The sequence below is a fragment of the Zosterops lateralis genome (assembly GCF_965231275.1).
Source record: "Zosterops lateralis genome assembly, chromosome: 5".
Taxonomy (NCBI): domain Eukaryota; kingdom Metazoa; phylum Chordata; class Aves; order Passeriformes; family Zosteropidae; genus Zosterops; species Zosterops lateralis.
Window position 1 is genome coordinate 29,702,547 of NC_139766.1, and position 112,065 is coordinate 29,814,611.

The 112,065-nt window shown below is 38.1% G+C and overlaps 4 protein-coding genes across 9 annotated transcripts in view; 2 read left to right on the forward strand and 2 right to left on the reverse strand.

Annotated features, from left to right (window-relative positions):
- Positions 1-9,222, forward strand: part of ZDHHC2 (zDHHC palmitoyltransferase 2) — a gene marked incomplete at its 5' end in the record, with an annotated part of 32,894 nt that extends 23,672 nt beyond the window's left edge. The window contains 7 exons of the mRNA XM_083862371.1: positions 1,136-1,256; positions 2,024-2,156; positions 4,068-4,194; positions 4,358-4,450; positions 5,512-5,621; positions 6,068-6,145; positions 9,096-9,222. Of these exons, the coding sequence (XP_083718497.1) occupies positions 1,136-1,256; positions 2,024-2,156; positions 4,068-4,194; positions 4,358-4,450; positions 5,512-5,621; positions 6,068-6,108 (625 nt within the window). The 3' untranslated portion in view covers positions 6,109-6,145; positions 9,096-9,222. The remainder of the gene's footprint in view (positions 1-1,135; positions 1,257-2,023; positions 2,157-4,067; positions 4,195-4,357; positions 4,451-5,511; positions 5,622-6,067; positions 6,146-9,095) is intronic.
- A 6,811-nt stretch (positions 9,223-16,033) lies between these two features.
- CNOT7 (CCR4-NOT transcription complex subunit 7) lies at positions 16,034-38,059 on the reverse strand. Its single transcript, XM_083860949.1, has 7 exons — positions 37,975-38,059; positions 37,174-37,382; positions 36,727-36,920; positions 33,692-33,853; positions 28,137-28,281; positions 22,348-22,458; positions 16,034-18,961 (listed from the first exon to the last, which is right to left on the reverse strand). The coding sequence occupies exons 2-7, from the start codon at positions 37,288-37,290 to the stop codon at positions 18,833-18,835; spliced, it is 858 nt and encodes a 285-aa protein (XP_083717075.1). The 5' UTR covers positions 37,291-37,382; positions 37,975-38,059; the 3' UTR covers positions 16,034-18,832.
- A 272-nt stretch (positions 38,060-38,331) lies between these two features.
- VPS37A (VPS37A subunit of ESCRT-I) lies at positions 38,332-52,417 on the forward strand. 2 transcript variants are annotated; one of them, XM_083861336.1, is made up of 12 exons: positions 38,332-38,471; positions 41,908-41,982; positions 42,961-43,075; positions 43,948-44,048; positions 44,955-45,171; positions 46,180-46,250; positions 48,378-48,505; positions 48,597-48,655; positions 48,748-48,816; positions 50,755-50,898; positions 51,644-51,724; positions 51,915-52,417. In XM_083861336.1, the coding sequence occupies exons 1-11, from the start codon at positions 38,347-38,349 to the stop codon at positions 51,722-51,724; spliced, it is 1,185 nt and encodes a 394-aa protein (XP_083717462.1). In that variant the 5' UTR covers positions 38,332-38,346; the 3' UTR covers positions 51,915-52,417. The 2 variants fall into 2 exon arrangements, with proteins under 2 accessions (XP_083717462.1, XP_083717463.1); XM_083861337.1 differs by lacking the exon at positions 38,332-38,471 and adding an exon at positions 39,751-39,863.
- A 1,105-nt stretch (positions 52,418-53,522) lies between these two features.
- On the reverse strand, positions 53,523-100,860 carry MTMR7 (myotubularin related protein 7). Of its 5 annotated transcripts, none has more exons than XR_014590080.1 (15): positions 99,266-99,369; positions 88,957-89,079; positions 87,184-87,346; positions 83,445-83,602; positions 81,752-81,880; positions 78,763-78,897; positions 73,823-73,955; positions 68,810-68,919; positions 66,721-66,846; positions 65,889-65,938; positions 64,046-64,246; positions 62,750-62,890; positions 61,003-61,129; positions 60,053-60,545; positions 53,523-53,600 (listed from the first exon to the last, which is right to left on the reverse strand). XR_014590080.1 is itself a non-coding variant. In XM_083861334.1 (14 exons), the coding sequence occupies exons 1-14, from the start codon at positions 100,698-100,700 to the stop codon at positions 60,189-60,191; spliced, it is 1,977 nt and encodes a 658-aa protein (XP_083717460.1). In that variant the 5' UTR covers positions 100,701-100,860; the 3' UTR covers positions 57,834-60,188. The 5 variants fall into 5 exon arrangements, 3 of the variants coding, with proteins under 3 accessions (XP_083717460.1, XP_083717459.1, XP_083717461.1); XR_014590081.1 differs by lacking the exon at positions 53,523-53,600 and adding an exon at positions 55,446-55,726; XM_083861334.1 differs by lacking the exons at positions 53,523-53,600; positions 99,266-99,369 and adding an exon at positions 100,677-100,860 and having other exon boundaries at positions 57,834-60,545.
- Between the last annotated feature and the right edge of the window lie 11,205 nt (positions 100,861-112,065).

Sequence of the window (112,065 nt, forward strand, 5' to 3'; positions counted from 1 at the left end):
ATTTATCAATACAAAGTATTTTTATGGGTGTAGTCTTCTCTTAATTGGCTGATCTTTCTGACAGCAGTATCAGTTATGGTTTTTTAAACTGATATGAAGAGCTCTGTCAAGGTTAGTGCAAAGATAACTTTGATTAGCTTCTCAGTGCAACCAAAGAAAAGAGGAAGCAGTTTACCAATAAACTGCCCATGGGAAGCACTCCAATATTTCTTCATTTGGTGGGTGCAATATCATTATATGTTTAATGGAGCTCTAAAATTCATAATACTTAATATGTTGTCTCAAATGGGAAGCTGCTATGATACTAAATGCACTCTCATCATCATGGTGTATACTAGTTGCTCATTATCATGTATAAAAATCTTTACAAATGGGAAAACAGGTGATCTTAAAGCCAATAAGTGAAAATTATATAATGAGGTATATTTTAACATAAATATGTGTTTCTAATGTCTTATTCCCTGTCATGTTGTCACTGATACGGAATGTTTTCTATTCCAGAGTAGCATTTCTCTCATTATTTTATGTAAATATAAATATTTTTTTGGAATCTCCTTTGAGTGCTCTTATGTTTAAGAATCTTACTAAGAAGTTTTATAGTATGAGAAGTTTTAAGTGTATAGTATGATTGATGAAGGAGGATCTGGATTAAATAAGACTGTTTTTATCTCACAAAATTCAGTGAAGTTTCAGTTTCTGGCTTGTTACTTGTCCCAACTGACATGCAGTCAATGGCCTATGCTTAATGGTATAACATGGATACTTACCTGCAAACTAAAAAAAAAATAGCTAACTGCAATCACATTTCCATCAGATGTGCTGAGAACAAATTTCATACCATAAGTGAAAATTTAATTTCAGTAAGCTGTTGAAAGTGGTGTTACCTGGTAAAGTTCTTTGGGCTTTTTTGTGGTGGTGATGGTGGTGGTGTTTTGATTTGGGTTACTACACTAATTCAAGACTTGAAGCTAAATCCATTCCAGTAGCCTGAGGCAGCAGAGATGAGAAGCAAAACTTGGTTTACATGCTGGTATAAATGTTTTTAGAGTAAGTAAGCTTAATTTTAATTGGATGAAAGCAAAGAATACTTTCATGACATTTAATTTTTATGTCTTTTTTTGTTGGTTTTTATCAGGGTGAACAACTGTGTAGGATTCTCCAATTACAAATTTTTTCTTCTCTTCTTGGCTTACTCGCTACTGTATTGTCTTTTCATTGCTGCAACAGATTTGCAGTACTTTATCAAGTTTTGGACAGTAAGTACTCTAATCTACTGTCTTTAATTGTGTTAAGCTACTGCTGTGCAAGAAATCTAAGATTCTAACGGGACCTACAAAAAAGCCAAAGGTAGACATTTTTACAAGGACATGTAGTGATGGGACAAAGAGAAGTGGCTTTAAGCTGAAAGAGGGCAGATATTGACTAGGTATTAGGAAGAAATTCTTTACTGTGAGGGTGGTGAGGCACTGGAACAGGTTGCCCAGAGAAGTTACTGATTCCCCATTTCTGGAAGTGTTCCAGGCCACTTTGGATGGGGTTTTGAGCAACCTAGTGTAGTTGAAGGTGACCCTGTCCATGGCAGGGCATTGGGAACTAGATAATCATTAAGGTCTCTTCCAAGCCAAGGCATTCTGTGATTCCAAGGCATTACATTGTAAACTAGGATCTCCTAATGTCATGGGCAAAAGTATAGCCTATGTATACAATCATAGCCTTCACTTTTCCAAATGACAGTTCTCTAAAAGACATTTCAAAGTTCAGATCTAAATTTCAGATTCTTGCTCTCAGTAGTTAAAATTTCCCAAAAAAGGGCCTGTTTCTTTAACTTAGATGCTGTCACCAACCTATTTGCATGGCTGTCTGTACATAGAAGGTGTATCATCCCTGTATTGATATTTTTGTTGTGTGGCGTATTTGTCTGTGTGCTGAATTTGATTTGGCTGAATAGAGGATTATAAATAATCAAATGAAACAGCTATTTCCCCAATTCTAATGGCTTTTTTTTTTTTTTTTTAATTCTTAGAATGGCCTTCCTGATACTCAAGCCAAGTTCCACATCATGTTTTTATTCTTTGCTGCGGCAATGTTTTCTGTCAGTTTGTCTTCTCTCTTTGGGTATCACTGTTGGCTTGTCAGCAAGAACAAATCTACCTTAGGTAAGTAGATTTAATGCTTCTGTGTTTGACAGCGAAAAAATAAATAATAAATGTATATTATATGCATGGGGGTAATGGAGGAAGTGGTCAATTCTACAGAAGCTCCTTGGATCTTGGTTAGAAGTCTCCCAAGTTCTTCTGCTGCCTGGAAATTTTGACTCTTTCTTGCCCCAAAGGGCAAAGTTGTTAATAGACTTAATATTCTTGCTCTCACTGCTTTCCACCTAGTTTGTTAACAGAAACTGAATAAACTAAAAAAATTAAAATAAAATCAAGATAAATTTCTAATAAATGTTAGAAGGACTACTGCATGCTTGCACACGTAATGCTTGAATGCACATGTGTCTGATCACAAAACTTAATAAATAAAGTGTGGAAGACTTGAGTGCCTGTTCTGCATGCTGCACTGTAATAATGCATGCTGAACTGTAATAATGCAAATTTGCAATATGGTCACTACAGTTTCTAAATCTCTAAATGCTTTCCTGTTGACGTAACCTGATTTACGTCAGGCCAATGAATTGACCTGTTTTTTCCAGTCCTCTTTGGATTTGTTCATGATGATTAATGATGATTTTAGTGTGAAAATAGGTATCTGTATCAATGGAAGAGAGCCTGTTTACTTCAAGATTTCCTCTGGGATTTTTGAGTTTCTTCAATATTCTAACAATTCATTGACTTTGAATAATTTTTTACTGGCATTAATTTCTATCTAGTTATAAGTAGAGAAAGGTTTTATTAAAGCTACTTATTTGAACAGAAATAAATTAGTGTTCTGTTTATAAACTGATCTTATAATTTTAGTGCAAAAATTTTCTTCAGAGATAATCATAATTACACTTCTAATTCAACATTCTGTGGTTTCAAAACAAATGGAAATCCATACTGGTAATATAACATGTTTCCTGCATACTTAAATTACTCCAAAAGATCTTAGTGTCTCTCTCCATTTTACTTTGGGAAATTTCTTGATATGTGAAGCCTTAAAAATGTGGTAATTTAGTAATGAAGCCATGATAGCTTTAAGTGTGACTGTGCTTAAATTATCCTGGGAGTTCTTTTCCTAGCTTAATATGGGCATCTAAAAGGGTGCCCCATTTTCCCTTCCCCCTTCTTTAAAACCCATTGTAATTAATGCACACTGCATGTGGAAGGTCATTTCCAGCAGTTGATAGCTAAGGTTTGACTGCAGAAGGGCAGTCTGAGCATGGCAATGACATGGTTTGTGGGAGATGTACTGTCAGGACATCAGAGCTTGCCTGCTATGTATAGCAAATTAAGGGAATTAAATGGCTATCAGTCACTTGGTGGAAACTGAATGAATTTTCTGCTTCAAGCACTTTGCAACACTTGAAGCTATATTTAGCTCTTCTCCAGAAATTTAGGTTGGATGGCTAGGGGGAATAATCTGGGTCTATGAGCAAAGACGTTTCTTTATGCAGTGGCAAAAACACACTGTATTTTCATACCCCAGTGTGTGAAAAGCTAGTCTTACTACTAAAGTAAGTTAACTTTTTCTTGTTTTCCATTACGTTTTCTGTAATAAACCCTTTGTTTAGGTTTTTCTTTTTTGAACACTGTCTGTGGTATAGTTGCATGCTGAAATCTTCATGTAAACATACATGCCTTCTTAAAAACTGAGTTCCTCACTCTTCTTTGTCTTGATGGGAGAGGAGGGTGAAGGAGGCTTCCACCCTTCCCCAGCCATTGCACTTGCTCCACACACACAGTGCCTGTGTAGCACTGACTTTGGCTTCCAAGAGTGCACTTGGTCTCTTTCTCAGTCATTTGGGCAGTACAGCCTTTCCTGTTGGGTGATGGCACCTGCAGTGCAATTGCCTAAGTACTGGTAGGAGACTTAAACGTGCTAACCTGCTAAGAGGTCTATCTAATTAATTTTTTTCTTTTAAGAGGTATTCAGAGCTCCCATATTTCGTCACAGAACAGATAAGAATGGCTTTAGCCTGGGCTTCAGCAAAAACCTAAGGCAGGTGTTTGGTGATGAGAAGAAATACTGGTTGCTGCCTGTGTTTTCAAGGTATGCTGTTCCTAATGCTTCATTTGTTTAAACTGTTGAATAATCACAGTGAGTTTGGGGGATAGTTAGTTTTTGAAAATAAGATATAGTAATACTTTAACTAAAAAAGTTTTTCTAAGTTGAGAGTTCTTTGTACGTATGACACTAATTCTGAATTTTTCAGTTTAGGGGATGGTTGCTCCTTTCCAACTTGCCTTGTTAATCAGGATCCTGAGCAAGCTTCCACACCTGGTGGACTTAATTCAACATCCAAAAGGTAATCTGCTTTTTGTTGCCCATTTCAAATAGATTTTTTTTTCACTATGTACACATAAACAGAATGATGTATGATATACTTAAAAGTGGTAAGCAAATGAAGACCATCCTTTTAGTAAATCCGGGTCATATTTTAGCAGTTAAGCTGTAAATCAGAAAATCCTCAGATTTATATTTAAATTTATGGAAGTGAGGTGGGGTGGGTTTTTCCCCTGACATGCTTTGTCTCAGTTCAGTGGCATCCCAGGACTTGAATTTTTCACACCTGCCTAACCATCATTATCAGCAGTATTCTTTATGCATAGGTATGAGGTGGTTAGTCAGTCTGCCTCTGATACAAATCCATTGCCTTGTATGGCTTTTGGGGGATGCCTGCTTTTTCTGAAAGCTGTTTCATGTAAGGGAATTGTCCCTAATGGCACTTGGGCCAAAACACAGCAAGCTGAATATTAAGTGTTGTTTCTGCTGATAATAGAACATGTTTTATTAATTCTTATCCTTGATGGACATGACATATTTAAAGTGTGAAAAGTATGCATATTCTCCTTTAAATAAATTCATATTGCATGTTTTTTGAAACATTTATGTAAGTATGATAAGTATAGTGAATATGTGGCTAAGAAATGATAATGGAATCATACTGATAATCTTTTATTCATAAAAGAAATATATGACATTTCAGCTAGCTGTTTACTGACATTTTATCTTACCCCAGCATTCTGTAGCTTATGTTAGGAAAGAGATTTTGGAGTGGTTCTCTCCACTATTTATCATGTCAAGTTTGTTGTAGTGAAGAATATATAGGTATATAGAGTGTATTTGGGGCTGAAGTACATGCATTAATATAAAATAGCAAATTAAAAATCCCTGTACTTATTAGATTGTGTTTGCACTTGTGGCAACTACATGTAATGTATGTAATGATAAAAAAAGTAGTGTTTCATCAGACAAGAAGCACAGTGGGGTAAGGAAAATACTGCGTGTGACAAACTGTTTGTATTGTGTGGTAAGATGATGAAAAATTACTGCAGTTCACTAATGTTCTTTTTATCGGCACTACAGTGAGAACCATCTGTTTCCTGCAAAGCCGTTGCGTGATTCCCAGAGCCACCTACTTACAGATACACCGTCTTGGTCAGAAACTACTGCAAAGGCTGAAAAGGGCAGAGTTGGTAAGGAGTTGACTTAATGCTGCAATATTTGTGTTATGTAAACTAGTTTTGGAGGATATAGTCCAACAATGACCACGGTGATGTGGTTTGTATCCATGAACCAAAATTCATGAAGCTTTTCTTAAATACATGCTTGTAGGAAGTTCTGTGTGTCAGGCTGCAGTGCCTTTCCTAGTTAAACCTCACCAAGGGATATCAGAACACTGATACCAGTAGGTGTTAATTACTTTTTAAGTTAGACCTGAGAGAACCTTTGCCAACAAATTGGCTATAAATGAGTTGACAGCTATTTGCCGCTAGTGAAAAGCTGTGTGATAGATACAGGACAGGACTAGACCTGGTAATAGAGTAATGACATTAAAATCATTGTTAATTCAAGGTTGTATTATTTGCTGAAATAGACATGAGACTTTTTCCTAGGAGAATACTATTTTTTGTCTTTTAAGGTATGAGCAATCCTGCATTAACCATGGAAAATGAAACCTAATTTCCCTTAAAAGAAACATCTGAATATATAAGGAAAGGTATGTTAATATTCTATGTATTTAGTATTTTATTTGATTATTCCTTACTATTTGAAGAATGCACTAAAGAAAATTACTAAAACACATCCTATCTGTTTTCTTCAATTAATTTTTTTACCATGTGTAGTAGCACATGAATTCATAACTTTACACTAAACCTTCTATTTCTTGATGTGTCATGTTTGCAAATTAGTTTGGTCCTTATACTCATTGGGTTTTAGGTAATAGTCCAATATAATATTATTATTATTATTCCCTTTCTTAAGAAAAATACTGAAATTGTGAGTATTCAAGCTGTTCAGCCAATATTTGTAACACTGAATTTGAAAATTAGGCTGGTTCTTAATACTGAATGCAAAGATCATAGCTTTGTCTGCTAAAACAGGTAAAAGTCTATCAAATGATGAAGCAAAAAAGATACAGTCTAATATATAAGCTATTATTATATTAATATAAATAAGTTTCTTGCTCTGAGTCAGGAACTGAGCTCCATCCTATTTAATAGTAAAAACATACTGCCTACTGAAGACAAAAGGTGTCCGTATGACTTCCTGAGCATTTAATCATCTGTTGTCAAAAACAGCTGAGATTTTCTTGAGTTCTTGCATTAATATCTTGCAACACAGACTTCCCAGAAAGCAAAATTGAGAAGCAGCTAGTAAATTCTGTTAGGTACATAACAGAAGATGTCCTTTACCCTGGGTTGTGGAGAATGAACACAATCATCACATTCATTCTATTACTTGAATATAGCTAACTCCACCAAAACTTATGGAATTAGATTATTAATTAAAAATTAAATTATTTAATTAATAATTAATTATAGTTAATAATTATTAATTATTAATAATAATTAATTATAATAAATATAATTTAAAAACTGAAAAAATACTTGACTTCAACCCTAAGAATTTCTGCATACCAAATGATTGGTACAGAGGAGTTGTTCCAGCAAGGTAATTTCTTCTCAGCTGTTGGAAGCACCTTTCAGTCATCCTGATAATGTGTCTAAAGTGAATGTCCTTCATTTATGTGGGATATGACTCTTGGACGTGTTGTCATGACTGTGAGGTTGCTCGTGGTCCTTCATGGAAGAAATGAAAGGCATGGAAAGTCATCAGGGAACTGCAGTGATTCTTACTAGACCCATTAAGGAATGGTATTGCACTGTCAAGGCAGATTACTAAACTAGTAGGTGTGCACATACCAACAGATGGGCCCATAGCTTGTACCAAAAAGTTCTCGAAAGTTCAGTTTGGTTCATAAGAGAAATTTAAAAACCTCTTGGCCCTTGCATTCTGGTTTTGTGTTCAGTCATGAAGACACAGTTCCAGATATAGGTACATCTGATGATGATGTGAAGTGTTAGAGGTGTTGAAAATGTGGGTGTCAGAAGAGCAGAGTTAAAGAGATGAGTGAAGGAAACTCAGATGGTGACTGCAATTTTCACTGCTCTGTGTATGATATTTTAATGGAATATAAACCTCTCATTTCTAACCATTTGTTCAAAATGTAAAACGTTGCATTTCTGCTCTCTTTAATCTGTAAGTTCTTTCAACAAAACAACAACTTCTGGAAAAGACTAAATTACTTACCTTCAGTTAATTTAATGTCTTACATGTCATCACTAATCAAGAGTAAAATATTGGAGACAGACTTTAAAGGAATAGATTCTTGGATTGTTACAAAAATACCATTAATTGCAACTAGTTTTCTCAGCTTGCAGTTCTACTTTCCAAAGTCCTAACACTTCATTTACTTAAGTAATAGCTTTTAAACTTTAATCTTTATTTGAAGAGTGTGTACATTTTATTGGAACTTTGTCATTCAGATTACTCTGAATATCGAACACAGTCTATGACTCTTCTAAAGATATTAGAAGTGGGCAGGTTTTCCATCAGTTTAGCTTGATAAATGTCTTGTACTCTTTCTTAATTATTTTCTTCTTTTAGTCCCATCTGAGAAAGAGTTGTGTTTGCAGTCTGATTATTTCACTCTGTGGGGTTTGAGGGCTTTGTTTTGGTGGTGTTATTTCTTTTTGGAAGCATCCATTTTAAAATGTGGCTTCTTAAAGAGAGACTACTTTTAGAGGAGGTTATGTTCCAAAGAGTAAGTCTGAAGTCACGTAAAGGGGCTCCTGGAAGTTGGTTTTGCCTTGCTTGGATTCATGCACTTTCAGAAGGGTAGTAAGGACTGGTAATTCTTTGGCATGAGCATAAGCACCAGATTGGTTGTACCCTTAGCTCTGAGATATTTATGTGTGGCAGTTAAAACTTTCTGGAGAAGTAACAAAAAAGATAGTTACTGTCTACATTTATGTGACAGACACTTACTGGAATAAGAGCCCTTATATAAAAACTTCTTTTAGCTACTTTGCATTTAAGTTTGTTACATTATTGTCAATATCTAAGCTATATTTTTTCCTAGAGATTGAATAGAATACTTTTAGTAAAACTGCTGAAGTCACCACAACAAAAAAACAAACCAAGTAATTCCATCTTAGATATGAAAAATACAGCCCGCAGCCCCTGCCAATGTGTTAGAATTATAATTTCTGTCCCACTGAAGGATCTGTTCAATATCCTGTATCCCATAATCCTTCATATTTCAGCAGAGGACTAATTACCAAAAGTGCCGGATGTAGTTTACACTAATGTAACAGAGAATTGTTTTTTCATTATGTTGGTATCTGGAAGTACTGTAAAAATAGCTTGTGTCATCTGATAAACTGGTGGCCTGCTTGCTGTGTAGTTAGTACTTATCACTGTCATCCTGAAGTAGATTAATAACATATCTGTGAACAGTCTTATTGGGTTCCTCTTCAGGGTGGGATTTTTCTTCTGCTGTTAGTCACTTTCCCCTTCAAGTTGATGAGACTTGTTACAATAACATAATTTTTACATATTCTTTGATTCCAATAATGTGTTTTGTGATTAATATTCTGTTCCAGTTTAAGATCAAGCTGTTGTTGGAAGCAAGATGCATTCTTCCAAATATCAGCCCTGTTGGCCAGCTGCTCCTGTCTGCTCCTCTATGGATGTGCTCAGAAAACAAACTGACAGATGATTAGCTGTCTCCATGTCACTGCTTGAAACACGAAACTAAACATACTACTTCTGAACCATATAAAGGATGCTTCAACTTTAAAATTACTGGGTTTGAATGGTGAAGGATGATTGAGTACTAGAAAGTGGAAAAAAGAACTGTCTGCGTTTACAATTGTAAAAATTCAATGGCTGGTTTTACTTTGATATTCAGCATAAGAAAAATGTGACCTCCTTACTATCAGTTCACATTCTTGGCTTGGTTTTGAAAGTTTATCTTTTAATTCAAATTGTTTTAAGTAGTTGACTTTAAAATCAAATTTTTGCACTACTGGCTTTATGAACTGGGAGAACAGCCAGTGTTGATTAGGAATAGTTTAGTGGCTTGGTGGACTGTATTTTCTCTTGAGCCCCTGATAAGCAATTTTTGAAGATAAGAAGACCTAAGTGAAGTTTCTGACTATTTTTGGAACTTTTTTTGGAAAACATTATTGTAAAAGCTCTGTTTCCCTCAGGTCTGCCCTACCAATAGTTTGAAAAGTTGTTGGGGGGGGGGGGGGGTGGAAATCCTTTGGCTAATTGAATGCTACAGTAGGCCACTGCTCAGTGATGTGATAAAAAGCCTGTGTTCAGATGGGGAACGTGTGAATGAAACTGGCCAGCTGGGGATTTTGATGGAAGAAGCCTCACCAAATAGTTCTATGAAATGGGATTTTATTGTCCCATTTGGAGCTCTTACCCCTTTGGGAAGCAAATGTTGGCCCTGAACTTTGATCCAAAAGGTTGTTTACCAACCTGTGTTAGTTACTGAGGGCCACTGTCGTTCAAGCTCCCAATTTCCTGTTAATCAATATTTGTCTCAGATTTCTTTTTTCACTTTTTCTTCAAGACACTGCCTTTCTTACTGCATAACTTAATGAATACCATGTACAGTCAAAGAGACTTACTGTTATAACTTGTGATATTTGCATTTACAGGACAATGGACTTTGGATTGCAATACCAAAAAGCCAAGCTGCTGCACTTAGGAAATCCCATTCAGTTAAGTTAGGAGCTAGCAGCTTTCTTAAGATCAGAGTTTACTGATCCTAAGAAGGCATTTTTGACTTTCAAAGTCAAGGAAGTTTCAGCAACACAAATCTAATTGTCTTGTGCCTTTTGTATACACTACATTTATGGTATTAGTGTTTACATTTAAATGCAAATGAAAACAACTTTAGGAGGAACTTAGTTATGCTTTCTAGGGGGCTAGATAAAAAGACAAGTAAAAAAGAAAGGTGAAAACCTCTCAGACTGCGCTGAGTTCAGTTGAAACAGGAAAGTGCTGCTATTATCAAACCTGAGTTACTTGGTTGGTTCACAGTATAGAGATGCCAGTCATTTGTTTAGGAAACTGGCAGCAGGACTAAGTGATATTATTCTGAAAGCAAAAGATACTATCAACTCTTCTACCAGCAGGTAACTTCAAAATTTGTCTTTCTTGGGTTTGCAACTTAAATGATAGCTGGTGTAGCAAAATGTGGGGCTTTTTTTTTTTTTCTCTAGTGAGGGGAAAATGTATTTATTTTACTTCTTTTTTTAATCTAAAAATTTTACCAGCCTGAAAACATCTGTTTATTGCCAGAAGTGCCAGTGTGGATCCCTTGATGTAGAACATCTTTTTTAAACTAGCATGAAGGTAGCATACAGTTTACATGATGCCTGCAGAGATCTAGTTACCAAAAGATTTTTTGCAGTTCTTTATTCAGTGTTGTTCTGTCAGCTTACCTCATATTCATGTTTGTTTAAAGGCAAACTTGTCAAGGGATAAGGGGGAAAGGGAAAATATATATTTTTAACACTTCAGGTTCTCTATCTGTAGAGTCTGTTTTTTATGCAGTTAGTCACAGGGTGGTTTGTCATGGAGCATGCATTTAAAAATACTGAGTAGAAAGTTGAAATTCAGCTTCAGTGTATTTTGCACCGTAATTTTCTGTGAAGACAAAAGATTTCTTCCCCAGCAAAACACATCATGGAAATGGATCTCTCTAATGCAGATGTCAGTCTCTCTGTGTCCAGGGCTCTGAGATCTCTCAGTAAGGCTGGAGATCAGTGTAGACAAAGGACAGGGATAAGGGATCAAGAAATGCCTGGTTTCTCCATGTCTCAGAACTCACACTTGGAAAGCACAATACCCCTAAATAATCTGCAGTTTTGTTGCAGCCAGAGGCTGTCTCCCTCACAGAAAACTGATAGAGGCATGGGAAACAGACACTGATGAAGGGAGGAGAAAGGGAAAGAAAGGATGGTAGCTCAGAGGTAAACATTGAGCAGAGCTGAGCCAGAGGGCTGTAGCTACATGTGCTCTCTGGATGGGCAAGAGCTGTGTCTCCATGAAGAGCACTGTCAGCAGGCTTTGGGGGTTCCTGGCAGTTCTCCCTGTGTAGAGTATGGACAAAATCCAGCTAATCATGCTCCAAAGTATAATTTCTGATGATATGACTGTACTCTTGGCTTTAAACTCTCTAATACTTTCTATAACAAAGTGAAAATTCTCTTTTTGACATACTGACCATTGTCAGTGTTACAATGCATACAGGAGAATCTGTGAACAAGTCAGGGTAGCAAGGATGCACTGTTGTTTGTCTGCCTACACTGATTCTCCTGTCCTTTATATTCTTGCTAGGCACTTTACTACAGCCTTTTGTGTAATTCCTGTATTTTTTTAAGGAGTGCTTTTTACCTGCTGTATGTACAGTTACTAATCTACTTTTTTGCTAAAAAGAAAATAATATCCCTGATATTTGTCTAGAGGTATGACTGCATTTCAAGCTTTAGTGGAAACTGGATGAGTTCTGCAGACTCCTCAGATGGGCCTGAGTCCCAAATGACAACAGAATTAAAATTATTTTGTATATATGTAAACAGTCATATGAACCATAGCTCCCTTACATGTGTAAAAAATTTCTTTTATTTGTAGGTTAGAACGAATCCAAAACATCTGTACCAGAAGTAGTCCACACATACTCTATATCAGTAGACGTACTGGTGATAGAGTACTCAAAGTCTTCACAGAGAACTATTTTTGTTAAGAAAACAGAAAACAATCTTTGTGAGCAGTTAAGATACAGCTGCTGTTATGCACTTTAATTCTTTAACTGGAGAGAAAAAACATGGTCCTGTTTAGATTACAGACTGAAAGTTCTTTAGTAGACTGTGGCTGGGTAGGTAAGGAATGGAACACAAAATCACGGAGTGGCAAAGGTTGGAACGGACCACCACTGGGGTTATCTGGTCCCTGTTCAAGCAGGATCATCCCAGAGCACATTGCAGAGTATGAAATACAGATGGTTCTCGAGTATCTCTTGTGAGGGACACTCCAGAAAGGAAACAAGTTTGTTTCAGTGTCTGGAATGCTGTAGCTGGTGTTCATCATTATTGGGACTGAGAATTCTTCCTCTGGTTCAGTTGACTGGTATGTGGACGGGTGGGGGGAAATATATTCCTACATAAATTCAGTGTATAACGTTACCACTTGTTAATGCATTGCTCACATAAATAAATGCTTCATGTTCAGCATGCCATGTACGTAGTAGTCATTGACACATTACCATCAGTTTTACTGATGGTGTAGCTGAGCAGCAGAACACCATCTCTGCTGGGGCCTCACTAACAACACAGTTGCTGTAAATGTTCCCCTTCACCAGGAGTCTTGGATTTTATAGGTGTATTTCCCTTCTCCAAACTTCATCTCACAATGCACTGACACTGAAAGAGGTTGAGAGGGAACCAGTTCTTTTAGCATCTTTCATGGGTGAAACACTCCATGCCTTTATATGGGCAGAGCAGACAGAGCTTTGAGTATTCCTTTGAGTACTGTTGATGGTCAAAAAGGTGGAATTTTGTCCCCCAGAAAAGGGTGGGCAGGAGGGAAGGGAGTGTCTTAAACCCCCTATACTTTATAGAAGTGAGAAGGTACAAGAAAGATCGCTGCTACCCAGGATTGTCACCCACAGCAGCTTTGCTTCATGAGGGTTTTCTCCTCCCTGCCAGGCCAGATTCTTCAGAGCTGCCTGACTTTCCCCTTTCCTAACAGTCTTCCTTAGGAAAGTGCTGGATCCACCTCCTGTGCAGAAAGGAGTGAGGCTCAGGGACCTCTAAAACTGCAGGAACAGTTATATAAAGATGAAAGCAGCTTTTACCTCTTCCGCTTCAGACATAACCTGCAGTATATGATCCAAGCTCATCCTGTTTTTAAAACCCTTCCAAAAATATTGGTATTGAACCATACACAAACATTCTCATCCAAAACAAGATTAAAAAAAGAATGTGCTGCTGAGCAGTGGGAATTCTCTGTTGCTACTTTACTTGCATCTATCACCTGCTTATCTGTGACCTTGTAGTAGGATGGGAAAAGCAGCAGCCCTCTGGGATCAAACTTTGAGCAAGTGCTATCTGACATAACTGAAGGAAAGCCTCAGCAGTTTTTCAATTGTTCCTTCTTTAAATTTTTTTATCACCTTTCTTTCTCTCCTTCCCTAGAAGTCTAGATTAAAAGTGTTTAATATGAAATGTACAATCACTACTTACATCCTCTTATTCTCCCTAGAGAATAATATCTCCCTAGATAGGTAATTCCTTTATTTCTCCAAGTTGTCACTCATCACTGAAATACAGTAACTCAGTCATCTGGAAATCCAGTATTTGAGGCATTGATCACATCCTCCATCCTAGACCACGGTAATCTCAAGCAGATGGTCCCAATAGTTTTGAGTGCAGCAGTTGGAAGAATGTGCTGTGAGCCATCTCCCCTTTCTCGCCCTCTGCATGCTCGCAGTTTAACTGATTGGCATAACTGGAACAGACCCAACACTTCCTGACAGTCATCACTTTCTGAAGTCACTTTCCTTTTTTTAATCTGAAAATAGGGTAATTCTTAGTTCACTTAAGAAAGAATTCCTGTTATAAAGGCAAAATAGACAACACACACGGATTACAGCCCGAACAACAGGAATTTGTTTCCAGTTATTTTCTCCATCCCCTTAAGAGATGTAACTGGCCTGTATTTCAAATAGATACAATAGTAAAAATCAGCACCTTCATATAAAACACTATCATAAATACTACAGCTGCTCCCCAGAGCATGCAGAGGGACAAGAATGAAGTAAACAGGGAGCCTGCCAAGCTCAGCTATTATTTGATGAGAAGAAAGGGTATTGCCAGTGCAGCCCCAGCTCTGCTTCGCTGTCCTACAAAAGATAAAGCATTTTCTGTAACGCAGCTTAAAAAGTTCACCTGCTGCCAAACTTCTACCTGATACACGGAGAAGGGAAAAGGCTTCTCTTCTACTTTCTCCAGTTCTCCCTCACATTATCCAACACAGTTAGCTGAGGCAAGTCTCTTAGGAGCATGGGAAAGAGAACTGTTGGGCAAAATGATTCTCCTACTTAACAGAGGCAGGAAATAATATCTCATCTGTGCTGGCAGAAGGACAACACCAGCCTCTGCAGTAATCAGATCTTCACAGCTGGCATGAATGGGCAGATTTAGTCCAAACCCAAGACAGCTAAAATAATGCAGGAGAATCATCTTCATTTCACTACCTGTGTGAGGGTAGTGCAAGAGGGAAATAAACGCCAAAGAAGCACCCTCATGGAAGAGGGAAATAAAACAATCTCCCATGAACCAATCAAGGTGCACTAAACATCAGATAGACCAGGAAAATAACTTCATGGTATGTAATAGAAAAGCACACAGAGATAACTGATTTTACTCTATGTAAAAATAGGGATTTATTCAAACTCAACAATTTAAAGTAGTTAGACAAATATCCACAATTCTACTGGAGTCTTTTGGCTTTTTTTGCCATCACTGACATGGTGGTGTAAAATAAAAATCGTGAGAAGTCTGTTTTATTTAAAATTTCACTTAATTATTTTACAGGTTAATAAACTGCAATGAACCCACACCACCATCCACTGACATGTGACTATTAAACTTCCAGGGAAGTTCTAAAAATTGCTTCAGTATAGAAGGGTTTTCTTTCAGTGCATGTTGGTTTAAGTAAGTTATTAGTTAATTCAAGGTTGAAAAACCAATTAGGTGTTTAAACAGAACTTCTTTATGTCCAGTTTGTTTTTACATTTCTAATCTGATCTTCCTCCACCAAGGATAAGAGACTTTGCTAGGCATCTCAGGGACCTGGGATGCCTAAAGAGAGGTCCTAAGAGTAAAAACCAAAGCAAAGAAGGCATTAGAGTAGCTTGGCCTTTTCCATGTCCTTTACAAGTTAGTCTCCTGCCCCCCCTTTAGCAGTAGTGTCACATTGCTCCTGCTGTCCCTGTACAAGCTTTTCTTGTCCCACACCAGAACTAACTTCAGATAGGCTTTGCTTTTCTTAAGCCAACCCCTTCATTCACACTTCAATGTCACATATCCTGCTTCCACCTTTCTGTGTTTTGAGTTGAATCAGAAGCACCTTGTTCAGGTTTCCTGCTGCTTTTCTTGGATTTTCAGAGTAAGGGAATGAACCATTCTTGAGCATGGACTAACCAGTCAGATAAGGTAAGAGAAGTTTCTTGGATGTCAGAGTTTATAGGTCATCAGTAAATTCATGTGGGAGAAAGCCTTAAATACTCTGAATGTGTTCCAGATCTACTTTCCTCCACCTCAAGGATGTTTCTTGCCTAGTTTTAATGAGGAAAGGAACTAAATGCTTAAAATAAATATATATATATATATATAAAAAAATAGTGACAGAGAACATAAGGTTCCTGGAACACTCATCTGACTCCAGAAGCCAAAAATACAAGTGAATTAAAAATAGATCAAATATAACAGGTTTTGATATTGCATTTCTCCTGACAAACCTACTCAACAACAGTGTATTTTAAATGGATTGAGAAAAGCAGAGGCCTAGAAAGAGAATTCTTGTCTCTGAACAAAAAGGTGAACGTCTAGACAGCTGGAACAGTGCCTGCACATTATTTTTTGCAAAAGCAATTAAAGCTGGCCACTTTGGAAACAGAATTCAGGCTCTGAAATTTACACGTAATGATCCTACAAATAAGAAATCACTTTTTTCATAATCTCTACAATTCACAATTTAAATCACTCCTTAATGGAAACTAAATCTAATTTTGCCAAGGAAATGAATGATGCACAGATGTCTCCCCAGCTGCAATCAACTCTCCAACAGACAGATCACAGTAATCAGACCAAGAGTTCTCTCACAGAATAAAGCATAATCTGTTTCATGCTGACCAGTGGCTTTTGAGAAACTCTTTTGTTACTAGAAGAAAACTCAAGAGTAGAATTCTTTGAAGTGAAATACTGGTTTAGTGGAAGGTGTCCCTCTGCACAGCAGAGGGGCTGGAACTAGATTATCTTTTTCAGGTTCCTTTCAACCCAAACCATTCTATGATTCTATGACAGGAAGCAAAGAAAAGCACAGCACAGCATATGGGATGCTCACCAGTCACTTCAAAAGCACATCCCCATCGGCACTAGAACTTTTACTGTAGGCACACATTCAGAAGGCTCTAAAAACTTCTTTTGATCATCGATTAAAAACCTACTTCAAAACAAAAACCCATTAAAGTTCTTCAAAAAGCCATTCTGCTCAAGTTAACCAGATAGCTGTATCCATATGCTTTAGGCAAAGCTACTACTTTAAAGCAAATGCATCAAACTTCAGGAGTTCTTCATTCCCTGTCTGTGCAAACTTCCCCTGGAGGTCACAGTAAGAATTTATCCTGCTTTCACTATCACTATCTTAAAGCCAAAGACAACTGAAGTTAAAACAAGTCACCATCATCTAAAGCATAATGGTATAAAAGTACTAATGGGATTAGGATGTCTCAGAAGTAAATTGCAATCACCCCTCTTCCAACTCAGGACACTAAGAAATAAATTACTGGAAACCCCTGAACATAATTCTGCTCTGAATGTGAAATCAGTCAGGGAGCAGCAAGTTAGATCACTCTATATCAGCATGTAGAAAAGAACTATCATGCCTAACAAAACAGCTGAACTGACTAAATAAACACATTCCATGAAAAATTTCGCAACAAAACCACCAGTCTGTTGTTATGTAAGAAAACATTTCTTAGGCCTTTATTTACAAAAGCTTTAAAAACAAATACCCTCTGTTATGCAAATTACTTGTTTAAAAAGGACCGCCCAGTTACATCATCATAATTCAATGAGAAAAAATTGTTTGATTTTTTGCTTTTAAGTACAAGATAAAACAGAGTAATTGGTGAACATTTGGAGATTTTTCTGCCGTTGATTTCCGTGTCAAGCACACATACGCGCGCGCACACGCACAGACACACAATGTCACGCATTCCATCATTCCAGGCTAGTATTTAGCTATTCAATACCAAAAAATCCTTCCTGCACAACTGCTCTGTATACATGCTATGCAGTTAAGAACATACTTTAGGGTCCTTGAAAACAGTATATCTAAAATATATTGTAAGATATACTCAAAAATAAACTAGCATTACACTCCTCAGGTAACTTTATTAGCTGGAAGTTATTTATATTTTGTTGTATTACAACAAGTATCTGTAACATCTGTCTTTGTAACAACTACAAAAAAGCATGATTTAATTGTCCTTCTAATTCAATAATTCAATTAAATAGTATTTTTTCAGATCTTTGGGGTTTATCTTCAACTAAACTGACTTACAAAAATCAGGAAATCAAGTACATAATAAATATGACTTCATAAAAAATATCTGAGGTGTACATTGCTAAGATAAAAGCCACAAGGTTAATCAAGGGAAATGTGCCATTACAAGACTCCTACTTTTCCATTATCCTTGAACTCTCAGCTTAATGGCAAAAAGGCTAAAGTCATAGCTGTTCTTTTCCTGAAGCGTGTAAAGCTGTTTTTTCAAGCCTCTTTTCCCCATCACAGAGCGGTTTTAAAGCAGCAGGCCAACCAGCAGTTGACATGTGCAGGATATGTTGGAAGATGACCAAACACTAGTAAAGTAAGAGCAATTACTATGATTTCAGTAGTTTGTTTTGCTTGAACAAACAGAGATTATGCAGCAAATAAGTCCGTTGTGTGGGTTGAGATACCAAGGAAATACAGCCTGAAGCTGCTGAACTTGGCAGATGATTGTTTTCTAGCTGAGGGCAAAAGAAAAAACCAAAACAAACTTCAAATAAAACAGAGGATCTGAGTCAGAGTCGCTCTCTAAAGTGCAAATTTGATGGTCCACAATCTTGAATAGCTAAAACGCCTGCATACTGGAAAGAACAGACACAAGGGGGAAGTTAGTTATAATCAGAGCCAATTAATTTAGAGAAGGGAAGGGAAAGACAAAAAACTGGAAGAACGATGTAGGCAAGTTTACCAGAATATTCATTATCATTCAGCTTTCCCCTTCTCTCTGCCACACTGATCCTATACATGCTTCTTTACAAATGGGCTTGTTATAAGAGGCCAAAATGTAACCCAGAAAATTTTACGTATCAATATTAAGATCAAAATCTGTGATAGGAACAGTCAAGTTTAGTACATAGAAAGGCAGAAAAGAAAGTGTGCTGAGAAAGGAGGGAAAAAAGCCTTAATTGTCCAAGGGGTTCAACCAGAGATAAAACCTATATACAAGCATGTGGAGGTCAAAAAGACGGCCTTTCATTTCATGTCATGACTGTTTGTTGGCTTCTTCTTCATAAGCGTTTCCTGTGCCATTTTGTACATAAGATGACCCCGAACCAAGACCGTATAAGTGGCCACAATACTTGGCATCATCAATGTGATCTTCAAAGAACATCTAAAAAGTTAAAAGGGAGACATGAATTATTGCTAAAGAAAAGGTTCACTTTCAACAGAACTGTAGAAAGGCTTAAAAATTACTTTATTTTTAAATAAGATATCAAATCTCAAGGTGCAAAAGATGATATAATTAGTATAATAAGACACTTAATGTCAACACATTATCACAATGTGCTATATGACACAATTATTTAAATCTGCCAGAAATACAATCAGTCTTCCTGTGCACTTCTCCCAATTAAATGGCCAAATGCAATGTTTTCACAATTTTGTATTATTAGTCATTACTCAACATATCTGCAAGAGCAACAAAGATATTTCTCCATCTGATTTCTGTGGCGCTTCTTACAACAGGCATATACTTAGCATCATCAGTGCCTGTTCCCTTACCTCTCCTCAGTGTGTTTTCACCATACTCTGTCTTGGAATAGAGATATCCTGATTTATATTATATAGGTTTGGGGGTGGGGAGGATGAGCACAAAACCCACTTGTCCTGGGGTGATTTATGATGCTTGTATCCCCAACTGTCCATTCTGTTTATGCTGGATATTGAGTTCTGCACCTTTAAGTCTGGCTCCAAGAGTGAATGGGGAGAGAAGGAGGGCACAGTTTGTTTGCAGAACCTGCACTTGCTCCCCTGCACTCCTTCTCACAGACAGCTGCTGTCTGCAACACAGACATGCTGGAGAGAGCTCTCCTTTGCTTTTAGTTAGGTTTTTGTTAGCTAGCTCTGGACTGAAAACCCAGAGGAGAACCAGGAGCTCACACCTGTGGCCCACTGGGGCCCAGGATGTGGCATTTTCCAGCCCAAGAAGGACTGATAAGAGACTGAGCGAGCCGAGCTACCCCCTACAAAAGGAGTTTCTGAATTTGCCATGTCTTCAGAACAATTAGAGGTTTTATCGTGGGTTTTTTTTTTTTTTTTTTTTTTTTTTTTCCCATGCTTGTGAATACTTTGCTTGTTAAATAAACATTTTTTTCCACTTTTCTCCAAGGAAATTTTTTCCTGAACCAATTGGGGGAAGGGCTGCTTGAATTTGCTTTTCGAGATTCGGAGATTACCTCCCAAAATTTGCCCTAAACCAGGACACCATTATAGAGTTGAGAGAAATGCAGAAAGATGCATTTTCAGCTCCTCACAGAGGGGAACTTCATTTAATGAGGAACAGCGAAATTTTATACCAAGACTGCATTTACACTTTACAAGTCTAAATTGCAAATGGAACCTTTCAGTGGAAGACAAAATAAAGCCCATGATATTCTGATACTCTGCCTTTCAGACTTGGGTTTTCAAGCACAAAATCACAAATTATCTTGCAAAAACATGAAGACACACATATATACAAACATTTTCCACCCTAAAACCTTCACAGCAATCCTGGACACCCCAGTAAATCACATTCTGAATCATCATCAATATCAGAAATCTAAGACAGGCAGAAGTAAGCAGGAACAGAATGAATGCAATACACAATCTAAACATGGAGGCCTGTATATACCACACAGTTCAAAACTTCTCCCTTCAAGCTTTGTTTTTAGCAGCACAGTCAGGATGGAACTGTAGGAATCAGAGACTTTAATTAAAAGTTTTACAACCCCCAACAGTTCTTAATGAAATAAAACAGGTAGGAAAAGCCCAAAATAACAATTCTACTCTTGTAGTTTAATTATTTAAGTATTCCTGATGGAAAGAAAAGGACCAGTAACTTTTCTGGCTGGCACACCCAGCAAGCAAGTTGCATCTCCTTTACAGCAATTAGTAACAAAACTCTGTGCTTCAAAAAGCATTGTAAAGTGAAATCTTTTTAATCAAAAATACATTTTTAAACACTGAACTCTGCTGACAAACTTTTAAAATCTACATTAAATGTATTTCTCTCTGCTTACTACTGTGTTCTTATTTAGAAATGCTGTATTTGCAAAGAGTATTTAGAAGTACTGGGGAAAAAATTCATTATCAGTCCATATCTGTTGGCTTAAGTAAGTGTGTTGTAATTGCTTAATTTGGGATTGCTACTTCTGGTAAAAGCTTTTAGTAAATAAATTCAACCAGCTAGTTTGCCACCTAACACAAACTGCATCTCATTAAAGAAACTATCATGAGTTTGAACCTTTACTCTAGAAAACTAACTTGAAAGGCTGTATCTTAAGCATGATTATCATATGCTTCCCTTTCTTTGCTTTGGATTTTGCTTCAAATTCAAGAGTGGAAGTTTAACAATACCAGGCAGACAGCAGGTAGCTGCACTGTGCTCAGATCATAGCAGATCATATGGTTTACTATTACCTAACATAATCCTTTTTATTGCACCTGGAGCCCGTGACCTGCTTGACAGCTCCAACAGTTCCAGCAGAGGCAGAACAGACTGCTAGGATGAGCAAACCAGCTTAAACCATCATTCTTCATTGTTCAGTTGCTCTGTCACTAATATTTGCCACAATCTCATGGTCATTTTCTCCTGCATACAAGAGGCTGGACTCCAGAAGGCAGACTTCAGCATATAGTACTTAACATGATTAAATGATGAGGTTTGATATTGCCATCTGTTTTGACATGGTAAATGACATTGAATTGCTGGAAGAATGCCATGTTCTGATGCACTGGCATTTGTTCAGTGCAACTGCTTTCCAGAAGAGGCCTGTTTGACATTTGATTGTTCTGCTAATGCAAAATATCCTAATATTTTCCTGTTGTATGCAGACAAGTACCAAGGAAATGTGAAGCTTGAAAGACCTGACTGTTCTTGCTGTAAACCTTGAATTAACTGACCTTTAGAACCTTAGTTAAACTGTGCTTCGCTCAATGGCAAGGAAAACAAAATGCATGGAAATTCTCCTAAGCAGCCTCAAAGTCATTATTTAATACACCTCTAACCTGAAAGTTTAGCTAGAAGTGGTTCATACACATTCCTTCCCCATCTTTCAGCCTGCCACACAGAGCAGTACACACCAGCTGGATATTGCACTGAGCAAAAGCTCAAAAGAAAAAAAACAAACTGGCTTGAGTACAGTCGCCCAGAAATGCGTCCGGCTTCAGCAGTTCATAAATCACTGCAGCAGCCACCTAAAAAAGGGCAGCCTGCAGAACAGGTGAGGAAAAAACACCCCAAAACAAAACTTAACAAAAAATCCAAAAGTCAGGCCTAGGCTGGAATTGGGAAGAAATACTCACTCACAGCAGGAAAGCAAGAAATCAGTCAGGGTGGTTCACACTTACTCAGGGAAAAATACAGATGTTCTCATATTTGTCAAGAAAAGATTGACCCCTGAAGCCCTTCAGAAACTTCTTTAAAATACCACAGACTTATCAGAATCAGCAATTCCATGTGACTCACGGCACATTACATTATTATAATGAAAATAAAACAGTATGTCCACCTACTTCTCTCATTTTGAAAAAGGCCATTCCTGTGAGTAACGAATCGGATCCTGCCTGATGCTGTGGTCCTATCCTTTCCAGCTCCAACTGCTCAGCCACTTCCTGTAATCCACCCTGAAAAACAAAACATTTTTGTTAAACGCTGAAAAAAGTTAAATTAGAACATGGAACAGCTATATTTGGGAAAATCTATTACACAGGCCATACAACCTCAGGCATATTTTAATATCTGCATAGTAGCTGAAATAGCCATTATACCAGAAAAATGCATACCAGGAGAATCAAACTTTCCATATCAAACAGGATTAATAGTCTCTGTCAGTATTGACTAAAAGTAGCATCTGCACCCAACAAAACTAGTAGTCCTTATGTTCCAGCTTCTTCAGTAACCAGATGTCATTACTTAACAATTCCTTCAAGATGATTGTTGATACAATGATTTAAAAGGAGAGACTACAAGGCTGTAGAGAACACACCAAAGCTGCAAATCTATCTTCTCTAAAAGGTAAAACTTCTCCAGTTTTGAAGGCAATTTTCTTCTCAGTAAGTTTATGTGAAAAATTATCCCCTAAACTGCAAAGTGACTAAATAAACATCATTTTAGTGTCCTCTCCAAAACAGTAATAGCTTCTACATGTGAGAGCAAATCTGTCAAAAATTGGTTTGGTTTCACACAGATAACACTGATCGGCTGAACGACAGATGTGTAATACTGTAACCGCAGTCTTTTAATACTGTGAGCACATGATTGTACAAAGATTTTTTTTAATTCATTAAGCTATAAAGCAACTAGCAAGACTGAAGCACATGCACATTCTTAAAGCTCTAAAAAGATTAAAAATGAAAAAAAAAAAACAAAGACAGAATGTTTAGTGCTGCCATATCCATTTAAAGGCAAAAACATTGCAGAGACAATGCTTTTAAATAAAGAATGCCTAGAGTTCACCCTCCCATGCACTCTCAACCTGTTTCAAGTACAGGGAGTGAAGCAGTAAGAGGCAAAAGTGTAACAGTCAAAATTAAAACTCAGGGAGCTATAAAGGACTCCAAATTGAAAATCAGATCAAACATTATGAAAATTCCTTTGAATCTTAGGGCAACATGTTTGGGTCCAGGTTTTTGTTTAAAAAGATGGAAGCTTCAATACAATTCCCAAATAACGTACAATTCCCAAATACCTACAAACTAACATGAAAACCTGGTACTGCTATTACTACTTTTAGTCTTTCTTAAGCATCAGAAAAACACCTAACAATACCTGATCGCTTCCTCCACCACACTACCCTGACCCAGAAGTGAGCCCTTCCCCCATGCCCAAAAAATGATGTGAGATGTCAAAGAATAACCTCCATGTCCTAGCCATGCCCCATCCTGGCTACTGCAAAAAATCACCTTGTCCTGGCTGGAACCAGAACATTATCCATTTCTTATTCCATACTATCTATGTCATATCCAAATCTTGTAACTTCCAAAACTTTATGCATATATTCCCACACAAGCACAGATATAATTTCTTTAGTCAATGGCCTTCCCTCTGAGAAGTCTGTTAATTTAGTCCACTACTGTAGGTTTTATTTATCCAAATGTCTTCCAAGGCAGGAGGGCTAGTGTGCTGTCAGCTCATTGTAATCTGCATCAGGAGCTCATGAGTGGTATGTGTGGACCACTCCAGACTCACTGGCCACAGCAGTTATGGATTTCTCTCACACTTGACAGGGGTCACCTCCAGAGGCTGAGAGTTTCTGTCCTCTTCTCAAATCCCCACCAGGATTGGGATACCAGTTGCTTGGCTTCACTACCATCTGGTTTCATATTTGAGCCATGATATTCCAACATCAGAGCAGCCAGCTCATCTGGGGCTTTCATGACTAACAGCTGAAATCTTTTCACTTAACTCACCCAGGTACAGGAACTGGGCAATTATCTCTAGCCCTGCCTCTTCCTCCTGCTGTGAGAGCACTACTTCCTCTTTATCCCTCACTATGCAAACTGATTTGGTCCTGGATTCCTTCTTCTGTGTAGGTGTGACTGTTACTGGCATGAGTTATTCTTCTGGTTCGGCTGCAGTTTGATGGTCACAGCACCTGTTGATCTGCTTTCCTCCTCTTCCCCTCAGGGTTCTGTCTAGCATTGGACTGTATCCAATAAAGAGTAGCCAGGGCCTAGCACACTTCAGTAAGATGATTCTTTATGGAGTTGCCACAGCATTCTTCTTGTAAATATTCTGTCACTTTATCAAGGTCTTGTAGTGACACTCTCAAAAGATTGGAGCAGAGAATTTTCAAAAAAATATGGCCCATTTTTTCCCACATTCCATGCTACTCATGACTATCCTCCCTTGGACAGGTCTCTAACTTCCTAGAAATCTCTGTCCTGATTCTAGACACACCATTGACTGCAGTGACTCTAAACATGGTGTAGACCACACTGAGGAGACATAGCCAACACAGGGGCAAGAACACGTTTTCCTCAACATCCAAAGGAAATTCAAAATTATCAGAAGCTATTCTAACAGGCCTGAAGGAGAAAAAGGTAACAAAAAGCTGGGGAAAGCTATCCTCCCCATTCTCTCCACAAACTAGGTATGATTAGCAATGGACTCCCAGAGGTAGCACCCAAGGTAAGAGTAGGAGAGCAGCACTGAATACACTGAATATCCCAAATGATCCTCATTGCCGTTGATGTTACGATGTCATAAACATGACTCTAGTTCATACAATCAACATACACCAACAAAGCAATCCTGGTCTGAAAAAGAGAACCCAGACGGGCACACAGTACATATATAGCAACATACACAGGGTTAAGTACCACACTCACACAAATAGAGCAAGAGACATTGTGACCATTGGCTCTGGATCTAATAGGGCAACTGCTTAGATGAAATTTGTTTCCGACCTACTCTGATCAGATCTCAACCCTCCATGCCCCACACTGGGTGCCAAGTAAGGCTGTCATGGTTTAGGAATGGTATTCTCCAATTTAGTGCTTCTACTAAAACCACTCCAAACTATGCTGTTGCTCACTCATTCTCCCATGGCCAACTGCAGAGGAGAACTGGAGGTACAAAAAGTGAAGATCACAGGTTGAGATATGAACTACTTGCTGGAAAATAGCAGCGAGATAAGAAAACAAACAGAAATAGCAACAATACTAGTGACAGATTGTGCAAGAAAAGAAACATTATTGCTCACCCACAGAAACACCTGACAATAATACCTGATCAATCCTTCCAACACACTACGCTGACTCAGAAGCACGCCCTTCTCCCATGCCCAGAAAATGATGTGAGGTGTCACAGAATAACCTCCATGTCCTTGCCATGCCCCATCCTGGCTACTGCAAAAATTCACCCTGTCTTGGATGGAACCAGAACAGAAAACTATAAGACTACTGAGATTCTCTTTCAGGTAAGACTTTTGCACTCCAGATAGGTATGCTTCACTCTTGGAGAAGGACAAATTCTTCCTAGATTTTCAGAGTTATCAACCTTCCAAAAAAAAGGCTACAGAATAATTTACATAATTACAACCATGGTCAGCAGCAAATCTACTTCAAACTATCATTTCACGGCACAGTCTTAGAGCTTATTGTTCTGTACGAAACCCCAAATAAAAAGCAACTTTCCAACAAGATCTACGATCTACTTTACTTAGGATTGCCACTACTATCAAAAGGTTTGGAATTATCTACATAAAAAGCTTTTTAGACTGTAAGCAAGAGTTTAACGTATAATACATTACTATCCCAAGTCAACTCTCAATCTGCATGCCAGTAAAGTCATAATAACAGACTGTAAATTTACAGAGTACTTAATTCCACAAATAAAGCATCAAACAGATTTCCATTTTTGAAGACTATTTCTCTTTCCAATGCCAAGAATCTTTTTTGGGTGTGTGGGGGCAGAGAGTGGGGGACCTATACCAGATCAGTGACTATCATACAAAAAATAACTTAGACAAGTCAACAGAAGACAACTGCACAGCTGTTCAATTCGCTGCAATTTAATGAAGATCAAAAGTGACACGTTAGGAGACAGCACATGCATTTTTAGAGTCACAATACTAAATGTTTTTTCAGGCAGCTTCTCTTAGTACAGTTCAAATTCACCATCATTTCATCACTGGTAAATTTGGAGGGGTAAGATAGTCCATTTCCCTTCCCCTGATGTCCCTATCAGTCTGTAGGTTAGGTGAGTGGATCAAAATCTACTGTAGGAAAGCTGACCTACATATTCAGCTCCGAAAAAAAGAATCACCCTTGTTCTTATGGTTTGCTAAAATGAGACCTGTGAAGGTTTTTCTTGTCTGACAAAAAAATATTAGTGTCTGTAAACAATGCAGGTTACACACAACTATGCCTTGATTATGCCAGAAACTACAATACCCTCTTTACCCAAGCCCACTGGGAATGGCATCTCTGAATGGTGACATGGAACATCCATTTGTCACCTTTTCTATGTCACTAAATTTGGAATATACATTCTGTTCTTCCAAAGTGTGTCACCAGATAGGCACCAGATGCTCTGCTTTGCTTCACTGGGAGTGAGAAAGTGAGGACTTTTGGGGCAGGTTTCCGCCCCCATCCCCCCACCCTGCCTAATTTAAGACTCCTGAAGTTTAGGAGCATTTAATTTTTACTCCTGGCCTCTGTGGAGAAGAAGTGCTTTTAAGATGTTCCCTAACACACAGCCATTTGCCCAGATGATTATACCACTTACAATTCTGTATGAACACAGATAAGTATACATTTCTTACTAACTGGAAGGGTGATCTACATTTTCAACACTAATTTGATTAACAAAGGATTCACACAATTTACCTCCCACAAAAGCAGGCTACTACTCAAAGTGACACACTCTGCTAGTTCATCTCAGAAAGAAACAGGACTGAGCAGCACACAGAGCAGTAGTTCAGCACAACAAACTGGCAAGCCATTCCTTAGTTAGGTTTGATGTTACTAAGGTGAGTGTTCTCTTCCTCCTGCAGGTTATCATTAAGAAATCCTAGAGAGTTAAATTACCTTCCATAAAAGCAACAAATCATCAACTGCCTCAGATGAGTGATGCACCTCACTCCAGCAGCAGTCCAGACTCTTAACAGCTCTTTGGCAAGTCAAGCTGTTAACAGTAACAGTGCCTTTAGTATCTTTCTTTCACTTGCTGTTTTCCCCTTCACACACTTAGCTCCAGCTCCCATTCGTTCTCCAGTCCAATAAGGTATCCAAATTTTATGCCTGATAGAGTAAGCCAATTAGTAGCCCCGCTGGCCTGACATGAGAGATTAGTTTCTAGCTCATTTTTTTTTTCCTAGAAGTCATATGTTGTCCCTGAACATATGTTGCTGTTTATCATTGCTTATGGGGCCATCTGAAACATTCTCCATTTCTCTTCCCAAGACACTTTCACATCATCATCTTGCAATTACTTCTGCCTAGATGACTGCAGTCCTTAAGTGGACTGTACAATGAGAAATAAGAGTATATGAGAACCATCAATTCTTATGGCTAAGGAAATGAAGAATTAATTCCATGGGTTTACCATCTATCAACCAAGTATTGTAAATACAGTTTCAACATATTTTTAACTGGTAAGCCGTTACAAAAATTGATTTGTGCTCTTGCTTGCTTCTAACAATGCCTTTAACATTGAATATATAAAGCCTGAGATAAAAATGCTTAATATGCACCATTGAAGAAATAGCAGACAATGAAAACAGAGAAAGTATTTTTAAGCATGATGTACTCTGTCTCCAAATGCAAAATTTCTTCCAAGCCATTAACAGATTACTTACCTTCAGATTTTTGCAACTCTTCATGAGATATTTTACATCATAGATGACAGGGAAAAACAACCGCAGTATCTCAAAGAAGTCCAGCTCTTCCTCAGGTAAGTTAGAGTTTGTCAAGATCTTGATTAGATAGCCAAAGTCATATCCGCTGCAAATTAATAACAAAAACAATATAAGCAAGACTTAGAAGCATCCTTCTGACTTCCAACATCAAGTCTTCACTGCACATTGACAGGATATTCTGTTTAAATTCAATGCAACTAAGACTAACTTCTATAAACTTCAATACAAATGGCCCCATTGCAGATTCCAGAGAAAACAGTTTAATTTATTCTGAATGAGGCAAAGTAAAGACACAAGAAGATCTGTCTACAGGAGTCTCTCTAAATCTCAAGATAAGGTAAGGCTGCTGGGTCTTCATCTGATAACCAGCATTTCCACCAGAAAGACTCCTAAGCTGGTTTCTTTCACATAGACTGGAGTTTCTCACTACAAACTGAGACAGACAGAGACTTCCACAGTTCTTGAAATCCAAAAGATTAATGAGTTTCCAGAGCCAATGCATGTTTATGCCTAGAGGAAAGTCTAACCCTTAGCAACAAAGAGGAACTGTCTTTCAACTTTTCCAATTAAATCAGCACACAGACAACTAAAAACTTTAATAGCTTGTAGACTATTACTCTTTCTGGAGGCAACAACAGAGTAAGCTGGAAAAATTTTTGTGTGTACATGAAAGTCTGCAGAAGGCAGCAAGATAACTGAGCAGTGCTTATTCATTAGAAGAAACGGTGGTATTATAGTGTGTACATGGGAGAGGGAAGAGTTTGGGAAGGCTTCCTCCTCTGCACCTTGATAGAATAAAAGAGGATGCAGGAATGAGGCATGGCAGTAACAGGGAAACCACATACTTTTACAAAGAGTTTTGAGAGGAAACAAGAGGTGTAAGTTCAGGAAAAGACAGATGGCAGGTAATAAAGAAGGACATAACACAACGAGAAGCAGTGAAGACTAGTTATGTTTTTCCCTAGGAGGACAGTGATAAAAAAAAAGGATTATTCATGACCTGATCATGAAACTCATCTGTTCTGATCCCTTGTACCTGCAGGACTGCTTATGCACTAAACTAAACGGAGGAGTGATACTTTCTCTTCCATGTTATTAAGTTTGCATTGAAGCAGATCAGTTCCTAGCTTTCACTGACATACAATTTAAAAGATGCCTGTACTAACAAAGAAGATGAAAACACATAGCAGGGCTGCCTCTACTGAAGGCTTTATCAGTTTTGCTATTTAAGGAACTTCAGTGTAGAGCTGAGGGATGATTCAAGTGAGCAGGTGGCCACCACAGACTCCAAATTTGTAGTTTAAGACTTTGTGTTCATTCTTGATTACACAAGGGTCATACTCAAAACCAAGAATTTTTCAATTTGATAAATACTGGTCAGGATCTTTAACTGCGAGATAAGCAATAGAAAAGACCAATCAGCACTATACCACTGATCCTGTGAGGATTTTGGACCCACAAAGAGCGGTGACTTCTGATGCAGGCTCAAGGCTTCAGCTTGCGCACTCAATGTAAATAAATTTACTTTTTGAACCTTTTGCATACAATAAGGTTATCTCTGTCATCTTTATACTACGAGTTTCTAGACAGAGGGTAGAAAAACCTTGAACAAACTGGAGCTAAAGGGACTGTTCCCTACAAGTCCATTAATACAAGATATACAACAGCTATAGACTATTGCAGATCTCCCATGGGGGTTTCCAGTGCTCTAAGCAGAAATTTCATGTTTAACAAATCCTGCACTACATCTGGTACTTTGAAGCTGTGCTGGCCACCCTCCAATCTCCACAGCAACAACCACTGGCCAGGGAGCAAAGGAGTCAAAGATAAAGAAGGATTTCAGTTGATGCTTACAAAGTAAAAACTGTAGTAAACTTGGCAAAACAGTAGCTTGGAAGACTTAATTTTATTAGATCATTTGAAGGGGGAGGGAAGTGGTGGGAAAGCCCATATCAGCATAAAGAGTTCTATAGAAGAAGAAAAGAAAAAGTCACATGAGCAAAAAAGGCTGTTCAAAAAGACGCAAAAAGCACTGTTCAGGATTATGGTGACTTACTCCTTTAGTGTTTACAATTTATTAGCTGACTGAATTCCTGACACTGATCACCCTCAAGGCTCAAATGTAACAGTCATATTAAAACTTTTAAAGTGAAAGGAACGTATTTGTGCTACTCCTCTTCAAAAAAAGCTTTTTTTACTTGTCTTCAAAAAACAGTATTTGAATAAAATAATAGAAAAGAGATGCTCTTAAACACTTATGATTTCTTTAAAGAAGGAAGTACTTCAAGAAAAGAAAAGTTAACATTCTTTTACTCTTCATATTGAGAGGGAGCAGGCTATTACAAATAGCAATTTTGATTGAGAATTACACATTTTTTCACCTGGAGACTGTAGCAAATCCAAGCTTACAGACACAAGAACTGTCACTCTGAGACTAAGACAGATCCAGTAAAACAAATTTTAAGTGGCCACTGCTGAATGCTAAGAGAAGGCAAAGAAAGTCCATGGTAAGCAATTATGTAATTACCTGCTCATTAAAGAAGTTTTCTTCTAATCCTCTAGCAGTGATTAGTGGTTGGTTTATACCCTGAAGCACACAGGGTTCCTTGCCTTAAAAAACTTGCACCATTTCTAATATAATCACCTGAAATTGCTTAGCACAACAAGCCACAATCTATGGAGCTATACAACACAAGCACTTACTCTTACAGACCTTTGTTTTGTTTTTCCAGTGAACATGGACAGCTCTAGGCAATAAGAGTAAAGATCAAACACGCCTCAATTTCTTTCTCTTACTATCAAAGGAAGAATCCAGATAGCCAATTAACAATGAATTCTACTCAAGCACCAAGCCTCTGAAATAAAAACTTGCAAGAGTTGAGAAAGCTTTGGTTCATTTTATAACACCAACAGAAATGAGCCAACAGATTAAATTTTACTGAAATTAGTTAGACACAAATGATTATTGAAACACATTAGCTTGGAACTTTGCAGCATCCCAAGATCATCTGGGTTTTTCTTTCAAAAAAGTGTATTTTCACAGACCCTCCAGAGGCAGACAAAGGAGGTTGCACACAACTGGACACTCAAAGCTTCAGCAGAGCAGATGCTTGAACATCCCCAAATTCAGCATTTGAGCTGTTCCTTCTTAACTTGCTAGACTGTCAAGCACTCACAGCTCTTTTGATGGTGCTAAAATTCCCAAATTCAGGGCTTCCCCCTCCTCTCTCATTGACTCAAATACATTTCAATGCGCACACACATCAGATTTGATGAAGTTGTCCATGAAGTTGCAATACACAAGAATTGGTGATATGACAGTGCAATATTTCTTCACTCATATCTGACAGAACTGCAGGTCCACACAGATTTGTCAACATGTCAGGATGCCAAGGAGTTACATCAAATGTGGAGAATGAAAGCATATGGAGAGAACTACTTGACAAGCAAAGAGCTTAGAAATGAGCTGCATAAAAGTTCAAGGAAATCAAAGACTAGAAAATTAAAACCAAACTTTATACTCTGAGAAAGGAGTAATTCTCTTCTCCCACTTAATATGGGACTCAATTTTTAAGAGTTAGTAGTAATCTAAGCATTTTAAGGAAACAGAGGCAATAGCACAGTCAGCAACTACCAGGCACAGCTTTATCAGTTGTCAAAGAACTACTGCATGGAGAGCCTAAATGGAACAAATTTTCAACTGAGCTGCCTAAGTTTCCACTGACAGAACATAATCACAATAAAAGATGTATTTAGAAACAGCTGTTCACTATTCTTTGAGGCACAGTTTATACAACTCATGCTCTTTTATAGCTTTGTGTAATTTTGGTTTCCTCAGAACTTAACCCACTTACTCCAAGGTTTTGTGCTCAAGATAATATCAACAAGGTCTGGAAAAGCACTAAAGCTTTAAATATAATAATTAATATAATATATTATATTGTGTTTGACAAACATTTGCTGAACAACTGTCTTAAGAGAATTTCTAAAGACACGTTCAGTGAAATCCACAACAGAAACTCATTTTAGCACAGATGAAACTGGAAGACTTCTATTAATAAAGCCATTTAAAAAACACCAGTTTGAGGCTGAAGATGCTTCTACATGGCATCCTCTGCTGAGGCACCAGTTACACGTGTAACCTGCCTCCCCTTCTCTTGAATCATCCAATATTACAGTAGTCAAGTGTAAATCACAAATACATACATAAGAGCCCATAACACTGTGTTTAGGAAGCTGAGAAAAACTTAATACTCATTTGGCTTTTGTAGTTATTCAGGCACAATTTAAGCCATTCTTGTTACAGTATTCTTCCCCAAGGTGCTATTCTAGAAGCAAAATAGCAAGAGTAAGATTATTTTAGAGTCATACTGTGAGTTGAAACAGCTGTTAAGTGGAAGATGGAAGTGACAACTGTGCTCACAGGATCCTTCTTTGTTTAATTGTCTTTTCTTTTAAATCTTTCTGCTTTGGAAACTCAGCCTAGCACTTCTTTCTACGAAACAAATCAAAACCACAACTTCTGCAACATGCACCCTTCTACTACTGTTACATATTCCTTGCCAAAACAATTCTTGAGTTTGTTTATTGAATAAGTACTTCTCTAATTCCATTTGACTTTGTCTTTTCCAACTATTAATACTTATGGATGAAGATGTTTTTTCCTAATTTCATCATTTACATACCATCCACCAATACAGCATGAAAGATAAACATGTTTTAGCTGAGACTAATTTACTTTTAGCCTTGTTCATTCACTGACTTCCTTACAAGACGGTATTTAAGGCATCAACTGAAGGGCATACCATAGGAATAAGTCCTAAAAGACACTGTTGCTTGCAAAAATTTTGGCATGTAGTTAGCTAAAAAACAATTACTGTGTATGTTTTTAAAGTGTTAAATCTTATTAACACTCAAAAATCTTTTGTATCGTGACAGATTCATAGAGAATTAGCATTCATCTTTCTATTTCTACTTGAGAGACTGACTCCATTGATGGAATAAGCAGTAAAATACATGCATAAGGCTTATCAGAGATCTGCTTCCAAGCTGAGTAATTTCTTCTGCCTAGATTAGCAGATTTACAACAAATTTAAGAGTGCTTTATAGACTTCTTCACTGATAACTCTCTCCCATGAAACAAACACTATTTCCTCAAGAATTGCTTAGGAATAGTTTGCTTTTAGTAATGTTCCTGTTATTACTTGCACGTGTACAGCGCCACCTGCTGGTTTAGCAATTTTGTGGTTTTCAGCTTTACAATTTTCTGGTTATTGCATAAACACCAAAGCCAAAAACACCAGTAAAACCCCTGGGCCCTCTATTTTTCCAATACAAAATGGTGTTAGGAGTATTACAGCAGAAATATTTCCTCAGTCTTACCAACCAAGATATGGGCTACATGCACAGCACCTAAGTCAGGAGATGTGAAATCCAAGCTCTAGAATTCCAACACCAGATGATGAAACCTCAAATAATTAACATGCAGCATTTACCTATGAAAGGAAAGCCACTTGACTCCTTCACACAATACAACTCCTGATGTCATAAGCAGTTCTGCAAAGTACTGTGTCTCAATTCCTTCTTCTTCATGCTTTTTAAACTGAATTCCAGATGTCGTCAACAGTTCAATAGAGTCCTGAGCATACATATCTTCTCTAAAAACAAAGAGGAAAAGTAAATTTCCAAAGTCTACAAGCCTCAACGAGGTAACATTTCTTTTTTGCTATTCCACAGACTTCACTAGCACAGAAGAGAAGCAATTTGACTTTGTTCCAGGTTAATTAATTACAAAACCAACCACTTTTCAAAGTTTTTTTTTTAACCTTCATCATTTCACCATTCCCAGCACTTCCATTCTTACAATCTTCAGAAAAAAAATAGTTCCTGCTCCTCTTCCAGTTACCTATAACCACTCTTTTGCAAGCCTACAGATGAAAGTGCATCTATAGAACTTATTTGATAAAGTACCTGTATAAATCACTCAAATTGTGACAAATTAAATGCAACAGTTGAAGCACTAATACATTACATTACAGAACTATGAGAAATACACTCCAGATCCAAGTACTGAACTAGTTCTCTAGATAATATTTCCGAAAGGTTTTTGTGATTTAAGCTTATGTAAATGTTTAGACTTGTTCATCAAAACTTGTTTCTCAATAAAATTGGAAATGGAGTACTTACTCCATCTAGTCAATCCTTAGAATTCAGGTATCCTAACTTTTTCTTTCTAAATAATGTTTCAATTTCAAAAGCCTATTTTGGACCTAAAATTTTAGAGGATGAAATATAAAGTCCTCTATGATTTGTTTCATCCCCTCCTACCTCTGTGTTTATTCTCTTTAACACTAATTATTTTTTTGGCAATGCCTTAATGATTTCATGCTGAAATTCATGTTTTGGAGATAATTTTCTGCCTAAAGTTTTAACTGTACCATCGTTACAAAAACATGGAATGGTTAAATGGGGAAAAAAAAAATAATGCAAGCATGTATCTATTTAAAGAATGAAATTCATTCTACTGTCCACAATATACTACTCCACAAAGTCTCTTCAGTGTACAGTTTTAAGTTTTAATAAAAAACAATCAAAACAAAACACAAAAAAACCCAGACAAGACAACCAATCTATCAAAGTTGACTATTAGGTTCACAGACCTGTATTCCTTATTCCTAATAGCAAGTGATCATTCTTTAGAACATACATATACATCCTCGAGATGTGTTACATCTTTTTTCCTCCCTCCCACACAGCTGCTCATTAGTTCTCCAGCTTTGAGGCATCAGCTTCTCAATACCTGTTTATCTCCATAATACATTAAAGAACCCACTGAAAACAAACCATTTAACCAAAAGAGGGTTTCATTCTAGTTGCTGGTCTGTACTAATCAGGTGCATAGTACGATTAGAGAAATATTTATACTCTTTAAAAGCACACTAAAACAAGACTAAAACAAACCACACACACAAAAAATTACCTTCTAGGAAAAACCAACAGCTGTTTTGCTTTAGGAGGAAAACACTTGGCACAGTGTCACTTCCCAAAAGGATGTTTAGAAACAGACAAAAATAACTAAGTTGTCCATCCATGTAAAAAATATATATAGTAATTTCTCACACAGTACTTACCAAGTTTATATTTTTTTATAACCCCCTCATCAACTAGTAGCAAGGTAATTTGGTGATTACCTATATCTTGCCTTACTAAGCTGTCTTATCTCTGCAGCCTTTGGCACAAATAGATGGAAAACTACTTTTGGTTTCAGTTGTTTGATATTAAGTAGACCTTTGAAGCTCATAACGTAAATGAAGTGTAGCACAGGCCCTTCTTCATAGATCCCAGTTTGGAAGTTATTAATTCACTCCTCTTTCTCTCATAATTAGTAGGTTTAGTATATTCTTCTATTTAAGAAAATAGGTAACTTTTATCCATAATTCATATGGCCAGGTAAGCTTAGAGATACCAAAACACTGAATCTGTGCTTTTCTTTCAAGAGACAATTCACACAAGACTAAACAGAGCATGTCATTGTTCAGATTAAACTGATTTGTGACAATCCACAGCACTATTTGTTTAAAAGAATACACAGATCAAGAGAGGCAGCAGCACCTTTCCTGTTAAGAACTCCAACTACTTTGAAAACAAGTCTTTTCATCTGCAGAAAAAACAAAGGTCTGTTCTCTAAACCTCCTTTGTAGGCTGTGAAATTAACTCATGTATATAAAGTTGTCCAGTTCTCAACTTATAACACAACTGCCAAAAACCCCAAGGCTTGAATGCACTTAAATGTCCTAGAAGTGTTTGCACTGACATTCAATTCAATAGATAATCAACATATGAAAATCTATTAGACCAATTATGTTTACTTCAGAAAAAACAAAATCAAGATACTAGTAACTTTGTCAACCACCAGCTATAGATATAATTAAAGCACTGGATAAGCGTTTGATCCTCCTGAAAAACTGAGGTTTATGCTTGAAAAGTTTTATTACTGATAAAAAACACAACTTGAAGTAAAGTTCATGGTATTTTTCCAAGGAAGTAAAAGCCAGCTTGCTTTTTAACCAACACTTTAGACAGAATAATTCAGAACGATAACATCTGACATACTTTTTTGGTCACTTCAGTAACTTTACTTTGTATTTTTTCAAGTGCTGGTATTTTCCGTTTAAAGTATATAAAGAAACAATATGTGATTTCTATAATAACTAGTGAGAGTTAAACTAAGTTAGGGCAGAAGCACTCTGAAATGCTAAACATGAAAACACAGAGCTAACTCTTGCACTAAGTATAAAATGCCTTTCATAATTTTTTTTTTAAACTGTTTCGCATTTTTGACCAAATTACCAACAGCAAGACAGACAGCACATAAATGAGGGATGAAAGCATGTTTGGCTGACAAAGTTTTCCTTGAGTGTTTATGGTATTCCAGTATTACAATCAGATAGATAACAAAGGTGCTACAGTATCTATACATTTTCAGTAAGTCAGAAACATACACTTAGCAGCACAGAAATTGAATACTTACGTTAAGTTAAATTTAAAATTAAATTGCCAAGTCGAAGTCCCTGGAGGGTATTCTCCCTGCTCATTCATAAATGTCAGTCCTAGCTGAATTATTTTTAGCAAGTCGACATTGCAGCGTAAGAGTTGGTACTGATAGTCTGCGTTGCTCCTGAATTCTCCAATAGGCCTTGCAACTACTCCTGGAAACTCTGTGTCCTGCAAGAGCAGAATTAAAACTTGAACACACAACAGGCATAGAGATCTAACCATATCATAGCTGAAGACTACTGCGTGTAAAATTAACTTTTCAAAAGACAGAAAATTAGGATCCAGATGTTCACACAGCATTAGTTCAACATTAACATTCCTTCTGCTTTCAACTTAAAAGGATGAGCAAGTTTACCGATCTCAGCTAAAGTCGCGATTTTTTTGCAGTAATTTGCTGGGCAGACATCAAGCATCCACTTACCATAGCTACATAGTTATACTTCCGTATAACTTGACGAATTTTCTTCATCTCTTCATCCAAGTTACAAGCCCAAACTTCACAGATTCTTTGGCTATGGTCTACGGTAGCTGCTGGCATAGTGGGGGGCTTTAGAGACCATACATCAAACGTTACACTTGACCGAGGATCGGTTTCATAAAGAGGATTTCAACTGTTTGGTTTTTTTTAGCCTAAGAGAAACAGAAAGCAAAGCATGAAAGGGTAAGTTTCTACTCTTAGTTATCTGAAAAAAAAAAGGCTTAAGCACCACTAGGTGCTTAAACCACGCTTTACCCTTGTAGATTTCACAAAAGCAAAACAACGTAGCCACCAAAACCACAAGAATTTCGGCTACGCGAGCTCAGATTACCATCAGAAACTAAACCCCTCCAGTTTCGTTAGCGACTGTTTCCTGCCCAAGCGCGGCACGGCGCACTGGTGACACGGATACCGGAGACACCCGGCTCCCCGGGCGCTCCTGCCCCGCGGCTCGGAAAGGCGCGCTCCCGCAGATCCCCGGGCTGCGTGCGGCAGCGAACGGAGCGGCCAAAGGGAGTCACGGCAAACCCAGGGGCAGCGCGGGCGGCCTCCCGAGGCGGGAGCGGCTCCTCCAGCTCCCGAGGGCCGCGCTGAACCAGTCAGCGGCGCGCCGAGACCCACACAGGGTCGGCCGGGTCCCCGCGCGCGTAAAAGGCCCCGGGAGCGGCGGGAGGAGGCGCGGAGGCCGGAGGTGCCGCGGGGCTCGGTGCCGTGTCCCCGCCCGGTGTCCCCGCCCCCGCTCACCCCTCTCGCTCGGGCCGGGCCGCGGCGGGTCTGGGAGGCCCCGCGCGGCCCCCGCGAGCCGCAGGAAGCGCTGCTGCCCCCGGCGCCGCCGCCGCGCGCACAAAGCCATTACATCATCGCCGCGCGCCGCGGCCTTTCCCCCGCTCCCCTCTGGCCAATCGCCGGCCGCGCCGCCGCTCCCCCCCTCCCGCCCCGCCCCTGGGGCCGCTGGGGCGGCGGTCGCGCGGCGCTGACGCGGCCGGGCCGGCGGCGGCTCCGGGGCGGGGCAGGGGCGGCGGGGCCGCGGTCGCGCGCAGGCGCGCGCGGGCGCTCGGTCGGGTGCGCGCGGTGCCGCGGGAGCCCTCGCGCCCCTCCGGTGCCGCCGCGCGCGCCATGAACTGGCTGTTCCCGCTGGCCAAGGGCGGCGCCGCCCCCGCCTCCGCCGCGCCGCCCGCGCGCACCGGCCTCCAGCAGCAGCGCCAGCGCCAGGTCGAGTCCCTGCGCGCCGCGCACGCCTCGTGAGTGCCCGCGGGGGGCGCGGGGGCGGCCGCGGGAGGGCCGCGCTGGGTCTGCCGTCCCGGGGCCGCGGTCGGGCCGCGCCGTGTCCGTAGCGTGACCGTAGCGTGTCGTGCGTCCCTGCGCGCGCACACCGGGACCGTGCGGCCCGGCCCGGCTGGGTCCTCCGGCCGTGTGGGTAAACAGGGCCCCCGAGCCGGCGGCGCTGCGGCCCGGGCCGGCCCAACCCCGCGCCGTCCCGAGGCCGAGGCCGGAGTGCGGTGCCGCGGGGTCCCCGCCGGGGGACACGGGGATGTGGGGCTCCGGTGGGCTGGCAGGAAGAATTTGGAAACTGAAAGTCAAACTGACTGTCGGGACGCGTCCCCGCTGGCTCCGGTGTGGCCTGGCCGGGTGATCGGGCGTAGGTCGGCCTGTCGCTGGCCTGCCTGTCGTAGCAGGAAAGCCTGCTAGTGGGTTGGAATGTCTTCAAAGAGATGCGACTAGCTCTTGGGATAAAACTTATCTGGAAGCGGCTTGTAATAGCCTAGTTTATTAAAGTTGAGACTAAAACAGAGCACCAAGGAGTTGTGTGTCTCAGTGGCCTGCCAGCAGTGGCATAGTAGCCTGGCAGCCCTACTGCCTTTACAAACTAGTTTTCCTAGTGTTAGGTGCTACTTGCTAAAAACTGTCTGCTTCTTAGAAACTAGCTTTGTTTAGATGATCAGAAGAGGCTAGTCGTGTTTATTCCTGTTCAACATCCACAGTTTTTAAAGCAAAAATGTTCTGCTTTATCCTGAGGTACTCTGTCTTGGCAGTATGCTGCCCTGTTTTGCCTAGTCTTTTAAAACTCTTAACATTTTAAAAGGAGATCCACATTTCATACATTTGAAGTTACAGTTACAGTGAAGTAAGCATTCTACTGATATACAGCTTCCTAGGATTTCTGTAGAACTGGAAAGGTAGCTGCCTCCAAAATAACTCCAGAAAAGGACAGAGAATGTTTCCTGTCACATCAGACTGACACTAAGAGTGGAAGAGATATTAAATGCATTTCCAAGTTTAGTAACTGCAGATAGTTTGCATTCCTAGCATTTTGAATTATACAGTCAGGAAACATGTATGATGGTATTCTTATTGTTGCTTGCATAAACTTAAGTCTGTTCAGAGCCAAGGTTCCTGTGGGCGTATAGGAGCTTAGTTAACTTAAAAGTTTTTGTTCAGCTGGCCTTACTTGGCCTTTTGTTTATACCCACTTTTTTTTAATCTGGCAGTGAGATAGGTTCATCCCGAATTAAGTCTCCAAAAAGGGGATCAGTTTTTGTCAGTCAGCCTGCTGAAATGGTTTGCTACTGTTTGTGAAGGCACCAGCTCAAGCACAGGCAGAGAGGGAATGGATGCTGTATCCAAGAATTGAGGTGAGGGGTGACTGCCCAAATGCCGTTCATTTATGAGTATCATTGTCGCTCTTCACCAAAATGCTCAAAATTCTTGGTAAGATGTAGTTAACTAAGTTAGTCAAGTTTGGTTTGTGTTGTCTTAGGTCATAAAAACTCAGGTATGTGTGACCTTTATTTCAGAAAAGCAGCTAGCTTTCCTTTACACAGTCCCTCATAGGTTAGAAGCTTGAAATAAAACCTTTGCATTTAAAAAGAGTTTTCTTACATTTGCTGTTCTAGACAAAGTTAAGAATGTATCATTTTTCCAGTGTACTCATTCCCACTTAGGGAAGGGGCAACTAAGGTTATTAGTTCAAGGTTTTTCCTAAGCAGGGTTATAACCATGTGAACAATTCAATGAGAATCTGGCTTTCTTGTTCCTCACTCCCTGTCTTCATCTTCCTCCCCAGTTTCCAGAGCTTGTGCCCATGAGTGGAGCATAATTATATGCCCTTCTCAGAAGGAGTTTGTAGCAGGCTAATGAAGAGCGTGACAGATAATTACAGGACAGGAATGTGCATGAGAGGTTCCGGGGAGAATCCTTCAGTTAAGAATGAGAAGGTGCAGATAGTGATGTGTGGTGTAACGCAGTAGAACCCTTGATTTGAATTCTCATGTGCTGAAGATATTTGGTATTTTCTTCAAGCAGCATGTGATTTCACAGGGAAAGAGCAAATACTGAGTTGTCTATGAGAGAAATAAGATAGGATTGCAGAAAGCAAGATTCATAGCTGAGTTAGTGTCTTATTTGTTGCCCAAACTCCTGAAGACTTGGTCTTGAAGTCTTAAATTGTATGCCTCAGTAGTGCTTTGGAAGGACACAAAACACTGGCAAACTACTCTTAAAACACATTTGCAGGTAATATGTTTTGGGCTTCTTGAGAAAGGGCTTGTATGGAGTGTGCCTGGCAGTGGATGGAGGACCATTTCTGAAGCTGGATCAAAAGATGTTTTCTGGGAACACCCATCTGCCATTATTTGCCAGTGGAGCTGTGTTCTCTCCCCTGTATAGGGAAGCCTTAGGTGACAGAGGAGAGTATTATTTACCATGTGCAAGCAGAAAAAATACATGGAAGAGCAATCAGTCTGCATTTACAGTTTGTGTTGGTTCATTATAAGATGAAACTTATTTTCTGCCCTTCTGTCTTTTACTCTCGGCTTAGATATGTTCTTACTGTCTAGAAATTCTACTTCCAAGCTAAGACTTTGTCTCCACCTCCTCCACATTCTCTCGGATGCTCTCTTTTAAAACAGTCTTGCTGTGCATAGAAATTGTAAAATGCTTTAAGTATTGAAGTCAGGTTCCTATTAATGTAGCTCATTTCAAGATTTTTTCCCTCTGTAATTTGCCTGTTCCAGGAAAAACAAATTTGGATTCGGCCTTACCAGATTTTGTAAGGAGCAGCATCTGTGCTTTCAGGAGGGCCTGGATCTTAAATGTCACTGTCATTGCTGAAAGTAGCTCTTTTCCAGATAGTACTTCTTGAAAGTACTTGTGCAAGTGCATTGAGCTTGATGCACATAGTAAAAACTACTGTTAACTATTAGGCTAATCTACTAAGGAAGAATGCCTAGTCTAGTAAATGTTCTACATATTGATCTAAAGGCAGTGTTGCAGAGCAATACTTAGTTGTGAATCTGATATAATGCCTTGGCAAAGTAAATGTTTAATCAGATAAAATTCAGTATATTAAAAAAACACTGATGTGTTGTCTTAAATTAAGTCAGGGGAGAAAGATAAGTTCAGATTGTTGTCAGAAGAGTGCGCAATGTGATTTCTCCTACTATAGTTCCTTTGCTTGTGAGGATGTATGAGGTTTAAATGTTAAACTTTTTTTTTTTGCTTTAATCTTAATATTCAATATAGAATGCTGAAGACTATTAACTCATTCCAGCATTTTCAATTTTGTTCTTACAGGTCTTTTCAACTGAGTACAAATGTCTGAGGTCATACTTGTTTCTTTCAGACTTTTAGCTGTTACAATGACCATGAAATGGATGCTAACAATTTCTTCTTTGACAGCATTGCAGAAATACAGAAAGATGTGGAATATCGACTGCCATTCACTGTAAACAACTTGACAATTAATATTAACATGTAAGTAGAGTCAGCGGTCTGTGCACATCTTGAAAATTTAAATTGCTCTAAAAAAAAAAAAAAAAAAAGAAATGGTAGTAGAATATAAGAACAATAGAATTCCAGCTCATAATTAATTTCAAGAGCCATAACCTGGATTTGTATTAGTGATTATAGTGATTGAAGTGGCTCTGTACAAGATACAGATGTTCAGCTGAGCGCAAAATCATATTTTGCTATTCTCAGTTCCTAAGATGACTCTGTGATTTTAGTTGAAGGTAATTAGGGGGAAATGCTTGAGGGTTTCTGATAACTTTGATCCCTATCACTGAAAATAAACTTGACTGGTAATTTACTAGTCTGCTGTAACTCCAGACTCTTACCCTGGTGAAGCTTCTGGATCATAACTTAAATGATTTATTGTAATATTTCCTGTGAATTTACTTTGGGGGATGCTTTTGCTCTGACAAATATTGTTAGTATTCTGTTCACAAGTTTTACTTTGGCCTGCAGAGTTGGCCTGATATTCTTACAGATCGCATGGCATTGTATTTGTAGTAATAACACTTGTATTCAAAAATGTTGTTATGCTACAGCTTCTTTGTTGTCCATCATTTGGTCAGAGCATGTGCTAATAACACCAAGGCCATGGGTTTGGTGCCTGTATGGGCCATGCATTTAAGAGCTGGACTCAGTGATCCTTGTGGGTCCCTTCCAGTTCAGAATATTCTGTGATCATTGCTCCTTTGTTATACTAAATTTTTGCCCAGTAAATGCTCTCTTCGGTTTTCTGGAATTCTGATGTTCCAATCTGTTGGACTAATTTTGTAACTGAATAATCATTTTGTGTGCTTCATTCATTGTAAATTTCTCCATAACTGTTCTCATGGAAAAGTGAGTTTATGTAATTAATAGTACTTTTTCTTTGCATAAGAAGCCTTCTAATGCAAACTTTATCATGGAATGACACTGTAGTAATAATTATTCTTGTATTTGCAGTTTGCTTCCACCTCAGTTTCCTCAGGAAAAACCAGTCATCAGTGTTTTCCCACCTGTGAGACATCATTTAATGGACAAGCAGGGAGTATATGTGACCGGTCCGTTAATAAGTAATGTACGTATAATTTGTGGCTTCACACAGATCTTTTGTTAATACCAGTTTTAATACATGTCATACTAGATTATTGTTAATACTCCTGGTAAAAAAGATTAGTATAGATTCTAATCTCTTCCAAACTGTATTTTGGGGACATGAAGGCAGAAATTCAGAAGTATTCCACATCCTTCTAGTTATACTTTTACTGATACCATTACTGATTTGAGTATTCCATATATCTAAAACTGTTTTAAGTTACAAAGGCTTAGAAAATTACTATCACTTTTTTTTGGTTATTATTAATTGCACAGTTCTTCCAACTACATTCCAGTGCATTCCAAATAAAGGAGAGGGATGCTTTAAGATGGTTTTGTAACATAGTTCTTTCGAGCCTAATCCTATTAGAATGGCGTCAAGGTTTTAGCTTGAATATTCAGGATTTTATTATGCTGTTCTTTTGTCAACAAGAATGTGTTATTTTTTCGGAGTGAATGGAGGTTTTGACTCTTTCAGAATGCAGTTAATTCCTTTGTCCTCAGATATTTTAAATTTTTTTCTCTTCCTGTTGTTTGTACAAATGTAACTTGGTAACTAAAGTGAGATTTTTTGGTTGTTCAACAGAAGTGTGGTACTTCATTGACTCTGCACTGATAATGGAATATACAAAAGACTTTTAGTTTCTGTTCAGTTCTGGGTGGCTTTATCACTTTATTTGGTGCTTGTATGTACATGGTTTGGATTAGCTGGTGTGTCTGAAATAGCTTTTCAGCAGTCACATGGGTGTAATAAACAATCAAGTTCAGCACTTGAACACTTCAATAATTTTGAAATTCTTGGATTCTAGACATCATTTATCTTCTTGATTGTGTTTTGTTTTTGTGTTTTCCCAGTTTACAATGCATTCAGATCTTGGAAAAATTATTCAGAGTTTACTGGATGAGTTTTGGAAGAATCCTCCGGTTCTGGCTCCTAGCTCAACATCATTTCCATAGTAAGTTATCTAAACATAACAAATGGACCTATGTCTATTAATTTTTTAAAAAGAGACTAAAGCAATTATAAGGAGGGCAGGGACAGGAGTATAGTAATGGATATATTGGAAGAATTAGATTCCCTGTCCTTGCACAATTTCATGTGCATGCTTGATGTCCTGATTGTTATGAGAAGAGACACTAGATTTCATTGGAGTTACTGTATCAACAGGCTTGATGTAGCTTTATATCTGTTTTCTTGAAAAAGACATTTTTACACTATCAGATGAAATCTGGAATTTGCTGTAGCTCATGACCTGAGCAGTTGTGTTTTTCATATTCTGTTCATAATGTCCCAGGCTTAGGGCAGCTTCTGTTGCACCATGTGCAGCAGAAATTGTGTGGTTTAAAGAGTTGTATTAAATTCAAATTGTATCAGTACAACTGTGGTTCTCTTGGGTGACAGTAATACTAAGTTTAGATGTGCTGCAGTTGTGAATTAAAAAAAAAAAAATCATTCATGTAATTTAGAAGTAATTTTGTGTGTGTTGCCCAAGCTGGTAAATGCTATACCATAAATAAGAAGTAATGGATGCCACAGATGCTTTTCTCACAGCTTCTCATGTGGAAACTATTTAAAATTACTCTGTCATAAATTTTTGAGAAGTAGTTTTATCGTAATTAAGAGTGTAAATGTATATGTGGCTGTTCTACAAAAATGCAGGTTAATAGAGCTCTATACTATATTGCAGTATTAGACAGACTTACTACATTGAAAGTAACTGAGAACAGAAAATGCAAAGTTCATGGCCACATGAATGAAAAGTCATTCTTACATCTTACATGTGGTCTGGTAGTTATAATTCAAATGATAACAAATGTTTAAGCAGTTGGTTGCTCATGGTTGTGGTTTTGTTTGTTTTTAGCCTTTTCAACAAACCAGCTGGAATGCCTCCTTTTGCTCCTCAGGGGTTTCCATTTCTCCCTCCATATCCACCTCAAGAAACAAACAGAACAATGGCAGCCATGCCCGTTTCTGAATCAGTTTCTTCAAGCTACACTACAGACAAGCCTGCTGCTCCTTCCTATGGCTTGATTGCTGATCTGCCACTGCCTGTTCCCACAGCAGAAGCGGTGCTTCAGGTCTGTGTGCTGAGTTTTGCTGCTTAAGTTGTCAGACACCGGCTCTAAGTTCCCCTAAGGGCACACAAGGCATTGCTGTAAATCTCAAGGAAGCCCTTGAGTGAGTGCACTTCATTGTTTTGCTGATGCTAGGGAAACAAAACAGTCATTCTGGCTTTGATGAAGAATTTTTTTTAGAACTTAAAATCAGAGCAACAAGTTTGTCTGAGTTTCAGTGAAACTAGTGTTATGCTAAAGATCTTTGATTAATAGGGGGTTTTGTGTTGGAGCTGCACTCCCCCATAATGCAGCTGTAGCTGTATTTCCAACCACAGAAAATGTTTTTTTCTTTCTTTCCTGCTCAGAACCTATTAGGTGAGGGCAATGTGCAATCTCAAGACTTTATATGTAGAGTTTTATCTTGTATTTTTATAGTCAAACTCCCTATTGCTGATGAACTCTGGAAGGAATTTTAGTTTTAATAAAACTTTTTATCTAAATGTTTAGTCTTTAATCAAATCGTGTTTATAAAAATAAAAGGTTTTTTAGGCTTGGAAGGCACGTTTCTGGCTTTGTAGAATTTTAAGTTTTCTACATTCTGTGGAGACAGTTGTTTTTTCCTTGTCTAAAGCATTTCTTTTCTGAGGGATTAAAGCTTTAAAAACCACATGAAGGAGATCAAAATGTCAATCTCCTTCTCTGTTCTCACTTCCCTCAGTTTTACTTTTCCTGTGTATTTCCTCAGTCATCCAACATCCAACTGTTTTCAAATGAAGGACGTGGCAAAACAGAATTATTTTCCTTCAAAACTAAATCATCTTTTATTACATGCTACCACAAACATCTTCAAGCATTTTGTTGCACTGGTTGAGTTGTTTTCTGTTCAGAGATGAGTTCTACTGCTTCTTACTGCTCTTCCTGCTTTTCTTGTTGCTGGAAAATATTCATCTTCAGTTTTCGATTAATCAGGTTAGATATCAAGAAATTGCGCTTCAAAAACCTACTAAGCATTTCTAAACTTTGATTCAGGTTGGCCAGAATGGATTTACATACAAGATGCCTGATGTTCCTGATACCTTTCCAGAACTCTCAGAACTAAGGTAAAATTTCAGAAGGTAGCTGAACTTTCCATAGTTATTAAAAGGCAGTTACTGCTGGCCTGTATCAGATTTTTGTCAGAAGTCTGTACACATTACTGAAAGGGTTTTGGAGAAATTATAATTAGGAGAACTACCACATACTAAAATATTGGAATCAGAAAATAACCCTTCTTTGTATTCAAATGTGCTACTTCTTTAGGGTTTTGTCGGCAGGAGCAATACTTGATTCAGCACCAGAAAAAAGAGTATTTTTTTTTACTTTTTCTAACTATCAGTGTTATGCTGTTTTCTGAGGCCTTGCCAAGGACTTAATTTCTAGTAATGCAATAAGCATAACTTTTGAAGGAGGAAATGGGACAACTGGAGGCTGGTTCAAATGTTAACATTCTCTTAAACTCCAAAGGACTGTAGTGCAAGGTAGATGGTGAACTGTTTTGTGAGCAGCTCAGCACGTTCAGGGGAGGCTAGGTTAGACAAATCCAGGTGGTAAATGTGCCAACTGTCCCAGTGCAAATCATTGCTACATCTCAATACTTTATACACAAATATTTTCATCACCTTGTCATTATTCAAACAAACTGTATCAGTTATTACTCCCAGCAGCTTGTTCAAATCTAATGAGACAGCTTCCAGGGTCACTTATGTGGGATAGAATAGGTTACAAGTTCACTATAAACTTCTTCAGATCTCATATCTTTCTTGTGGTGTTGTAGTTAAGCAATTCAAAACTCTGTCCTTTAAACTGTTTTTTTTTTTTTCTCTTTTCCTTTGACACCTTTCAAAAACCCTGTTAAGTTAGCTGTCTTACCTTTTAAGTTCTAGCAGCATCCTTGTTGCAGAACAGCAAGTTAAGATGTTTTGGCAGGAAGTGTAATTTGTTTAAACAAAACAGTCTAATCAAGCCTGGTCCTTTCAAGAAGACTGGTTTAAAATTCCATGATTCTTTTGTTGGTAGTTGAGTTGAATGACAGTGGTATTGCAGCTGTTCTGAATAGTTCTGTTCTGTATGGGTGGCATGGTTTTGGTAGCTGGGGGGCCTTTGAGTGGCCTTTGTGAGAAAGGGTCAGGAGCTGCCCATGTGCCAGGCACAGCTGGTTTGGTAGCAAACCCACTGCAGGACAACTGAGTCCATAAGTAAAGCAGGCACTGCCTCTGAAAGGCATTTTAGAAAGAGCAGAGGCAGTGAGGATTGAGGAGAGGAATAGGAAAGTGTGATAATCCTGCAAACACCAAGGTCAGAGAAGAAGGGGGAGAAGTAGGTGCACCAAGTGCCAAAGCAGTTATTTTCTGCAGCCTACAGAAGTTTTGGAAAAGACCACAGTAGAACAGGTATTTTAAAAATGTACCCTGTAGCCATGAGAGGACTATGCTGCAGCAGTTACCACACTGCAGTCCAGAAAGGATTCCATATTGGAGCAGGCTGATATACCCTGAAGGAAACTGCAGCCGTGTATTACCCAGATTGGAGTAGACTCTCCTGCCAGGAACTGATTGCAGTCTGTGGAGCAGGAGTGGTGAAGTGTGAGAAGGAAGGAGAAGCAGACATGAACTGTTAAAGACTGGTTGTTACACTTGCAATTCCCCCTTGCCCCAAGGAGCAGGAAGCAGGGGGAGGTAGTGTTGGAAATGAAGGAATGAAGTTGAGCTTGAGGAAAAATGGAGCGAAATGTTGTAGTTTTTGCCTTTCTTTCTCACTATCCAACTCTTACTGTAATTGACAGTAAATTCAGTGAAATTTTTTTGAGTGTGTTTTTTTGTGTGATCGTAATTGGTAAGTGATCTCATTTTTTTTATCACAACCCCTGAGATTCTCCTCCATAGCCTGTTGAGGGGGACTGAGAGAGCAGCTAAGTGGGCATCTGATAGCTGGACACAGTCAACCCACCACAGTAGCATTATGGAAAGTAAGGCTTGAAATGGGAGGTACTTTTTAACATGTTGCTTTTTAAAATCACTGCTGCATATAAGAGATTCCACAATCCAGGAGAAAGGGAAAAAATTACCTGTGGTCAAGTGTCATGTATTTGTAAAGTCCCAAAAATGCCTCAGACTTTGGTAGAAATGAATTACTTTATGTGTGGTGTTTCCTATTAGATTTAATTGTACTTTCCTTCTGTTTGAATACAGTATATCACAGCTGACCAGTATGAATGAGCAAGAGGAGGTGTTACTGGAACAGTTTGTGACTCTTCCACAACTGAAGCAAGTCATTTCTGATAGAGATGAGTTAGTGAAAAGCATTGAAGAGCTGGCAAGTAAGCTCTCAAAATGTTAACATGTGTGCCTGTGTTCTGTGAACTAAATCCTTTTTTTAAAAAAAGTAGTAATGGTGGTTTTATTTTCCAGAAAAAAACTTGCTGCTGGAGCCTAGTCTCGAGGCAAAAAGACAGGCGGTGTTGGATAAAGTAAGTGAATAGTAAAATCATCTTCAGAAGTATTAGTGGTAATATCTGGATTTTTTTCAAGGTGATAATGTTCTTTTTCTTCTTCCTTCCAGTATGAGCAACTCACACAAATGAAAGCAGCCTTTGAAAAAAAGATGCAAAGACAGCATGAACTTAGTGAGGTATAATTCCTATATGTCATCCTTTGAACACTTCAGTAAATCTGAAGTTTTGATTTGTATCTTTAACCATTAAGAATATTTTTGGTTAAACTCTCATTAAATATGAAGTAGATTAAGTATTTCATCAAGTATGAAAAAAATGGGGTGATGTACCAAAAAGTTGAAAGCAAAACAATGGGGTTTTTGGTTGGGTTTTTGTTTTTTACTGCTACAAGAGAAGCAAAGTTGGAAGAAAAGAGAGATGCACATCTAGAGCTGTTTAGTACAGTCCCAGTCCAAACCAGTTTTAAAAATAGAACAATTTTTAAAGAAGGCTTGTTTAATTAATGGTACTCATTTAACATAATGAGCTTGTAAAACTGTACCAGATGAAAGTGCTCAATAACTTCAGGAACTTGAATTCTGCAATTCACTGGGAATGCTTACTTCAGGCAATACGTTGTATGTGCTGTCAAATCTTGCACATTCTACAGCGCAGATAGGGGAGAAAGTTATTACTTGAGAAAGAATTGGAGAAAAATAATAATTTCTTGGTATGTTTACCAGGGTACTCATTAGAAGATGTAATTCTAATAAACCACTTTCTGCACTAAAATCTTAATCATTTGCAAGACTCGTCACCTGAGAATGCAACAGTCTATCAAATGAGCATAAATTAGTACCTGAATTTCAGAATGCCCTCAAAAATAACAAAATTCAAAATAATAAAAAGGAGGTAAAAAAGTTTTGTGATGGCAAACCAAATGATTTCATAGGTGGTCTAAATGTGTTCATTGTTTCCTCACTTGAAAATCAGAATACTGTGATTCCTACTGCCTCCTTTGACTTTAAAGTGGGCAGAGGCAGTTGACATAGATAAACCTCCTATTTTTGCAAGAAACCACTTAAGAATAAGACATAATATCCCACTGCTGTACTCCTTTTTTTTTTTTCTAAGTTAGATTTGTTGATTCAATTTAATGATGGATAGGAGGCTGAGAGTTGAGGAGTAGCAGCTGAATTTTTCTGCTTTTTTCCCATATATGCTATATCATGTATTGATGTTTGCTGTGTGCTGCATGGTATCTCCTGCTCTCTTTCCTTCAAATTTCCAGAAAAGTAATTTTACTTGTACTGTGAGTGAATTTTAGTCATCTTTTATTAGAGCAAACTCTCCATATTTTGTACAAGATTAATTTAACAGGAAATTTTTGATTACATTAAGGTTTTAAAGTACATAAATAAAAGATATTTCATGGGGTAGATGAAGGTTAGGCCAAGCATCTAAAATCTATAAATACCTTAATTTTGCAGTTCTGGCTCTGTACAGACTCCTACTGGATGTGGATCATGTCCTGATTAACTGCCTAGATATATTTGAGAAAAAATAATGAAATTGTATGCAATAAACAGAAGTAAGGTTTGAGGTTTATAACAACAGAAAAATGAGTGTACTGATTTAGATTAGCAGCCCATCTACTTCCCGAGTAAATGCCTTCTGCTTTCCTGTCTTCTCCACAATCATTTCAAGGGTATTTAAAAGCTGAACAGTAAGTGCATTTTTACCTTTTTATACTTCTCAGGTTAACTGATTTTCAAAAGTAGACCCTATTTATTGATAACACTTGAAATGTTAGTTCTATTCAAAAATTATGCACTTGAGAACTTGTCAGATTTCCAAGCTGGATGCTTTCTACAGTGTAGGGTAAAAGTTGAAAAATTTTATTCACTTGTGTGAATGACTGTGTATCAAGACCTAAACACTTTTCTCCATTGAATTCTTTCTAGTTTAGCAACCTGTGCTGTAACTTGGAGATGGTACTTCCTCTGGTTACTTAGGCTTTTATGTAATAAAAGTGCTCTATCCACAAATTCCATATTTATATAGTCATTTGTCTTCTTGGAAATGTATGCTTTAATGGACAGGTTAATATTACATTGGACTTTTTATTTTCTTAGAGTTGCAGTCCAAGTGCTCTGCAGGCCAGACTTAAAGTAGCTGCTCATGAAGCTGAAGAGGAGTCTGACACTATTGCAGAAGACTTCTTGGAAGGCAAAACAGAGATAGATGACTTTCTTAGCAGTTTCATGGAAAAGAGAACGGTATGTAATATATAAATAGTTCTATTTCTAGACATGTACAACACATAGTGAATAAATTTAGGACTTTTTTTAAGATTTTGAGCAGTTCTGTGATGCAGAACAGTGATTTAGTGAGCTTTGACGGAAGAAAAAAGTATCCTTAAATGGCTTCAGTCTATTTAAACTATAATCTGCATTTCAAAGGCACATACTTTTAATTTGGGAGTGCAAAGGTCTCCTGCATTAATTAGACTCTATTTGTGTGTTGTTGCAGATATTTTTGTGCCAATTTCATCTATATCTTGTATAGATAATAGGGGAAGATAGCCACATTATAAATTTCAAATTTGGAAGGTTGACATAAACTAACATGTTGCATTAAACAACCCTAACATTTAATTTATTAAACCTATAAAACAAATTCTGTTGATGGTATCATCAAATAAGTAACTGAGGTTCGAAAACCACCATTCTTGCTCATGCGGTGACAAAAGTAACTTACCAAGTAGTGTACCTTTCCTTAAAGATGCTCAATAAATGCATTTTGTAACATTAAAAACAAGCCTCTTTTGTAAGCAATTTTGGATAGAATAATGTTATATCAATGTAGACCATTGTTCAACCTGAAGCTTGGAAGGGACGTAAGTCAGGCGGGTTTTCTTTCTTTAAAGAGAGCCTGTAAAATAGCTAATGCATTATAAAAAAGTGCAGCATGAATTATAAAAATCTGCATTTAAAATTCAGTCTCGTGTGTCTTGTTTCATAGCTCTGCCACTGCAGACGAGCCAAAGAGGAAAAACTTCAACAGGCAATAGCAATGCACAGCCAATTTCATGCTCCGCTATAGGTAAACTTGGTTTATTAAACAATTTACCTTATTGTTCCCACCTGGTAACTGCAAATGGATTTGTTACAGTGTTTAGTGTTTTAATAACACTTCCTGTGGAAATCAAGTATGTTCTGCATCTTGTACTTGTATTTAAAATATAACTTCTGGAGAAATTAAAATATCTAATTATGGAAATTTGTCTTTACAGACTTCCTGCAAACTACACCTGCCAAGAGAACGAATGAAAAACTCAATAAAGCACACTTTTTAATAACTATTATTTGCAAATAAGCATTTCATCTTATCTGGTTGTATTTATAGAAGAGATTGTATACAGAGTTGGGATGGTTTTTGTACAAATTAGAATGTCTCTTTCTATTCTCATTGTACTCAAAAATCCTTCTATTGCAAATATTTGCATTAATTTCTTGTATTTATTGTTGATAGTTATAATATTTAAGTTCCCTGCTGCTATACTCCATTATTCAGAGATTAAATATCTAAACATGTAATTTTGACTAGCTTTTTACATTTTTATAAAAACATAATTCATATCTTTTGTATTTTGAACTTTAACCATAGATTTGGCTTAATCTGTGGAAGACTTTAAGTGTTGATAGGACTTTGGAAACTAAAGAAGTTCTTAATGGAGATTGACAGTGGATTCACAAGCCGTCTTTTCTTGAAGCCAAAAGAACAAGTTTTTTTACTTCTAAATAATAGAAAACTAAGTATAGCTTGTATTGCGTTTTGGATAAATAGATTGGGGATTAAGCAAAGAATGTGTTGGAACAAATTATATTGGAATCAAAATAGAATAAATGATATCTGCATAGATTTGGTATGTTGCTTAGTAGCACTGATGCACTGATTTCAAGAGTGGCTTGGTACCTACCACTAATTAAACACAATTTTCATCTAACAATTTCATTTTCTTTTTCTTTGTTCATAAAGGAATAATAATCAGGTCACCTTCCCGTTTCTGTTTTATGCAATATAAATATGTTCATCCTGTGAGGAGCTCAGAAACACTTTACAAAAACTAGTTCTGAAGTTCTTTGGAAAATAGTTATTTTTTCCTAATTTTAAGAAGCAAAAAAACTAATTCATTTGGAGTTGCATAGTGTCATGTGGTAAGGCAAGTGATCGAATTTGGAAGTGAAACTTAATTCTGCACTTTAATTAATGAATCTTGCCTCTGGTAAGCTGACAGTCTTGGGATGGGACCATATCTGGTGAAAATGGACAGGATACAGTGTTCTGTAGGAGAAAAATGCAGCCCCTAAATACATGCATGTATTTTCTCTCTTGCTATTGCGAGAAGACACATTCTTCACCTTCTCAATGCATTAGGTTTTCATTAGACAGTCAAGGAGGAAGGAAGAGGAGTAGAAGGAATTGTACAGTTTTGAGAGTTAAATAGGATAAAGTGCTGATTAAGTAATGTATCAGAAATCCTGCTTCTTTCTTGTCAGGAAGCAGTCTGGAGATAAACCTCTTAGCCAAGACTCTACCTCTGTGTTACCTAGATAAGATCACAGAACATGGCAGGTTCGAGTCTCAAACTACAGTCCAAGCATATGCTTTTCTTTATCACTGATCTTCAGTCCTAAACTTGATATTCTTCCAACAAAATGTGATATTTCTTCTGAATGGAGACAAGTGAGTAAGGAAAATCATTTAAGTGCAAGAAGTCTGTTCCACAGGCTAGTGGGTCTTCAGTCTCAGCCCTGCCATTTGTTACAGTTGTGTGATTGTCCTAAGCTGTTGCTTTTCAGGGTGAGTAAACCATTCACTGGTATTTTATAGGACTTACTTTAAACCTGATCCAAATTCTGAGATTAGATGTCCCAAGAAAATAGATTTGTGGTCCAAGTCAAAGATACTTAGGTGTCTGAAAAAGAAATCAGCACTTTGTAAGTGGAGTGGTTAAGCAATAATTTTAGAGGATCTTACTCCAAAAATGTGCTGCTTGTATATTGACATAGCACTCCTGCTAATGTACTAACTAAAGCCTTAGATTATGTAAGCATCCAAGTGCTTCTGAACTTGTGTCTATGAGTAGTGTGATTTCTGCAGCTCTTGAGAAGAGTTAAATGTAAGTCATCACTGTTACCTTCTTGGCAAAATCCCATCTATTTTTGTGCTGTGTTGTTGTTTCTGATCCCTTTCTGAGGATCTAATTAACACTCAAGACTACACACAATTCTTTACAGAACTGGTTTTTTGTTGTTGTTTCTTGTGAACAGAGAAAGGCATGGATGACCAGACACCTGATGTTCTTGCTGTATTGGGCTAGTATCTTCTTTATACATTTTATAACAGCATGGGAGGACAGGCTTCTGTTCTCATCTGCCAGGTATTATGGTGCTTTGCTGTCACTGAACACTTTAGCCAGGTCATCTTCAGGGAATTTGCTAATACAAGTTCTGAACACTTCAGCTTTTCCTCTTACATTACTTTAGTGAGGAAATTTTCCAATTGACAACTTCTCCATGGAGTCTTTCTGATGGTAGTGGAGTAGAATCTACAAGAAAATGTCACTGTTCAATGCAACTTCAGTGTTTGTTGTTCAGGAATTTGAAAGTTAAGTTCTCTTTTCTCCCTTTCTCTTCTGATACCATTGTTACTATTCTTTGGATATTTTTCCCTTTTGTTGAGCCCCTTCTGCAGTCAAAACCCCATCCTCTGGAGAAGAAGCACAGATGTCTGTATCCAGTGATGGTGTATACTGGATTAGCTGCAGAAATGCTGTCACATCCAAGAATGTCCAGACTGTTTCTGGTCTTTAAGGGCCAACGTGCTGCTGGTTGGGGTGGTTTTTGAGGGGGTTGTTGTTTTATTTTTCTTCTCTTTTAGTCCTACGCTGGTTGTGCCTTCCCTGGTCTACTTTCCAGAAGACTAGGTAGAACACTGATAACACTCTATCAGAGTTAGGGGTTTTTGCTTCTAGCATGCTGGTAGTTCACTGTTAAACACATTCTTTACCTCACTTTTTGCTGAAATACAGAGGGTGGATTAAAATCCGGTTTCCCATAAAGGCCAAGCTGTTAGATGTATATTCTAAAGAGTTTTGAAATATGTCAAATGAACTTTAAAGCAATCTGGAATGACATGCTATGTACAGTGACATGTTTCTTGGGAGCTTTGCACAATGTCATGGTCAGGTGTTCTCCCAGTGGGAAAGTCAACTCAGTGAACAAGAAATAGAAGAGTAAGAAGATGGCTCTGGCTCTAATATTGCAGTAGTTTGGTGGGGGAGGAGGGGGGGGGGGGGGAGTGTACATTCTGTGTTGTAACTGCTAATTGAGTCTGGGGTTTACCTAATTTTAATACCTGATCTTACTTCTAAATCACAGGATGGGTCAGATTGGAAAGGTCCATACCTTGGTCTTTTTGTCAAACCTCCCTGCTCAAGCAGGGTCGTCCTAGAGCACATGGGACAAGATTGTGTCTAGATGGTTCTTGAGTATCTCCAGTGAGGGAGACTCCACAGCCTGTCTGGGGAACTTGTTTCAGTGCTCAGTCACCCACACAGTAAAGACCTTTGTCATAATCAGGTGGAACTTCCTGGGCATCAGTTTCTGCCATTTGCCTCTTGTGATATTGTTCTGCACCACCTAGAAAAGCCTGGCTCCATCCTTTTGACAACTTTTCCTTCAGATACTTAAGAGATATTGATGGGGTCCCCTCTCAGGTTTTGCCAGCCTAAACAGCTCCCTCAGCCTCTTCGCCTGAGTGAGTTGTTCCACTCATCTTTGTTGTCCTCTGCTGGACCCACTCCAGGAGCTCCATGTCTTCCTTTTTCTGAGGAACCCAAAACTATTCTTCCCCAGGTGCAGGGCCCTGCATTTGCCCTTTGTTGAATTTCAGAAAGTTCCTCTGCCGATCCCTCCACTCCATCGAGATTCTTCTGAAGGGCTGCACAGCACTCTGGGGTATTGGCTGCTCCTCTCAGCTTTGTGTCATCAGTGAACTTGCTGAGGAGTCAGTATGCCAGCCATCACTGCAAACAAGAGACTGTGATAAAGTCAGTTCTAAGCAGTATGTACTATAATTCTGTTGTTTGCTCTTTATACTCAAGCATCTTTGCCATTTAGGACCTGGACCAAATGCGGAAGGTAGAAATCTTACAGTTTTATACATGTCCAAGTTCTAACTCCTCCCTTCAAATACTAGAATAAATTTTTGTAAAACAGAGATTTAAGAGACCTTCAGGTAAAACTCAGTTAAAACTCTGGCAACAAAGTCAAGTATCACAGCCTTAATTATTTTGAACAGTAAATACTGTAATGTGTTAAAAATAAAGGCTTTAGTATTTTAATATATCTTGTATTCATCTAACTTACAGTTAGACATTGCAGGACTTTTTGAGGGGATACAGAATTGTGTTCTAAGCGGATGCAGTACAATACTCAAAGAAACTTTTTATCTACATGTGCAGTGGTTTGAGCTTTTCCTGTTTAACCGTTTCAACAGCAGTAATTCTTGGAGCTACCTTCACTAAAATGGGTTTTAAAAACCTGTATTGCATCTATGGCTTTTGAAAATGCCTTGTTTTAGTCAGATACCTGTAGACATCACATTTCTATGCAGTAATAAGCTATAAAGAGAGCCTATATTTCAATAATAATAGAATACCTCAGCATAAATAAACGTGTTTTATAGTCCTCAGAAAGGGAGTAAATTAATCTGAATAACCTTAGCAACAGACTTAGTCCTTGCCTGAATTCAGTTGTGTTTCTGATGGACCTATGAAGTTTCATTAGCTTCTTTACAATAATTATTTATATTACAAGACTAGTATATTTTATTTTAACATTTAACATGATTTGATTTGCTGGTTACAGGTGTTTTACTGGCAATTTAAATAATATAAGTAAATTTGAATGTTTATTTTATCCTCTTTTCATCGCACTCTTGCACTCTCTGAATTGAGAGTTTGCAGTACACTTGGCTCTAGATTTTCGGCATATTTTCGTGTGTCTTAGTACCATCATAAGTTGACCTGCTTCAAGCTCACCCAGCACATGTTCCTCCCTTCCCAGATGAATTGTCAGCTACTTACCTGTCCTTGGAGGATTTTTCAGTCGCTGTGGTGTTTACCTGTCCCTGCACTACAGTGTAAGGGTGACCAGCCAACCTAAAAGTTGCACTCAGCCTTCAGCCTGCGCCCAGAAGCAGTCCCTGGCCTTGGCTGTATTTGTGATCTTCTTGAGAACTCTTGTCTGCAGATCAGGGCAGTGTCCAGATAAAATCATTAAGTTAGCTGGTCAATAGTAATGGCATTCTTACTTTCATTGCAGAGGCTGTCCCCACTTTGTTGCTGTGATTTAATTGTTGGTTTGTGTCATTAAATATCTTTCACGCTGTGAACCCGTGCTGTGGCTTGCCTGTGTCTTCAAAGAACAGGTTCCCTGCCTTACTTGCTGATTTTACAAAGAGCTTTCCTTCCCTGCCTTCCTCCTTTTACTTTCTGTTTCTGCTTTTTTATTTTTAATGATATCGTGTTGTTGTGCCCTCCAACTAATTAATTTTATTTCTCAGCTTTTTAGAATCCATTACCAGTTTACCACATTTGTTTCTTGTATAGAGTTACCAATAAAAGCAGCCAGCAAATAGTTTTTCTTCTGTGCTTCAGATGATGATCTTTTGAAAAGAAGGCTTCAGCTGTTTGATCCCACTGCCTTCACTGTGCCTTAGATTCACATTCTGATAGTAAAGAGCAGCCTGAACTTAGTGATTCAGTTTAGTTACATTCATCTGTGTCCTATTTCAAATTACAGTGCACTTATTGCAGTGGGCCAAATTTGCAAAGATCTGCAGCAAGGATACAAGAAAACAATGTAGTTAATAAAGAAGTCTTTTCATCTTTTTTCTTTTTTTCTTCCCTAAAAAAAAATACAGGGATATAACATGCCTCATATAATTAACACAATTGATGAGAGTCTCAGGTTTTTTAGTTATCTGTTGTAGATTCCTCACAACTCTTAACTACTGGATTCAAGTACCAGAGTAGGGAAGATATAAGAATCCCTTGATCTCAGTGACAAAGTGACTCTAGATAAATGAAGAAATCTATCACAAAAATCAGGAAAGCAATCCTGTTTCATTCTCTGGTGTGAAATAACATTTAAGAACACCTAAGTGTTTATTTGAAGGTGTTTCTCATTAGCCTGATAATGCCACAAATACATACAGTAATGGAAGCAGTAGCAGTTAATGCAAAATTCCAAGGACTAAAAGACATGTCACAGAGGGCTGCTAAGTGAAGGCTTAATATAGAAGATGTTAGTACGTTAATATTTTAATTGCAAAGCCAGTTACAACGAGTTGCATAAGCAACACCAACACAGTGCTTTGAATTTACATATCTTGCTCTTCTGCATTTATTTCTAGACATGTCTAGTTGTACACAGTATCATCATATACAATTTTACATTTTAAAGATGTACAATAACATTGCCCATTTTCAAAAGATTTTTTTAGCAGAATATTTGAGTGTTTTCTTTTCATTGCTGACTTTGCAGCATGTTTCTTTATTTGAGAAAATCCATTCAAAGTTTCCTTTAATGCCATAAAGTTTACAGGGTATGTTTAAAATACAAAACACTTTTTAAAGTGCAGTTAAAATCAGGGGTTTAATTTAATACAAATTCATAAAGATTAAAAACCACAAGGCTAGATTCTCAACAGAATATAATTTATAGTTGTTTTTATTTGAATTGAGCTATAGTGATTTATCAAATTGAGGATCTGGCCTTTCCAATATAACATTAGGATAAACCTTGCTATTAAGTATTATTTGTTCAAAGACAGCAACTCCCTTCAGAGGATAGTAATAATACTGAAGTTTACCTATTCACTTTTAATAACATGTTTACAGAACAGAATAAAAAGCCATTCCAGAAAAGCAGACTGAATAATAAAATCTAATCATTCTAAATTGAGGTATATTTATATAATACAGTTCTTTTTGTAGATCTCTACTTGAAGGAGTAGTGTGAAATGCAATCAAAGTAAACTTCCATTCCTACCACTTTGCTCTATTAGAGTTCAATTCTGAAGTCTCCAAGCAGGTAAAAGCAGCCATATGAATTATATTTTTAACTGCTGGCTTGAAATAATATTAAGAAAAAAATAAACTTGAAAGAGTTGCAGCCTAATATGGCCAGTCACCTTTTTAGTGAGTTTCAAAACATTCCAAATTTTGAACATTTTTCAGTTGTTTACTTCTGAACTGCTGATTATGAAAACTATTAGTCCTGTTCTTAAAAATATCAGAGTTCTTAAATGAGATTAAACTTCCTGGTGAATGGTGAATCAGTCCTTTTTTTAAATTAGTATTGCAATGCTCTGTTCAGGTTGGCAAATACTAAAAGGGAAATTTTGTGTGAGGATAAAAATAACCAGTTAGTTATGGTTAGTTTATTTTGAACAACAAAATTTGGAAGAAATATTCTCTATGACAGTTCCTTTATGGGCACAGCTTTCATTTACTTATTAATTCAGAGTGATGTTTTTCTGTAAGTAATTTCTGTAAGTGATTTGATATTCCCTATTCTCTCCACTGTGTATGTGCCTCACTCCCACTCAAAACATTTTCAAGTAGGAAAATAGGCTGAAGAATTGGAGATTTTATCACCTTTAAAATTTTACCTTTAAATCTTATGTAGGTGGTTTGGAACAAGGGTAAGATATAAACAAACTTGATAACAAAACATAAAGAGGCAAGAGTAAACTGCCTCATGTACCTTTTGTTACAAAGGGGTGTTTTAGCACAAAGGCTGTGTGAGCATTGTTACATTCATTGAAGTTTTAGTCGCAGAAACTGGTTGGGAATTGAATACAAATACTGCATTCAGTTGCAGCAGCAACAACTGCTTATTAATGATTATTTTTTTTTCAGGACCAAAGCTTCATTTGTCCCCTGAGCCAGGGCATCCATTTGTTAGTTTTACTTTGCTGTAAAGGATTTTAGTAGGAGAATATGCAAAATAATTGTTTGAACCTCTTGTGAATAAGAAAGGAAAGAATATACATAATATGTCTGAAGGCAAATGAGCTCTACAAAAATAAGTTTTGACCACTTCACCAGTGAGGCTAACAGTAACACATCTTCAACTTTGTGTAGGGCAGTACTTTGGAATTTCATATCTTAGGAAAAGAAATATTATTCTGTCCAATAAATAATTATGGGAATGTACAAAATAAGGAATAATTATGTACAGAATTGATAAAACAACCACCAGGTTGGCTTAATGAAATATGACAGCAGATATTACCTTCCTTTAGTATTATGTCTTAAAATTAGTATTAGCTTGTTCTGCTTAGTACTTTACTTACACAATTGCACAGTTCCCTTTCTTTGGATTATTTCTTTAGGCCACAGACCATTTTCATTCTTCATCTGGTAAAAAGATGTCATTCCAGATCGTGTAAGACTTTATGTCATCTGGATCCTTGCTGCCTTGAAGGTATTTCAGCCTGCTAGAAAAACAGCCTCATCAGAGTCTTTGCCACTGTCTTCACTAGGCAAGCAGCCACCCCCACTTGGGGACCTACAGCTTAAGTCCTCCACACCAGACTCCTGATCACTGTTGGCTGAGAGGTCAGGATCAGAGCTTTTCAGGTTGTCCTGTGTCAAAATCAGGGCAGAATCTTCATCCCCTTGAGAAGGGCTCCGGGATGGGAATGATTTTAGATCATTGCTGTACTCCTGGGGAGTATTAGCTAAGCTGTTGTTGGAAGTATACAGTCCAATTTTTTTGCTTTGGTCCTGTTGCTTACTCTTGACTTTATTATTACCTGATTGTGATTTCTGAAGATTTGCCAGTCTCTGAAATAAAGGAAACAGGATATATCATGTGAACACATTTAGGGCCCAGAAATCCTCTTATATGTCCTTTGTTTTTTTTCTTTTTAAATAAACTTTCAGAGCCCAACCCACCCTTTAAAACTGACTATTTGCATTTATGGAGTATGAGAAGTATGCAATTTGTCACAAACCAATACAGCATTCTTCTAAGCTACAATTCCCTCTGAGTTATAAAAGGATTAAATTTACTTTCAGTAGTACTTGTACACCAACAGAGGTAAAATTTTATCCTTGAAGAAAAAAAGTCCACTTTTGTGTCTTAAATGCAAAACATTCACAATAATTTATCTGAGAACAAAAATGATCCCTGAACATCCTCATTCCAGAAAAGGGTGTAGGGGACTCGGCAGCATATGGAGCTGGGTTTCATTTATCATCAGTTACCAAGTCTGGAATATCAAGCTCAGCTGTTTATTACCTCTTGTAAGACTTCTAGCTCTTCTTCCAGCTGTTGAGTTTCTTCCTTCACTGCCATCAGATAATCAGTAACTGACTGACGAGGATGCAGCCCCTTTTCAAAGCGGTTGTACATACCACTCCAGAACCTGGAATCAATGGCAAAGTCAGTGTGTGTTTAAGTCTCATGAGGCTACTTCACCAAATGAAATTTTCCCATTTGGTGAAGTAGGCTCATGAGACTTAAAAGCACACTCTTTTCCCCCCCTCTCCCCCAGACAGATATTATCCTAAATGATCTGTCCATGCTTATTCATCATTAGAGTGCATACACCTAAGTTCATAGACTATTTAGTAGTAGTTTGTTTGCATATCCTCCATCCTGAAGGTACAACTCATAGGCAGCTGGACATAGGCAGCTCAGACTAATTCTGATACACAGTAGAGTGAAAGTTGAATGTAGTTTAGATCACAACTGAGAAAGGTTCACTGAATTCAAACTTTTGCAAGTATTTTTTGGTATTATTTTCTTGTTCTACACCATGGGCTTTAGAGCAATGGTACCTATAAAATAGCCGATGGTAAAGACAGTTTTTCATAATTCTGAATTATTCAACTTCCCATGAACTCAGCTTTGAAATTCTGTATTTCTCTGGTGCTCCTCCTGCCTTGCTGGCAATAGGGCCACAGGCAGGCCCTGAGTGTGTAACTAGTTCACCAGACAGGTTAAGTAGCTGAGCCCTGCTGTCTGCTGCAGCTGTCTGGCCAAGTAGCTGACAGATATTTTTGGAGCACGTGCATGGTGCTTGGTGGCTTATTATTCCTATCCAAATAGTATACTATTTAAATCACATTCCCCCTGAAGTTTATCATCTGATAACTCATGCTTGGAAATCTTTACGCACCCAAGTAATTAGATTAGAATCAACAGGATTACTGAGCCATTGGAGGATCTGCTGTATCAGTACTTCTTTTATAAATCCCACTATCCCAAAGAAGATGATTAATGACTATTTTTAAATTGTTTTAAAGTGGATGTGACCTGGTATAGTAGACATGGAAGAATTCAATTTCTGTCATTTACAACTTTTATTGGCTTTTTAACAGATGCTATTACTTGCAACTGGAAAACAAACCAATCAGTTTTACTTAAATGACAGTTTTAATGAATTTCTATTCAAGTTCTCCCAAAATTTGTTAAGTATAATAACACAATTAATTAACTCAATGTCAATAGTAAGATTTCTTAAGTATTATATTTTGAAAAAATATCAGGAAAAACTTAATTTCGTTTTACCTGATATAGCAACATACAGAAAGTCCAGGGTTTTTTTACAAAATACTTGTTTTAGCAATGAAATCATATGATTTCTTGAAAAGATCCTTTTTACTTTTGACATCAATTGATCCAAACTAACATCACAAAATCTTGGAATGGAAGAAGTTAAAGCAACTATAAATTTAGAAATAACAGATGAGAACAGGACTGAAAGAGGCACTTCTCAGTGGAAGAAGTGAGTAACCATGAAATTAGGACACAGAACTATCAATATAGCTTTAATCTTAAGCTTCTTTTCAGACTAATACTCTGTTGTGGAATGGTGCAGAGGTGTTGGCTGACTATGAGCACACAGGGAACAAACACACTGGATCTGAGACTGAATTTACTCTCTATAAACGGCCTTATAGAACAAGAAATACTTCTGTACAAATGAATTCTGTTCTGTAGTAACCTATGCTAATCCCCAGCAGCAAGTGATACTACCTACTTGTACAAGAAGTTGCATGGAGCTATCTGTGGGTGCAGGGTCCCTTGGCTTTGACTGTGGTCTGGCCTGTATAAAGGATTCAGGTAATCAGCACGATTTTTCCACAAGTGAGCCCACAATGAATACGTTCGTTCTTTGATTCTGAAAAACAACATGTTAAATAAAAATACATTAAACCTCTATTACAATTCAGGGATAGCTGAAGCTTAGATGCAGCATTCTTGTCCTCCATACTTCCAGTTTACAATCAGCTTCCTTAACAGAATTAGACTTAAGTTAGAAGAATAGAGAAACAGAGACCTATATTCCCTTGTTGGTCACTAAAAGCAAAATCTGATCCATTTCCCATAAAACAAAACCATGTAGAGTGAGTAGGTGGAGAGACTGGTTCCTTTTTGAGGTGGAGAGGATCTTTGCTTTCAGACTGATCTCTGCACCAAAGGGACCCTCACATTTAAAAGCACTCCTGCTGAGCTGCAATTTCTTACATAGTTAGGTCTTGGGTTGTGGTGATCTGTGAAGGTTTTGATTTTAAATGAACTGTGGCGCTGGGGCTGCTCTGCATTTCAGCAGTGAAAGGAGTGAAATGGCAGCAGCCAGCAGTAGCCAGTACCAGTCTCTCATTGCTACTGCTGACATGATCAGGCTGCTTGAGAAAAGCAATGGATATCATCATGTATTGAGGACCCAGGGCCCCGGGGAGCAGATCCAAACATGAGCACTGCCGCGAATGATGATGATGTCTTTCTTTGGGCCTCAGGGCAGGTAGATTAATTCACAAGTGCTTTGGGGCCAGACAGCAGAAGGACAGTCTGCTGACTGAGTCCTAGGGAGGGCTACCAGACAAAAAGGCTGGTCATAAGGAAGTACCTAAGAGAGCAGGACTAAAATGTCCTGACATGAGATCCAAAGACAGGTTAAAACACAGAGGGGCAGTAACTCTTAAACTGAGAACTTAACTAGAGTTGCTATCATTTTATCATTTTAGAGTTACAGGGCCAGCTTGCCTTGTATTTTGTCAGGGCTGCAGTAAAGGCAGACCCACATGGCTGAAGGCATAATGCCCCTGTCAATTTTCACTAATCCCTGTCTCGCACAGCATGGATTATGCTCCCAGCAGAGCCACACTGCAGAGGATCAACTCTTTTTGGTATTAATCTGTGTTGCCAGAAGACAACAGGCATCCTGTGCCTTATGAAACACATACATACAAACTGGAAAATGTCTGCCTGCTCAATACACCACCAGCTACAGACCCCATGCATAAATATGCTACTAAAGAAAACATTTTCATACTTCAGCTCTCTTCTCTCCTTCTGGCTGTTACACAGGAAATTCCCAAACTGGCAAGAATAGATATGATGCTGTATGTGGATGAGGAATCTTTCATTGAATTCAAAAGCACAAGGAAACTGTTCCATTAATTGCCAAACACATTCGATGAACTGGTCAATAACAGGCGATATCTCCTTTGGATCTCCATCTAAATTGCCATACCTGAAACAAGGCAAGATGCATCCAATTATAATCTGAATTCCTGCAAGAAAACTGAATTAACTCTAAGGAAAACAAACCCTTCACTTTTAGTGTGCAATTTACATCTTAGGCATTAATTTCTAAAATCTCAAATGCTACTATATTTTTACTTACAAAAATGATGCAATAATAATGAAGTAGAATGGAGGTAGAATTACCAAAAAAAGCCTCTGTTATTGGGTGTCTTGTTACATTACAGCTACAAAAGGCTAGCTGCTGCATAGCCATATTTTAATGCTATCCATATAAATTATACCCCAGTAACGTAAGTTATCAGAAAAATGGCTGCAATGACTTTAATGACAAAAGTGTGTCGTAAGACAGTCTCTAAATAGTAGATCATTCCCCAAATAAGAAAACATAGCAGGAGAGCGACATTATAACCTCAGTAGAAAATAGATTAAAGCTGCCCTCTTTTGGTGAAATTTCTAGGAAGTGGGAAATGTTTACATGCTACTATGACTGTCAACTGAACATGAAACTTTCTGTGTATAAAAATGCCTCTTGGAACCACTTGCAATGAAGAATAGGAGCCTGAAAACAAAAAACACACAGAAGTAAGAAGTATTTTTTAAGTCTACATAATAGGAAGAAGCATTTTCAATCCATTATCCTGCTTTGGCAGGGTTGGGGAATGTATGTGCACATGCCAACAGAGTAGAATTTCATAAACATCTAAAATTGAAATTTCTATTACTATCAGAGAAAACACAGCAATATTGCACAGCAAACCAAAGCTATCAGTGGTTGTTGCATTTCATAATACCTTTTACTACTGGTAATCGTAAACAACTGACAGTATCATATTAAATGTAGTAATTCCTACTGGAATTTCACAGGTGCTGTGAAGATGCGCAGATTTTCTGACTTTTGGTTTTTTAAACTATAACAAATTTATATTTAAACCAAGCAATATAATGGAGTTAAACACCAATATAAAAACTGGATGTTTAATTTTTACAGAAAATAAAAATAAAGTCATGAAAGAAAGAAAATGTGAAAATGTATCCATGTTTAAATATATTAAGTTCTTCAAACATTTTCATTACATTATAGCATTTACATTGGATCAATGTTCAAAATAACTTATCCAAATAAATGACTTTCCAATTTGCCTGACACTTCTGAGCATATTTTGCTGGCTTTTTTAGAACAGAGTGTAACAGGAAGAGTATATTTTATATAATAGATAACTCACAGACATACCTAAGATTAAGTAGTGCCTTGAAGACGTAGAAGTCCCTTTGTTGAACAGGGACTTATGTGGGAGACCTTGTCACTACTGGAAGATCTGCTGGAGTCTGAAGGGCTTTTGCAAGCCAAATACACCCTACTCACATGGACCTCCCAATGCTCATGGCAACTGCAAAGACCAGCATGCAGGATTCCCCTTAGGAGTTCTACAGTGTATATATAGAAATATTTCACTCAGACTTCTCCAGGCTGCTAAATTATGTAGTTGGAGAAAAGGGTATGGCAGTTTCCTGGGGCATTCTGTTGCTATGTTTTGTAAGGCAGCAAAGAAGTAAAACTGGAATGGCAGCAGATATAGACTACATAAAAATACACATACAGAGAGAGGAAAACCTTAGCACTGCCTTACCTGTGGTTAAATTTGTGACCAAAGGAAACCCAGTCTTTTTCAATTAACACCTAAAATGAGAATATTGCATTCAATGTTGTGGAGTGTAGCTGACATGTTGAAGCAGGCAGAAGGGTGGTGTAAACAAAGCAGTGTTGGAATCCCAGTTAATTCTTAGAATAAGCAGAAAAGTGGCAAGCAAGCAATCCTAAATAATTTTCAAAAGTAGCAGAAAAATATAATGAGTGATGTGCCAGCTCAGAGAAACAGCACTCTTCATGGATGCAGAGAAGGTGGCAGTATTTCAGCACAACTTCAAATATCTTGTTTCATTGCTTTCTAAAATAGAACTTACAAATGTATCACACATCTTTTTAACATGTGACCAGTAACTTGATAACCACTTCTAGATGCTTTACCAGTACTGATTGATGTGGGAAAGGAACAGATTTTCCAATATAGCTGCTCATTGCAATCTAATGTCTAGAAAACATATACTTCTGACGCTTAAAATTAAAAATTTTTAATTTTAATTTGTATTCATTGACCGCAAATGAATACAAATTCTTGCTTGCACAAAAGCTCTTCGGGCTGTGAGAAATTTTCTCAGTCACAGCTAGAAAAAAACCCAAACATAGGTGAACAACTGATCCCCACCTTGAGTAACATTTCATAGAGAAATTGGGACACTTTAACATAAACATATAGAAGCTTTCCTTCCTACTTAAAAAGACCAAACGAAACCAAACCAAAACAAGGGTATATTTTAGGACAGCTTATTTCCTATTTAAAACAAAGATATTCCTCTTAAGTGGTGCCATACTTCATTTACCCTGTGAAAGAACCTGCTTACCATGAATCCCTTCATAGTTCTGTAATATGGATCCAATAGAAGGCTTGCTATAGAGCAAACCTGGGCTGTCCTATCCCAGCCATCAGAGCAGTGAACAAGCACACTCACACCTTCCTCAGCCACAGCCTAAGGATACAGAAAAAGTCAGAAAGTTCACAGGCAGGGAGGAAGACAATGTTAAGAGAGAAGCAGTGAGACAAGAGCCACATAGAGAGTATTAATTTGGGAACTGGGAAAGGTCATTCATTTTTTACTCTACCACAGAGCTCTTAAATAAAGTTGAGTGTTATTCATCTCATTTGAAAATCAGTGTTATTCCTCTAATTTGAAAAGTTTAATTCACCCCAGGCTGTGCAATATGGTGGTTGAGAATTACCAGTTTATGCTCCACTACAGGAAGATGTGGGATTCACTTCAGTTACAATACATCAATCTGTCGGAGCAGACAACTACCTACAGCAGATTCAGATGCTCCAGCACATCTCATGACATCACATGCCACTAAAAGAATAGCCATGCTTGCCATATGGCTCTTAATATTTCATCATGACGGTAATGTCATTAAGGGTAATGTCTGCTTTCCATGCCATCACTAGCCTGGGCATTATTGCAGCACATTGCATTGCATTGAGGACATGCTGGAAAGGCTTGTGGGAAAGCCTTTGATAGTGGGAAACTTCCACCTCTAATAAGCAAGATTTTATCAGTATCTTTAATGTAATAACTGGGAAGAGAGGATTCCATTTTATACATAAACACATAAAGAAGAAATTGTACCGAGTTCTCCAGAGTCTTGTGTTGTATTATTTTTAGAACATGAGGGTTGGTGGTTGGTTTTTTAGTCCTAACGGTTTTGGCCTTTGTCATTTCTAAAGAGAATTAAATTTAGGGAGTAGAACATAAAGTAGGTTAGGAAAAATACTGTTAGAAAAAAAAAAATCCCATTTAGGTTAATTTTGGGCTTAATAGGGAATGAGGAATAATAATAAATTATCTATGTTTATCTCAAGAGACAAGTAAATTCTACCAAAATAGAACCCCTGTGGGCAGAAGACCAAGAACTGAGAACTGAAAACCGTACTAATAAGAATGGGTCAAAATGCATGTCTGAGAAGGCACTAGGCTAGCAAGTATATGCACAAAGGATAATAAGACTAGCCACTGGGGAAAAACTGGCAAAGCTAATGTAAATGACCTTATTTCTATGAGCTAATGAAAAGTAGTAGGGCTGGGAGTAATAATATGTGTATTTATTGCACAGTTGTTGTTCAGGTAAGAAACTACAGTTGCCTACTGAGAAGGAAGAAGCAATGCAAGAGAAACAAGCAGTTAGTGAGGAGGAAAAACCATGAAGTTTTATCTGTATAGCAGTAGGTCACGTGAATAAATAGGCCAATAAGAAATTGTCACCTCAGAAATAAGAATGGAAGCAGTAAAAGGTAGGGGGTAACAAAATTAACGCTACTGCTGGCAGACAAAAAATGTCTACATTAGTTTGTGGGGGGAGTAGGGGAAATAATTCTTATTAAAGCCAAAACTGTTTTCTGGAAGAGTTCTCAAGCATATAAAAGTAGAAGCTGCTAGAGAGTTTGGCCATGGTATACACAGGAGTTGGTTCAAGAGGTAAATTAGGTTGGTTGCCTGAAAACTCAGAGGGGATAACAGTATAGTAGTTATATATTGTGTACAACATAATGTATTATACATTATATGTAGCTATATGTATATATTACAACTACCACTTCCACAAAGAAAATGTCCAGAAACCTATGGAGGAGGCAGGGAAAAAGCCAATAACAATCACTGTTGGGGAGTAAAGGAAGGACATTCAAATGTCTGACATAACAAGACAGAGGCTAGTAGAGGCTTCAGTGCAAAAGAACACAAGCTTTTGTTTACTACTTTAGAAAAATGTCAACACAACAGCACCTAAGAATCACCTCCCCTCATACACAAAGCATTGCAAGATGGGCTTTTTCAGGTATAACATCACTGAAGAGATAACAGAAGTTATCCATAAGCAGAGAATTCGGTCCTCATTTTCAGTATCTGATTACTGCAAGTTTTGTTCTCATTTTACACACTTTACCTTTGCAATAAAAATGCCAGCATCCATAATGGCTTTGATGTGCTTCAGCCAGCCAGAATTTTCTAGGCCCCACAGGAAGTCGCTCATTGAAGGTGATTTTAGCTCACAAACTGCAAAATAAAATACATTTTAAATATATAGTGATTAGAGTCCCTTAAGCTTCATCGACTGTTCAGCCTTGGAGTTCTCTCTTTTTCAGATATTCACTATGTAAAACATGCATCCTTTGAAAAGAACTACTTCACAGCCAAATGTAACCTTTGAGAAACAGATATATTTAAGAAATGGGGCTGGGTCAAATTTCACCCAATATGTTGATTTAATTTAAAAAGAGAAGCTGTCATAAAGCCTATAGTAAACAAATCCAAATTCATCCTTCTATGAAGCATGTATTTTCCAAGATTTGTGTTTGGAGTGAAGTTTTCAAACCCCTGGGAGGAGTTCATGTATTTAATGATGAGGGCTTGGAAACAGAAAGCATTTGATTTCTGCTGTTGGACAGGCACACAGACACCTAAATGGTGCCACTGCCTCCTACTCCCAGCATCACCACAGATGATGGTGGTTGAGTTAAAGTGGTTCCACATTTCCACTCCACATTTCTCCATTCCTGAATTAAACCTTATTAAAGCTTCACTTGACTTTTTGGAGTAAAAAAGTATTCTAATGGTGAGGACAAGACATAATCCATCAAGGAAAATATTTTCCTGAAAATCTTCCGAGCTCTATTCCACATTTGAAGACAAAAATTACATTAGCTCAGTTTTTACTCTGTTTCTATTCTGCTGTATCCAAGTATCTATTTTTTAATAATAAAGAGTTTGTGGCATCAGAAGGAAAAAAGCAATCAAAATCTAAATAAGGTACCTCAATCTAGCATAAATACTTAATGAAATTTGGTGCAATCTATTTTCAACAGTAAAATGCTAAATTCACCCCATAAATATTTTTTTAACCCCATCTTCATTTTGATCCATGTCGAGTTATACTGTCTTTTAAGGAAAAAAGATATTAGCAGTGAAATTCATTTTCAGAGTATAGTGAAAAACATCATGGCTTTTACTGAGTTCATGTGTGATCTGTCAATTACTGATGTCTTAGTAAGCCTCTTGTGCTCTGGAAATCTTAAAAGACTCAGTTATTTATGGCCATTATTGAAACGTTGCGGAAAAAAATCTCACAACTATTATTAGTTGTTAGAGGGGTGTGTATTTATTGATGTTGAGATGCGTGGGGAATAATTTTACTAAAGACACACATACCCTTCTAGGGGATTTGCTTATACCATATCTGAACTATCTGACTGTCCGAACTCCATTTAGTTCAGAAGCAAAATGGCCTAATGTGTCTGTACAAAGTCTTGCAATGTTTATATGTAAGGCCCCTTCCAGATGGTTATTTTAAAAGTAATTTTTGGAGGATATTTATAAAGATGCAGAGATAGCAGCACTGAAAGCAAACAGCTTTTCACATGATTAATGTTCCTGTGCAGATGGAAGCATGACCAATTAGTGGCTTTTCCAGCATGACCAATTCTGGCTGAAGCTGCTGTCTCTGTTTACAAAAGCCCAAGGTAAGGCTGAAACAGTGCTTTGCTCATTCCCACTCCCAAATTGGAGTCAATATTTACTGACCACTCACTGAGCAAAGTTCATACTGTCCTAAATGCATACACTGTATATTTCACATGACTTTGGCAACCGATCTAGACCTTAATACTGAGTTCAATTATGAATTCAATTATGAGGCTTATCCTATGGGGGAAAGGTATTTCCCTCTCAGCAGAAAAGGTACCAAAATCTTTGAGAAATATGGCCTGCTTCATCCACTGTGTGTGCACAGGAAAATCAAGAGCCAACAGGCAGAGCTCTGAGAATTCCAGCAATGTGCCCATGCCCCAGGATGGGAGGAAGAAACAGGGCACATGTTGGAAACTGCCTCTTCCACCAGCAAAAGTACCAGGGGGGGTATGCTGGACTAGTCCCCCCGTTTCTGGCAGGACAGCCATAAGTAGAGGAAGGAATAGTTGCTGTGGGCCAAACCCACAGGTTTTCTTACTGGCTGATCTGTCCCAGAAGTCCAAGGATCAGAGGGCTGCTCCTACATCAGCAAGTGCTGCTCCTGGTATGAGGGGAGGAGAAGCTCATATTTGCTGTTTAAATACAGACAGGGAGCATGTGGGGCCACCAGCTCAGTGCACAGCACACGGGAGTCAGGTCTCAGCTGGATGTGCAGCACAGCCCACCCCACCCCAAAGGCCAAACAGCAGCCTCAGGCAGACCTTGGATCTTTATCAAGAAAAGGCCCTGTGTAATGTCCGTCTAATGTTTAAAATTATTTCAAGGAGGTGTGTGCACAGGATCAAAATTATCTCAAGGTTCTTCACATAGATCCATCTATAAATGGAGAAAAATAAAAATCCATACTATACTAAAGACAGTAGAGGAAAATGATTTTTTTTCTCTGAAAGGAAATTCCACCATGTCGAGATGCATTTTACTTGTGCAGTACAGTCAAATCTCAACATGTTTTGCATATTCTGAAAAAAAACCTTATTCTAAAAATTTAATCATTTTATAATCCTGGAATAATTTGCAAAAACCAACATTATGCCAGGTAGGTAAGTATATTTTAAAATAAGGTATATTGGCTTGAAATAAAGTCAGTAAATATGCAAAGCTGAAACCAATTTTTTACCTACTCAAAGAAAATATTGATATTTTTATAAGTATAAATTTATTTCCTCAGCTTTCCCCCAAAAATATTATTGTTATACATGTATTATAATAATATTATTTTCAATTCATAATTGAAATGAATACATTCCTAATATAAGTGCATTTTTCTAATGGAAAACTGAAGAATAATTTTTTTCAAACTCTTTCAGCATTGGAAGTTATTTAAAATTGTATATTGGAAATATTCTGCAGTCTGGCATGTGAAGATCCTTTGCCCTTCACTTCTGCTTAGCACCAGTAAATTGAATGAAACTGGCCTCGCATTTCAGCAACACACCTGGCCAACTATATCTTGATGTCCTCTTTTCATGCTGTATACTTCCAAGCAACAATACAGCTCACATTAAACTAAAATCAGTTTTCATCAGCTTCATTTGTCTTTTCAAAGGTGTTTATGCACCTTAGAAAATCTTACAACAGATCATGAGCGGCAGAACCCATTCTGTAAAGAGTAGTGTGATAATTTACTTAAGATTCATACAGGTACAATGATATTGCTATCTTATTTATCTATTCTTTTAATTACTTATATATTTTTATATTGATCTTGATAATACATCAGTAACTGATAATTGTTGATGTATTATCAAGGTATTCATTGATAAAAATTTAAAGCCATATTAAATGTGTGTTATCATCATCCTTGACTGTATTTTTGGTTCTAGATCTCTTTGTATGCTCAAGTCAGGTAAAAAAAATCTGAAAAACAGATTAAGAGACACATACAAATGGAAAAAGATAAAAACTACATAGCATCTGACATAAGGAAACTGAAGTGCACTAGTACACTGAAAGTCATAAGATTTTTCTTTTAAAAAGTCCTTAACTTTTCTGATTTCTAATCTTTTTCTGATTTCTAATCTTATCAGACAAGTTGCTACATGAGAGATTTCAACACAGCAAATATAAAACCCAGTAAAAAGGCAGAAGTTTTGACCATATGGCTTATTTAAAAATAGATGCTAAGAATTTGTGCCCTCCAAGCAGCCTGAAGTGTTAAATACATTAGAAATTACCTTGTTACATGCAAGTTTGGGCCATGGGCCATTCTCATGAACTTTTGGCTCAAAAATTATACACAGCACTGCCCATGCAGCCAGACTGGTTGCTTGCTATTTTAACTTTGATAGTCTTGAGCTGAACAAATAAAGGAACCTGTTTACCCAACCAGCCTCTCTCCTAGCCAAAAAAGACTTCCTAGTGAACAAAACATCTTTCTGTTTTCCCACCTGAGACCCTTAGACCAAGAAAACTCTCATGAAGAGAGGGGATGTTTTACCTGCATTACACTTTATGCTGGTTTCCATGAAGTGGTCTAATTTGAAAATAGACTATGGCTTTCCTATCATGGAAAATTTAAGCCCTTCTTAGATTTCAAATTTACATTTGCATGCACTCGATGGGAGACAGATGAAGATTAAAAGAGCATGGGTAGAGCATCAAATCAAGAATAAGATAGATGAAGCTGATTCAGGAGGTGATGGAAGTTGTTGATGTACATGAAGTAAGTACAGAGACATGGTGGAGTGACCACTTTCCTATTTGCTTGTTAAAAATCAACAAGCCATTCAGGGTCAAGGATGGCTTATTTATCCTTGCTCTTTTCCCAGATGGCCTCTAAACAGTTATGTACTGCAAATATGAAATGGCAGAACAACTTTGCTGGTTCATATATTGCTAAGCATTTATAAGGCAATTGTTATTAATTTCCAAGGGATATTGAAGGTGATGAATTGTTACACCCATTGACTGTGAATTTCCTTACTAGACCTGATGTGGTATGTTCTTTACAAGGTATGACTAAGTTTTTGTTAAAATTCACAGTCTAAAGTGCATGACTACCTTATATGAAAATCACACCACAGTTTTTCTGAGCTTTTAAAAAAAATCAATCTGTATTTTCCACTAGCCTCAAAGTCAGCTAAAAGGTTGTGGTTTTTTTTCATTTCAGCATCAAAATGTAAATTTCAAAAAAAGACATAGTAGCAGCAAGGTGCACGTAATTAAAATTCATTTTATCATTAAATGATATCTGCATTTCAGCCAGGAAACAAGGTGTTTTCACAATTAAGAAATCACCAATCAGTATTTGCCATGATGCTCCATTGCACAATTCACATTAGGCAGCAGGCAAGTTCCATTGTGTGCAGCTGCAAAAGGTAAAGATTGCTTTCCATACTCTTTTTCACTGCTGCTGATTTCAGAGCAGTAATTCTTATTTCTTTGACAGAAGGATCAATTCTTTCCTCTAGTTTCCAGTGAAGAGGAATATTACCTTCAAGCATTTTCTGCAGACTATTTCTCATAACATGGATGTTCTCAATGCCTATGAACTGAAACTTGATGTTGGAGTAGTTGTCTTCATTTTCATATCCCTTCCCTGCTGCTCTGTTTGCCATTGCGTTGAGCTGAAAAACATAGGGAAAATTAGATGAAAACCAGTAGCAGAATCTTTTCAAAGCAAACCTTGTGGTCTGCAGCAATAAATCAGAGGGGTTTAAGTCAGGCACAAATAGGAAGCATTTGTCACAAGGGGATATGAACTGGGGATCTGTTTACAGCCTGTTGTGGGGCACTGGGTTGCTGAGCCTCTGATATCCCTATTTCCCACAATTTGAGTGAAACTTCCTTAGTGAGGCTAAACACAAAACCCCCACAGCTTAGGCAGGATTCCTCTGCAAGAGCATAAAGGTTTTAATTTTAAAGAGCTGTTTTGATTTTATGTTGGAGCAGCATTGTGCTTACTAGCAGAGTGTACCCAGGAGGTGGCAGTGTCTCATCTGCCATGCCACCAGATCACAGCATGCACACACTGCACCGTTGCCCAAGTTTACTGTATTTTACTGCTCAAACCATCCAAAAACTAATACAGCTTACTTCTTTGAAGCTTGCAATAACGAAGAGGGGGCTGGAGTAGTTTTTCTTGATTTTATAGTAACTTGGTTCTTGTTATGTATATTTGAAATTTTAAAAAAAATATTTGAAATTGACAAATTGAAAATATTTGAATTGACAACATTACCACAAGTATTTTCATCTGCAATGCACTGCTATCAAAGGAATTGCTGTGCTTCAGCAAAAATACTTTCAGCTGGAAGTTGAAGTTTTGTCTTTGAATCTGTTACTTGCTTCCTGCCATGGGAAAGTTACTAAATTCTTTAGTTCAGTTTCCCCAAGCACAAAATTAAGGGTGAGGTTAATGTTTATTTTCCCCACTTTTGGAACCCTTGGGTGGGAAGGAAAACTGTCCACCAAGCTCCTTATGCCAAATTTTGATCTTTGGGCTGAAAACTAGAGCAGAGAAAAATTAATTAGATACTTTTACATTTTCTTTCATCTTTTTAACTAAATTATTCTTTTATTAAGTACGGATCTACTCTTTTTCAAAATCTCCTATAGCAAAATCTCACTGTGCAATGGAAAGAAATTGTCTTTCTGCATAAAGTCCACGCTTTTCTGTGAAATTCATGCTGTAGGGCTGGGGGACCTTCAAACTTCCCAAGAAATATGAAGGCTCTGAGAGTGACAAAGCAGGTCAAGTAGCAGAACCTCCATGCCTCCAAGCACAACTAACAGCTTCTGCTCAGGAAAGATTTACGAAAAAAATAATAAAGAATATAGACTTTGTGAGGCATCAATTGGACAAAAAGTAACTCATCTTCATTTCAGTGAGAGCCAATGCTCATGAAAAAGTAAAAAAGTCTCTCTTAGGCATTGCCTAGGGAACAAGAGGCTACACAGATAACTCTGTCTCCAGTTTATTTCCCAATAGTGCAGGCAGTACTATTGATTCACTGCTTCTGTGGTCACATCTGAAACTCATAATAATATTTTAGTGCTTAACAAATAGCATCATGGGATATGCAAGAAAGTCTCCTTTTTTGACCTCTTCCACCCCAAACACACATATTCCAAATAGTAAATTTTAATTTGGAGCCAATACACACAACTGGGGACTGATTGTCTGATGCCATCTTCCCTCCAACCAAGATGAAGAAGCCTTGCTTTTTTATGTCATATGTCAAAATAGGTTTCCAAAGACCAAACCTGGAAATCACATCTTAATTTTCAAAGGAAAGAGCTAAAAAGTTACATCTGTGGACCACCATTAGGAATTGAAAGATTGCATGAATTTCATGATACATCAGAAGGAATCACACTCTGGATAGGAACCTGGGCAAAACACCAAGGTTTTTGATTTATACGAATCTTGTGCAAGATTTCTTTTCACTTATAGTATGCAATTCAGGGAAGAGCACAAACAAAATCTCCATTCTTGTCTCTCAACCAGCAGTCTGCTGATATTTTGACTATAAAGCCTGTGAACAGCATGTCAATTAAGGACAGAGTCCTCTGTGTGACTTGCTACAAAGATATAAATTATCTGCCGAATCCTAATCTTTCTCTTTTGAAGCTGACATCAGAGTTCTTGTATAAAAAAAATGAGGCAGTGTTGCTCTGCAGTAGCTTATAGCTTCAGAAAGAAAGATCTGTACACATGAGTCTCAGCCACCAGAAATCCCTGAAAACCTAAATTAAAAACATCTCTCCTCTAACATAGTACTCAGCATATAAATACCATTAACTGCTCCTGCAGCAGAGCAATTTTGCCACAAATATCCTTTCTTAAAGGGCAATCTGAAATATCACTCTTTAAAAGTAAATAAATACAAGGTTAAATTTGCAAGGCTTTCTAACACTCATTTATTTTAAATACTGTCAGTTGCCAAACTTTGCAGCTGCCACAATATTTACTAACAAGTTTTCCACATCATCTACCAAAATTCCATCTGTTGCTCTTAAAGTAGTTGCTGTGAAGCTATCTAAATTGTGCATATCCCTGATTAATCTCAGTGAGTATGAGGATACAGCCTATAAAGGTAAAAAACTCCACTTGCAAGATTTCCTGGCATTTTCTTTAATCTGGAGGATAACCAAGTTAAGTCTTGTTATAAAGATTATAGAACTAAAGTGTTTTAGTCATAAACAGTAAGCTTATGTTTATTAGCTTCTGTGATCATACAGAGGAATGACATGGCTTAAATAAAGTTGCATTTGGTCATCCTGATACAGTTGAAACAAAGGTTTCTTCCACAGACAAACCTTTTGTTTTAAAAATTATCCAGTGCAATGAGGGAAGAGCCCTTGGGAATGTTGAATTGAAGGATCCATCAACATTCATGATCTTTGCAAGAAACTGGTTCTTTTGAGAAATGGGGCATAGTTTTTTAGCCACCTATTGGAATGTGAAGCCTTCCACTAGACTTGATATCTTATCTTTACATTTGTTAAAGGCTCCCTGAGGAATTCCAGGAACCCTTTCCCCTGATATCTATCCCTTGCTATATATTCTAGATTTATAAATGCATTATCAGGTGCAAAAGGCTGTATTTGTCATCTGGGATCACAGGAGCTTTGTAGATCTGTCATTTTTGCAGCCCAGAGAGAAGTAGAAATCTGGTATACAAATATCTTTATATCAAAACCTTTTTTTACATAGAAGTTCAGCAAAAAGTCTTCATCTCCTGACTGGCTCCTGAAGAAGCCAGCACTGCTGGAAATTATGCTGGTGTTCATGGCTAAGTGAGCCACTTTCAGTCTCCCCATACCCTCCACAAAGTATGGGCTTTTATCACTGCATACAGAAAGTGCCTCAAAGTAATTTACCAGGAAAAATTAAAAGTCCTGTTAATACCTGGTAAAGCATTATTACCAGCCAAGTCAGTAAGTCATTAGCAATAAATCCCATTGGCCAAAGACTGCCTTAAATAGGGAAGAGTACCAAAACCATCAGACAGGAAACAAGCTAAACTATTATTACACATAGAAAACTGTTAGACAAGCATTATTTAGGCAGCTAGGTCTGTACTTCATGTCTAATGCCCCTACTGAACACAACAGTACCCATCCTTTCCTAGTGGTCGTCACAGTTCACTTGCTTCAGGACCACAAGAAAGTTGGTAGCATCCTCGTCTTCCCAATAAAAAAGAGGGAACTGAAGGTCAAAATAGTTACCAGATTACACAGCCCTTGGTGTGACTTGGGTCAATGAGACATGGCAAAGCCCTCATTTTCTGGCTACTGCCTCCCATTAGAGCTGTGAGCACTCACAGCACCTTCCCACCATGTCTTCAGTCACCAGCCATGCAGGTTCATGTATCTGCTCCAGCTCTGCCCTTCCTGCCTGTTTCTCATGTTTCTCAGTTTTACCCACCTTGCCCTTTCAGACCTTGTATTCTAATCTCAGGATACTGAAGCAAATTCCTTGTTCCTTTTTCTCAAACATTTATTCTCATTTTTCCTTTTCCCATCCTATAGCTAATCCTATATCTACAAGGGATTTTGTGGAGATTTGCCTCTTTAGTGTCTTCAGAGGCTCTGGTAACTTCAAGAGGAAAGTTGCTGATAATGTAAGAAAGAACATATCCCTACTCTCACCTGCAGATACTGAAGTCTATCTAGTCTTTATCATCTTGAACTGTTTGCTACCACGACAATCTGAACACAATGTTTTTTTAACTTCCAACGTCTTCTAGATAATTATTGAGTTTCTATATTTCTCTGTAACATATTTTTTCTAAAGCTTTTATCTTGGCCAGAGGTTTTTAGTCATTTATAGTTTTGGCATCTGATGTCAGTATTTATCATATTTCAGATTGTCTCTCAAAACCACCAGGTGCTGGAGATATTTAAAGGTCTCTTCCATTCCATTTAAAGGTCTCTTCCTGTGATCTCAGTAACTTGTCTTTCCTCACCCTTGTGCAGACATCATTAGAATTTTCTCACTTCCAGGAGAAATCATGGTTGGAAAATTACAGTATAAGCAGGCAGAGGTTTGCAACATTATTAACAACTGTAAATACATCTTACAATGAGAATTATTTTTTGACAGTCTCATCAGAAATATACTTACTTGATAGCTCCTCTGTGTGTGTAAACAGTTACAATTACAAGTTATTTACTTTTCTGTATCTGGACATTTTGATCTTGACAAGAAAAGGGAAAAGTTCAGTGTAAAAGAGAAAATTCTCCCAGAGATAATAATGTGGTCAAGGTTCCTAGTTAAGACTCCCCTGTTAAATCCTCATGTACCTGTGGAGTTACACAGGTGCAACTAAGATCAGAAGTGACTTGATCAGTCACTTAGGTGTATCTTCCCTAATGTATTCAGCCCAGACTCAGACTTGCTATGTACAAGAAATTTAATGTACTTACTTTGGGTCGAGTGTCAACAACATATATGAAATCACTTCCTGGATTGGCTTTTCTAATGGCCTGGAGCATCTGTTCATCCTCAAGGCATCGAGCACTAAAGCCAGATAAAGGCTGGCTGCTTCTACATATGGAGGCCTGCAGAAAAGTAGACAAGCAAACAAAAACCCTAACATAATTATAAAGGAGAAATTATTTAGTATCCAGAAGCACTTACAAAACCAGATCATTAGGTGTTTGCATAGATGTACAATTACCTGAGAAAGGGAGAATGGTAAAATTAATCACGTGTTAATAAATGCATTATTTTTAATTACATGTTAATAAATACTTTATTTTTTAAAAGGCAAGGAAGCATTAAAACAATATAACCCCATTGGCCCAAGTCTAGTCTTGAATCCAAATTTTAGAGATATTTTAAGTATTGTATTTCCCTAAAGTGGAATAACTCCTGAAAGGTGAATATCTTGAGGATGAGTACAGCCTTGAAACCATGACAACATTGATATAACATAAAGAACAGGGCTTTTTGCACTCACACTTAGCAGGTACAAGAATGATTACACCCAACCTCCACCAGTGCCTGCTTTACTAAACAGCCTGAAAGCATGAGCCCAGAAAACAAAAATGTATAACATGCAACCACATCACCAGTGATCGTGTATTTTTAGCACTGCCTTTGGAAAAAAACCTCACTGCATAAGAAGTGGGTCAGGCAGCCTGACTCCTGGAGTACTTGTATTAAGCAAGGCTATTGAAGGAGGCAAGAGAGTTCCTTCACAGACACATCAAGATCACCTTCTTTCCCGATGAAACCAGGAAAGAAGAAACAAAATGTGGACAAGGAGATTTTAATTTTTGTTAGGCAGAGGACAGCTAGATTTATAAAAGGCAAGGAGATAATATATGTACTTTCTAAGCACTGAACACAAGCATGAAGAGAATCTGCCTACTGAAGGTCACAACCTGTGCAGACTGTCCTACAGATTATTTATTACTGTGAGAAAGGACACGCTTTTTTCAGTCACATCTTTGAACTATCAGTAGTTAGTCAGTAAAGTAGAGGTCTTTAAGAGAGAAACCCAGAATCGTGTGAGACCCTGTTCATACTTTATTAATGGTTTTGCAAACAGGTTCTTGTAATTTACAGTTCAGCCTTGTGATCAGGATATATTCCAGTGATTTATTACATACTATTGCATAAGCTGAACAGATAGTTCCAAGCTTTGCTCTTATCATATTCACACAGACTGTGTAAGATGCAGAGGTGTCACATCACCACTGAATTTGTCAGGACAAACGAGCTATGTGAAAGTTCTGTCTGTGAAAGACTGAATGAGTGGTGGTACCTGTCTCCTCCACATGCAGCAGGCTCTTCACAAATTGATGTGAAATCTTACTCCTTTCCTGCCCTTTACTCTATTTACTGAAAACTCATGGCAATCTCCAAACTCACAAGGATTTATTTTCCTCCAACACTGCTTTTCTAGCTCTTTAAACTATAAAGGATCCAGGAGTAAAGACCATACTTCAGATCCTGGTATTTTGAACATTAACCTGAACTTCAACCACAGCAGGGAAAACATTCAGGCTGAATGAAACTCATCCAACCTGAATTACTATATATTGTAATCTACCTGACCCTGAGACCTTTTCTTTCACTGAGATTTGGAAATGTGCAAGTGTTCTGAATCCTAGGTATCTGTATTTGGACATAGTTGATCATGTAAAGGGATTAACTCTGAAAAAATTAATCTTAAAAAAATGTTAAAATAATATGTAATTTATGCAGAGATTGTATTTACTATTTAAATCTCCCTATTCTCCACTTCATTGTAAAATTAATAGATCTTTATGGAAGCAATGCTCTGGTGAAATGCAGGGTAAAGGAGTAAAAATAATGCCTCGTTCCTTTCTTTTGAAGCTTAAATCTATGATAAGGCTGCTGTAAAGGCAAGCTTTTCATGGAGATTGTAGTTTATGATTTGTGTTTGTGACATTCTGCAGAAATATGTTCCATCCTGTGTGGCAAGTGCCACAGATGCCCTGTAACCCCAGACTAGCTCTGTCTCTTGGAAGGTCCCCCAACACTAGGGACGACCTCTCAATGCCACTCTGGACTGAAGCAGGAGTCACACAGATCCTTTGAGAGTACAAAGGGGACGTTTGTACACCATTCTCCTAACTGGTAATGACAGCGGAGCTCAGCCAGTCCCTAAGGGGCTGGAACACAAATGTAAAAACACCCAGTTTGGGGGATCCTTCAGTCCAAGGGTCTCCTTGCTCACCTCAGCTGCCAGAAACAGAAATGCAAATAGTCTAGGTAAAGGGTTTTTTCCCAAATAGTTACAGACAAGTGAAGCAGTTCCTTGCTGAGCCCTGAGAATGTTTGCTATGAAGAGGAGAAGGTGGAACTCCTCACTCTTGCAGACAAGGAGAGTCTCTTCAGCAAAACCACAACATACTGCTCAGCCAAAATTTAGCAGCTCTTATATCCATCTGTTCTGTGTCTCTTGACAGATCTTTATTTGAAAAGCTGCTCCTGATTCTCTAACTGATGCAAGCATAGTTTTTCACCTCCTCAGCTTGCTCTCAAGCTACCAGATCCAAAATTGCTCTGTTCTCCTCCCAGTCAGCTACTAAGCTGCCTGCTACTAGCCTTTGCTGTGCCACCCATGTCTCAGGGCCTCTTGTACTACTCCATTTCTTTGTGATACAGAGATTTTTTTTTTTTTTTTTTTTTTTTTTTTTTTTTTTTTTTGTTAGCTGGATGATGAAACTGGGTTTCAATGTCTTCATTAAATGTCTATTAATGAACTAACCACACTAACCAGCCCACACTAATAACTTCTTTTAATTAAATAAACACTGATTTTCTCTTGCAAAACCTTACTAGAAGAATTATGAGACCATATAATAACCAAATAACCAATTATGAGACCAAATAAGGCCAAAATAACCAAACACTTTGTGGTTACCAATTCACACTTACATTGTTACCCTTGCAGTAGTAGGAAAGAGCTGGGAAACGCCTTCGGCTCCGAAATTTAGAACTCCCCACTATGATGTGTGCAGTTGCAGACTTTGGTACATAGACTTCTGTAGGATAGGAGTCACAGACCTGTGAAAGAGAGCTCTGTTTTTTGGTCTACAAAGTACAAGTAGCATTAGCCATTTCAACAGCAGAAAACAAAATACCAACAAATTCAAATCTCAGGGAATGGCCTGTTAGTATTGTATACATATCACTGGCACTGCTCAAAACATTCTTTTGAGGCTGGAAAGTATTACTCCTAACTTACAGATGGCAAAACTGAAGCAAAAGGGTTGAAAGGCTGTATTTGCAAGTGTTAATTCATGTCTTGTTGAGAACAGACAGGTTTAACACACAATCATCTCAGAAAGAATTTATCATTACATATGGGAAGGTTGTATTTACAACTGCAGTATCCTTTGTAGCAGAATTTGTGAGTAAGGATGGGAATGGGTGAAGTTCTCAAACATTCTGCCTGGAGGGGACAATAATGGGAGGAGACAATAGAGCCAGAAAATTCGGTAGTATAAAAAGAGGACAAAAATAGGGACAGGGAGACAAGAAATTAAGCCACATGAAATGAGGTTACCAAAAGGCAAGCAGCCCTGACAATGCCTACCATTTCTGAGAGGAACCTGATGAGCCTGCAAAAAAGCCCCAAATTCTCTCTGAAGACAAATGAGACCACAGATGGAATCCTGGTTTTATCCCTTTTTCCTGATACTGTCTGTAGCATTCTGACTGGGGTCAAAATGATATTCAGTATCTCCGTTTGACTTTCTGAGATGACTAAAGCAATAAGGATGCCCAGGAAGAAATTATTTTCTGAGTTAAGAGATATGTAACGAAGGAGAAAGGAAAGGAAGGGCTTGTGGTTACAGTTGCTGCTGTGGTGAACTGGATTTTATTCATGATGACATTTTTCCTACACTTTATCTTAAAAGAGATCACAGATTTTTTTCCCACTCATTCTAACAAAAAGAAAACAAATCCTGACAGCACATTTAGTCTTCTCTGAGAATGTCACAGCCTGTCCTTAACATGGAAATGTTCCAGCAACAGAACCAATGGAGTGCATGGACAAACTATTTTCAAAGATGTCTCGGTTATTATTTCTCACAATTAATAAATATTGTAAGGTCTTAAATCAAACAAGACTGAATGAGGCAGGACAGCAGGCAGCTATAAGATAACTGTGAAAAACACTAACAGTCAATCACAGATGCTTCAAAAGGAGTGTGGGAACAGCCAGTGAGGAAAAACTATTTCCAAGCTCACTATCTGGAGCAGTTTTTTTTTTCTTAAAATGACTATATTATAATTTTACATAGCCCTACATATCAGGGAAACTCTTATTCACACACATAACCTTAGGTATGACTTAAACTTCTTTCCAGGCAGCTACACTCTAACATTTAAAACACAGTGGATTTATTTTCTGCACTTCATTTCCACATCTGTTAAATGAAGACACATCCTTTCTCTCACTTTCTGTGTGCCATTTCATGTGAAGTAGTAGAAGAACTGCACCTTACTACATGTATGCACAGCGCTGAGCACAGAGATGCTGTAACTAAGCACTATGCTGATTATCAGGCTGCTGATTTATTGTACAGAGAGCCTCTGTAACAGAAAAATCACAACAACTTACTCCGTAGTCTCTGTTCACATCACTAATCTGCCAATAGTTGTTTGGAACACCCATCCGATTATATTCTTCATTGAGGTCCACAAGCTTCCAGCCTTGCTCCCGTTCTTCTTTATCTAATTTTGGATTGAAGGAGAAGCAATACAACTCTTCATATTTCACTGGGAAAAAAATAAGCAAAGAAACAGAAAAAGTAAATTACTTCAGATTTCTTGTCCTGAAATCACACTTCAAAACTAGAACTTGGCATTGACCTTGATGCAGCTTCCTTTCAAAGAGCAGACTTTGCTTTACAAAAGCCTGGTTTATATCTACTGTCAAGAAAACTTCAAAAGCACATGCTGTTTTGTTATTTGTATATGTTGCAATGTATGTGCCTTAATAGAAGTGCTACTTAAAATATACTGTTCTGCTAATCTTCAGTAGATTTGTAAAAGCCTTCCCCAGCGCAAAGAAAAAATGTCAGCAATATGCTTTCATCCAAAGAAAACTAAAGTCAGTGCCAGAGTAAGCACTTGTTCTTAAAAAGAATTTGTTATCTAGAGGTAGTTTAGAAGTCCCTTTTATTAATGTAATATCTATCCTGCGGCAAAGAAAAAAAGATATGAACAATGGACTATGCAGCACATTCTTCCAAAAATGTAAAAATCTCAGTAATCTTTGTTCCTAATTATGAAGGTTTCCAATAAATCCAATGAAATCATAGTTTTTGGACTGCAAAATTCTGTTCTTGAATTATTAGCAAATGCATTTGACATACACATGATGTATAAAAGAATAAAAGCATAAAAGAAGCATATGCTAATCAATCATTTTCTCATGATCAGGAAGTTGTTTAAGCAGCTAGGTCACCTGCCCCCTCAACCACGTACCATATATGAATTTTGGTGGTGATAGAGTTTTTAATATTTTTTAGGAGTATATCTGCATTTAATGAGTGTCTTAATCCTGGTGACCAGTGGCAGGCAGACACCACTGCCATTGAATCCCAGCTGTTACTGACATGAGTATACAGCACACAACTTGAAATTCATGTTGTCATTGATACTTTGGATACTGCTATGTCACAAGGGCGTATTTCATTCTGTTTCCCAAAGTTCCTTAAAGCTTTCCAATCAGCGGACCTTCAACTTTAGAACTGAAGTCAAACTGAGTCCTCTCTGATTTCATAGTTCTCCACTAATATACTTGTTCTACAATAAGTAAATTTAAATACTACACTCCTTTTCTAATAACATATACCTAATAAGCAGGATCTTACTACACTTCTGTGTTCTGTACTGAACAGAACTTACAGCTATAAAAATAACAAATACAACCCACTCCCCAATAACAATAAGGCTCCCATCTTTTTCTATAGAAAGTCTTTACTTTTATTTTGATTATGTCTTCTAAAGGTCTAATGTAAGTTAAGTTTTGCCTTTTTAAATGTCATTAAATTGATTGTATATATACACATACAAATGTATAAAAGCAGAAAAAAACCTTCATATTAACTCTGTCAGGAACATACTGAAAATCAACGAAGTCTTGAGTAGGGAGAAAAAAGAGAATGATTTCCACATTTTCCAGCAGTTTAAACTTCTGTATTCTCTAATTTCAAACTTCTGGCATGGCACAGATTAGGAAAACAGTCTGGTTTATTTCTCATCTGTTAGCCTAAAGTTTTAGCAGAGTCTATAAATCCAAGCTGAGCTTTTGGTAACCATCTGAGCTCCTGTTTTCACTGCTTGGTTGTCAGAATTTTCTTTCCAATGGACCTGCTGATCACAGACACAATGAAAGCTCTTAAAAATCTACCTATGCATCCAGTTTATTTATGACAGAAGTTCTGCCTCAGCATTTTAAGTATTATCACATGATGATATCTGTATGTAGTAACAAAAATGTTCAAGTATTAGTAATCAGTGGCTTAAAGGTCAATTTCCACATCTTTGCAAGTACTTACAGGACCTTTCCCAATCTTTCCCTAATTTTGCCATAAACATCTGCACACCTGCTATTGAACATGTAGTATCTCATGGTCAGCTTGCTTTACAAAATGGCTTAATTAAGAAAAAGGCCTAATTCAGCTGACAGCTTGACCTTATTAAAATTCGAGCAAAAATAAAATTAGGCATAGCCTTCACCTTTAATGTAACTAGGACATCAGATAGCATAAAACATGTTAGGGCAGTATACAACATGAGCTTCTCTCAGGAATGAATGAAAAGAAGAGGCAGAGAATGGAAAGTAGAGCCTGAATAGGTGAAATTATCTGCTCATGGAGTAAAGCATACCTTCTAATGCTGAGTAACCATATTACCTAAAGAAAGTACAGCTGTGACAAAATGACACAGAAGAGCACTGTCAGGTACAAGTGACTCAGCTTGAATCAGAGCCTTCTAATTTTAAGTAGGTAGGTAGGATTTTATCCTGTCTCAAATCACAATCAGATAGTTTGCTGGAGAAGGAAAACTGCTGTGCAGCTAAACTATGCAAAGAGCTAATTGTGTGGTGCTGTTACTGCATCTTCTTCACTCAGACCTTCTTGTCCACTGCAGTCAGTCACTAAACTTGTATTCAGGGTCCTCAGCTACTCTTCCTTTCATCATTCTGGTGCATAGCAGCACACACACCTCCTCCTGCCTCCAAGAAAAAGGATTACAGAATCACATGCCTGCCAGCATATATGAACACTTACTTGCAGCTGAGGTGCATGGAATGAATCCAGATTTTCATCAGCAGAACCACTGATTGAATTTTTCTAATTGTTTTAAATTTCTCTGATTACTTTGATCCTGCATCACCTAGCTTGCCAACATCAACATCACTTCTGCTACAGTTACATAGTACTATTGCTACTATTAGTGCTATATGAAGTTCAGTAGTTGTGCTGGTGGACTGTACAATTTTTTCCCCTCTACACAGTAGATAAAATTGTTACTCTCCTAAAAATAAAAAAATTAAAGCCAGTTGTTGTCAGCTTTGTAAAGACTACAATAGACAATTTCTTTGCATACTGTGAAAATAATAATAAAGTACAAAAGTTGGTGTTATATTTCTAAAGTCATAGTTTAAAATCAACAATCCAGAAGCTTTGTCAGTTGGGTCTTAGGAGAGCAGAGTGCAGAGAGGAGCTATAATGTAGGCAATCAAATTTTGGGCTTTGGGGCAACATTTGGTTTTTGATTGAAAAGGGGAAAGGTTTCAAAAGGATATTGAACTGAATCCAGAAACACACAGGGCATATTCAAAACATAGATAATAATAGGCCAAAACACAGGCAGCCCACTGAAATAAAGCAACCACTTACTGCCAAACTTTTCACTAATTTTAAGGAATTTCTGCACAGCACAAAAAGTCAAAATGGAAATCTTGACAGGACCACTAAACATACTGTAATTTTTTTGTTACAATTGGGACATAAAAGTTACTTGGATTTAGAATATTCTCCTAAATTTATATTTATACAAGTCATACAGCAAATGAATTCCACACAAAATAGCATTATAATATATTTTATGGCCCATGACACCCTAGATTATTATTCTAAATAGAAGTTCATGTCATACTTTATGGAGTGAACTACTTGTTATAATGAGCTTTCTTCATTGCTCTACAAATGATTATATCAATATTTCTCTCATATCACATCTCGCTTGAAGAAATCTGCAAGGACAAAGACGCACAGATACATTTCTTCCATTAATTCTCCCTCTTCAAGATGAAGATTGATTTTTGTGCTGTTTCCTTCCCATACCTGGTCGAGCCAGACGTATCAGAGATATGTAAACGTCATGGCAGTCTCGTTCCTGAGGGATCACTAGCTGGATGACCTGGAAGTTCTTGCAGCGGATCAGTAATGGGCAACCAGTGGCAGTGGTGGCTTGCTTCTCAATAGAGGAAATTTGGCTGTGGAGAACCTGAGGGGAATTGAAAAGAGTTCTGCTAGTCAAATCTTTAAAAAGAAAATTATTTATAATGATGTTGCATGATTAGCATGAGGAGCATGATGAAAACCCTCATGCTCCTCCTCTTGTAGTTTGCTTCCCATCTCCAGCTTCAGGCTCAAGTTACTTGATACTTCACTTGCAGACAAAGAGGCATTTCTGGAGTGTTTCAGCTGCTCAAACATCAGCCTGCTCACATTATCCAAAGCTTTTTGTTTTGTTTGCTTTAGTGCAAGCTAGTGGTTTCCAAAGCTCTTTTCATCTATTTGCACAGTGAAAAGATGAGCCAGCATCAGTTACATAAGGCTAAAATATTGTGCCTCCTCATGCGCAGAATGGTAATGCTGATATCATTTTAAATACTGCATCAAATGAGATGAAACATTACAATAAAAACCTGGTAAGGAACAGTGGGATCAAAGGAAGATGGAGTTAATTAGTGCAAAAATAGACAAGGGGTTTAAGCTATATATATACCTAAATTAAGGTATAAACAATTAAGCTACATAAAAAGCTCCCAAATCTATGATGCCAAGTATTAGCTGTGCCTTTATGTGCACATGTGGGCTGGTTTTAGTTGGAGTAGAGTTAATTTCCTTCACAGTGGCTGACATGGGGCTGCATTAGCACTGAACAGGGGGTTGATAATATAGACATGGTTTTGTTAGTGCTTACACAGAGCCAAGGCCTTCTGCAATGCTGGCAAGGTATCTGAGAGTGCACGGCAGGCTGAGAGGAGACACAGCCAGGACAGGTGACCCCAACTGACCACAGGGATATTCCAGACCATATGGCATCCTGATCAGTATATAGAGTGGAAGGAAGCAGGAAGCAGGCTACATTTGGAGTGATGACATTCACCTTTACAAGTCAGTTACGTGTGATGGGGCCCTGTTCTTCTGGAGATGGCTGAACACCTGCCTTCCCATGGGAAGCAGCGAATTCATTCCTTGTTTTGCTTTGCTTGTGTGCATGGCTTTTGCTTTCCCTAGTAAACTGTCTTTATCTTAACCCATGAGTTTTCTACCTTTTACCCTTTAGCTTCTCTCTCTGACTCTGCTGGTTGGGGGAGTAAGCAAGTGGCTGTGTGGGGCTTGGTCAATGCTTGGGGTTAAACCACAAGAAAATGCAATCTATGTTGTCAACCAATCAAAACTGTTAATTCAAAATACCACTTTATTAAAAAAATTAAAGTATTAAACCAACAAAATCACTGATTCAACACTAGCAGTAAGGGAGAAGGCCAAGAATTGACAAAGCCAAGGAAGCAGTTCACATTCAAGACATTTCTCCTTAGTTCTTCCTGGATAATAGGAGCAACAGTGCAGTTTACAGCAGCTGTTCCTCAGTCAATCTATCTGGTATTCATAGAGTGAAGGCCCTTCTACTCCTCTTACTATACTGTAATATCTAGAATCCACTGAAAATGTTTGAAAATTACTAGGCTGGAACATCACATCACCTCATGAAAGCATCAATATGAACTAATTAACTATTTTTAAAGTGTTTTGGAAGTAATTTTCAAATTACCATCACTAAAGTGCCATGCACTTACAATTAATTGAAATAATAAAAGTTCATACCCAGGTTTCTTTGCGAGTTTCAGAACCATTCTCCACAAATATGACATGGGTAGCTGTTAAATACAAGGTTCCCACCACAGCTCTTCTTGAAGATAAACGATCAAGTAACCTGACATTTTCCACCTATACAAAAAAATGACAGAGGAAAAATAAGAAATAATTAGGCTATGACAGAAAGCTCAATAATGAGAGCTCAATGTTCACATTTTGTCTATTACAAAGTTCTTTTCAGCACAACATTAAATATCAAAGAAGTATAACTATATGAGAAAATGTGATTATATTATGTGATCTATTTCCAGATCTTCTTTAATATTCCTTTTTCTCCCTCTCTTGTGGTACCTCTGTATCCAAAAACCTGTAACTTCCAAAGACAATTTCTCACTTGAGCTCTTCCCTGTGACCTCATCTTAGCAATATCCTGTGACAACAAGGCAGGGCCTGTCATTCAGCTAAACTCTAGCTCCATTCAAGCCATTCCAACTAAATTTTAAAAAATAATAATATTTTAGGAGATAATAGTGGTATAGTGTCTTTCTTCAATGGGTCTCAATCAAGCAAATTTTCTTCCATCCAAATCTCTGCTAAGATTCAAAAAAACGTTAAAAGAGTTAAAAGAGTTTAAAAGAAACACTTTGATGTTGGTCCCTACATTCCTGTTAGGGCTGACAGCAGACGGCACACTGCAAGTTTTTGCCTTCAGTAACTTCTCAACAGGACTCAAGAACTCCATTGCCACTGCTCTCCCACCTTGGGCACGAAATGGGCATTGTCCCTTTGCTGCACTCCTGCCAACAGAAGAGTCCACAACACATCATTGACTCTCAGATCACCAGGTTGTGATTCATACATCATTAGTATTTTGTATATGACATGTGCTATAGGCACCTATTAGGGGTAGGAACTAGATGACCTTTAAGATCCCTTTGAACACAAACTGTTCTAGGCTTCTATGATTTCTGACTGAGAAACTAGAATAATAAAAAAATCAACAAGTTGGATATTCAGTGGGATAGAACCTGCCCAAAACAGTTACAAATTTGCTACCATGGGTTTTGATGGATCTCATACTACAGCAATTTTAAAATTAATATTAGTTGATTTTCCTGAAGAACAGAATGCCAGCATCTGAGAATTACATATTTGCAATGTGTATTCCAAATATATTGCACTATTTTAAAAATAGTAATAAAGAAAACCTTAAAATGAAAATAAGCCAGTTTAGTAGCAAAATGCTTAAAATCAAACAATTATTAAAGCAGAGTCATCTCCCTCAAGGCCAGTTATAATCTGTTTTAAACAAAAATAAAACTATTTATTTAAACAAAAAAAGCCTTCTAGAAAGCATGGATGAAATCTTTTCCCAGGACCATCTACTTCAGAGGTCATGTATTGGCTTGAGAAGGAATGGAAGAAATACAATATTATTCCAGCAAGCATTCAGCAGCAAGCAAAAGAGAAGGGATGATACAAAAGAAAAATGTAGGCAGTGCCCTTCTGAAAAGAACCCACAAAACAAATAAAAATCAGCATTGTCTGGATGAAGAAAGGTCCCTGCCCTGCAGTCCAGCCAACAAGGACTCTGCTGCACAGGCACTGATGTTGCACAAGGCACTCATCACCCACCCCAGCCTACAAAGTGAGCTAGCATGGGCCATGAAACACAAGCACAGCAGGGCTGTGTGGGTTAAAGGGCTGAAGGATGAATTTCCAGACCTCCCAGGTCACATCCTTCCCCACTCATCAATCACAGCCCCATGACTGAAAAATGCTAACCAACAAAGCTCCTCTTTGGTTGTGGTTTGGGGTTTTGTTTTTTTGGTTTTTTTGTTTTGTTTTTTTTTTCTAATACAGAGCTACAAATAAATTAAAGGTTGGATCTGAATGAATAGGAACAGTTGCAGTAAGAGCTGTGTGGTAAGCCTGATTGCATCAAAGCAAATGCAGTGGCTGCACCAGGGGAGATGAGAATTTACCTCTCCAGGTAGTTTGTCTCTCAAGAACAGTTGCAGCAGCTGAAGGAAGAATGTGAGGCAGGCATGTACTCATGCTCCCTCAGGATCTCAGCTCAGCTCTGGGGCCTTCCTAAGATGAGGTCACACTTCTTAATAGCCATAACTGTGTCTATATTCCATTAATTTTATTAAATAACATTTTGTGTATCTGTAACTTACTGGCATCCATAACACCCTGTGATAGTGAATTTCACATTTCAGCTATACATTGTACAATAAAATCCCTTCCTCCTGATCTTTTTGAATCTGTCACCAGTGATGTGCCCCACATGCTGTTACCGATCTGTCCCTCCTTGTGTTCCAAGAGTGTTCCAAGAGTGAAGAGCTCAACTTTACATAGTTGTGACCTTTATGGAAGCTGCTCCAGACAAGCTCTTCCACGTTTTTGATTTTTCTGCGTGAGGTCTACTTCCTGAGAAGAGGCCAAAAGTGCAAACAGAATTCAAAAATTGGATGTACAACAAGTTTTTGTAGTTTGTGTAGTGGAATACTGATGTTTGCTGTTTTGCTTTTTATTTAGTTTTTAAAAGTTCTCAAACATTGCTTGCCTTTTTGTCTTCTGCTGAACAGAGTGGGGTTTGGGTTAATTTTGAGGGTGTTTTTTGGGGTTTTTTTTAGAATTAGCAATTGTAACTCTTACTCATGCTTGCATACATAAGTTCTACTCTCCCATGTGTATTATTTTATAATTATTAATGATAAATTTAGTATAATGAGGCATTGATCAATCTTTGATTTCATTCTGCTGATCAAAGCCTTCTTTCTTCTTCTGCACCCTCCCAATCAGGAAAAGAAAGCCATGTCCAGCAGTGTCTTTAAACCTAGAGAGTTTGGAATAGAGGGGATGGGAATATGTTCATTTCCACAAGAGGGGAACACACATTGCAGTAGTGCTTTGGAAGAAGAGGTTTTTTATATAAAACGTCACAGCATGCTGAGAAATCAGCATTAATGGCCAAAATTTATATCAGAAAGATATAATAATTTCTTTTCCTTTATTTCCTATAAACAAATGCTCCACCTTTTCACCAAAACAACTGCAGACTTTATTGGAGAATGTAGGAAATTCTGTATATACTGACACGTGTCAGGAAACAGCATCGAGATCATGCATAGCTGTTCACCTAAAATGAACAGCTGGTGTGAGAGACCAGATTGGAAATAACAAGTCTGCAAAGCTGAGAGCTGGAACACTGCAAGGAGTTAAAAGGAAAGCAATAGCCAAGGCAGTCTAGAGAGGGATATCTAAGTAAAATTTCAATAATTTAAATAATTAATTAATTAATTTGAAGCTCTTGCCTATCTCTTTTTTTTTTTTTTTTTTTTTTTCCTGATGACTGTGGTTGCCTTGGCCTAAAGAAGAGACCACCAGGAGCTTTATTTCAATGACTACAATTGCTTACATGGAGATAAATAAAGTTACCCAGAAAGCCTATTTGCAATGCAACACAGATGACAGAAAAAAGGATGCAAAAATAGAAGCTAAAGGGAACACAGATTAAGAACAGATGGAAGGCACTTTTTACTCAGAGTATAAACATGACAAATGACTTATGAACAAGGTTGCCAGAAGGTCATTCAAGAAAAAAAATGTCATATTAGGGAAAATCGTGGGTCAAAGTTTTATTTAGGCACAACTCCCACCAGTTTCAATGGGACTCCCACCCAAGGAAGAAAGCATTTGGAAAGGCTTGCATGCCAAAGTATTACTCCTAAAAATATTCATGTACCCTAATTTGTTTTCATTTTTAGTTTAGATAACTTTTTTTAATAAGCTTTGACTGCATAGCCTATTTTTGAATGCTTTTTGAGTATGCTACCTTCGTCCTCACTTCTTTAAGCTCTTTCAGTGTCTCCAAACACGTCAGCATCGCACAACAATGCAGACATTACTGCTACTATTTCAGGCTGTTCACAGTTCCACATGGGAAAGCTTTTTCAGATAAACACAGGATCAGTTCTGAATGTGGGCTCAGACTGAGCAGGGAAAGGAGAGAGAAGCCAAACTGCATGGCAGATTGGCCAGAACTGGAGCTTCCTGTCACAGCAAAGCTCATGTGCAGCACAGAGATGCTGACATAAAATGGTCTCTACTGTAGGATTTTCCAATAAAATGAATTATGAAAAAAAAAAAAATCTCTAAGAGTTTTTTTTCTCACTAAATAGGTTTTAAGTCTATGTGTTTGCTTCCTATGCATTACCTAACCTGAAGTAGAAGACACTCGAACAGCTAGTTCTGCCATGGTCATCATTGACCTGCCTGTTAGCACTGAGCATCCTGAAGAAGTGAAGAGCCTATTTGTCAGCCAAGAACAAAAGAGATAAGCTCCCCTACCCAAGTGCTCCCCATTCCTTTAGGAGGAACCCTGACTAATTCCTCTCCTCTAATTCCTTATCCCAAGAAGGAAAAAGGCCAGAAAACCCTCCTAGCCAGGAGAAAGCTGCCAATTAAAGGTAAGTAGGGAAGGTCCTCACTCAGGCCACATCTTCAGGAGCTTCTCTATTGTTTAGAGAGTTGAAATTCATTGCTCTACAACAATGTGTGAAAGCAAGTTTCATGCAAAAGCTGATAAAGTACCTTGAAATTTGGCTGTACAAATGAGTTTCAGTGATTCTTCAAGGATAAAGAAAGGGCACTTTGACAAACATCTCTGCTGCTGAAAAGGTTGACCCAAAGCCAAGGCTGGGCCCTAGGGGCACACATGTAGCCCTACAAGGGTCCCTTGGGCTCCTAGACTGACCAGGGATTTCTGCTGCCTTCCCTGCTCTTCTTATGAGGTTACACACATGAGTAAAAGCAAGAAGGAACTGCATCCTGGGAATTCATGACAGGACTCTCACTGCCTCAGCACTGCAGGCAGACAAAACCTAGGGGAAGAGCTTGTGAAAGCCAAAAGCCTGAGCTTAATGAGAAAAAAGGAGCACAGCTGGTATGGTTTGAGGCCAAGTGGAATATTTGAGCTTTCTTCACCCTGGCTGACCCCAGCTATCCATGTGTTTAACATAATTCCTGAGAGTGAAAAAAGACAACATATAAAAGACCAAATGCTATTACTTTTTCTTTCAACACAAAGATAGTAGAGTGTTGTACTTGTTAAACAAAACATACAATAAGTGATTTTTTGCATGATCTTGGAGCAAGAATAAAAAAACTGAATTGCCAATTGATGCTGCCTTTTAATGTGGTTTCTATTCTATTTCATAAGAATCATAACAACTGCACTTGATGCATGTTACTTTTTTCTTTTGCCCTCTCCGAAAAGATCTCCCAAGTGCAGTAAAATAATGCACAGTCTATGAAGTTAGATGGTTGCACATGTCAAAATATTCAAACAAAGCCAAAAGTAAATAATTAAATTTAAGCAAAGACATCTTAAGATATGCACTGTAAAAAGTTTCCTCAGGGCAAATCTGGCAGGATGGGGGGAAATATTCAAGAAAAATCTAAACAAGTTCAATTTTCCAAAGGACTAAAGTGAAATGGAGGAAAAGAAAAAATAAATTATTCATAAAACCAAAACAGAGAACAAACTACCTAATAATTTGGCTTTAGGAAAAATGAACCTATTGCCTGCTAAGAGCTGTAAAAAGAGTGAGGTCAGCACTAGATTATGGGATACACCTGAGCAGCAGCTGCATAATGGGAGCAGTAAACAGAAGCCATTATAAGAGTATAGAGCATTACAATATGGTGTCAACATTGTAACACAAGGCTCATACACAAAGTTTTCTCTTTCAGTCTTTATTAGATCTCATTTAAGGATAAAAAGGAGAAGAGAGCAATTAAGTGTGTTCTATTAAAAATCCTATCTAAGAGCTTTAATTTAGGAAAAAATAGGACTTCCTCAAGGCAGTAGATCTTAATACATTTGCCAAATTTGTTTAGATTTAGTTCGGAAAAGATATATAGGGAGAAAGAATTCTTCATGCAGCTATGGGATACTGAAAATAAATATATCTTTAAACTCCTGTATTTGATACAGGCTTTTCTGTTACATGTTTAAAACCATGCCCTGTTCAGCAGCCTATTTAAGATCAGCAGTACCAAGCCATTTCAACTGTGCAGGCCACGAGAGATTTGCATTAAAAATTGATTTGTAGGACTCCCTTTTCTGGTGGTAGGGACTTGTCTTTCTCAGCAGAGTACACCTGCACAGCATAAAATGTCAGTGTGCATTTTCTATTGCAAATAGATAATTCCTTTCGTTTATAGACAGCAATAGCTCAAATACCACCCACTTGGGTCCATTAACAGCAGGCCTAGAGATTCTAGCCTTGACCACCCCAAAGCCTGACTTCTCAAATCCTTCGTTCCAACTTCTCCTACTACGCATAAAAAAATCAAAGAGGACCCTGCAGACATCATTTTCAGTTCTACTTTTCAAGTGCAATAAGGTTTAGAGTTAGTGGTTTAGACACAAAGACCAAGACAACAAATTAAAATACAGGACTACCCATGATTTTTAGAGCTTGTTTTGTGACTTTATCCAGCCATCTCTTATTGAGTGCCACATTATTGAAAATATGAAAGTCTGTGTGATCTTCTGACCATTTTTGACCAAATATTTTGAGAATAACAGCTGTTACAAGATTTTATTTAAATCGAAACTTATACTAATAAGAAGTTAGCTTGATAATTCTAATTCAAAACAAATATTTTATAGCACAATTCCAAACAGATATTTTAATGCCAATCCCATAATATATGGATATTTTCTGCAGTTCCTATTTTAATTTTATCCACCTCCAGTCGGATGCTACCACAGAAAATTTTCTGGCGTAGTATAATACAAAGCTTATTTGCATTAAATTTATCCTTTGGGCTCAAAGTTTCATAGCACAAAGATGGAATAAATAGAACCCAAAGAAAACTAAATTGCATTCTGAATAAGGGAGATTAATTAATAAGAAAAAATCCACAGCTCACAAAATCAGAGTTAAATGTGTCCAGGATTAGTGTAGATGTTTTAATGGATCATTTGACTAAAGCCGTGAAGTAGAATGACATATTTGAAGCCATTAAACATTACTGGACCCAGAACAGGCTAAACCATTTTTAACCATGATGTAAAGTGAGAAAACAGTTATGAAATCAGAAAACACCAGCTGAATTGTGAGACACACTGCTCTAAGTTGTATACTTAGAGGAAAGTAGAGAAAACACCTCCACAGAATACTCAAAAAGCAGAAAATAACTTGGCACTTCAGACATTGCAGTAGTGCGTTTGCTGTAAACTGATGACCCAAAACACCAATAAAAGGCAAAGGCCACGCCAGTCTCACTTCCTCTATCTTTTCTAAGTAGCAAACTAAACAAAAGCTTAACCAAACTCTAGCACCATACTGAAGAGCCTGTGGCACTCCATTCCCCATTCCCAGTGGAGAAAACAACCAGCCCACATCCCCAGGTGTTTCCTGATATCACCTCAGGGCTGCTGCCACCTTTCTACATAACTGAAATAAATCAAACTTTTCCAAAAGGAATTGTAACTTGGATACCGAGAACATAACTATAATATCACATCTTATGTCAACAGAAGGCACACAGAGAGCAGTGGTAGAATATGCCAGCTCACCTTAGAAAAAAGGTGTAGATCCACTAACCCACAACATGTAGTTGTAAAGACTGGCCATGCTGGGTTCAGTTTTGCTATTGATCTGGACAGACACCTGGACAAATACTTTGCCATTTACATTGTCATATATAAAGTGGATATAAAATATATGGGTTTCTTGATGGAGGCTTTGTGAAAAAGGACATACTATAAAACTTTATAAAAAAAGGAAGAATTATGGAAAGTAGATTGAAAACAAAAGCAAACACACAATTCATTTACACATGCTGGAAATTTATTCTGTGAAGCAGTACATCTGGTAGAGATTTGTCATTAACGTGGGAGCAGATCTTAAATTCTGCCTGAGAGAGGCATCATTGAAAGGAAATACCTCACCATAACATCACAAAAATGAAAGCACTCGAGCAACTCAAGTCATCCCAAGTATTCTGTTAACACTGAGCCAAAAGAATTTCTGTGCTAAGTACACTGAAGACAGCTAGTACACCAGGGATAAACTGATGTGTTCTTTATTATAAGGCCATTAAGTAGGCCTGCTGCCAATATACAAACACAAATTATATGAAGAGTTACAAATAAAATAAAGTACCTGATTAGCTACAGTGCATGAAGTTGCCCTATGAACATATCTACAGAGCTCTGTACCTATCATCCTGTCCATGGCCAGACACACATCTACACATGCTCATAAAACATGCTTCTAATAGTCTCAGAAGTATTGTTGATTTCTTTTTTTCTGAAAGTTATGAGCTGTTTTTAATATTTTGGGTTTGGAGAGTTATCCTAAATTATCTTGCTGTTCAATCCAAACTCATATCAGTCACTGGTTTTACTAATTTTTAATTTTTAAAAGAGCATGGGAGTTATATATAATTCTATGCAGAAATGAGGGACAGTTTCCAACTCTTAAATTACAGCTTTCATACATAGGGTGGCACTGACCTTGTGAAAATATAGTGCCTATGTGTGCTCATACAGGCATTCATCATGTATGCACCGTTTTCTACCAAGAGTATAATGACAGAACAATAATGGTCAGTACACCAAACAGTGTGTTAGCAGGTGGATACACATGGTCTGCTGGGAAAGCACCAGAATGGCTTTTGCAGTGGGAAACCCTACTCCAGAAGAGCCTTGCAAGACAGTGCGTGGGCAAAAGAGACACAAAGGAGCTTCGACACAGACAGACATAGTAGAATCCCTCCAGGAACAACAACCTAAAATATATCTACAGAACAATGGACTGAACATAGGAAAGAGGTCTTGGGGTCATTGATGACATTTCTCTGAAATTATCAGAATCTGGTGGGTTCTAAGCAAGATTTACTGTGAAGGCATGGATAAGGTGAACATGGAATTTTTACTGAACACATCCTTGAAGCTAGAAGGAAGCAATACTGAAGGAAGCTACTCAGGACTTTCCAATAGACAGAAGAAGGTAATTTTTGTAAAGCTGTAATCTTCTGGAACATGCTTCTGTGCAGGCTATGGAGCCACAAAGTGTCATCCTGTCTATGAGGAGCTCTGGCTATCTGACACAGAGAGGTCCATAAATGGACACTAGTGGAACTAGTAAGAGCTGGACCTTAATACAACTGTAGATGCTGAGAAGCTGCAGAATGTGGCCAGGTCTAAATGTTCTCTGTCCTCTGTCACTCTGACAGAGTAGTCATCTTAATGATCCAAGGTATGGAATTACCTTCTGCTTTTTTAATGTCTGCTATGTTTTATCAGATTAATTTTAATACTTATGAACAATAAATCACTATTGTCATATTTCATTTAAAATTAAAACAACTGCTGAGACCTAATGGGTGTCATGTAATACAGACCTCCCTTTGAAGGAAAGCTTTTACTTGGGCCAAGAATTTTGTTTTCAGATATTATTAAGTTTATTAACTTGCTAAGTGTGAGACTTACCTTGATTTTCCATTTGGCTGGGTTTGTGAATCAAGGAAAGTGTCAATATTCTGAGATTAATACCTTTGCAGAGAAGGGCAGTCACTTCTCAAATTCTCTCAGGACAAGTTTGTATGGAGTCAGGAAATGTGACACCAGAGGCTAACACATGATACTGTGAGCTTTCCCTCACCTATTTTTACATTACAGGCATTGGAAATCATTTAATGTTCAGTTCCAAATTATCAAAACCAAATTCAGTAAAAACAGAAAAAAGAAAAACAAAACAAAACAAAACAAAAAAACCCCCAGCAAGTTCTGGTGACTGATTTTAAACTGAAGGTTTAAAAAAAAATCAAAGGTATCAATTCTGCTAGGTAGCTGTAGATACACTGATTTTTCAGTGTATTTGGGAGTAACTGGAGAGATGAAGTATTTCAGTAGTGACTCTTGTTGATTTTCTACATTTATGTTGGAAATTTTAAAGAATTTTTGTACCCCTTGTACCTTTAAATCATGCCTTCTAGACTGCTCTTTTATATCAGATACCTTTTGGCATAGCTATAATGTAAGAGACTGCAGGATCCAGGACCACAGAATCACCTCACACTGAGTAAGGTTTTCAGTGACCTGAGGCATTGGCACAGTGCCTTCTCACAGTATCAGGTACAGAAATGGGTTTTACATATGCAGAGTGATATTTTCAGGACCTGGATGTAGAAAAGAAAACAGATAAGCTTCCATTGCCTGCAACAGGGACTTGACTGGGTCTTCCATTCACAGCAAATACAACCCTTTATTTTCTTGATATTTTTCTACCTTGGTTAATTTGTTTTCGACATTTTTCTCATTCATGCTTTCAGCATTCTTCAGCAAATGGTCAGGAGCATCTGTACAGACAACTTCCATTGATTGTATCCTACCTGCAGGAGGATACAGTCTTACTATTCTGAAATTCTTCCTTCCCAAAAAGGCAGAAACCAGATCATGAAATGAGATGAAAGACAGTTGCTATAAAGGCCTATCTTCTTAATAGATTTTCAGCTTAACACCTAAAGGCCAAAAAAGACAAATAACGAGGCCCTAATCTCAAATTCATGCCATCATTAAATATTGGTGATAAGTACAAATAAATACCTTATTTCAGGGGGTTGGGTCATTTAATAAATAAATAAATAAATGTGAAAACATATCCCACCCCATTTCAAATTAACATATTGCTCTGGTTCACTTTCCTATTATTACTTTTAACCTAAACCTTTTGCGTGTTAAAACTGTATGTTTCTTTTCGAGCAAGGTGGCACTTTTGTTAACAGATACAGGCCTAGTGCTGAGAGAGGTGCAGAGAAAGAGGGATTACATCGGCTAAAGATCAAACATACGTGTAGAAACACTAAATCAATTTGCCAGGGATTCTGAACTCCTGGGGCAAACCGGAGGCATCTGCAAAGCAGTAACGGGGCTCCCATTGGGGTCCCTACAGTGTCACCCCTGCATTTCTTGGTTTCAAGTGTTTGAGTCTTAGCAGCCTGATTCTCAGGCTGCTGCATGTAAACAATGTGTATTCTTAGAATTTATCTGTATGTTTTGCATTCTTGTTCTCTGAGAGAGAACTTGACTGATGGTCATAGTGACCAATGGAGTCAGGAGGTTGTAACCTCCTTGGGGCAACCTGGGCCCTCTGTACAAAATGTATATAAGCCTTTGGAGTCAGATAATAAAGAGCCTTCCATGTTTGACCCTGCTGTGCCTGCTGTCCTCTGTGAGAGTCCGCACCCACATCACAACGTGTTGCCCCTCTAAAGGCAGGGGTGACACTACAGCTCACGGGCAGTGCCTGCGTTAACAGAGACTGGACGGGAAGCCCGACGACCCCATAGCGCAGAGCAGCGCGCCCATCCCTCGGCCTGCCGGGCGGGTACCACCCGGCACACCGGCCGGGAAGCGGGCAGGTATCACCCGGCAATCCGGCCGGGAAGCGGGCAGGTATCACCCGGCAATCCGCCCGGGAATAGGGCAGGTACCACCCGGCAATCCGGCCGGGAAGCGGGCAGGTATCACCCGGCAATCCGGCCGGGAATAGGGCAGGTACCACCCGGCAATCCGGCCGGGAAGCGGGCAGGTATCACCCGGCAATCCGGCCGGGAACCAGCCTGGCAGCGGCTGGAAGGCCGCAGGGCCCGCGGGGCGGCGGGGCCGGAGGGGATGCGGCCCAGGGGACCCGCCTTACCTTGGGCATCCGGATGTGCTCCATGGCGCCGGCCGAGCTCTGCCCTGCGCACCCGGCCTGCCCGGCTTCCTCCGGCCCTGCGCTAAAAGCAAATTATTTTCTTTTAATAATATACTTTCATTACATGTTTTCCTGGCGTTTCCCGGCGGCGATGGGAGGAAGCAGGGAGGGTGTAGCGGCGGCAGGGATGGCCCGCGGTGCGGCGGCGGCAGGTCAGCGCTGGCCCCACCTCCCTCCCTCCCGCCCTCCCTCCCGCAGCCGCCGCCCGGCCGGGGATGCTCCGCGCCCCCCGCACGGCCCAGCACGGCCTGCGGTGCTCCCCAGCATTGATTGCAGCGCCCTGCCCTGCTGTCGGGGACCGCAGATCGGGAGCATAAAGCCAGCTCTGTGGTCGCCTCCCCCATTTTGTTTGTTCCCTGGCCCGGCATGTGCAGTGGCTCAAAGACAAAAGCTGCGCTTAGTGAAACTGAAGCGCTGGATTTTGTTTATCTCAAGCTCTGTGTGTCCGTAATTCACGGCTTTGCTGCATCCTCAGATTTGCTCAAGGCAGTATTTTTTGTGACGCACGGTTTTCAGCCTTGTACCAGAAATTCCTTTTCCCGTCTTTTGCCTTACCTGTTGTCAGAGATGTATTTCCTCTTGGAGCAAAAAGAAATGACTCTGAGATGGTTTTCCCAGTTCACCAGTCTGACGATAAAGATCAGGTATCTCTAACCATTTTGAATTTCTATCATATTCAGAGCAAAAAGAGAAACCTCTCAGTGTTTATACCAATGTGCAAATGACTAGAGGCGCTGGTATATTATTTCAGATACACCATAAATATAAAAGGCCCAGATATTCTATGTTGATCAAGGTATTCCAGAAATTCTTCACAAGTAGGGACTAGCATAGAAAGGGAGGCATAGAAATAAATGTGGAGACCTGCCAAACAAACCCCACAAAGGCCACAGCAAGAGGACTCTGCTCCAGAGCCACAGAAGCTCTCCACATATCCTCTTCTTGCCTGCAGAGAAGAGAGCAACTTTAATTTATGTTGTGAAAGATAAAATATGGGTTGAAAATAACATGGGGTTACCAAAAACAGAAATGCATTTTACCCCAAGGGAAAGGGAACAATGGGTACAAGCTGCACTGGGTCCAAAGTTTCTCCAGTCTTGAAACTTTCTTGCTAGTGAATGGCTAGATTAGGGGGGTTTTTTCTCCATTTTGTATACACAAAACCCAGGGGCACCAAGAGGGTTTTTGTATATCAACTCTTAGGTTAGAGGAGACAGAAGCTGTACTATTATGAGTGGAAAATAAGTGACCCCTGGATTTGACCATTCTGCTTGCCACCCCCATTTTGGCCCATTTCTGCCCATTTTTCTCTCATAGTTAAGCTGCTGTTTGGATAGCATCCATTAATGTGCATAAAGCGTGGACTTCAGGAGACTCTTGATCAGTGGTATATTTTTATTCTCTATTTTAGGCCAGAGCATCAGAATCAATTAAGAATTAACCAACCATGGAATATGTTTCCTTTGTAGCTATGGCTGATGTGATTCACTGTGTGTATTATCATCTCTTGACATTATCAAAATGAGTAAATTTGGAAGACAGTACATTTATCCTTTCAGTCCCCAGAGATGCTTTTATTCTGGTACATCTTGTGATTCATCACAGCCAAGTTCAAGTCCTACAGTTGATGTCAGGAAAACTTTCAGACGTAAGGGACAATGCACTTTAACTCTGCTTCACATTCATAAAACTAAAGCATTGCTGTTCATGTAGCAATCAGTTGCTCAGCATCCTGACAGAGTTTTTGGCTTGTCTTGGGCTGATGAAATAATTGATGGGCAAATGCAGCTGTAAACAAAACCTGGGTTTAGATAAAAGTTACATCTAATGCAATTGTCATGGAAAGCTTAGTAAGCACAGCCTTCCAACAATTCTCTTACATTTTTTCATTTGCATTTCAGGCTCATGGAGACTGCTGCCTCAACAGTCTGGAAATTAAATCCTCTGTAAAGGTATAACCAGAAATAATTCTACAGATTACTTCTCTAATTCGTCTAAGATATAGGGGCAGGAAAATTAAATTGCCATGCCTGCACAGGTTTTGACCTATCTACTGAAACTGCCAATAAAGTTCTTAATTCATTTGGCATGAGGAAGACTGGTCATTGAGGACTAGAATCATACTGGCATAATTATTTTCTATATCCATAAGTAACAGAGTCAGCTTTCAGCCTAATCCATTAAAACCTGACAGAACATTTCATTTCCTATATGTAAACATTTCTGTTACATTCAATGGAGTCACCCGAATACTCAGACATTCTGCATTCTACCTACCTGGCCTGGATTTGAACCATTAGGTTAGATGTAGAAGGCTTTTTGGATTTGTGTTTTCCAATTATATTTTGTTTAAGTGTAGTTTCCTGTGGGGTGCATTTTAATATAATACAAAATCAATACTTCTAAGACTTATTTAAAGTTTAGTCTACAGATTTGTAGACATAAATTAAATATTACCATGTAGGGAAGAAAATAACTGAAAATGGGTGGTATAACAGCTTTGTTGCTGGGACATCTATAGCCAAGGTGACAGAATCCTCCAACTCAAGAGTCTGGTATATGGGATGAAGATGAGGAGATTGGGCTTAGCCCAAGTTCCTGTGGGCTAAAGGCAAACAGTACCAGTTTGAGTGCAGCCCCAAGTTTGTGGATAAGAAATGGAGCTTAAAAAACCCAGCTTAACATTTTACCAAGGAAATGCTTTTGGACCCACTGATGGCAAAAAGTGGAGTTTGGGCATCAACTCTTCCTCGTGTAATTCATCATACAGGTCTTTGTACATTATTTGTTGAAAATTACACACAAACCAAACAGGACTATATCAAAGCCAGCTGACTTTCTTATCAGTTTTTCTTCTAATGAAAATATCCAGTAAGATGCATGGCAAAATAGGCTTTTTATAGTCTAAAAAGGGGAACAGTACCACTTTTTACCATAAAATACAGTATATTAATACATTTTGAAATATAACATATCTACACCAGTAATACACAAGAGTGTCATGGAACTTGTAACTACTTTGTAGTTTCAAAATTCTCTTCTTCCACAATTTCACAGTACTTCTTTGCTGGTTTAAGCCCTTCATAAGAAAAAATCCACCCCTAGAATTTCTTAGTATTATGGCATCTTTAAGTTTGGGAAAGACCTGTAGGATAATTGAGTCCAGCCATTAGCCTAAACATGCTACCATTAAACATCATATCCAGCCTAAACCTTCTCCGGCACAGCTTGAGTCCATTTCCTCTCATCCTGTCACTTGCTGCCTGAGAGAAGAGACCGATCTTCATCTGGCTACAACTTCCTTTCAGGTAGTTGTAGAGAGTGATATGGTCTTTCCTGGGCCTCTTTTTCTCCAGGATAAACAACCCCAGCTCCCTCAGCTGCTCTGGTCCTCCTAAGATTTGTTCTTATTTGTTATTTCCTCTTATCTGTTATTTGCTTCCATCAGGAATTTTTGTGCCACTTGTCAAATTATAAAGAAATTCTGTTGGAACATGTTTACACTTGAGATAGTAAGTACCACAGATTCAGAAACAGTGTGTCTGTTTATATTTGTTTCATGACTTTTGAACTTTTTTAGGGAACATGCAACCTTTTCCTGGCTAATGAACTTGTACACACAGACTTCACCCCCAGTTAATACAGCAGGAGCTGCATGTGACAAGGTAAAGGATGCAAGGAGCAGCTTCCACTTTATTGTTTAACTTGGCTGTTACTAGGTTTGACCTTTTAACTTTTCCTTCAAGAATGGCTCAAAGTCTTTGATTTGGTCTTGTTATAAAACACTGTTACATTGTTATAAAAGCAATTTTTTTTCAGGAAAAAATACCAGCCAACCTCTGGGAATTGGAATGGTTTTGATGCTATTCTGCAGATAAACAAACTGATATTTATATCATGTAGCATATACCATATAACATTGTGATACATGATACATGGTACATCACACACGGTATCTGACCAGGTTTATGATAACTGGCCAAAAATGCACAGCAGGGAAATAAAATAGAAAAAACTCTAGAATGACTCAGGATATATGTCCAGTTACTTACATGAGGATTTCACAAATCAAAGAAACAGGTGCAATTATGCCAAAGTGATAATTGTTGAGTAAATAAGAGCATTTCAACAAGATTAGAATACTCAGTCCTGTCATTCTGAAATGCTGCATTTTTTTATAACAAAGCATGTCGGCACAACCAGCTGGAGATATAATGGGAGAAGATCAGTTATGATGTTCTGGAGCTGGCATTCGTCATACCACACACAGCAGTTAAAGGAAAGCTTAGCACTTACAGGGAGGGGTCAGTCAGTTATTATGATATGATTGCAGGAGCAAAAAGGAGAGAAGTGCTTCTCAATATAGCCAGTAGAGGAACAGACTCTTCCACAAGATGATTTAAAGCTCTTAAACTCTTGAAATGGTGAAATACTGCTTAGAGGTTTGCCTCCAAACTGTAGCATCTGTTATATGCTGACTACCTTTACAGTAACTTGTCCCGAATCTTAAAAAGGAAATACTCCCTTAAATGATATTAAAGAATAAAAATAACTTCTAAAAGAAGATATATGCTATTAAAAACACCTTTATCTTAGACCATTTCCATTGAAACATTCAGTCAGAGCAACAACTCAGGAGAAGATGATAAAGATAAAGAGTTGAAAGCAGACCACAACTGTGTGTAGTCTGAAGCAGTATTTATTGTTCAATGAAAAATAACATCATGATAGCAAGGCAGCTCTCAATACTTTCACAAAGAAAATTTTCTCAACTTATGGGACTATATTAATGGTCTGCCTAGAGTGTTTTTAATAAGAAAAAATAATGAAGAAAAGAATATGGACATGGTATATTTGGGTTTAGGGAAAAAAGACTATAGAAGAAAAAAAAGGTGAATAACAAAGGAAATGTATTCCCTGGCCTTTGTATTAGAATTAGCTAAAACTATGTTTAAAATACTGAAGAGTTTATTTTGAAGTTCCCCATTGACCTAGGATGATCAGAATTCAGTGAAGCAATTGTGGCTTTTATAGTCATGATTATGCATGTGTGTGATAGTTGTACATTAATTTTGATTACTCTCCAAATTTTACAGAAGCTACAACACTGTATGAAGTGAAATTTTAAAAAAGGATAGTTGTTTCCCAAAAGCATATAATAAAACCCTCACTGAAATGCTGCTTCATACTTCAAATTCACACCATATGAAAGTATATAAGTATATTTTTGAGATAATTTGTTTCTCTCTGCCTCTAAAAAGAAATCTTAAGATTAGGCACTTTTTTTCTTTTCTTTTAATAAGTTGCTGAAGCCAAACACGGTTCTTCAAATGTCTCTGCAGAACAACTGAAACTGATGTAATTCCTACCACCTGACTGACAAAGCTGTTGCAGCCATCACAATAAGTGGCCAGAATCAGTTTTGGCTGCCTTGCACTTCTTGAAATCCTTCTGAATTTCAGGTGATTGCCTTGGCCCCTTATCTATCGTAGGATTATGGAAATAAACTGACACTGTGGAAGCTGTTAGTGAAGTATCACTAAACCTCTGGGTTCAGAATACACGGTAATCTTTGAGCTACTGACAAACAATTTAGTTTTTGAGAAATTGCTGATTAAGCAAGGGTCATAGAAACCTCAATGTTCAGACTGCAAGTGTGTTATGAATAAATTCATATGTGGTTTTACAAAGCTTGCCCATTTTTATACTTGAATTCCATTTGTTTCACCTGGTCAGTATTTTTCAGGTTCCATTACTGCTGCTTGGGTTTAAGGAAAAAGGTAAATTTTGGGGTGGGTTCTGAAGAGAGTTCAAACTGCTTCTGGCATTACTGGACTGAAAGCTCTGAAGCTCAGGAAATTTCTTTTCTCTAACTCTTGAAATTTTGTCACCCTGTGTAGTATTAAATTTGTGATCTTTATCTCTGTCAATTATTTCCATGAGAAGACAGCATTTGACGTAATCTGTTCCCAGAGTGGAATGTCCAGAGTATTGCTAAAAAATACTTTGGCTCATCGGTCACAGGGTGCATGAATTATTATGGTTGAATGGTCCTCATCTGAGTGGAAAGGATGCAATGTCTAGGAAAAAATATCTGTGAGAGGAGATGTACCATTAACTTCAGATAGTTCTAGACATGGTTGTACAAAACTGTCCACTTTGAGTCAACAGTTATAAAAGCCAATTAGTTAACAGTTAACTAACTTAATGGCTATAGTCAACTCATAAAGCACATGTCTACACCGTGTTTTTTTGTTGCATGCCACAACATGAGCCACTGGAGTGAGTTGTTACTTGCCAGCTTACATCTCTTATGCTGGTGGTCTACATCTGTACTAGTATCAAGGGAACCATTCACATTCTAATGTCTCAAGCTATTCCATGTCTTAGTGCCCACACAGGACTGACCTCTCGTGTCTTTGCTCACTAGCCACCTGCCTTGTGCACTTTATACATCACTGGATTTGGTAACAGCAATGCTTCTGACTTCTGTCCTTTCTAGTCCTATAGAAGAGCCTGGGATTTAGTTGGAATCCCCTGTGGTCTCCTCAGAGGCAGAAGATATTCTGTCTCTATAAAGCCAGGAATGGGATCTTCTGTGTCCCATAGGCATCTCCTTTTCTGCTGAGAGTGAGCTGTACAGTAAAGATTAGTGCCAAATCCTGAAGTGGCTGCTCTCTGCCGTGCAGAACTCAAGTTTTTTAGCACACTGGTTGGTGGTTCTCATAAGGATTGAGGGCATCTCAAGGCATACCTGAAAACACAATGCTCTTGGAAAATTTTGGGATTGTTTCAGACAGAGAGAGAAAACATAATTCTTGGTAACTGACAGGGAAGATAAATGGAGAATGTGAAAAGCAAATGCCTAAATGAAACTGTATAGTCTTAATTTTATTGCCTAAATCTCTTTCCATATTTGATATTGGTAAATATATTGCATTGGTATGTTTTGCAGTTAAATATACAATCAGTCAAACTAAGCCCTTGAGGGCTTATTTAAATAGAAATGTGTGATGTAGATTTAGTAGAATAGAAATGCAAGGTCTGTGTAATTTAGAACCTTGTGTAATTTTCCAATTGGTTAATCACACATGGTTTCTCTCACAGCAGTGACCTTAGTTAGATTTTGATATGGCAATAACTGTAGGCATAAATCATAATAAACTCCATGCTACATCATTTCTAGGAAATAAAATTTCACAGTCTACACTAATTCCATCATAAACTCATTTTTCCAGCATTCATTACATTAACAATTCATAAATTGATTCTATTTGCTACATGATCCAACACATTACTATTAATATGAGAATGTAAATTGCAATATGAATTACAGACTAGAAGGCTGGAAGGTTTTCATACTTTTGAGAAATCCTTTTGTGGGTGCTTCTCTTTGTTGATAACTATTGAAGAGATTAGGAATTCTGACTGTCACCTGGACAGCTTAATGGGTACTCAGAAGATGTGCAGTCAGATCATTCATTTCCTAAATGATTTTTGTATTATTAACTACAATGATTTTTCTATTATTAACTACAAACAAATTGCAGGATTAACTGGTTTTTAGCCAGTAAAAACTTATTCACCAGGTGAATAGAGGAGCCAAGTTGCAACAACTAATAGGCAGCAAAGGCACGAGCAGTGGAAGTCTTTAGGAAAAGATACATTGAAGTAGCATTGCCAGCAATAAAATGTCCAGATAGATATATGTAAATCATACTGCCCTGGGCCAAGCCTTGCTCCAAAAATTACTGTACAAAAGTCAAGCTACTAAACCACATTGTTCCACAGGTTAGAGCAAAACTAAGCAAGGAGAAAAATAGATTTTCTACTCCAGGATGTGACATGGTTATGGCAGACACTGCTTCTCATTATTTCATCCATGGTTCTCTTCTTAAAAGCACACTAAGGTTTTGCATCACCTTGGTAACTGTAAATCTTCAAGCAGATATTTTAAATAGCATAAAGACAATGCCCTCCCACTATGAAGCTCCCATCAAGGTGACCTGGTCCAGGATTCCATTCCAGAAGATGATTTCATGACATTGAATTAAATCAAGATTTCTACTCACAGATTTTTCAACAGATTTCCATGTTAGGTATTTGTTGGAGCCTGGTACCTATTATGATATTTTCCCTGAGAATTTAGAGCTGTCATATTACTCAAGGGATGGAAAATGCAGTAGCAGACATAACCAGTTAGTATCAAAAGAAATACAAAACTATATTTTATTTCACAATTTTCTATATGAATACTCTGACGTTTTCCTTTTGTTTTTCTTGTTGCCTTTTTTTTTTTTTTTTCTGTTGTTGTTTTTGCTTTTAATTTGCATTTAACAAGGCTGTTTAAGTCAAAGGAATTGTCATATCCTTATTCTTACTGGCAGTAGATGGTGAGGTAGCTGCTTTTTCTCTGTATGATTTTTCTGATCTGTACAACTTGAGACATTCCTAGATTTTAAAATGAAAACTGGTTAAAAAAAATATTTTTCAGAATTTTTCTGTCTCTTGTCTTGAATGAAACCTTTGCTAGAACTAATTAGTGGCAAGTTTTAGGCCACTTTTTAAAAGCATCTTGCTAAAATTAGCCTTATTTGGAGGGTGTGAATGAGAACACCGTGAAAGTTCCTATTTAGCAGAAGGAGTGATAACAAATGTATCAGAGTATTGTTGTAAGGAAGTACACCAAAGTCTCTTTCAAGCTGAATGAAAAACACACACACACACACACACACAAAAAAAAAAAAAACCAAACCCAAACAAAACCCACAAAGAACCCCCAAAACAAGCAAAAAACAACAATAACAACACAACCCCCAAAAAAATCATAAGTAGCACTTAAGAAGAGAAAATATGTTTCTGTTATTGTGGTGGATGACACATTGTATAAGACAGCTGCAAGTCTTCACTTCTCTGAGCAATCCTCATCTTCCTTCACCCTGAACTACTCTTTCCTTTTAATGGAGGATTTTGTTTCTTGATTAGGAATCTAATTCTGCAATACACTGAACTCACCCAAACTCAAGGGGCTTTAATTGGGAGGATTAAAGTCATTAAAGAATCACAGAATCATAGAATATGCTGAGCTGGAAGGGACCCAAAAGAATCATCAAATCCAATTCTGACCTTGCTCAGGACATCCCAAAAATCTTCTCAGGGTGTGTGCAGCACCTTACAAAATTGAAACCTGAATAAAAGGCATTTCTTCTCTTTGAACAGGTTTTCAGTTAGTACATCTATTCAATCAATGAGAATTTCTGGGTTGGCACCTTCAGTATTGCAATAGATACAGTCTTTGTCACCTTTTTATTGTCAGGTTTTACATAAATACCTCTTACAGCAAGTGTTCAGTGTCTGAATCCCATTCTTTAGTCTTTGCATGACGAGATGGAATGACAATGAACTTCTCATTGTATCCCTGTGATGTAGGGGTTAAGGGGTCAGCCAAACCCCTTTGGTTCTGTTGCCACTCCAATGCTCTCTCCTTTTTGAAAAGGATAAGAAAAACAACTAACTTGCAACAAATCCATCCATGACACAGTTCACATAAACCCACTTTATGCCCAGAACTTCAGGGGCTGATTTGGAAAACTCCACAGGTACTCAATGCAGGCTGGAGGGAACCATTCAGTGCATCTACACTACACTGTTGCTTTGACTGCTGCTCTGAAAGAGACGAGAGAGGAAAACTAGCTAACTTAGAAGCCTGTAGTTCTATAATGGGAATGTTAATGTGTAGCATAAAAGAGGATAACATCAACCCATCTCTCTGACACTGCTGGATCACAGTGCTGTCAAAGTATTCTTGTACCAAGCTGGGCAAGACTCAGCATCAAATTCAGTGGGAAGCTGCTCATGCAAGCTGAAGTGACAATGTTAGTATAAGCCACTTTTGGATGACCTTCACCACTTTCTGATTTCCCTGAGAGGAGCTGGCTCCCACATTGCACTGCTAGATCCACCCCCACTCCCATATGTGATCATCAGTCCCTGCGGACAAGAAGAGTGACACAGCCCATAGAGGCTAACTATTAATGTGCAGCAACAATTCTGGCTTCTATACTGGGCATGGGAAAGTCCACACTGAATAGACTGATGTGTTGGAAATGTGCCTAGCAATACAGAAACCCTGAATTATTTGTTAGTTTTTTTTATTCTATTCCATTTTTCAGCATTCTTGATTTTCTGGCGAATTTCTATGTAATCTGATGGCTTATTTTTCCCACAAAACTGGAGAGTTTATAAAAAGTGTAATAGTCAGAAACCGTACCTTGTCTGATTTTTAAAGGCAGTTAATTTTCCTTACTAACATCTTAAGGCAGTGAATATGGCAATGGGATTAAAGGCAGGGGATGGAGTGAAAAGAGAGAGAGAGAGGGAGAGAAAAGTTTCCAGAAGTTTTTGGCTGCTGCAAAGAGAAAGTAAGAGCCTCACCTAAACAACATGCTGCAATGTCAGCACATCTACTAGAGACCAGGGAATCTGACACAAGGTGGTGTGGGAGAAATCCAAGATCCCTCTTCTTGAACCCAGTTACTTTAGCAAACCAAGCAATATGCATTTTCTTTCTTTCTACTGCGGCTAGTTTCCCTTTCACTTGTGTGGTGCCAGAGCTAAAACTGAATGGTGTTGCTATGAAATCCTGTTCCTTTTTCTCTTTCCTCTACTAGGGCTTTTGGTAATGTTTTCTTACTAAATGCCTGAAGTCCTGTCATATTGAAGTTTCAGTATTAGCAGTTTGACTCTTTGATTGTTTTAGCATGGACTAAATTTCTACTTTTAAGCAATCTTGTCTGAATTATCCCCTTGTCTTCAGGTTCTCCTACTTGAATGAAAGACATCATCGCCTTCCATTTTTCATACTTGTATGAGCCAGCTGTTTAAAATATATGAAAATTTTTCTACAAATCTGAAATTTCATGTAAAAAGAATGAATCATCGTATTGAAGCTGTAGTTCAGACACAAAAAATGCCAACACGGTCCTGGTTTGAATGCCATATAGAAATATAGGAAGTATTAGTGTCCTGTAGCCAATGTAGAGGACCTGGTAAGCTCCTACATGAAAGAGTCTACAATTTTTTTCATCCATATTCAAAAAATAGGAACTAACTTTGAAGTTAGGAAAAGGCAGTTAGGGTATCAGGGATATCAAGAACCTACTACACAAAAGAAGACTGAAAGCTTTTTGCTTATTGAGCCTGGCAAAATGAAATCAGAAACAGAACAAGGTAACTTCCTAAAAACATATTTTCGAAGGAAAGGGAGAGGAAAGGTTATTCCAACTGGAGGATAGCACTGTCACTCTAAAAATGAATAAAAATATAAATT

Excerpts from the sequence above, each read along its gene's own strand:
- VPS37A (XM_083861336.1), top strand. The coding sequence starts at position 38,347 with ATGAACTGGCTGTTCCCGCTGGCCAAGGGCGGCGCCGCCCCCGCCTCC. Across the intron at positions 41,983-42,960 it reads TTGACAATTAATATTAACAT|TTTGCTTCCACCTCAGTTTC; the intron begins GTAAGTAGAGTC and ends TTGTATTTGCAG. Across the intron at positions 45,172-46,179 it reads CAGCAGAAGCGGTGCTTCAG|GTTGGCCAGAATGGATTTAC; the intron begins GTCTGTGTGCTG and ends ACTTTGATTCAG.
- CNOT7 (XM_083860949.1), bottom strand. The coding sequence starts at position 37,290 with ATGCCAGCAGCTACCGTAGACCATAGCCAAAGAATCTGTGAAGTTTGG. Across the intron at positions 28,282-33,691 it reads AAGTGGCTTTCCTTTCATAG|CGGATATGACTTTGGCTATC; the intron begins GTAAATGCTGCA and ends ATTAATTTGCAG. Across the intron at positions 22,459-28,136 it reads AGAGTTGCAAAAATCTGAAG|GGTGGATTACAGGAAGTGGC; the intron begins GTAAGTAATCTG and ends TTTGTTTTTCAG.
- MTMR7 (XM_083861333.1), bottom strand. The coding sequence starts at position 99,355 with ATGGAAGTTGTCTGTACAGATGCTCCTGACCATTTGCTGAAGAATGCT. Across the intron at positions 83,603-87,183 it reads GATACGTCTGGCTCGACCAG|TGAAATATGAAGAGTTGTAT; the intron begins GTATGGGAAGGA and ends TTTTTTTCCCAG. Across the intron at positions 68,920-73,822 it reads TCTGCAGAAAATGCTTGAAG|TTTGTGAGCTAAAATCACCT; the intron begins GTAATATTCCTC and ends TTTATTTTGCAG.